Raw genomic sequence first — 143,091 nt, forward strand, 5'->3', positions numbered from 1 at the left:
TACTGGCTCATTACCATTCTTCTTCCTGTCTTTTGGGTGAACATACATATGCATTTCTGTTGGGTATAAACTTTTAGGAATGATTTTTCAGAGTCAGAGGGTAGGTATAATTAACAGATTTTTGAACATATGCCTGCCTGTGTGAATGAATGCATGTCTACAGCTTCGGGGGCGATGGGGCAGGTCAGACATGCACACCACCCCCTGCACAGTCCCTTCCCCACAGCCCTCGGTGCACAGGCCCTGGCTTCTGCCTCCTGCCCCAGCCAGGGATTAGTTGGCTCAGGAGCCTGTCGGGATCTGCTGTTAAGCTGCTGGTGGGGATGGGCCTCGGCTTCACACAGGGACACTTCTCAATAACCAAGGGAAGCCAGTTGCCCGTTCCTATCTGACATCGGTTCCCTCAGAACTCTGCGCTACATGCATCGCAGAGGTCAGAATTTGGTGCCAATAGCCTTGGAGGGCCAGGTCAGGTCCCAGCCCCTGGCAAAGTGGGGGACCTCATGGTTTGCCCAACCCGGCCTCTTCTCTCTCTAGAAGAATGAGTTGGCCCATCATCCTTCAATACTCCCACAATCCACCTCCCCCTGAGGTGGTGACTCCCAGTCAACTTCCTCCCTTCATCCTCCCCACTTCTGACCTCTCCATAACCCATTATTCCCTTTCCGAGTGGCTGTATCAGGCATAACATGGGGCCCAAGTGATTTCCCGATTCAGGAAACACACTGCAGCTCCAGGAATTCACTGCCTCTCTGTGACTCTTGGATAGGTTGGGGTAAGGATAAATCTTCCGGGAAGAACTGACCTGTTTTGGAACCCCAGTCATCAGAAAAGACCCCAGCGAATTCTAGTTGGACCCACTGGTCTTGTGCTGACCTCCCAGTGACCTGTACAGAGATGCCCACTCTAGGCCCCATTCACCCAGGGCCTTGGGCTCCTCAGGAATCCCAAATCCCTGGCGTCCTCCCCATATTCAGTGCAGCTTCTAAATCATGCTAGTTACCTCTCAACATTCTAGATTCCCAGGAAAAACCAGCTCTGTGGATCCCTATGCACATCCCAGCCAGGCCTCAGGGAGCCCACCCTCTGGACACAGGGCAGAACCACCCCCCCACCCCGGGCCTTCCCGAGGGCTCCCGGCCTGACTGCATGGCCTCTGAGAGCATTGTTGTGGATACGCTGGGATGGCTCTTCCAGGTCCTCTGCTGATACATGGGAGTACCTACATCTGCTTGATGAAGTCTGGCATCACAGTTCATACAGGAAGATTCTAAACACGGGGGCAGAAACAGTCTAGTACATGAGGCCCTCGTGCCCTGGAGTAGGCTGGGAGGCAAGCCTAAGGTGGGTGAGGATCGGTGCTACCACGGGAAGCAGTTGGTATCAAAGGCCCCACTTCAGTGAGGCTGGGAGCAGGAGGCCACCGAGGTGGCTGACACCTAAAGTGCTAAGATCTGAGGCCAGTTCTCAAGAGAGTTCTTACATCCAGGGCTGCTCCCGAGCCAGAGGCAGCATCCAGGTCTCATCTGGTCTCAAGCCAGACCCAGGACGAGGTCAAGCCAGGCTGGGCAGAATCCAGAGCACTTGACAGCAAGGGCAGCAGCAGGTGATGCCCGGAAGGCTGGGCTGTGGCTCCTGGATGACCCCACCTAGAGCCATGGCTGGGGAGTGAGGACTGCAATGGATGGCCTTGGGGCCCCAGGTCTGGGGAGGAGAGAGAGGCAGGGGAGGGAGAGAGGCAGGGGAGGGCAGGTGTGACTGCAGGGGCTCAACAAGTGAGGAGGGGAACACTGGCTGGACTTGGCATCAACAGAATTTTGGAGCTCTGGCCCCGCTACTTACCTGCCAATTAAGAGTGACTCACCTGCCTTTACTGTTGACTTAGCTCTTGGATGCTTCAGCCATAAACTCATGAAATTATCCTGTCCTGCCTGTCATGCAGAATTGCCGGGCTTGGCAGGTAAGGTGACATCTGGGGAAATGCCTGCTAAGTCCCCCTTCAGATGCAGTGGGGCTTCGAGGACCCACAATGCTGCACTTCCTGTCGTCACCTTACAGTGACGCTCCAGATCTCCTTCTTGGGATAAATCCTCTGGGACTGTACACTAGGTGACAGGCTAGTTGTCAAAGAGAACTAAGATGTCCCACCAGAGCCCAAGCTTTCTGGTCTCCCATCTCCAAATTCACACACACAGTTTCAGACTGGGGACTGAGAAGGACAATGAGAAACAAATCCTCTCTTTTCTCCAACTCACTGGCCCAAGACCCTTCCAGCCATGGTTGGAGGCCTGGACTGGGGTCAGTCCTTGGGGAGGCCGGGTGGTTCCAGGACACACAGTCTGCAGCCCGGCCTTTAGTAGCCCCTCCCCCAAGTGGATGAGTGGGTGCAACGCTGCCCAGACTCTAAGGCTCCCCACTTCCTCCCACAAACCTGCAGTGCCAGGCTCCACCCGAACTCACTATCTTCAAAACAGCTTACAGGGTTTGTTTCTGATTATAAAAGTAACACCAATTCATTTACAAAACTAGGAAAATTCCAAAGAGCAAACAAAAACGCTGCTAATATCTAGGCATATCTATCTACCCTTACCTGCCCGGTTTCTGAGGAATTCCCGCTGGCTTCCAATTGCTCCTCCTGACCCTGCTGCAGCGAGCCTGAGTCCCGAGGTCCTGTCTCACCCCTTCATTCAGCACAGAACTGGAGTGGGACACCAAGGGCTAAAGGCATTACCAATTCCCAGCGATAGAAATGTAGTAAGGATGAGATGCTAAATTAAAGTTTATTGCAGAATAAAAGTGTGTGCAGTCAGCATCTGTAAGAGGCTATAGTGAGATGCTTTCTACAACTTGGCAATACAATCATGTAGAGTTAAATTAGTAAAATGCACACTTTGTTAATGAGATCAGTTGTCTGCAGAAGTCACTTTAAAAGACAAGTTATCTTTTGTGAAGGCAGAAAGAGTTAGCCTAGACTCATGATTAAACATAGAAGAAGCAATGGCCAAATCAAAGCACTGAGATACCTGCAGAAAGATGCTGAGCGCGTGCGGGCGCGTGTACGTGTTGGGGGGAGGTCCACGTGGAGCACAGAATGGGGAGGGAGGGAGAAGCCTGGTGGTGTCTGGGTTAGGGAGGCGTCTTCTTGGTCACGGACAGGAAGGGGGCACCCTCTGCTCTCCTCCCCACTCACTATCGGCCTCCTGGCTCAGCCTCCATGGCCCCTGAGGGTGGGAAGGGCTACAGGAGGATGCAACGCAGGACAAGGGCCAAGAGTATGAGCTCCACGGCCAAGGTGACAGTTCAAACATGACTCCCACTTACTTACAAGCTGTGCCACTCTGAACAAAAGTGTTTTCTTTCTGGAGCCCTTTTCCTGATTTGTGAAGTGAGGATACTGAAGTCTCCTTCAGAGGGCTGCTGTGAGGGATACTCAGAGAAAGCAGGAAGGCAGCTGTTGAGCTATCATTATTAATATAAACAATGATATTATTTCTATTACTGATAAGCAAATTTGTTTAGCACTCCCCATGAGGTTATTCAATAAAAGCCAACCCCAAAGCTGTTCTTTTCTTGGTGTGAATATAAAAATTAAGCTCCTGGACCTGCCATGCTGAGGCTTGGACCCTCAGCCTTGGGGACCTAGTGACTGCACCCTCGAGGGTCAGCAGGGCAGCGGCCTCCCTGGATCCAACGTGCAGTCAGAACTGTCTTACGTGGAATGTGTGAACCGAACACACAGCTTGTAGCGTTGTGTGAAATAAATCCCGTTTGTGGGGGAATGTAATTTTTATTTGTATAAACCCAATGCAGCCAACAAAAAAGTTCTTACTATAAAGCGTTCTGGGAATTATCACCAGTGGTGACCGTGAGTGTACAGTATGCATAATAATAATTACCTGCACTAAGGATTTGTAAAATTTAAATGGAATAATGATGTAAAACACTGATTTCCTAGCACAGAGTAAGCACTGGATATAAATGTTTCACATTTTGCAAATGGGGGCTTTTGTTTTTGTTTCGTTAGGCTCACATTGCGTTATTATTTAAATCAGACAGAAACTCTCTAAAGTGGGGTGGAGAGGGAGGATATTCCAAAATTCAAAATATCGTATTTGTGCTGGTAAAAAAGAAAAAAATCACATTTATTTTACAAGGTAGTATTTTCCTAAAGTATTATACAGAGAGGAAAGTTGAGCTGTTTGTAGGAAAACAGAATATAATTTTAGGAAATTACACAAGGATCGACATTGTGCTTAAAACTTTAAAACAGACAGGTTTTTAAAAAATCACACAGTGAGTATTACAGGGTACGAACAGCCTTAAAAGTACACATGAACACGATGATATGGAAGCTCAGCATTAAAACTGCTACTGATGATTTGCTTTCAGACTTGTTCAGACTATTAAGAGAGCACTGCTTCAGCCTTAACAGAAAGAACTCAAAGCACGAACAGAAACGCAACCCTTTCCCAATACAGTCAACTCTCAATTATCCATGACAACGAAAGGGAGCAGTGACATAAGAAATTTTTTAAAGATAAATAATTCCAAACTTAGTTTTGAGAAGTGCCCCTGTACTTATGTTTGGATGTGAGAAGCACTGACATCCCTGGAATTGACAGCACTGATAAAGTGCGGAAACGCCCAACGGGAAGAGACACAATCGCACGCGACAGAAAAGCCCAAAATACAACTGGCCTCCTTAATGTGCTCACACCTCCTCTGGAGAGGGGAGCGGGAAAGAAAACCCACGGAAACTTTGTTTTCCTCATGTAAAAATCCAAAACATATCAACCAAATTTTGCAAACAAGATGGAATAATCAAGTGTTGACTGTATAAATATTATTTTAACTTGTGCTTTTTTTTTCTTGCCTAGAAGTATTTATACCACCAAAACTATCTGGATATTTTGACAGCTTTCCAAATTATCTGGTTGCATCCTATTGCCCAAGAAGAGAAATTCGCTTTAAAAGGAGTTTATGATCGCCCCAAAAGAACTCTGATGTTTCAAATAGGCCAGGAAGTAGAGATTAAGAAATAAAACCACCACTCAGATAAAATCAAATCCTAGATCAAATCCAAAAAGTACCTCAGGAAAACAACTTCATGGTTTTGTTCTGGTTTTGGTGATTTTATTTTCTGTTTCATTTTGTACTGTATTACCTTGAACTACAGGTCTTCCCCTTCCAGGAAAGCATCTGTTTTTCTTCAGGGTTTTCCTCAAATTTGCATTTCAGATCCTGAAAATACCTAGATTTGATTGTAAAGCTTCAGTTGTTAATGTACCAAACAGTTGTAACGACAAAAGCATTTTAATTGCTTTGTCATTTCTCAGAAAAGTCATGAACACGTGTGAAACTTGAAAATTCTAGAAGAAATCTTGGTTAGATAAGAAACCTAAATTCCACACAGCACTTACTTTGTATGTTCTACCTAACAGCTTTTACGCCAACTTTCAGAAAGTGGGAATGGTGCCAGTTTTTGATAAAAGCCCAAGAAAGCAGTTTTTCCACCCACACAGCCCAACTCTTTGCCCCAAGTGAGCAAAGGTCCAAATGGTAAAGCTTTCATATCTCTCAATGTACAAGTATTAATCAAAAACCTATTTAACATGACTGTGTTCTATGTCTATAGTACACACTGCAGTCTAAACATTTTCTAAAAGTGCCTATAAATATGCTTATACAAATGAGCAATACAGTATCAGGATTACAGAGCAATTCTTTCATATAATACAGAACAGAATAGGCCTAGAATTTAAGTTGAAACTACGTATTTTTATATCCTTATCAGTTGTTTTTGGAATGCAAGCATTAGAGAAACAATTCTCGCTCAATCATATATGATTTTCAGATAATTATTAACAGTGCTAGGACAAAAAAAAGAATTCTTGTTTGTGCTTATTTAGAAAAGGCTATTTTGAGATCCAGGAGCATCTGATATTTAGAATCCTGTGGAACATCTCCAGTTCTATAAAATAGATAGAAGTGAATCTTAGTTTTTAATTATAAAGAGTTTGTGCAAACATTTAAAGTGATTATCAACTAGTCTTAAATCCAAAAATTCCATTAAAATCATGGCTAATCTGAATGGCAGTTCAGGAGTTTAAACAGGAACATAGGCAAAAGTCGTAGATATTACCATATAAAGTGCCCAACCCTGACACAGCCAGCCTCAGAAACGTGGCCCTGTGCCCATGGATTCCCATGGCGCTGGAGACCTGGTGGTTGACTCCAATTAGATTAACGGATGGAGGAGAGAACTGATAGGAATGGTGCAGAGAAAGAGTGCCTCGTGTTCCTGCCCGGGGTTGCAACAAGCTCACCCAGAATTAGGTGAAGACAGGACCCTGGGGCGAGTCGCCCTGGCTGCAGCTGCCCACTCAATCCTGGGCGGTGCTGAGAGCCCAGGGCAGGGCTCATCAGCTGTCTGTCCCTAAGCCCCTCTCCGTACACCCTCCTCCGCCACCCTCTCCTGGGCCCCACTGTACCTGGAGCTCTGCTCACCACCTTCTTGGTTTGACTTGTTAAGTCTTTACATTTCAATAAGTGGGAACTTTATGCTGGCTGCATTCTCATCTAGCACAGAAAGTGTTAGCAAACACTGCTTTCAAAGGAATATGCACACTCTGCTTTCTAAACCCTATGGCTGCTTGGGGCACCTGAATCTAACAAACTCTTCTAGCCAGTCACGTGACTACACATACAACTAGGAAAGCAGGTTCTGCCTGGAGTGACTTTTGAAAGATGCCAAGTGGAGGCTTCAGGGAAGGACACAACAGGCCTCTTCTTATTTCTTAAAATACAAACTAATGTGACACAGAAGCTATGTCATGAGATGATGCCATGAGCGCACACTCATGGATAGTCAGGGTATAGGAAGTATTTCTCCAGCTCCAACTTTGACAGTTCTGGTTTCATGTGGGCCATATTTTAAATTTCCTAGATTCTTAACTATGCCTCACAGACGGTATATTTGGAGAAACAGCAGGTAACCGACTCACACGAGAACACCAGTTACTAATGGAGATTAGGAGCAGAATTCTGAAGAGAGCTAAATAAGGAAGAATCACTTACTACTTTATGTGTGCAGGAAAAGAGAATATTTACAACAGCCCATGAATATTACTGTTGTAAAGTGAATGAATATTACACAAAATATTTTCTCCTGACTTAGCGAACTATTTCAACTGTTTTTGCATTGGCATAAAAAATCCATGCATCATACTGAATTCTAATCCAGTTCTCACCTAAGCCATCCTAATGCTTCATACAACCAAATGAAGCAGAATTAATCAAACCTATTAGATTCATTCCTAATCCCTAAAGGACTGCTGTCTTTAGCACTTCCATGCTAACTAAAACTATGACTGACTTTTTTTCTTAAGACATCAGATGTGGCTGCCTCCTAAATATAATACCTATATAACTCCTGAAAGTTTCCCCCAGACTTGAAGAACAATTTTAAAAAGCAGGGATATGTTGGGGAACCCACCCAAGAGGCCAGTTCGAATGGTACAACATCCCCAGCTAGCCCAGGCCAAGTACATCTCTCCTTCCCCCGGGTTCCCAGGGCACTCTGGGTCCCATCACCTGCATGTGTTACCTCGCCTACTGGACTGTGGTCCCTTCCTGCCGGGAGTCAGGCCTTATTCACTCTGTATCCCTGAAGAGCGTAGGCACTCAGCTAAAGCTGGACTGAGCCTGAAACAGAGGTGGAATCTCTTCTGAAGTGAGGTCTAGCTCAGCCCCAGATAACGGAGGGATGTGCAGACACTGGCCATAACTAGGGACTGAGCTGGCCTCCAGTAACCTCCCAGAAGTAAGCCAGGACAGCACTGGCCCAGCCCCAGTGCAGGCGGTGGGGAGACGGGGAAAGGGACAGAATGGCATTAACCAGTGCACACCTTGAGGGGTCACGTGAGCCACTTTCCACACGGGACTAGCAGGGTAGGGGTGCTCATCAGCACACCAAAAGGAACGCCAAAGAGTTGTTCTGCGAAGAACTGGCTCTTTATAAAATAGTGTCTCCTTCACTCCGGGCAGCTCCTCAACCTGATCCGTGATGCTCTGTGATCATCACTTCATCACATCATTGCTTTCAAAGTTCCCAGTGAAATTAAGGCTGGGTCACAATTCATGACACCAGATGCTACATAAAAAGGAAGTCAAGATACAAAAGAAAACCATTTATAAGAAAAAAATGTCTTAATTATAAGACTAATGTAAAAGTGAAGCTAAATCAGCAGACCACTGAACTGGTATGGTTGTTAGAGAGGGGTAGAAAACATCGACTGCATTGGAAAAAGGATCCATTAGACAAAAGTACAAAAGCTCAGCATGGATCAGAGGACGGGGCTTCCTGCCTGGACGCTCACACGGTGGTTTCTATTGTTTCGATCACTTCCAGATCAGACTGCGAAGGGGAGAGAAGGGTGCACTCGTCTGGTTCCCAGCTGCTCTCTGGACTATAATCTTCCTCTGAACTCAGTTCTGCTCCTTCTTCTGTGTCCTCATCGCACGACTCCACATAGTGAGCCCCGACTGCATTGATCCCAGAGTCCTCAGAACTTGAGGGAGAAGAGCAGTGATCTATTTTTGGCGTATTGCTCTCTTTTGATATTAAGGCATCGTGTGCAGAGACCTCCTCGGGGCTAATTTTGTGGGAATGTGGCGCCGGCTGCTTCTGCACATAACACATCTTCCCATTAATACATTTAACCTGATAGTTGTCAATAAAGAGGTCTGAGATCATACAGTACCTTGGTGAATCAGGGGGGAGGGGAGGCTGGAAGACAGATGCGAATTTCAAAAAGTGTTCAGTGAGGGACACTGAGATCTGAATGGTGTTTGTGGGTTCCCAAGGCCTTGCGGGAATCTCAGTGCTTGGAAGCTGTTCCACAGGGGTCATCGGCTGATACACGTATTTGCCTGTGGGGAACACAAAAAGGCAGCTGAAATCTAAGAGTATTACACACACTACATTAAGGTAGCCATAATGGTTTCTCTCTGAGGACTCAGAATGTTTTTAAAAATATTTCAATAACATCTCAGAAGAAACTAATAATAGAATCGTTCAAAACTGTTATAATCAATTAAAAATACAACACGGTACCATAACATCATGGTGTTTTCATCTAAGAAACTCAACACACTTTACAAATCTTAATTTATGTTTGAGTCTTTTTAATGCCTCTGGAATAGGTGGGTGGATACTATCATCCTTATTTTTCAGACAACTTGAAATGATTTACCCATCATACTAAAATAAGGAATGTCCACATTATAGTATGGTAAAAACATACTGTAAAATAGTATAATATACCATAAAATTATAATTCCATTTTTATCTTTAATAATTATATGCTAATATAGACATTTAAAATTTATCATCAGGATTATGATAAGACTTTCACTCTTCAGGTTTCTATGTTTTAATCAGAATACACATACACACACACATTTAATAGGTAATGGCCTATAGCATTGTCCTGGTCACCCTCAGTGGCCAGGGTCAGGTGCAGGGTGTGAAATGATCTCTTTCAAGACCCAAAGCTCATCAGTGGCCAAAGCAGGAGATGTTCTCCCTGACACCAATTCCACAAGCACAACCTCAGCCAAGCACAGGCACAGGCAGATGCAGGGGGGTGACCTGCCAGATGTTTCTAGAAAACCAAGAAGCTTATCCCCAAACCTTCCCTCTGCCTAGGTGTTTCTCACAGAGTTTGTGTGGAAGTGAAACCTAACTGGATCTGCTCCTCCCGCATCTCTTTGCTCATTCTCTTTTGCTTCACTCAACAGTTAACAAAGCCTCCCCTGTACCAAGTGCTAAGAAGACAGATGGAGATGACAATTGCCCAGTCTGTAAGCCTAAAATGATTTAAAAATAGAAATCTGGAAAAAAAAAAAAACCAACAACGACCACAAGTCCCAGAGACAGAAGCCACAAATGTAGGCACCATCTTGGGTTTATTCCTAACGTAGCTGATTTATCAATCAGTCCATACAGTATCTTCTGCACATATTTATGACACTGTTTTTTAACCTCAATGCTATTGCCATTTCAGATCAGATAATCCTTTGCTGAGGGGCTGTCCAATGCACTAGCATCCTTGGCCTCTACCCACTAGATGCCAGTAGCACCTCCTCCCCAGGCTGACAATCAAAACATCTCCAGGGCTTCCCTGGTGGCGCAGTGGTTGAGAGTCCGCCTGCCAATGCAGGGGACACGGGTTGGTGCCCCGGTCCGGGAAGATCCCACATGCCGCGGAGCGGCTGGGCCCGTGAGCCATGGCCGCTGAGCCTGCGCGTCTGGAGCCTGTGCTCCGCAACGGGAGAGGCCGCAACAGTGAGAGGCCCGCGTACTGAAAAAAAAAAAAACCCAAAAAACCCAAAAACCAAAACAAAACATCTCCAGATGTTGTCACATATACCTGGAGGCAAAATCGCCCTCGCTGAGAACCACTGATTTATGACCTCCTCCTGAGCATCTCTTTGCAGGCAAATCACCCACTGTGCTCTGCTCCCATCTGTTTTAGTTCTTAGTCAGATCGAAAATTCTAGGATAGGGATCACATTTGTAAGGAAAACTACCTTATATTTTTTAAATAAGTTCATTAAGCATGGACGAATAGCAATTTTAGATCAGAAATGTGAACAGCAAACTGTGCCACAGATAGTGCAACATTTGATCTATTAAGATCAATCAAGCCTGCCTGTATTTTTTACCTCTGTTTCTTGACTCCTGTACAAAAAAGTAGGCTTAGATGCCACAATTTCTTTGTAACTAAATTACTCTAAAAATACACTCAGCTTCATTCTGGAGTGAGGGAATTCCCCTGGCAGTCCAGCGTTAGAATTCCGCACTCTCATTGCCAAGGGCCCGGGTTCAATCCCTGGTCTGGGAACTAAGATCCCACATGCCACGCGGCACGGCTAAAAAAAAAAAATCATTCTGGAGTAAAACTGTTAAGCCTTTGGGGTCCCAGGTCTGCTTCCAAGCCTGGACATATTTCACACAAACCTTACGGTCTAACAAAAATACAAGCAAGAACTGTCATGCCTGCCTGGGAAATTGTTTAAAATATATTGGGCTGGCCAAAAAGTTCGTTCAGTTTTAAGTAAAAATAAAAGACATTTTTCATTTTCACAAAGAACTTCATTGAACAACATATTCACTAACCGATCTGACTTTTTGGCCAACCCAATACCAGGTATCTTCAATTCTGTTATCTGTAAAGGAAGGGATTACTCCTTGTCAGGCAAAGTTCAAGTCAGGCAAGTTCTAACAGCTTGGTAGGAACTCTGAATCCAAGCAGAGGGGCAAAAAAGGCAGACTTTCAAGCCTCCCCTCTGGTCTGTCAGCCCCAGGATTAGAGAAAGATGAGTGTGGGCAGAGGACAGAAAAGGGACTGGGAGAATTTAGGGGACTCTACTCCCTTCTGTCCACAGAGTGGTGAACAAAACATCTGGAACGGAGGTTTGGTCTTTTCTTGGGTGGTAGACTGGTGGTTACTGGGTTCAGAGGCTATGGATGGCAGGCACTCATGAAATGCTTGTCGCAGATGCTGATTAAGCTCATTCTGGCCCAAGTAACCTATGGTTTAGTTACCCACTGGTCACCGCATAAGAGGTTCCTGAGACCCAGAGGGCTCAGCGCTTTATCTAGTCCAAAGGTAGAGAGGATCCTGCAGCCTGACTTTGGGCCTTCTCTGACCAGCCTCTCCTACTCTCACCTAAGCCCCCTTGCTGCACCCACCCCCTTACCCGCCTTTGTGCTTCTTCAAAATTTGCTTTTTCTCTTCTTCTCAGTTGTTCTACCTCTTACTTTCCTCTCTCCTCCAAAGCACCATTTTTATTTCTTGAAGTGTGGTAAAAGTAAGAGAAATGCAGCTTGGAGAGAAAGGTATGTTGCATTCCAGATTACATTTTCTTCTACCAGTTACACCTATTAAACATGCTATTCAGAGCTGGAGTGACAGCCTGTTATCTGGTGATACTGAGATACAGATGCAAAGAGGAAGGCAGGGAAGAGAAAAGTAATAAAGATGGCCAGATGAGAAACAGAGTTGAGTAAACATCTTTTAAATATCAATGATTATCTAATACTATATTGTTTGATTTGCTCATAAACATATAAATTATAAAACAAACATATCAAGGATTTAGTTTTGTAAAGAGTCCAGAGGGGGTACTTCCCTGGGGGTGCAGTGGTTAAGAATCCGCCTGCCAATGCAGGGGACATGGGTTCGAGCCCTGGTCCGGGAAGATCCCACATGCCACGGAGCAACTAAGCCCATGCACCACAACTACTGAGCCCGCGCTCTAGAGCCTGCACTCTAGAGCCTGCAAACCACAACTACTGAGCCCACGTGCCACAACTACCGAAGCCTGCGTGCCTAGATCCCGTGCTCTGCAACAAGAGAAGCCACCGCAATGAGAAGCTGGCACACCGCAACAAAGAGTAGCCCCCGCTCGTTGCAACTAGAGAAAGCCTGCGCGCAGCAACAAAGACCCAACGCAGCCAAAAATAAATAAATAAATTTAAAATAAATAAAAAATGTGGTGTTTGTCTAGGCTTCCCCACTGTAAAGTTAGTATTTTTCTCTCTATAATATTAAGTATCTTGTGAAGAGATATTTTGAGAGTATGCAAATACCCTGTTTCTCATCATACCACCATCTACTAATTTTAGCATGCACAGGTGGGTGTGGCCTGCAACAATCACTACTGTGGTATTTGCCAAATAGTGAGTTTCTATTTACATCATTCCTTCTATATTTATTAATCAGAATTCTATCTAAGCAGGAGATGCTCCTTCTCCCTCATTTATTTATGTATTCAATTATTTACTGATAGAAGCATGGACTCATATTTATTTTATTCTAGGGATTGTAATCCTTTACTACCGTTATTTATTTTGTTGCTCAAATTGTCCCAGACTTAGCTCTTGGGAGCTCCTTTAAGTTACCCCTGTGTCATTTCAACATGCCCCATATTTTTGTGACGACTTCCTCACGTTCTGGCGTCATAAGAAGTTACTGGCTTATCCTGTACTTCCCCTGCCCCAGTCCAGGAATCAGCCATTTCTCCAAGGAGCCCTAGCTCCTTTCTTACGAACTTACACATTCTTAAGCTTATTCTCAAAATACTCCTGTGAAGCAGAATCTTAGTTTGCTAATGACTCATTCAGCCACTCACAAAATTCATCCATACGAAAGTGAAGACTACACCTCATTACACTACTTAACACCCATTTTAAAAAATAATATAAAAACTAAAAATAAACTTCGTAAACGCATTACTTTATATGGAATCTTTTTCAAGGGAGCTCAAATCACATTCTCAATAATGAAACTGACTAATCACAATAGGTTTTTGTGATCACTAAGTGAAAAATAAATTTCATATATTCATGTTTCTTTTCAGGAAAGCTGGTTCAACACTACAGGTATTTCTCAACTAAAGGCCAATCAAAACCACTAAATAAGTAACTTAAACTATTCTTTTAAAGTCTTGGTTCATAATTTTTCTGACTGTTCTTCCCCAATGGTGTTTAGCAACAATATGTAGTACATACTGTTTTATTGTTTTTGTTTTTTAACATCTTTATTGGAGTATAATTGCTTTACAATGGTGTGTTAGTTTCTGCTGTATAACAAAGTGAATCAGCTACACATATATACATATATCCCCATATCCCCTCCCTCTTGCATCTCCCTCCCACCCTCCCTATCCCACCCCTCTAGGTGTTCACAAAGCACCGAGCTGATCTCCCTGTGCTATGTGGCTGCTTCCCACTAGCTATCAATTTTACATTTGGTAGTGTGTATATGTCCATGACACTCTCTCACTTTGTCCCAGCTTACCCTTCCCCCTCCCCGTGTCCTCAAGTCCATTCTCTAGTAGGTCTGCACAGACCTACATACTGTTTTCACCATGCCTCAATGAGACACTAAAAAAGATTTATGTTTTCATCCTGGTGGAAAGAAGGAAGGGATAGAGGGAGAGAGGGGAGAGTTAATTACTTTCTCAAGCTCATGTAGTAAGGCAGAGGTCAGTTCTAGAGCCCAAGCCCTGTGACAGCCTATGTTCTTTCTTCATGAGAATACTCATTACTTAATTAATAAGATTTATCTAATGCTCTTGTTAGTTTACACTGTCATTCTCTGCCATTAACTTCAGCTAATATTCCAATCGGTAGCACAGTTGTACATATATAGTAGATACATTCCCTAGTAGGAGTTTCTTTCTTTTGGTTGTAGAGCACAAAGGGAAGGCAGGTGGGGACAAACGTAGAAAATGATTTATGTGGCCCCTTAAGCTATTGCATGCACTTTGTTAAACTAGTTTTTAGGATCAGTTGTGCATTTTGATTTTTAAAAAAGATCCTCTGGAGGGGAATGAGCTTTTTGCTTTTACAGATAGTTTTATGACTGTTAAATGTGTGTCCGCTTGACACATGAACTACACTGCTCTCAGGGAATGCAAAGTTATTTTAAAATTAGCCTAAGCAAAATATAATTAAAAAGGTAAATCTACTGAAAAAAACTGAGTGGCCTAAGGGAAACTGCATGCACAGTTCAGTTCTTTGATTTTATATACTGAATCACAAGTATGCTTATTTTAGTCCCAAGGGCATTCATTATATTGAAAATAATATTAAATATTCTTATTCAGCTATTTCTGCAATGTACATTATTTACTTAGTTGAGTAGCATATCACAAACTAAAAGCAAAAGAACCTAACATTTATTATAACCAATATTTTTTGTGGCCTTACCCTCTACCACCCTGCTCCACTGGCAGTAATATACCAATATTTTTGTACTTCAATCTATGAGAACAATAAAGTTCATACATTGCTCAATATATTGAAGTCCCCAATCAGAAATTTATGCAAGATGCTAATTTCTTCATTTTTCAAATCGTGTAACCTTTAGTGAGGAGGAACATATTAATGTAAAGCAAAACCCCAGTGAGACAGAGCACCAGAGCATGGTTTATTTACTCAGTTAACAAATATTTATTGACTATTTACCATGTTTATACTACTAAATCAGATGCTGTGGGGAAATAAAAAGTACAATGTGTAGTCATGCTTCAAGGGGCTTCCAGTCAAACTGCAGGGAGAAGATAAAAAATAAAAATAAAACACCAGTTGAGCAAAACCGTAAATATACAAGGGCATTCACCAAGCAGCGGAATAGGATTCCAGGCTTCACTGAAGGACTGTACCTGGCTGTTAAAAGACACACACCTGTGGAGTAGCGATCGGAACTGCTCCAGGCCAGTTCCAGAGCCAGAATGTGTCAGCAGGCATGTGGGGTTCACAGAGTCGACCAAGACAGCAAAGGAGGATAAAGTTTGTGAGGAAGACAGAGGCTGGATGGGGCTTAGAATGCAAGGCCAAAGTGTTCGTGTTTTGCTAACAATGGGGACCAGTGCAGATTACTGAGGAGGCAAGTAATAACAATAAAAGAGGGATTTCAGAGAATTTAGTCTGGTAAAGATGTGCAGAGGGACTGGAAAGAGAAGAGATGGGGGTTAAGGGGAGGCTATTACAGGGTTTCAAGCATGACATTCTGACCTGACGCAAGTCACCTGGCTCAGTAGAGGAAGGAACACAAGAGACATTCCTAGGAAGGTGGCAGATCCTGGGGGTTCAGGGCAAGGACTGAGGCTACGTACTGGCTGTCCAACCTTTATCAAATGAACAGTCCCATGCTTTCCATTTCCTCAGGGTAAAGTGGTCAGTGCACTCTATCTTTTAAAGCACTGACTCAGTGCCTGGCACATTGTATAATTCTATTATTGGTGTTGCTTATAGAAGACACGAGCTGCCTGCAGGTCTCCAAGCCCCTCTATAGAGGCTTCCCAGCTTTGCCTTTCTACTCACTTCCATTTCTATCTGCTCCTCTCATGGGATGGGCACAGATAAAGCTGGTCTAAAGCACAAATCAGACTTCGACAATCAAGCTTCCACCATCTTCCAGTTGGTTTTACGCTCAGATCTGGAGTTAAGTCAAACTGGTAAGAGGGGGAATGGAGGAGGTGGAGGAAGTACCACGGAACAGCCTGTGCAGGGCAGGAGCCCTCACCAACAGACCTCTACAGTCTGCACTGCTCTGGGCCACAATTTTGACGCCCTGAAGTAGGGCAGCCAGTACAGTGAGGCCTGCCTTAAAAATAACATTTCTAAAAGTGCCATAAACCAACGAGAGAGAGAAGCTGTTCACCATATTTACCAAGTTAGAGGAGCCAATGTGAAGAGAGACATGATGAAGCCTCTATCCTTTTTTAAACCATGTTTATTCCTACCTGAAGCCAAGTCTTCTGGTTTGAGGGACAGATACATGTAAAAAAAAAAAATTGTGTATTTTAATAAGTAACTACCACTGAAAAAAATTGTGTATTTTAATAAGTAACTACCACTGTAAAGACAAGTGTAAAATGCATCCCTCTTACGACCCAATTTGAGTCACACAAGCATCTGTAAGCATCACAAGAAGAAAGAGAAGTATTAAGTTGTGGGGTATACACTATATAAGGTACAGGAGCCCAGAAAAAGTGAGGGCTGGAAGGGCGAAGAAGAGGCTCCCAAGAAACGGATATAAACTTAAGAAGGGCTAGGACCTGGACAAAAGAAAGTAAAGTGGCAGGCTTTGTGCAAAATCCAGAGGCGGAAGTAGTGTGGGCTGCCTCAGGGGCAGTGGGGTAAACAGCCTTACTGGAACAGAGGGTCTCCTGCCACAAAACCAGTCTCATCACAGATAATCTAGAAAGAGAGCAAAACCCTTCCCTTGCCTAAGGAGACTGGATACCATAAGAGCCACTCTGCTGAATAAACTGGCACAATGGAACTTGTAGACACAGACAATTCCAGTTGGGAAAGAGCCCCTTGTAGGGCCAGAGAGTTCGGAAACATCCAATAGGTAAGTCTGGCTAAAACAGGCCATAGTAAAAAATGAAAAAAAAAAAAAAAAGGCAGAGATTGAGAACTCTCTTAGGCTTTCCAGTTCCTTTTAGGGGGCCAAATAAGGGTCTCATGGAGCGAATATCTCCACCTCTTTATCCTTAATCGCAGAAGTCCTACTTTATCCACCAGGAGCTGTTCTGTAGAGTTGGTTTTAATACAGTAATTGGTTAAAAAAGGGATGGCTGAGGGAGTCTTCTAAGGATGGCTGACTGAGGATGAGATGAAGCATGAAAAACCGTATGTTCAGAAAGAAGAGGAGGGCTGCTGACAGAGCACACAGAGACTCAACCACTGTGTATTAAGTATCTGCACTTTGCAGTACAGGAAAACACTGGGAGAGAAGCCTGATGGAGGGAAAGAGGAATAAGTGAAAAGTGGCTGATTATGGATCACCGCAAGGGAAGGAAAGCTGTATGAGTGCCACCCCTTTTTTGTCTGAAGATGGATGACGATGATGATAGTCATTACCTTTGATTTCTTTATAAGAAGCCTTGACCTTATTGGCATTTTATTAAACCATCTCAGCCTCCTACCTTCCTCTGCAAAAATCAATAGTGGATGGGCTGAGTTACCAGACTAGCCAACAGATTTCTAAAACTTCAATTAGAAAAAATTTGAGAACAAAGAAACTCCCTATGGGAGGCAGCACAAGTGGAGATGGAGAACATGAAGACTCTGGCGCAGTTTTCTGCCATTCCACTAACACACAGCTGTGTAGTTCTACAGATCCCAAATAAGTTATTAGCAGCCATTAATCCAATGGACAGATAATCGTGACAGTCTAAAACTAAGGGAAGTAGTACAAGACATCTGTCACATTCATCTATTGATCTGGGAATAAAAAGTTCAGAAAATTCCCAAGAAAAGGATGCTAACCAGTCAACCTGATCTAAGAAAATTAAGATCTTAAACCATCTGTGCTTTTCACAGGGGCTCAGCAGATACTTACTGAAATAAAACAATACATTTTTTTTGTTAAAGGTTATTTTTGTAAGGAACATGTCTCTGTTTAGTCAAGAACCTCATTTTTAAATTTATACAAACCAGTATGGCATTCTGGAGCTTTATTTGTTTATTAATCAGTCACAACAATAATAAAACACATTCTAAGTATCAATGAGATATAATTTAAAATCAAATTATTTATATACAAAAATTTATATTTCCCAATGGAATGAAAGAAAATATATTCACCATGTTATTTCTTTAATCAGTTGTTATAATTACCTCTCATTTCTCTTGGACCTGTGATTAGGCCAGCCAACTTTAAAATCAGTGCCACTGGGGAAACCCAGAGTTAGGGGTAAGAACTTACAAATGTACTACTTACAGCTAAATAGCATCTCTACTTAACTATTCACTTAACTACTCTTGAATGGGGACAAGGAGGCTCAGATGATGGCACCAAAACTCAACTTGGAGATCTGTTCTTAGACAACCTCTCTTCATCATAATAGCTGGGTTGTGAAATATATGGAGAAAGTCACTTCGCAGCTGACACTAAGCAGTAAAGAGGAAAAAGGGGCCCAGGTTATTACGAGATTATAAATGTGCTAGTATCAACTAATGCCTCTCAACTCCAAATTTTCTTTTCAATATATGTTCAGCCACAGTGAACAGAATCCCTTTAAACATTTTTCTTCTACACTGAGCAAGATGCTAAATTTCTCAGTAGAGAGCACTAGAGGGACACTACAGGAGGAAGGGGCTCTCATGTTTGCTGCACACAGGCTGGGGTGGGGGGGAATGAAATCTGCTGGAGGTCTGCCCCAGCCGTGAACCCAGAATGTACGGTTCCTTGGCAACCTTGTGGTTTTGGCCTGGCCTGGTGATAGCCTTCCCATGGCCTTCTCCACGTGCAAACCAGCGTTCTGAAGGCCTTCTGCCTACATCATTCCCTCCTGCCTATCCAAGCCTATGCCACCTTTGCATACCCACACCCTTAACTGCTCATTGCCCATGCCTTCCTGGCACTCCAAAGGGCTGCTTCCTGCTTGCCCAGCAAATTCAAAACAGTACAGCCTGGGCAAAGAGGCAAGGTTCTCTGCTATTCTGTAGGCTGAACTATACTTTCTCCAACAAGTTTTGAACCCCAGTCTTGGGGAGGCGGAATTCCTTGCACCTTTGTCCTTCCTGGGTATATATACTCCCTCAGCTCAAAGGAAATACACAGAGTTTCCTTATATCCTTTGGTCACTTATTTCTTAGAGTTTTACAATTCTTTCTCTTTCTTTTTTCTCTTTCTTCTTTTTTTTTCTTTCTTTCCTTTCTTTCTCTCTCTCTCCCTCTCTCTCTCTTGCCTTTCTTTCTCTCTTTCTTTCTTTCTTCTCTCTCTCTCTCTCTCTCCCTCCCTCCCTCTCTCTCTCTCTCTTTCTTTCTTTGTCTTTATTTATTTTCCCTGCATTGGGTCTTTGTTGCTGCAAACGGGCTTTCTCTAGTTGCGGCGAGCAGGGACTACTCTTCGTTGCAGTGTGAGGGTTTCTCATTGCAGTAGCTTCTCTTGTTGCAGAGCACACGCTCTAGGAACGTGGGCTTCCGTAGTTGCAGCACACAGGCTTAGCAGTTGTGGCTCGTGGGTTCCAGAGCGCAGGCTCAGTAATTGTGGCGCACAGGCTAAGCTGCTCTGTGGCATGTGGGATCTTCCCAGAACAGGGCTCAAAACTGTGTCCCCTGCATTGGCAGGTGGATTCTTAACCACTGCACCACCAGGAAAGTCCAACAATTCCTTATATTAAACTTCCCCTGTGTAATCTACTACATGGTTTCCATCTACTGATTGGATGTAAATTGATTCAATGACCAAAGTCAAAGTGTGGGATTTCCTGTAGAACAGGGGTCCCCAACCCCCGGGCCATGGGGGGAATCAGGCCACACAGCAGGAGGTGAGCGGCTGGCGAGCAAGCGAAGCTTCATCTGCCGCTCCTCATGGTTCGCGTTACTGCCTGAACCTTCCCTCCCACCCCCGTCCATGGAAAAACAGTCTTCCACGAAACCGGTCCCTGATGCCAAAAAGGTTGGGGACCGCTGCTGTAGGTGGTACTGCCTGATCTGTCTACTGAGAATGCTTTAATATAAGTATAGTATTAAAAAATTAAGTAGTTTATATATTTGGAGCCTAGACTAAGACATTAAATCTTATGTATTAAAATATTAATCCTTTAGATGTTTAAAACTGGACAAACTGACAAACAATTAAGTTTAATATTAACAGAGAACAATTTTAGAAGAATGCATTCTAAAACTTATTTTTAAAAGAATATTGTTCGAGGGAGACCTTCAAGATGGCAGAGGAGTAAGACGTGGAGATCACCTTCCTCCCCACAAATGAATCAAAAATACATCAACATGTGTAACGACTCCTACAGAACGCCTACCAACACTGGCAGAAGACCTCAGACTTCCCAAAAGGCAAGAAACTCCCCACGTACCTGGGTAGGGCAAAAGAAAAAAGAAAAATCAGAGACAAAAGAGTAGGGAGGAGACCTGCTCCTCTGGGAGGGAGCTGTGAAAGAGGAAAAGTTTCCACACACTTGGAAGCCCCTTCACTGGCAGAGACAGGGGTGGCAGCGGGGAAGCTCTGGAGCCACAGAGCAGAGCCCAGCAACAGGGGTGCAGACGGCAAAGCAGAGAGATTCCCACATAGAGGATGGGTGCCGACAGCACTCACCAGCCTGAGAGGCTTGTCTGCTCACCCACTGGGACGGGTGGGGGTTCGGAGCTGAGGCTGGGGCTTTGGAGGTCAGACACCAGGGAAAGGACTGGGGTTGGCTGCATGAACACAGCCTGAAGGGGGCTAATGCACCACAGCTAGCCAGGAGGGAGTCCAGGGAAAAGTCTGGACCTGCCTAAGAGGCAAGAGACCATTGTTTTGGGGTACGTGAGGAGAGGGGATTCAGAGCACCACCTAAACAAGCTCCAGAGACGGGCGCGAGCCATGCCTATCAGCTCAGACCCCAGAGACAGGCGTGAAATGCTAAGGGTGCTGCTGCAGCCACCATGAACCCTGTATGCAAGCACAGGTGACTACCTACACACCCCTCCCGGGAGCCTGTGCAGCCTGCCACTGTCAGGGTCCCAAGATCCAGGGACAACTTCCCGGGAGAACACACAGCACGCCTCAGGCTGTTGCAATGTCATGCCAGCCTCTGCCACTGCAGGCTCACCCCGCATTCCAATTATGACTACCGTACCCCTGCCTCTCCCCGGCCTGAGTGAGCCAGACCCCCTAATCAGCCGTTGCTTTAACCCCATCCTGTCTGGGCGGGGCACAGATGCCTGAGGGCGACCTACACGCAGAGGTGGGGCTAAAACCAAAGCTGAACCCCAGGAGCTGTGCAAAAGAAGAGAAAGGGAAATCTCTCCCAGCAGCCGCAGGAGCAGCAGATTAAATCCCCGCAATCAACTTGATGAACACTGCATCTGTGGAATACCTGAATAGACAACGAATCTTCCCAAAATTGAGGTGGTGGACTTTGCGAGCAACTGTAGACTTGGGGTTTGCTTTCTGCATCTGATTTGTTTCTGATAATTATCTTAGTTTACTTTTTAGTGCTTGCTATCATTAGTGGATTTGTTTTTCTTTTTTTTTTTTTTTTTCCTTCAGTACGCGGGCCTCTCACTACTGTGGCCTCTCCCGTTGTGGAGCACAGGCTCCGGACGCGCAGGCTCAGCAGCCATGGCTCATGGGCCCAGCTGCTCTGTGCAATGTGGGATCTTCCCGGACTGGGGCACGAACCCATGTCCCCCGCATCGGCAGGTGGACTCTCAACCACTGAGCCACCAGGGAAGCCCCTTTTTAAAATTTTTTACAATTTTTTTATTTTTTCTCTTTTCGTGATTGTGTATGTTTCTTTGTGTGATTTTGTCTGCTTAAGATTTGCTTTTACCATTTGTCCTAGGGTTTTGACTGTTCATTTTTCTTTCTTGCTTTCTTTTCCTTGTTGTTTGTTTGCTTGTTTTCTTTTTATGGTGTGTGTGTGTGTATGTTTCTTTGTGTGATTTCTGTCTGTTTAGTCTTGCTTTTACCATTTGGTTTGGGGTCCTATCTGTTCGTTTTTTTGTTTTGTTGGGTTTTTTTCTTACTTTTCTTCCAAGCCGTATGGCTTGCAGGGTCTTGGTGCTCCGGCCGGGTGTCAAGCCTGAGCCTCTGAGGTCGCAGAGCCGAGTCCAGGACATTGGTCCACCAGAGACCTCCCAGCCCCACGTAATATCAATCGGTGAGAGCTCTTCCAGAGATCTCCGTCTCAATGCTAAGACCCAGCTCCACCCAGCGGCCAGCAAGCTCCAGGGTTGGACGCCCCATGCCAAACAACTAGCAAGACAGGAACACAACCCCACCCATTAGCAGAGAGGCTGCCTAAAGTATTACTAAGTTCCCGGACACCCCAAAACACACCACCAGATGCAGCCCTGCCCACCAGAAGGACAAGATCCACGGCCACCCCCCCAGAACACAGGCACCAGTCTCCTCCACAAGAAAGCCTACAAAAGCCACTGAACCAACCTCATCCACTAGAGGCAGACACCAAAAACAACGGGAAATACAAACCTGCAGCCTGCAAAAAGGAGACCCCAAACACAGTAAGTTATACAAAATGAGAAGACAGAGAAATATGTAGCAGATTAAGGAGCAAGGTAAAAATCCACCAGACCAAACAAATGAACAGGAAATAGTCTACCTGAAAAAGAACTCAGAGCAATGACAGTAAAGATGATCCAAAATCTTGGAAACAGAATGGAGAAAATACAAGAAACGTTTATCAAAGACCTACAAGAACTAAAGAACAAACAAACAATGATGAACATCAGAATAAATGAAATTAAAAGTTCTCTAGAAGGAGTCAATAGCAGAACAACTGAGGCAGAAGAATGGATAAGTGACCTGGAGGATAAAATACTGGAAATAACTGTCACAGAGCAGAATAAAGAAAAAAGAATGAAAAGAATTGAGGATGGTCTCAGAGACCTCTGGGACAACATTAAATGCACCAACATTCAAATAATAGGGGTCCCAGAAGAAGAAGAGAAAGAGAAAGGAGCTGAAAAATATTTGAAGAGATTATAAGTTGAAAACTTCCCTAATATGGGAAAGGAAATAGTCAATCAAGTCCAGGAAGCGCAGAGAGTCCCACACAGGATAAACCCAAGGAGAAACATGGCAAGACACATAGTAATCGAACTATCAAAAATTAAATACAAAGAAAAAATATTAAAAGCAGCAAGGGAAAAGCAACAGATAACATACAACAGAATCTCCATAAGTTTAACAGCTGATCTTTCAGCAGAAACTGCAAGCCAGAAGGGAGTGGCATGGTATACTTAAAGTGATGAAAGGGAAAAACCTACAACCAAGATTACCCAGCAAGGATCTCATTCAGATGTGATGGAGAAATTAAAACCTTTTCAGAAAAGCAAAAGTTAAGAGAATTCAGCACCACCAAACCAGCTTTACAACAAATGCTAAAGGAACACAAGAGAAGGAAAAGACCTACAAAAACAAACCCAAAACAATTCAGAAAATGGTAATAGGAACATACATACTGATAACTACCTTAAACATAAATGGATTAAATGCTCCAACCAAAAGACACCAACTGGCTGAACGGATACAAAAATAAGACACATATATACGCTGTCTACAAGAGACCCACTTCAGACCTAGGGACACATACAGACTGCAAGAGAGGGAATGGAAGAAGATATGCCATGCAAATGGAAATCAAAAGAAAGCTAGAGTAGCAATACTCATAACAGACAAAATAGACTTTAAAACAAAGACTATTACAAGAGACAAAGAAGGACTCTACATAATGATCTATGGTTCAATCCAAGAAAAAGATATAACAATTGTAAATATTTATGCATCCAGGCTACCCTGGTGGTACTGTGGTTAAGAATCTGCCTGCCAATGCAGGAGACACGGGTTCAACACCTGGTCAGGGAAGATCCCACATGCCAGGAAGCAACTAAGCCCATGCAAGACAACTACTGAGCCTGCACTCTAGAGCTCGCAAGCCACAACTACTGAGCCCACGTGCCACAACTACTGAAGCCTTTGAGCCTAGAGCCCATGCTCTGCAATAAGAGAAACCACCACAAAGAGAAGCCAGCTCACCGCAATGTAGAGTAGGCCCCACGTGCCGCAATTAAGGAAAGGCCCACGTGCAGCAACAAAGACCCAGTGCAGCCATAAATAAATAAATAAATAATTTTTAAAAATCTTTATGCACCCAACATAGCAGCACCTCAATACATAAGACAAATGCTAACAGCCATGAAAGGGGAAATCAACAGTAACACAATAATAGTAGGGGACTTTAACACCCCACTTTCACCAATGGACAGATCATCCAAAATGAAAATAAACAAGGACGGACTTCCCTCATGGTGCAGTGGTTGAGAATCCATCTGCCAATGCAGGGGACACCTGTTCGAGCATGAGCTGGGAAGATCCCACATGCTGTGGAGCAACTAAGCCTGTGCGCCACAACTACTGAGCCTGTGCTCTAGAGCCTGCGAGCCAAAACTACTGAGTGCATGTGCCACAACTACCGAAACCCACGAGCCTAGAGCCCATGCTCCGCAACAAGAGAAGCCACAGCAATGAGAAGCCCATGCACCGCAACGAAGAGTAGCCCCCATTCACTGCCACTAGAGAAAACCAGTGCACAGCAACAAAGACCCAATGCAGCCATAAATTCATTAATTAATTAAGGAAACACAAGCTTTAAATGACACATTAGACGAGATGGACTTGGTATTTATAGGACACCCTATCCAAAAACAACAGAATACACTTTCTTCTCAAGTGCTCATGGAACATTCTCCAGGATAGTTCATATATTGGGTCACAAATCAAGCCTCGGTAAATTTAAGAAAACTAAAATCATATCAAGTATCTTTTCCAACCACAAAATATGAAACTAGATATCAATTACAGGAAAAAACTGTAAAAATAACAAACACATGGAGGCTGAACAATACACTACTAAATAACCAAGATATCACTGAAGAAATCAAAGAGAAAATCAGAAAGTACCTAGAAACAAATGACAAGGAAAACAAGACAATGCAAAACCTATGGGATGCAGCAAAAGCAGTTCTAAGAGGCAAGTTTATAGCAATACAACCCTACCTCAAGAAACAAGAAAAATCTGAAACAAACAATATAACCTTACACCTACAACAATCAGAGAAAGACAAAGAACAATAACAACAAAAAAACTCAAAGTTAGCAGAAGGAAAGAAATCATAAAGATCAGATCAGAAATAAATGAAAAAGAAATGAAGGAAACAATAAGAAAGATCAATAAAACTAAAAGCTGGTTCTTTGAGAAGATAAACAAAATTGATAAACCATTAGCCAGACTTATCAAGAAAAAAGGGAGAAGACTCAAATCAACAGAATTAGAAATGAAAAATGAAAAGTAACAACTGATACTACAGAAATACAAAGGATCATGAGAGATTACTACAAGCAACTATATGCCAATAAAATGGAAAAATTGGACGAATTCTTAGAAAAGTACAACCTTCTGAGACTGAACCAGGAAGAAAGAGAAAATGTGAACAGACCAATCACAAACACTGAAATTGAAACTGTGATTTAAAATCTTCCAACAAAACAAAAGCCCAGGACCAGATGGCTTCACAGGTGAGTTCTATCAAACATTTAGAGAAGAGCTAACACCAATCCTTCTCAAACTCTTCCAAAATATAGCAGAGGGAGGAACACTCCCAAACTCATACTACAAAGCCACCATCACCCTGATAACAAAACCAGACAAAGATGTCACAAAAAAAAGAAAACTACAAGCCAACATCACTGATGAACATAGACATGAAAATCCTCAACAAAATACTAGCAAACACAATCCAACAGCACATTAAAAGGATCATACACCATGATCAAGTGGGGTTTATTCCAGGAATGCAAGAATTCTTCAATATATGCAAATCAATCAACGTGATACACCATATTAACAAACTGAAGGAGAAAAACTATATGATCATCTCAATAGATGCAGAAAAAGGTTTCGACAAAATTCAACACCCATTTATGATAAAAGTCCTCCAGAAAGTAGGCACAGAGGGAACCTACCTCAACATAATAAAGGCCATATATGACAAACCCACAGCCAACATTGTTCTCAAAAGTGAAAAACTGAAACCATTTCCTCCAAGATCAGAAACAAGAAAAGGTTGCCCACTCCACCACTATTATTCAATGTAGTTTTGGAAGTTTTAGCCACAGCAATCAGAGAAGAAAAAGAAATAAAAGGAATTCAAATTGGAAAAGAAATAGTAAAATTGTCACTGTTTGTAGATGACATAATATTATACATAGAGAATCCTAAATATGCTACCAGAAAACTACTAGGGCTAATCAGTAAAGTTGGTAAAGTAGCAGGATACAAAATTAAGGCACAGAAATCTCTTGCATTCCTATACACTGACGAAAAATCTGAAAGAGAAATTAAGGAAACACTCCCGTTTACCACTGCAACAAAAAGAATAAAATATCTAGGAATAAACCTACCTACGGAGACAAAAGACCTGTATGCAGAAAACTATAAGACACTGATGAAAGAAATTAAAGACAATACAAACAGATGGAGAGGTATACCACGTTCCTGGACTGGAAGAATCAACATTGTGAAAATGACTACACTACCCAAATCAATCTACAGAGTCAATGCAATCCTGATCAAATTACCAAAGGCATTTTTCACAGAACTAGAAAAAAAAATTTTTTAATTTGTTCAGAAACACAAAAGACCCCAGATTGCCAAAGCAAACATGAGAAGGAGGAATGCAGCTGGAGGAATCAGTCTCCCTGACTTCAGACTATACTGCAAAGCTACAGTAATCAAGACAGTATGGTACTGGCACAAAAATAAATATAGATCAGTGGAACAGGATTGAAAGCCCAGAGATAAACCCACAAACATATGGTCACCTTATCTTTGATAAAGAATGCAAGAATATACAATGGAGCCTCTTCAATAAGTTGTGCTGGGAAAACTGGACAGCTACATGGAAAAGAATGAAATTACAACACTTCCTAAAACCATACACAAAAATAAACTCAAAATGGATTGAAGACCTAAATATAAGGCCAGACACTATAAAACTCTTAGAGGAAAACGTAGGCAGAGCACTCTATGACATAAATCACAGCAAGATCCTTTTTGACCCACTTCCTACAGAAATGGAAATAAAAACAAATATTAACAAATGGGACCTAATGAAACTTGAAAGCTTTTGCACAGCAAAGGAAACCATAAACAAGACAAAAAGACAAACCTCAGAATGGGAGAAAATATTTGCAAATGAAGCAACTGACAAGGGATTAATCTCCTAAATATACAAGTAGCTCATGCAGCTCAATATCAAAAAAACAAACAACCCAATCCAAAAATGGGCAGAAGACCTAAATAGACATTTCTCCAAGAAGATATACAGATTGCCAAGAAATACATGAAAGGATGCTCAACATCACTAATCATTAGAGAAATGCAAATAAAAACCACAATGAGGTATCACTTAACACCAGTCAGAATGACCATCAGTAAAAAATCTACAAACAATAAATGCTGGAGACCGTGTAGAGAAAAGGGAACCCTGCTGCATTGTTGGTAGGAATGTAAATTGATACAGCCAGTATGGAGAACAGTATGGAGGTCCCTTAAAAAACTGAAAATAGAATTACCATATGACCCAGCAATCCCACTACTGGGCATACACCCTGAGAAAACCATAATTTAAAAAGAGACATGTATCACAATGTTCACTGCAGCACTATTTACAATACTCAGGACATGGACGCAACCTAAGTGTCCATCGACAGATGAATGGATAAAGAAGATGTGGCACATACATACAATGGAATGTTACTCAGCCATAAAAGGAAATGAAATTGAGTTATTTGTAGTGAGGTGGATGGACATAGAGTCTGTCATACAGAGTGAAGTCAGTCAGAAAAAGGAAAACAAATACTGTATGCTAACACATATATATATGGAATCTAAAAAAATAAAATGGTTCTGATGAACCTAGGGGCAGGACAGGAATAAAGACACAGACATAGAAAATGGACTTGAGGACACGGGGAGTGGGAAGGGTAAGCCGGGACAAACTGAGAAAGTAGCATTGACATATATACACTACCAAATGTAAAACAGCTAGCTAGTGGGAAGCAGCTGCATAGCACAGGGAGATCAGCTCGGTGCTTTGTGACCACCTAGAGGGGTGGGATAGGGAGGGTGGGAGGGAGGGAGACGCAAGGGGGAAGAGATATGGGAACATATGTATACATATAGCTGATTCACTTTGTTATATAGCAGAAACTAACAACGTTGTAAAGCAATTATACTCCAATAAAGATGTTAAAAAAATAATGACAAAAAACAGTTACTTGAATATTTCTGTATCAATAATTAATGTCAAATATAACTAAGATAAAGAGAGCTTACTGAATGCCGTTTAGTATCCTCCTCCAAAGGAATGACATATAAAACTACTGAACTAAAAGTTCCTTCCCTAAAAAACAAGCTGGAAAAAAAAAATTCTGAACCAGCTTTCACAATAGACCAAGATATGTTAAACTTAATTCCATATTGAAAAAATTCAGGGTAGGTTGGGAGTAACATTCAGTACCTTTATGAATGAGAGCAGACCATCGTGACTGGCAAAGTACAGTAGAGGTCTTTTCCCTAGAGCCTGGAATACAACTGCCTACGAAGAGGACAAAAGAGGCAAGGAGGAAGTAGCCCTCCCTGTAAAGCATGTGGAATATAAAAGAAGTAGCCCTCCCTGTAAAGCGTGTGGTTCTTTTTGGAGCACGTAGGAGCAGCATGTAAAGTAAACCTACCGATTCAGCACTGTGATTAGCACTACGCGAGCTTTATAGCTATTTGTCTACACGTGTGGTAATTTATGACTAGAGCAGTTGCCTGTATGGTTTTAGCTTTCTGATACAACAATGAGATTTGGTAATATGATAATGCAGATTTTCAAGGCTGAATAAGGTTTCTCTGGGTTTGATGAGTTTTTTAAGTTATCACTTTAATTGACAAGGAAAAAAAGGTACCACCAGCAAAAATATATCCCCTGCAGAGAAACAAAGCCACAGGTCTTCGGGGGCTAGGCTGTGCCTAAAAAACACTCCCAGACACCAGCCTTACAGCAAGGATGAAGCATATGCAGGTGCAGTTGTTGTTATCTGCCTGGACTAATCTAAGCAAATAAAACCATCCTGGGAATTGTCTGTGCAGATGGCTGGCTCAAAGAGAGCCCCAGCTGTTCCCACCACAGGCATACCAATTATGGAATTTTTTTTTAATGTTGCTAATAAACAACCAAATAGGATTTCTGTGAATCCTTTACAGACGATGAAACTAAAATGTCAGGTGAGATCTTCTTGATGGTTTCAAACAAATAGATTAATGAAGCTTTTATTCCTTCTGTCTGGAATAAAAACAGGCCACATTCTATTCAAAACAAGTATCTCCAAGTGTTCACTGATGAATGCCAATAATTCAGAAAATGTGTAGTGTTCCCAGAAAACCTCAAAGGATTACAAAATGATGCGATAAAGGAAGAGAGTATTTTCCTTTACAGTAAACATTTTTATGAACCCACACAGGAAAAAAAAAAAGATGTATTCACATACTATACTGCACAAGAACACTTATTACAAAACTACTCATTTTACAGCTTGGTGCATGTGATGGTCAACTTGGAGGGGGTTTTGGATGAGACTAACATTTAAATTGGTGGACTTTGGGTAAAGCAGATAGTCCTCCATAATGTGGATGGGCCTCCGCAAGTCAGCTGGAAGCCTGTATAGAGCAAAAAGACCAGCCTCCCTGAACGAGAGGGAAAGGAGACTATCTTTGGACTTTATCTGCAACACCGGCTCTCCTGGGTCTCCAACCTGCCAGCCCACACTGTAGATTTTGGACTCACTATTCTCCATAATTGTGTGAGCCAATTACTTATAATAAATCTCTTCCTATGTGTACACACATCCCATTGGTTCTGTTTCTCAGGAGAACCCTGAATAATACAGTGGGACTAATATTGCTTGTAATGGTGATGAGATACTGCCAGGGCAATATAATCTGTCAAGCTTTAACATCCAGTAATGGGGGAGAAAAGTGTATCCAACTCTTTAGTCTAGCGCCTTTTTTCCTTGATAAGACCACCCCCAAAGGAGATCTTCTACCTCATCTTCAACTGTCTCTCAGGCCAGCTGGTGAGAAGCAGCACTGTGAAGTCACAGTCTTTGTTCTGAGGGAAAGCAGGAAGGAGGACAATACGGCAGAGTAGAAAAACTTGAGCTCACCCTCCCTGATGAAAACACCAAAATCACAACTAGCTGCTGAACAACCATTGACAAAAAAAGACTGGAATCTATCAAAAAAGGCATTCTACATCCAAAGACAAGGAAGAAGCCACAACGAGACAGTAGAATGGGCGGTTTCACAATATAATCAAACCCCATACCAACCGAGTAGGCGACCCACAAACTGAAAAATACTTGTATCACAGAGGTTCTTCCCAAGGAGTGAGAGTTCTGAGCCCCACATCAGGCTCCTCAGCTTGGGATCTGGCATTGGGATGAGGAGCATCCAGAGCATTTGGCTTTCAAGGCCAGCGGAGCTTGAGTGCAGAAGCTTCACAGGACTGGGGGAAAGAGAGACTCCATTCTTGGAGGGCACACACAAGGTTTCATGTGCACTGACCCACAGCAAAGCAGTAACTCCACAGGAGCCCAGGCCAGACCTACCTGCGGGTTTTGGAGGGTCTCCTGGGGAGGTGGGAGTTGGCCGTGGCTCACTGTGGGGGACAAGGACACTGGTGGCAGAGGCTCCAGGGAATATTCATTGGCATGAGCTCTCCCAGAGGTCGCAATTTTGGCATCAAGACCTAGGCCCACGCAACCCCCTGCAGGCTCCAGTGCTGGCTCCAGGGCTGCGACACCTCAGGCAAAACAACCAACAGGGTGGGAAGACAGCCCCACCCATCAGCAGACAGCCTGCCTAAAGTTATCCTAAACACACAGCCACCTCTAAACACACCCATTGACTGGGCCCTGCCCATCAGAGAGACAAGACCCAGCTCCACCCACCAGTGGGCAGGCACCAGTCCCTCCAACCAGGAAGCCTGCACAAGCCTCTTAGACAGCCTCACCCACAAGAGGGCAGACAGCAGAAGCATAAGGAACTACAACCCTGCAGCCTGCAGAATGGAGACAGCAATCACAGAAAGTTACACAAAATGAGATGACAGAGAAATATATTCCAGATGAAGGAACAAGATAAATCCCCAGAAGTATAACTAAGTAAAGTGGAGACAGGCAATCTGCCAGAAAAAGAATTCAGAGTAATGGTAGTAAAGATGATCCAAGATACTGGAAAAAGAACAGAGGCACAGGGAATTCCCTGGCTGCCCAGTGGTTAGGACTCCATGCTTCCACTACAGGGAGCACAGGTTTGATCACTGGTCAGGGAACTAAGATCCCACATGCCACACAGCGCAGCCAAAAAATGAAGAATGGAGGCATAGACCGAGAAGACACAAGAAATGTTTAACAAAGAGCTAGAAGATTTAAGAACAAACAAACAAAGATAAACAACACAATAACTGAAATAAAAAAACGCTAGAAGGAATCAATAGCAGAGTAACTGACGCAGAAGAAAGAATAAGTGAGCTGGAAAACAATCAAGATTGGTGGAAATCACCACTGCAGAACAGAATACAGAAAAAAGACTGAAAAGAAATAAGGAGGGACTTCCCTCATGGTGCAGTGGTTAAGAATCCGCCTACCAATACAGGGGACACAGGTTCAGTCCCTGGTCTGGGAAGATCCCACATGCCGTGCAGTAACTAAGCCCATTCACCACAACTACTGAGCCTGAGCTCTAGAGCCCGCGAGCCAAAACTACTGAAGCCCTTGTGCCCTAAAGCCCGTGCTCCGCAACATGAGAAGCCACCGCAATGAGAAGCCTGCACACCACGATGAAGACTAGCCCTCTCTCACCGCATCTAGAGAAAGCCTGCATGAAGCAATGAAGACCCAATGCAGCCAAAACTAAATAAAATTTTTTTAAAAACCCATATGATCATCCCAATATATTCAGAATAAGCTTTTGACAAAATTCCACACCCATTTATGATAAAACCTTGCCAGAAAGTGGGCATACAGGGAACATAGCTCAACATTATAAAGACCATACATGACAAACCCATAGCTAATGTCATAGTCAACAGTGAAAAGCTGAAAGCACTTCCTCTAAGAACAGAAACAAGACAAGAACGTCCAGCCTCGGCACTTTTATTCAACATAGTTTGGACGTCCTAGCCACAGAAATCAGAGAAGAAAAAGAATTAAAAGGAATACAAATTGGAAAAAAGTAAAACTGTCACTGTTTGCTGATGACATGATACTATACATAGAGAATCCTAAAGATGCCACCAGAAAACTACTAGAGCTAGTCAATGAATTTGGTAAAGTTGCAGTATACAAAATTAATGCACAGAAATCTCTTGCATTCCTATACACTAATGGTGAAAACTCTGAAAGAGAAATTAAGGAAACACTCCCATTTACTATTGCAACAAAAAGAATAAAATACCTAAGAATAAACCTACCTAAGGAGGTAAAAGACCTGTACTCAGAAAACTATAAGACACTGATGAAAAAAATCAAAGATGACACAAACAGATGGAGAGATATACCATGTTCTTGGATTGGAAGAATCAATATTGTGAAAATGACTATACTACCCAAAGCAATCTAGAGATTCAATGCAATCCCTATCAAATTACCAATGGCATTTTTTATGAAACTACAACAAAAAATCTTAAAATTTGTATGTAGACACAAAAGACCCTGAATAGCCAAAGCAGTCTTGAGGGAAAAAAATGGAGCAGGAGGATTCAAACTCCCTGACTTCAGACTATACTACAAAGCTACAGTAATCAAGACAATACGGTACTGGCACAAAAACAGAAACATAGATTAATGGAACAAGATAGAAAGCCCAGAAATAAACCCACGCAGCTATGGTCAACTAATCTATGACAAAGGAGGCAAGGATATACAATGGAGAAAAGACAGTCTCTTCAGTGAGTGGTGCTGAGAAAACTGGACAGCTACATGTAAAAGAATGAAATTAGAACACTCCCTAACACCATACACAAAAATAAACTCAAAATGGATTAGAGACCTAAATGTAAGACCAGATACTATAAAACTCTTAGAGAAAAACATACGAAGAACACTCTGACATAAATCACAGCAAGATCTTTTTTGATCCACCTCCTACAGTAATGGAAATGAAAACAAAAATAAACAAATGGGACCTAATGAAACTTCAAAGCTTTTGCACAGCAAAGGAAACCATAAACAAGAGGAAAAGACAACCCTCAGAATGGGAGAAAATATTTGCAAACGAATCAATGAACAAAGGATTAACCTCCAAAATATATAAACAGCTCATGCAGCTCAATATGAAAAAAACAAACAACCCAATCCAAAAATGAGCAGAAGACCTAAATAGACATTTCTCCAAAGAAGACATACAGATGGCTGAGAAGCATATGAAAAGCTGCTCAACATCACTAATTATTAGAGAAATGCAAGTCAAAACTACAATGAGCTATCACCTCACGCCAGTTAGAATGGGCATCATCAGAAAATGTACAAACAACAAATGCTGATGAGGGTGTGGAGAAAAGGGAACCCTCTTGCAATGTTGGTGGGAATGTAAATTGATACAGTCACTATGGAGAACAGTATGGAGGTTCCTTAAAAAACTAAAAATAGAATTACCATAGGATCCAGCAATCCCACTACTGGGCATATACCCAGAGAAAACCATAATTCAAAAAGACACATGCACCCCAATGTTCACTGCAGCACTATTTACAATAGCCAGGTCATGGAAGCAACCTAAATGCCCATCGACAGATGAATGGATAAAGAAGATGTGGTACATATATACAATGGAATATTACTCAGCCATAAAAAGGAATGAAACTGGATCATTTGTTGAGACGTGGATGGATACAGAGACTGTCATACAGAGTGAAGTCAGAAAAACAAATATCGTATATTAACGCATATAGGTGAACTTAGAAAAATGGTACAGATGAACTGGTTTGCAGGGTAGAAATAGAGACACAGATGTAGAGAACAAACATATGGACACCAAGGGGGGAAAGCGGCAGGAGGGGTGGGGGTGTGATGAATTGGGCGATTGGGATTGACATGTATACGCTGATGTGTATAAAACTGATGACTAATAAGAATCTGCTGTATAAAAAAAAACTAGACAACAATAAGGGTCAGCAAGAATGGGAGAAATTGGGAGCTGGGTAACATTGCTTGTGGGAATGCAAAGTGGAGCAGCTGCTTTGGAAAACAAGTTTTCAGTTTCTCAAAAGTTAAATATAGTTACTTTATGACCTAGCAATTCCACTCCTAGAAATATAACCAAGAGAATGGAAAAGATATGTCCACACAAAAACTTGTGCACAAACATTTATAGCAACATTATTCATAGCAGCCAAAGAGCAGAAACAACCCAAATGTCCTTCACCTGATGAATGGATAAACAAAATGTGGTATAATCCATACAATGGAATCTTATTTATAAGGTCATAAAAAGGAAAAAAGTAATGATACATTCTACAACTTGGATAAATCTTGAAAACATTATGCTAAGAAGGCAGACACAAAAAGCCATATGTTGTATGGCTCTGTTTATATGAAATGTCAGGATAGGCATATCCATAAAAAGAGAAAGTATGTTAGCGGTTGCCTAGGTCTGGAGAAATGGCTGGGGTGAGTGCAAGGGGAGTAACTGATAATGGGTACAGAGTTTTTTGGGGGGGGTGATAAAAATATTCTGGAATTAGATAATGGTGACAGTTATACAACCTTAATATAATAAAAACCACTGATTGTATACTTTAAATGGGTAAATTTTATGGTATGCAAATTATATTTCAATTTTTTAAATAAGCAGAATAAAACAGAAAAAAATCTAGTCCCATCCATAATGCAGGGCTTCTCAAATTATCTGTGGGAGAAGAATGCTTTTGTTCTTGTTAGTTTTAAATTTCCAATCTATTGCAGAAACTTTCATAAAATCCAACAGAAGTCAATTATTAGAATGTGAAATGTGAAAAGGCACACAAAGTACAAGCTTACATTTTCTACAATTGGTTTCAGTAAATACAAAATTATTAAAAGGAAAACAGTGATAAAGATACCTTTTTAAAAGTAGCCAGAGTGAAAAGACAGAGGAGCAAATACAGGAATGACTGAAGATTTCTTGTCAAAAACTGCACGCAATAAACCAGTGGAACAACATTCTTTAAAATACTGTCAACCTAGAATTCTATATCCAGAGAAAATATCTTTCAGAAGTGAAGGCTAAATAATTTTCAGATATACAAAAGATGAACGAATTTATTACCAGTAAACCCACACTACCAAAAAAAAAAAAAAATTTAAAGGACGTCCCTCAGGCAGAAGGAAAATGATACCAGATGGAAATATGGACCTACATAAGGGAACGAAGAACACTGGAAATGGAATCCACATGGATAAATATATAAAATTCTTTCCTATGATTTAAACCTTATTAAACGATAAATGACTATTTAAGCAACAACAACAAAAAAAACCCCAATGTATTATGGAAGTTATAATATAAATAAAAGTAATATGCATGACAACAGTAGCACAAAGGCCAGAAAGGGAGAAACAAAAGTATACTATCACAAGGTTCTTACACTATATGTAATACCATATAATACCACTGAAAATAGACTATGATAAGTTTAATACCTTAAACCCTAAAGCAATCAGTAAAACAACAAAGAATCACCTAATTGGCCAACAAAGGAAATGAAATGGAATCACAGAATTTCTCAACTAATTCAAATTCAAAAGGAAGAGGAACAGAGAATAAATATAGCAAGATGATACTCTTAAAGCTAAGCACATCAATAGTCACAATAAATGTAAATGGTTTAAACACCCAACAAAAAGACAGAAATTATCAAATTGGATTTTTAAAAAAGACTCAACTGTATGCTGTCTAAAAATACACATTTGAAATAGAAAGATATAAACAGATTAAAAGTAAAAGGATACAATTAACACTAATCAAAAGAAAACTAGAGTAGCTATATTAATATCAGACAAAATAGATTTCAAAGCAAAAAATATTACCTTGATTTTGAAAAAGGTCATTTCACAATGACAACAGGGTCAATTAATTACAGGACATAATTTTAAATGTTATGCTCTCAAAAACAAAGTTTCAGTATATTTGAAGTAAAAACTGATAGAACTGCAAAGAGAAACAGACAAATCAACATTTATAATCAGAGATTTCCAGCTCTCTCTCAATAAGTGAGAGAACAAGCAGGAAAATCAGTAAGGATAGGATAGAATTAAACTACACTATCTGCCACCATGACATCATTGACGCTTATAGAACACACCACCCAAAAAGAGCAGAATAAACATTATTCTCGAGTGTATATGAAATTTTTTCCAGGATAGACCATATTCTAAGTTGTAAATCCAGCCTCAATAAATTTAAATTTAAAAGGATCCATGTCATACAAAGCATGATCCTTTGACCATGATGGAATTAAATTCAAATTCGATCATATACTGGAAAACAGAGTATGGTTGAGAAAAATTAAGGAAGACTTAAGTAAGAGGAAAGATATATCTTGTTCATGGGTTAGAAAACTCGTATTGATAAGATATCAATTCCTCCCCCAAATTGATGTATAAATCAATACAATCCCAATCAAAATCTCAGCAGCTGACAAGTGATTCTAAAAGTCATATGAAAGTGCAAAAGGGCCTAGATTAGCCAAAATAACAAAATTGGAGGCTTAACAATACCTGATTTCCAGACTTATCACAAAGCTACAGTAATGAAGACAGCACTATTGCCATAAGATAGACAAGCAGATCAATGGAACAGAACTGAGAGTCCAGAAATAGTTCCATGCATATAATAAACAACTACTTTTTGACAAAGATGGAAAGGCAATTCAATGAAGAAAGACTAGCCTTTTCAACAAATGATACTGAAACAGCTGGATATCAAAAAAAAAATTTGATCCATACTTGATACCCCATACAAAAATCAACTCAAATTAGATCACAAATATAAATGTAAAACTTAAAACTATAAAATTTCTATAAGAAAACATAGGAAAAATTTTATAACATTGGGTTGTGGAAATCTCTTAGATGACACCCAAAGCATAATTCAAAAGAACAAATTGATAAATGCGATTTCATCAAAATTAAAAACTTCAGCTCTTCAAAAATACTGTTAGGAGAATGAAAAGACAAGCTACAAGTTGAAAGAAAATATTTGCAAATCATATATCTGGTAAAGGAATAGTATCCAGAATATATAAATAACTATCAAAACTCAATAATAATAAAACAAACAAACCAATTAAAAACTGGGCAGAAAATTTGAATAGATGTGTCATCAAAGAAGATATACAGATAGCAAATAAGAACAAGAAAGCATTCTCAACATCATTAGTCATTATGGAAATGCAATTTAAAAAATATAATGCAATTTAAAAATCACTACATACCTATTAGAATGGCTCAAATTCAAAAGACTAACTACCAAATGCTAGCAAGGATGTGGAGGAACTAGAACTCACACCGTGCTTGAAGAAATGTAAAGTGGTATAACTATTTGGGGACATACTTTGACAGTTTCTTTAAACATTCTTTAGACATATGATCCAGATATTCTTACTCCTAAGTATAAATGCCGACTGCCCTTGTATCTGCAACAGCCAAAACCTGGCAATAACACAAATGTCCATCTACAGGTGGTGAACAGATAAACTTGTGGTATACCTATACAAGGTAATACTACTCAACAATAAAAAGGAAGGAACTCCTGATACGTGCAAGGCATGGACAAACCTCAAAATAATTATGCTGAGTGAAAGAAGCCGGCGGGAAAAAAAAGTACATCCTGTGTGATTTAGTATGATTTCAAATAAAACTCTGGAACAGCTCTCAGCAAGCTTTTTCTGTAAAGGGTCAGATAGTAAATAAGTATCTTAGGCTTTGCGAGCCATACAGTTTCTGTTGCAAACACCCAACTCTGCTATTATAACATGAAAGCAGCCATAGATAATACATAAACAATTGGGTTTTGTTGTGTTCTAGCAAAACTTTATTTGCAAACATGGCAGCAGGCCAGATTAGCCCACAGGCCATAGTTTGCCAAACCCTGCTCTAGAAATCTGAAATAAACCTATAGTGACAGAAAGTAGATCAGTGGTTGTAGCTGGAGTGGGGGAAGAAGAGGGGTGACACAGGACGGGATGGAAGAAAGTAGAGGGACACAACAAGACTTTTGGGAGTGAAGGATATGTTCACTATCTTGACTGTAGTGATAGTTTTGGGGCTGTACATATATGTCAAAACTTATCAAATTGTACTCTTTAAATATATGCAGCTTACTGAATTATCATATATATTCAATAAAGCTGTTAAAAAAAGAATTATGAGAGGTGTGGATTTTGAAGAGGGGTAGATGATGTGTACAGTCTTATACATGTTGAACTTGAAGTACCTGTGGGATATTCACATGGAGACATCTAATAGGCAGCTAGCACATGTACCTAAAACACAGGAGAGAGATATCTGAAGGGGATACAAAATTTTAGGAGTCCATAAGATACTTGAGGTCATGAATACGAATGTTATCATCCCTGACAGCGTACACTGAGAACAGCAATACTTTTTCTTCAAAATTAACTCCCTTGGGCTTCCCTGGTGGCGCAGTGCTTGAGAGTCCGCCTGCCGATGCAGGGGACATGGGTTCGTGCCCCGGTCCGGGAAGATCCCACATGCCGCGGAGCGGCTGGGACCATGAGCCATGGCCGCTGAGCCTGAGCGTCCGGAGCCTGTACTCCGCAACGGAAGAGGCCACAACAGTGAGAGGCCCGCGTACCACAAAAACAAAACAAAAAAACATTAACTCCCTTGCAGTAAGATATAATAAAAGGACACGGGGGAAATACCAATATAATCAGTTACGCAAAGGTCCATGTTGTACTTTCTATTTTTTATCATTAAATGGCTCAATTACCATACCTTACTGATTTAAATAATATCAGTGCTTTCCCTATTGATGGTTTCCCTAAATTATGGGTCTGGAGAACATTTTGTTTTCTATCAAATATTTTCCTCACATTAAAATAAAAAACATTTAAATTAAGGAATAACTATGAAAAGTTTTAATTTTTTGTTTTTAAAAGATGAAAAAATAAGCAAAGGGGGAAAATGTTCAAGTATTATAAACCAAACCACCTTTGAGTGATACTGATTGATATTAATGAATTCAGCAGTGATGTTTATATAATGAATTTTTTTTTTTTCGTGGTACGCAGGCCTTTCACTGATGTGGCCTCTCCCGTTGCAGAGCACAGGCTCCACACGCGCAGGCTAAGCAGCCACGGCTCACGGGCCCAGCCACTCTGCGGCATGTGGAATCTTCCCGGACCGGGGCACGAACCTGCGTCCCCTGCATTGGCAGGCAGACTCTCAACCACTACGCCACCAGGGAAGCCCAATATAGTGAATACTTTTAATGATATACTCCTCCCCCCCTTCTTTGTTAGAAATCTGGATCTTTATGCAGTATTAGAAGTGCTTAGGGCTTCCCTGGTGGCGCAGTGGTTGGGAGTCTGCCTGCCGGTGCGGGGGCCACGGGTTCGAGCCCTGGTCTGGGAAGATCCCACATGCCGCGGAGCGACTGGGCCCGTGGGCCACGGTTACTGAGCCTGTGTGTCTGGAGCCTGTGCTCCGCAACAAGAGAGGCCGCGATAGTGAGAGGCCCGCACACCGCGATGAAGAGTGGCCCCCACTTGCCACAACTGGAGAAAGCCCTCACACAGAAACGAAGACCCAACACAGCCATAAAAAAAAAAAAGAAGTGCTTAAAGCAGCATATGTTTATATCCCAACTGAATTTAAAAAGAAAAGGCAAAGATAGTTACTGAGTAGATAACATGATAATCACTCTTGTGGAGGGCATATTCTATACATAAAATGACTTTGGAAGAGGAAAGGCAAACAAGCTATCATTGCTGTCACATAAAAGGTACCAAATAAATATTTATTCAACGACTATAAATTAAAAGAAGTGTGTCTTTGGAAACACTTTGGAAAGGCATGTGGTATTCTAACGACAAAAATATCTCCTTTAATATGTCTACCCAACAGCTACTCTGAGGTCAGAAATGGATAAATGAAATTGGTAAAGTGCAGGATACAAAATTAATACACAGAAATCTCTTGCATTCCTATACACTAACAACGAAAGGTGAGAAAGAAAAATTAAGGAAACAATCCCATTCACCACTGCAACAAAAAGAATAAAATACCTAGGAATAAACCTACTTAAGGAGGTAAAAGACCTGTACTCAGAAAACTGTAAGACACTGATGAAAGAAATCAAAGATGACACAAACAGATGGAGAGATATACCATGTTCTTGGATTGAAGAATCAATATTGTGAAAATAACTATACTACCCAAAGCAATCTACAGATTCAATGCAATCCCTATCAAATTACCAACAGCATTTTTCACAGAACTAGAACAAAATATCTTAAAATTTGTATGGAGACACAAAAGACCCCCAATGGCCAAAGCAATCCTGAGAAAGAAAAACGGAGCTGGAGGAATCAGGCTCCCTGACTTCACACTATACAACAAAGCTACAGTCATCAAGAGAGTACAGTACTGGCACAAAAACAGAAATATAGATCAATGGAACAGGACAGAAAGCCCAGAGATAAACCCATGCACCTATGGTCAACTAATCTATGACAAAAGAGGCAAGACTATACAATGGAGAAAAGACAGACTCTTCAACAAATGGTGCTGGGAAACTGGACAGCTACATGTAAAAGAATGAAATTAGAACATTCCCTAATACCATTCACAAAAATAAACTCAAAATGGGGGCTTCCCTGGTGGCGCAGTGGCTGAGAGTCTGCCTGCCTTTGCAGGGGACACGGGTTCGTGCCCCGGTCCAGGAAGATCCCGCATGCCGCGGAGCGGCTAGGCCCGTGAGTCATGGCCGCTGAGCCTGCGCGTCCAGAGCCTGTGCTCTGCAACGGGAGAGGCCACAACAGTGAGAGGCCCGCATACCGCAAAAAAAAAAAAAAAAAAAAAACTCAAAATGGATTAAAGACCTAAATGTAAGACAGGACACTACAGAACTCTTAGATGAAACTCTTAGAGGAACTCTTAGACCAGACACTATAGAACTCTTCACCCACCTCCTAGAGTAATGAAAATAAAAACAAAAATAAACAAATGGGACCTAATGAAACTTCAAAGCTTTTGCACAGCAAAGGAAACCATAAACAAGAGGAAAAGACAACCCTCAGAATGGGAGAAAATATTTGCAACCAATGCAACTGATAAGGGATTAATCTCCAAAATACACAAACAGCTCCTGCAGCTCAATATCAAAAAAAACAAACAACCCAATCAAAAAATGGGCAGAAGACCTAAATAGACATTTCTCCAAAGAAGATATACATATGGCCAAGAGGCATGTGAAAAGATGCTCAACATCAATAATTACTAGAGAAATGCAAATCAAAACTACAATGAGGTATCACCTCATACCAGTCAGAATGGCCATCATCAAAAAATCTACAAAAAATTAATGCTGGAGAGGGTGTGGAGAAAAGGGAACCCTCTTGCACTGTTGGTGGGAATGTAAATTGATGCAGCCAGTATGGAGAACAGTATGGAGGTTCCTTAAAAAACTAAAAATAGAACTACCATATGACCCAGCAATCCCACTTCTGGGCATATATCCTGATAAAAATCATAATTCAAAGAGACACATGCACCCCAATGTTCACTGCATCACTATTTACAATAACCAGGACATGGAAGCAACCTAAACATCCAACAACAGCTGAATGGATGAAGACGATGTAGTACATATACACAATGGAATATCAGCCATTAAAAGGAACGAAACTGGGTCATTTGTAGAGATGTGGATGGACCTAGAGACTGTCATACAGCGTGAAATCAGAAAGAGGAAAACAAATATCGTATATTAATGCATATATGTGGAATCTAGAAAAATGGTACAGATGAACCTATCTGAAAAGCAGATACAGAGACACAGATGTAGAAAACAAACATATGGACACCAAGGGGGGAAAGGGGTGGTGGGATGAATTGGGAGACTGGGACTGACAGGTATACACTGCTATGTATGGAACAGATTAACTAGTGAGAGCCTGCTGTACAGCACAAGGAACACTACTCGATGCTCTGTGGTGACCTAGATGGGAGGGAAATCCAGAATGGAGGGGATATGTGTATACATATGGCTGGTTCATCTCGCTGTACAGCAGAAACTAGCATAACATGGTAAAGCAACTATATCCCCATAAATAAATAAATAAATGTTTTGGCACATTAGGTAACTCAAAGCAAACAGTTGAGAAAATACTGATTTAAAAACTAAATTTGTTAGAAAAATGTTTGCCTTGGAAATCTACCCTAAAATTAGTAATTTCTGTAGCACATATTTATTTACAGACCCCCACAGGAAGGTTCTTGGCCTACTACAAGCTCACCCATTAAAACTTATGATAAAAGATTTTAAATGTACAACTATAAATCTAAGTGGTCACACTGTCATGAGGATTCCATGGGGAATGAGATACATATTGTTAAGTTCTGGTCAGATGCTTAGCTGAGTAGAAGATGCAGTTGCAGGAATCATACATTAAATAATATGCAGAGGATTTAAACACATTGGTGAAAATTAGAAGTATTTTTAAAATTCAGTATTTTGCCCAATTAAAGCTGAACAACAACAAAATGGGAAAACTTACCTAGACAGAAGTCTAATAATCATATTTTTTTAGTAGGGTTTTAAAATTTTTTGTTTTGTGTTCTAGTAGGCTTTTATTTTGTTTTGTCTTATTTCGGGTTTGGTTTGGTTTTTACAAGTACAGAGATGTATTCTGATGCTGATAAACTTTTAGTAATTTTACTAAAAGGCTGCCTCTTTTCACTAATACCAGTGAAAAAGTGGTAATAAGCACTGAAGAAACTAAGGGAACAAAGGAGGGGCCGCAGATTGAGAAAACAGCTTTAAGAGGCCTCATAACTTCGTCGAAGATAAATTTTGAGATAAGGTAACTGGCAACTGTGCAAAAATATTTTATCATGCAAGTTGCATGCATATCTGCTTTTTATGATCTTTTTAAAAGTATTTTAGACTCAAATTTCTTAGAAGGGAGTCCAGTTTCCAAACGATTTCTTAAGTGGGCTATCTCTGGAACCATGGCAATAGAAAGTCTGAATGACTTCTCAAGAGCCCAGTAAGCCCTGTGTTTGTCAGCACCGACAGAGTTTGAGATTTACAACTGGGCTTCTTAGTCACTCCTACACCAAAAAGATAAGGAATCTCACACGTAGTGAAAGGTACTGATTTAAGCCTTGATGTAAAGTAACATGCTCAGGTAGAAGATAAATCAGCTTTTATTTACAAAAAAAAAAAAAAAAAAAACCCAGAGACTTAAGTGAACCCTTGTGTAGATTGTCCTTTAGGAAAGTTTAGACTTTGGTTCCCCTTCTTTTGAATTCCTCCCACTCCCAAGACTTTGGCAGATGTCACTGATGACTTCTGTATGACTCTGTGGCTCATTTTGTGACCATATTCTGACTATAACAAGAAACTAGTTGAGTGAATGGTCATTTGCCACCTTGCTCTCATTTCCTTATTTCCCAGCAAGCATCCTTTTCTCTATTCTGGCTTTCTTTCATTCTGTCATTTAGACTTGAAACTTTAGGCTTCCATTGCCAAATAATTCCACTACTTTCAAATTTAACTAGAAAATTTATTTCTGTGAAGTTTTCCAACAAATAATTCATATTAGCATTCCCAATTGGCTAAAAAATTACACTTACGGTGTCTTCAACCTATTCTCACCTAGCTTACTTTTAACATTTTAAAAATAACCATTATGAAATATTTATTTTACACAAAGGTATAAAGAAAAACATAATGAACTTCCATGCACTCACCACTTAGTTTAAAAAATAAAACTAGCAATATAGTTGAAGTCTCTGTGTATTCATTCCTAATATCATTCCCCTCTCCCTCCCCAGACCCCATCACCACAAGAGATAACCTCTATCTTGAATTTTTACCTAATACATTTTCCATTATCTCCCTAGACTCGTATGTTTAGACGAATTAAAATGTTTTCTTTTTTGTATATTATATACAATAATCAATAATAATCAGTACTTCAAAAAAATTCCAGAATCTGAAAATTCAGAAAAAAGACTTCCATGACATGATTTCGAACCTGAGTCACTGAACATGAGTTAAATTTTTAACATGTTTATCCCAAAATGATAGTTACCATTTGACATGCACACAAATCCTATAGAGAACTGTGGCAAAAATAAAGTAGCATATCTGATATTTGCCTTCCTGCAGAAACTCTCACCTAGACTAGAAAAAAAGATCTACAGTATGTAGAAAATTTAAAACAACAAAAAAATAAGACTCCTAAAGAATTAACTATGCCATATTTTTTTGATAGAACTGTAAGAATAGAAGTTAAAAGAAACACGAGACTGCTTAAAGAGAATATTCCTTTTCTTCTAACACGGCTGTAAAGAGCAGTGTCTTGATTCCTGCCTCACCTGAGGTTTATTCAGAAGTTAGGAAAACCTTATAGAATTATGGACAAGCATAAAAGGCTCTATAAATAACACTAGTGGAATCATTTAATGAAATAATCTTATTCATTATTCTTAGTGAGTTTTTATTATAATTCATTACCAGATAGTGCCAAAAGGAGAATTCCAGTTGTGATATATATGGAAAAAAGACACAGTGGACTATCAATACCAGAATATAAAATAGTAATTAAGCTAACCAATATTTATTAAGCACTTCTGAAGTGCCAGGGATAGAACTATGTGGGGCAGAGAAGGGGGAGGTACATAGTAGCTTAATCTCTGGAATATAATGGACCCTGCCCTTAGGGCCAGAAGCTAAAACAACTTAACAATTTAAATTTCAAATAATACTTTCTAAGTTGATTACTATAAGAAAATAAATGAACACAAAAGTTACTAAAAGAACATAACTGGATTAAGTAATTTTATCTCAAGTTTTATTTGTATATTGAGAAATATTAGGATTACATTAAAAGGACTCAAGTAATTGTTCAGATACTTGAATATATCCAGACTTAAGAAGAATTAGCAGCATTTTTTCTGATATTCCTTACCATGTAGACATGTCCCTAGAGGCTACCTTTATAGTAAATTAATGAAGCAAATTAAAGAAGCTCAGATATTCAAGGCATTATAATTTTAAATGGTGGTAGTAGCTAGATTTTAATGATCCCTTTAAAGATTCCCATCAGAAACCTATCCTAAAATATTTCAATTAAAATGAACTAATGTATCTAAAAACACTTAGCATCACACTTTGCTAGATAGATTCTTAATAGAAGTTAAAACAACAACAGCAATTAACCCTATCTAAGGAGAAATAAAGCTCGTGCTTTCAAACTACAGAAGTACACAGTTTTATTGATACTAACTAAAAAAACCTTGGAAATGATCTTGTCTAACACAGTTTTGTTCGTTTGTTTTTTGACTGCTCTGCACAGCTTGCAGGATCTTAGTTCCCTAACCAGGGATTGAACCCGGGCCCACGGCACTGAAAGTGCAGAGTCCTAACCACTGGACGGCCAGGGAACTCCCTAACACAGTTTTACTAACTAAAAAAAACCTTGAAATGATCTTGTCTAACCCCTCAGTTTTAAAAGGTAAGGGAACTAAGGCCTAATGACTTAGCCAGCTAGCACCAGAGCCAGGATTAAATCCAAGTCTCCTAACATGCTTTTGCAAATTCTTTTGTTGAGCTAAAATTATGAAGGAAAAAAAAGGCAGACCCACCAAAAGCTTTGTTTTCAATAAGAAGCATTAGACTCTGAGACAGAAGGCCACATTCTTACTCCAGCTCTCACTAATTATAGCCTTAGGCAAGTCACCAAGACTCTCTGAGATTCCGTTTTTGTACATAAAATGAGAAGACCAGGCTAGATCAGTGATTCTCAGTCTTGGCTATGCACTGGAATCCTTTGAGTGGCTTTTTACAAAATAGCGATACCCAGGTCCTACCTTGCAAGATTCTATTTTAAATGGCCTGGGATGGTGCCCTCGCATCAATATTTTTTTAAAAGTTTCCCAAGTGATTCCAATGTGCAACCAAGATTAAGATCCACTGGACTAAAAAATCTGTAAGGTCCCTTTTATCATCTAAAATTCTAATTCATTTTTCCTAGTTTTGGCTGTAGTCATTTGCCTGTGGGTTAACTAATGGGTAGATTAGACACAATAAATGCACACAAATCCAGAAAAAAAAAAAAAAACTGTCCCCGTCTAGACCTTGCAGACATTCATAGTATGGGTAGATTCCATACCACAGTCCCTTAGTGATTACTGAGGCCTATTATGGAGAAAGGTTCTGCTCCTTCCCCTACGTATCCTACAAAGGGAGCTCAATTAGTATCAAACTCTTGGCCCTCTCTATGCCTTTCCTCTCTCTACCTAAGGAAAGAGAGAATGGTTTACCAGTTGGCAAATTTGGAAGAATAAACTGTGTGTACTTGGCTCAGCTCCCTCCTTTTACCTCTTTGGAATGAGTCAACCACAGAGAACACAAGTCTGACCTGCTTCTCTAAGGATAGTCTCCACATTGGCACTCATCTCAGTCCAGTGCTGTTATGACTGGGTGGATAAGCCTTCCAATTCTGAGTTTCAAAATTTGGAAGCCCAACTGCCAGCAAATATATGCTGCATCCTCCAATTTAGTTTTCATTAGAATGAGGGTGATATTTTGGTTCCCAGATACTTATTCTTATCTTATTTCTCAGCTGGTTCAGAACTCAGTGTAAGAAGAGGAATGCTATTTATTGAGTCCCCTCAGATATCTCAACAAGACCTACTCTGTATTAGATAATACCACAGGAATACAAAGATGGTGTGCTTAGTGATTTGGCAAAATTCACAGTGAGTGAGTGAACAAATGAACAAATAAATATTATACTTGTTATGGACTGAACGTTTGTGTCCACCCAAAATTCATATGTTGAAATCCTAATCTCCAATGTGACTGTATTAGGAGGTGGGGCCTTTGGAAAATAACTGGGTCATGAGGGTGGAGCCCCAATAAATGGGATTGGTGCCCTCATAAGAGACACAGGAGAAATGATCTCTCTCTCTCTGCCACGTGAGGATACAGCAAGAGAGCAGCCATCTATAAACTAGGAAGAGGGCCCTCTCCAGAACACAACTGTGATGGCAAACCTGATCTTGGATTTCTAGCTTCCGGAACTATGAGAAATAAATATTTGTTGTTTAAGCCATCCAGTCTGTGGTATATTTGTTATAGCAGCCCAAGGTGACTAAGACAATAGTAGAGAGAGAATGTCACATCTACTCAAGAACTATATTTTAACCAAAGGAAGTCGTATCAATCTTGCCTTAATTCAGGGTTTCCCAACCTTGTCATTATTAATATTCTGGGCTGGAAAATTAATTAAAAAAAAAACACTTTACTGAGGTATGACTGACATACAAAAAGTTGTACATATTTAATGTATACAATGTATACAACTTGGTGAGTTTGGAGATAAGCATACACTGTCAAACCACCACCACCATCTATTTCATAACATATTTATCACGTCTAAAAATTTGTTAATAATGCTTTTTGTGAAGGGCTGTCCTGTACCTTCTAGGAAGTTTAGCTGCATCCCTGGCCTTTACTCATTAGATGGGAGTAGCAACACCCCAGTTGTGACAATCAAAAATGTCTTCAGATACTGCCAAATATCTCCTAGGTAGCAAAATCACCCACTGTTGAAAACCAATGCCTTAATTTGATGTCAGTGAAGAAAGCAAAAGTGTGACGACCTCTTAAAAGAGCAAACACAGAATCATAGTTTACAATGGGCAGAAAGGTCTTCAGAGCTCAGCTAGTCCAACATTCTGCATTTTTAGATAAGAAATCACAGATGTGGAAATATTAATATTTATTACCAATCATTTATTGAAGCAGAATCTCTTACTTTTAAAATCAGCAACCTTGTCAATAAAATTGCAAATAGAAGCATAACCCAGGAATTTCCTACTTGTTCTTCCCTCCTGGAAACATTAATCAGTATTATTTCTGGAGCAGTGCCACATCACTTTAAAATATGTGAAATAGGGCATCCCTGGTGGCGCAGTGGTTGAGAGTCCGCCTGCCGATGCAGGGGACACGGGTTCGTGCCCTGGTCCGGGAAGATCCCACATGCTGCGGAGCGGCTGGGCCCGTGAGCCATGGCCACTGAGCCTGGACATCCGGAGCCTGTGCTCCACAACGGGAGAGGCCACAGCAGTGAGAGGCCAGCGTAATGCAAAAAATTAAAAAATAAATTTAAAAAAATATGTGAAATATATTTCCTCCAATTCCTGTTCTTGTTCTTGTAATACCTGTGAGAAATCTTTAGAATCCATGCCCACTACTAAAGGTAAAAACCATGGTTCTTACTATATGTACCACCAAAAATAAATAGATGAAGACACAGAAGGGTGGTCACTGACATGGCAGAAATGAAGGAACTAAAATATTAATAGAAAGTACAGAACCTATCACGTATTACTTGGCAGAGAAACAAGTAGTAATTAATGTAGTCTTGCCGTCTCCAACCAATCCTCCACAGTAACCTTTCTCAAGAAGTTCCTTCTAAAACACAAATCTGATTATGTTTCTCTCAGCCTGGCTTCAAATCCTTCAGTGGTTCACAACATCCATCATCTTCAAGATAAAAACCAAATTTCCTAGAATGCTATGCAAAGCCTTCCATAATCTTGCTCCTGCCCCGCTCTCCAGCCTCATCTCTTTTCCCTCTCCCACACAGACCCTACATTCCAGCCATTCTGTACTCCCTGGAGAGAAACCCATGAACCTATGTTTTGTAAGCAGAGTAAAAGTGAGATCAATCCAACTGCGCATAATATTTGTTTACAAACCCATCCTTCAGTTGTCAGGTCCAGGATCACTTCCGCAGGGAACAATGCCCCAACCCCAACTCTAATACCTGTTCTCAGAGCGCCTTAAACCTCTCCTTCACTGCGTTTATCACCATTACAGTTTTTGAAATTATTTGTGATTATTTTATTCATCTCTTTCTCCATACAGACTGTAAAGCCCATTTAGGGCAGGAAGTGTGTCTGTTTTCATGCTCCAGTATGTCCCCAGTGGAGGTACTACATATGCCTGACATAGAGCAGATGCTCAAAAAATATCTGTCAAATAATTAAATGAATGTTCTTTTATATCTACAAGTCTTCTCACAGTTCTATGTTCTACCTGTAACGACACTCCTTTCTTTCCTTCTTTATCTGGCCAATTCCTGTTTTCCTTTAAAACTCAGCTCAGTATCCCTCACCCTGGAAGTCTTCCCCGACTCCTAAGTCTAAGTTAGATACTCCCCTTCTGTACTCTCATAGCATCCTGGATACAGTTTCATACACTTGACAGCACATATACTTGATAGCAGTTTTCTATTTATTTGTCTATCTCTCCCTGTCTCTCCCACTGGACTGTGAGCCCCTTAAGAATAAGGACTGTGTCTATCATCTGTATATGCTCTAGAGGTAGCACAAGTGCCTAACATAAAGGGGGCATTCAGTAAATGTTTAAATGTATATAGATGTGCATGTACCGCATTTTATTACATAGGTTCACACCTGTCTGCACAAACCTCTCCTTAGTAAAAACATTATAGGGATAAAATAAAACTGGAAATAAACACCAACATTTAACTTACCTTGTAGTTTTCCAGAAAGGACTGTAACCTAACAAAATTGCTTTTAAACAATTTTACTACTATTCTCCTTGGTGTGCTTTAAGAATAACAGAATTTAAAACCCATATCAGGGGACTACCCTGGATGGCCAGTGGTTAAGACTTCGCCTTCCAATGCAGGGGGTGTGGGTTCGATCCCTGGTTGGGGAGCTAAGATCCCACATGCCTCGAGGCCAAAAAAACAAAACATAAAGCAGAAGCAATATTGTAGCAAATTCAATAAAGACTTTTAAAACGGTCCACATCAAAAAAACCCCACAAAAAACCCATATCTGAACACTATATAGAATCTAAACAAAAATTTTAAAATAACAAATCAGTTCTAGGAAAATAAGAAAGTTAAATGTTGTACTCAGTGCAAATTGAGTCATTTTTAAATAATAATATTATCTCAAGAACCACTCTACCATGTTATTTCATTACTGAATTAAGAATTCCCCTACAAATGACTTTGCAAACCCTTTACAGACAATGGTAATGACTTCTGTAAATTTCTCCTAGGTCCTTATATTGAGAGAGAAGAGTCAGTTGCTAAAATAACTTCATTTTTCTTAACACATCATCTATCTCTCCAGACTTTTAAAACATTAAATGTTCTTCCAATGATTCTTTAACGGACATAATTAAAACAATATAATGATGGAAGCTTATGTTACTTGGCTGCTTCTATTACAGCTCATAAAGGACTGCACGTTTGCCCTACTTATGAGCTAGTCTCTCCTAAACCAAGAAAAACCAAAGCTTTCAAGAAACTAATGAAAGGTTAATGACCAGGAGACTCCCCTTTTTTCTATCTTACAACTTTATTTAAAATGCAATAAAATGGAAACTCAACAGAGAGAGAAGACAGGGATAGGACCTAAAAGAAGAGTAATGGGGAGGGGGGGATTGAGCCTGAGAGAGGAGAAGGAGTTTCTTCTTCAAAAACCCCCCAACCACGACTACTACCCCCTCAGCCCTCCACTAGCCTCCCTCCTGAGCACCCTCCATTCTCCTCTTTACTGTGACAGTAAGAGAGAAAGAGATCAAAAGCCTCTTAGCCACACAGACCCTTCTCTGCTGCTACTGCTGCCACAGCTTGGCCCTGGCTGGAGACATCTCACTACACCCAAGAGCAGCCAATTCCCCAGCTCTCCTCCTCCTTCACCTCTTCCTCCTCTACTCTCCCCACCCTTTATTACCCTTTGTGTCATCCTCCACAGCTCCAGGAAAGGCACTAAAAAGTGGGGAGCAGAAAAGATGCTTATTGAAGATATCAGTTTGTGCGTGTGGGAAGTAGATATGGTTTACAGACAAGATCCTTAAAAAACAGACACTCAAGGAACAAGGAAATAAACACCAAAAGCCAAGAACACAGAGTATTTTCCTTCATCAATCCGTGGAACCGTGATACTCCTCTAATTCCATCAAACACAAAGGAATGACCACCTTGACAGATGGCCACAGAGGATGTCAACAATTTTGGGGGGTAGTTAGAAAGGCAATTAGAACATAGCAGGTATGGACAGAGACAAGATGGCAGAGTAGAAGGACATGAACTCACCTCTTCTTACGAAAACACCAAAATGACAACTAACTGCTGAACCATCAACAACAACAACAACAAAAATGCTGAAACTTACCAAAAAAGATATCCTATATCCAAAGACAAAGAATAAGCCACATCGAGATGGTGGGAGGGGCACAATCATGATAAAATCAAATCCCATAACCACCAGATGCGCGACCCACAAACTTAGAAATAATTATACCACAGAAGCTCTCCAACAGGAGTCAAAGTTCTGAGCCCCACGTCAGGCTCCCCAGCCTGGGCATCTGGCATCAGGAGGAGGAGCCTCCAGAGCATCTGGGTTTGAAAGTCAGCGGAGTTTGACCGCAAGAATTCACAGGGCTGGGGGATACAGAAACTCCACTCTTCGAGGGCGCACACAAGGTATCATACACATCACGACCCAGGGAAAGAAGCAGTGACCTCATGAGAGCCTGGGCCATACCTGCCTGCTAGTACTGGAGGGTCTCCTGTGGAGGCAGGGGGTGGCTGTGGCTCACTGTGCAGAAAAAGACACTGGTGGCAGTAGTTCTGTGGAGTACTCATTGGCATAAGCCCCCGTGGGGCTGCCATTTTCTCACCAAGACCTGGCCACACCCAAAAGACCGTAGGCTCCAGTGCTCCGACGTGCCTCAGCCCAAACAACCAACAGGGCAGGAACACAGACCCACCCATCAGCAGACAGGCTGCTTAAAGTCTTCCTGAACACACAGCTGCCTGCTAAACACACCCCATGACACAGCCCTGCCCACCAGAGGGACAAGACCCCACTCCACCGACCAGTGGGCAGGATCCAGTCCCTCACACGAGGAGGTCTGCACAAGCCTCTTAGACAGGCTCACCCAACCGGGGGCAGACAGCAGAAACAAGAACTCCAACCCTGCCCCCTGCAGAACGGAAACCATAATCACAGAAATTTACACAGAATGAGATGGCAGAGGAATATGTTCCAAATGAAAAAACAAGATAAAACTCCAGAAGGACAACTAAGTGAAGTAGAGACAGGCAATCTACCCGAAAAAGAATTCAGAGTAATGATAGTAAAGATGATCCAAGACCCTGCAAAAAGAATGGAAGCGCAGACTGAGAAGATACCAAAAATATTTAACAGGGACATAGAAAAATTAAAGAACAAAGAGAGATGAATAATACAATAACTGAAATGAAAAATGCACTAGAAGGAATCAACAGCAGAATAAATGAGACAGGAAAACGGATAAGTGAGCCAGAAGACAGAATGGTAGAAATCACTGCCATGGAACAGAATAAAGAAAAAAGAATGAAAAGAAATGTGGACAGCCTAAGAGACTTCTGTAACAACATTAAACACACCAACATTTGGATTTTAGGGGTCACAGAAAAAGAAGAGAGAGAGAAAGGACCTGAGAAAATATTTGAAGAGATAATAGCTGAAAACTTCCCTAACATGGGAAAGGAAACAGTCACCTAAGTCCACAAAGCACAGAGTCCCACACAGGATAAACTCACAGAGAGTCCCACACAGGATAAACTCAAGGAGGAACAGGCCAAGACTCAGGGTAATCAAACTGACAAAATTAAAGACAGAGAGAAAATATTAAAGAAACAAGGGAAAAGCAAAAATGACATAAAAGGGAATTCCCATAAGTTTATCAGCCGATTTTTCAGCAGAAACTCTGCAGGCCAGAAGGGAGTGGCATGATACATTTAAAGTGAAGAACCTACAACCAAGAACACTCTACACAGCAAGGCTCTCATTCAGATTCGATGGACAAATCAAAAGCTTTACAGACAAGCAAAAGCTAAGAGAATTCAACACCACCAAACCAGTGTTACAACAAATGCTAAAGGAACTTCTGTAGGTGGAAAAGAAAAGGCCACAACTAGATATAAGAAAATTACAAATGGAAAAGCTCAGTTGTAAAGGCAAACATACAGTAAAGATAGGAAATCATCCACACACAAATGTGATATCAAAACCAGCAATCCTGAGAAGAGGAGAGTATGAATGAATGCAAGATACTGGAAATGCATTTGAAATTAAAAGACCAGCAACTTAAAACAATCTTGTTTATATATAGACTGCTATATCAAAACTCATAGGAACTGCAAACCAAAAACCTACAATAGATACACACACACAGAAAGAAAAGGGGATCAAAACACATCACTAAAGTTAGTCATCAAGTCACAAGAGAAGAGAATGAAAGTGGAATGAAAGAAAAATGACCTACAAAAACAAATTCTAAACAATTAACGAAATGGCAGTAAGAACATACATATCAACAATTACCTTAAATGTAAATGGATTAAATGCTCCAACCAAAAGACACAGACTGGCTGAATGGATACAAAAACAAGACCCATATATATGCTATCTACAAGAAACCCACATCAGATCTAGGAACTGAAAATGAGGGGATGGAAAAAGGTATTCCAGGCAGACAGAAATCAAAGAAAGCTGGAGTAGTAATACTCATATCTGACAAAATAAATTTTAAAATAAACACTGCTACAAGAGAGAAAGAAGGACATACATAATGATCAAGGGATCAATCCAAGAACATATAACAATTGTAAATATAGATGCACCCAATATAGGAGCACCTCAATATATAAGGCAAATACTAACAGCCATAAAAGGAGAAACTGACAGTAACACAATGATACTGGGGGACTTTAACACCCCACTTACATCAATGGACAGATCATGCAGACAGAAAATCAGTGAGGAAACACAGGCCTTAAATGACACATTAGACCAGATGGACTTAATTTATATTTATAAAACATCCCATCCAAAAGCAACAGAATACACATTCTTCTCAAGTGCACATTGATCACATGCTGGACCACAAGGCAAATCTCAGTAAATTTAAGAAAATTGAAGTCATATCAAGCAGCTTTTCCAACTGCAACGCTATGAGATTAGAAACCAACTACAAGAAAAAAACTGTAAAAAACACAAACACGTGGAGGCTAAACAATATGTTACTAAACAACCAATGTCTCACTGAACAAATCAAAGAGAAGATCAAAAAATACCAAGAGACAAATGAAAACGAAAGCACAACAATCCAAAACCTATGGGACACACCAAAAGCAGTTCTAAGAAGGAAGTTTATAGCAATACAATCTTACATCAGGAAACAAACAAACAAAAAATCTCAAAATCTCAAAAAATCTCAAAAAATCTCTAAACTTACACCTAAAGCAACTGGAGAAAGAACAAACAAACGCCAAAGTTAGTAAAAAGAAAAAAATCATAAAGATCAGAGCAGAAATAAATGAAATAGAGATGAAGAAAACAACAGAAAAGATCAATGAAACTAAAAGTTGCCTCTTGCAAAAGATAAACAAAACTGATAAACCTTTAGCCAGAGTCATCAAGAAAAATGGGAGAGGGCTCAAATCAATGAAATTAGAAATGAAAAGGAGAAGTTACAACAGACACCACAGAAATACAAAGGATCATGAGAGGCTACTACAAGCAACTATATGCCGATAAAATGGACAACCTAGAAGAAATGGACAGATATTTAAAAACGTACAATCTCCCAAGACTGAGCCAGGAAGAAATAGAAAATATGAACAGACAAATCACAAGTACTGAAATTGAAACTGTGATTTAAAAAATTCCAACAAATAAAAGTCCAGGATCAGATGGCTTCAAAGGCGAATTATATCACTTAGAGAAAAGTTAACACCCATCCTTCTGAAACTGTTCCAGAAAACTACAGAGGAAGGAACACTGCCAAACTCATTCTATGAGGCCACCATCATCCTGATACCAAAACCAGAAAAAGATACCACAAAAAAAGAAAATTACAGGCCAATATCACTGAACATTGATGCAAAAATCCTTAACAAAATACTAGGAAACTAAATCCAACAATACATTAAAAGGATCATACACCATTATCAAGTGGGATCTACCCCAGGGATTCAAGAATTTTTCAACATCCATAAATCAATCAGTGTGATACATCACATTAACAAAATGAATTAAAAACATATGATCATCTCAATAGGTTCAGAAAAAGCTTTTGACAAAATTCAACACCCATTTATGATAAAAAGTCTACAGAAAGTGGGCATAGAGGAAACATACCTCAACATAATAAAGGCCATATACGGCAAACCTAGAGCTAGCATAACATTCAAAAGCTAAAAGCATTTCCTCTAAGATCAGGAACAAAACAAGGATGTCCACTCTTGCCACTCTTATTCAACATAGTCTTGGATGTCCTAGCTATGGCAATCAGAGCAGAAAGGAATAAAAGGAATCCAAATTGGAAAAGAAGTAAAATTGTCACTGTTTGCAGGTGACATGATACTATACACAGAGAATCCTAAAGATGTCACCAGAAAACTACTAGTGCTAAACAATGAATTTGGTAAAGTTGCAGTATACAAAATTAATGCACAGAAATCTCTTGCATTCCTATACACTAATGATGAAAGATCTGAAAGAGAAATTAAGGAAACACTCCCTTTTACCACTGCAACAAAAAGAATAAAATACCTATGAATTAACCTACCTAAAGAGGCAAAAGACCTGTATACTCCGTAAACTATGAGATACTGATGAAAGAAATCAAAGATGATACAAACAGATGAAGAGATATACCATGTTCTTAGATTGGAAGAATCAATATTGTGAAACTGACTAGACTACCAAAACCAATCTACAGATTCAATGTAATCTCTATCAAATTACCAACAGCATTTTTCACAGAACTAGAATAAAAAATTTTACAATTTGTATGGAAACACAAAACATCCCAAATAGCCAAAGTAATCTTGAGAAAGAAAAACGGGACTGGAGGAATGAGGCTCCCTGACTTCAGACTATATACTACCAAGCTACAGTCACCAAGACAGTATGGTACTGGCACAAAAACAGAAAAATAAATCAATACAACAGGATAGAAAGTCCAGAAATAAACCCACACACCTATGTTCAATTAATCTACAACAAAGGAGGCAACAATATACAACGGAGAAAAGACAGTCTCTTCAATAAATGGTTCTGCGAAAACTGAACAGCTACTTATAAAAAAATGAAATTAGAACATACTCTAACACCATATGCAAAAATAAACTCAAAATGGATTAAAGACCTAACTGTAAGACCAAATACTATAAAACTCTTAGAGGAAAACATAGGCAGAACACTCTTGGACATAAATTGCAGCAATATCTTTTTTGATCCACCTCCTAGAGTAATGAAAATAAAACAAAAATAAACAAATGGGACTTAATGAAACTCAAAAGCTTTTGCACAGCAAAGGAAACCATAAACAAAACAAAAACACAACCCACAGAATGCGAGAAAATATTTGCAAATGATGCAACTGACAAGGAATTAATCTCCAAAATTTACAAACAGCACATGAGCCTCAATATCAAAAAAATAAACAACCCAATGGGCAGAAGATCTAAATAGACATTTCTCCGAAGAAGATATACAGATGGTCAAGAGGCACATGAAAAGATGCTTAACACTGCTAATTATTAGAGAAATGAATATCAAAACTACAATGAGATATCACCTCACACCAGTCAGAACAGCCACCAACAAAAAGTCTACAAACAATAGGGACTTCCCTGGTGGTCCAATGGTTAAGACTCCGTGCTCCCAATGCAGGGGGCCCAGGTTCGATTCCTGATCAGGGAACTAGATCCCAGATGCCGCAACTAAGATTCCGCATAGCGCAACTACAAGATCCCATATGTGGCAACAAAGATCCCGCATGCCACAACTAAGACCTGGCACAGCCAAATTAATTAATTAATTTAAAAGTCTAAAGCAATAAATGCTGGAGAGTGTGTGGAGAAAAGGGAACCCTCCCACACTATTGGTGGGAATGTAAATTGGTACAACCACTATGGAGAAGAGTATGGAGGTTCCTTTAAAAACTAAACGCAGAACTACCATATGATGCAGCAATCTCACTCTTGGGCATATATAAAGAGAAAATCATGGTTTGGAAGGATACATGCAGTTCAATGTTCACTGACACACTGTTTACAATAGCCAAGACACAGAAGCAACCTAAATGTCCATCGATAGATGGATGGATAAAGATGATGTGGTACATATATACAGTGGAGTATTACTCAGCCATTAAAAAGAATGAAATGGTGCCATTTGCAGCAATATAGATGGACCTGGAAATTATCATGCTAAGTGAAGTCTGACAGAGAAAGACAAATATCATATGATATCGCGTTTACGGGGAATCTAAGAAAATGAACTTATTTACAAAACAGAAACAGACTCACAGACATAGAGAACTTATGGTTACTAGGGGGAAGGGGGAGGGGGAGGAATAGATTGGGAGTTTGGGACTGACATATACACACTGCAATATTTAAAATAGATAACCAACAAGGACCTACTGTATAGCACAGGGAACTCTTCTCAATATTCTGTAATAACCTAAATGGGAAAAGAACTTAAAGAAGAATAGATACATGCATATGTATAACTGAATCACTTTGCTGTACACCTGAAATTAACACAACATTGTTAACTATACTCCAATATAAAATAAAAATTTTTGAAAAAGAGAAAAAAGAGTAATGGGAACAGATTAAGCTTCATTCAAATTTGGATAGGTACCCCACTGCCAGATCACTATCTTACTGAAAAACAGCAAGAACTGGATTACACTAATTTAGAAATGTTTTTTCAGTTTCTTTCCTGTATTTGATTTGATTCATGAGGTAAAAATACTCTTTAGGAAGCTGTCTTGTTCTAGTTTCTACTTACACATGCAGCCCATGCTCTCCACTCTTATCCCCTGGCCTGGGTTAAAACCCCACAGACCAATATCCAGTCCAATTACTGTCTCATGGGCCTCTAGAATTTAACTTCCAATCTCTGAGTTCCCTCTGGCACAAGGAGATTTGCCTTTCCTGCCTTCAAACATGGTCATGCATGAAAAGATTTTTTCTTGCTGCTATATTTAAAACAAAATGTATCTGTGTTTGCAGCAGCAGCAGGACATTCCTTCATTTTCTTATTCCATTATCTACCAGATAAACTCCTTATTGTTATAACTTACTCTTTAATATGTCATCTTTAACATTGTAAGTTTTCACTAATGTCCCTCAAAAATAAAAATATTAATTACTTTCTAAGCAGACTTTGTCCCTCTTCCCACCAACAATGCTTGTTGATCCTAATGACTGATGATAAATTGGTTCTAACATCTAGTTTACTACCACTTTATTGTAGTCATCAAATGTCAAATAAACAGTGTACCACATTTTACTACATATGCAGATGTAAAAATGAACTGAAAAGGCATGTTTAAGTGATTATGAAGTTTTGAAGTAGGCTTTCAGTTGATCCAATTCTGAATTTAAAAGTACATCACTAATCGATTTTTAGTTTTGTGTCTTTGTATTTGCATTTTTCAGAATTCTGGGTGCTTTTAGAAAAATGAAGCTAAGTTTTGCAAAATGTCCTACAAAGATCCTATACTAGGTCATAGAACACTAACACCACTATAGGTTACTTGAGAGATGTGACTGCTAATGGACAAAGAGTCATTTAGCAAGTATAAATACATTTCTGACTAATGGATAATATATACAATGGGAAAAATATACATATATATGGTTATGTAACTCCCAGAAAAAGCCAAATTTTGAAAAAGTATTCATTTGCTCATTCAATAATCATATATCAATACTACATACCAGATATTGTATTACTGAATGCTAACCGTTCAACGTAAAACAGATAAGACTCCTTTACTTTCATGATACTGGCATTCTACTGGGAGAGGGTAGAGAGTATAGTAAACAGTCATTCAAAGCAAATACACAGACGTGACTGCGGTTAGAAAGAAAAGCAAGCGTGACGCTGTTACAAAGAATAGGGAGGGCCTACTCTAGATAGGATGGTAGGGAAAGGCTTCTGTGAAGAGACGGTATGTAAGAAGTGACTCGAAGGACAAGAAGAGTATGTGTTATAAGCTTACAGCACAGGAGGCTGGAGGGAGGAAGGATGGTAGGATACCATGGGGTGTGAGAATATTCGAGGCAGAGACAACAGCAAGAACAATGGTTTATAGCAAGAAAGAATTTTATGAGTCCTACAAACTGAATTCAGGCTAGTCTGATGGGAGAGTAGTGAGGAGGAAGGGTGTAATGAGATATGTGAGGTGGAGAAGTAACAAGGCCAAGATCATACAGGACAATCAAAGAAAGTTACAATGCCAGACTATACAGAAAAGCAAAGCCCAACAATATGCTGTCTATAAAAAACCCACTTTAAACATTTAGACATAAAGTAGTTAAAAGTAAAAAGATAAAGAAAATATACCATACAAAAATTAATCAAAAGGAAACTGTGCTGACTATAATACCAAAGTAGATTTCTGAACAAGGGCTATCACCAAGGATAAAGAGGGATATTACATAAAAGGGCCAATTGACTAAGAAGATGTAATAATCCTAAATATGTATAAAACTGACAACAGAGCTTCAAAACACATGAAGGAAAATCAAATCTTTCCAAATTGATCTACAAATTCAATGCAAATGTAATGCAAATCCCAGGAGACTTGCGAAGCTGATTCTAAAATGTATATTTTGTAAATTGAGAAGCTGTAAATTGTAAATTTACAATGTAAATTGAGAAGCTGATTCTAAAATGTATATTTTCAACAATTTTGAAAAAGAAAAATAAAGTTGAAGGACTCACATTACCTGATTTCAAGACTTACAACAAAACCATAGTAATCAAGACAGTGTGGCACTGGTGAAGGGACAGACAACAGATAAGTGGAACAATACTAGGCTTTAGCACCTCTACAGTCAAAAGATTTCCAATAAAGACACCAAGGCAATTCAATGGAGGAAAGACAGTCTTCAACGAAAGGCGCTGACACAGCTGAATATCCATATGTTAAAAAACAATGAATTTCAGCTAATACCTAATGCTATATAAAAAACTAACTTGAAATGGAGGAGTCAATTAAATATGAAACTTATACTATAAAACTTCCAGAAGAACATATAGGAGGTAACCTTTGTGATCTTGGACTAGGTAAGGATTTCTTAAGTAGAACACAAAAAGCATGGACCATAAAAGAAAAAAAAAGGTGTCATAAAAATTTTAAACTCCTTTCTAGACACTATAAGAAAATGAAAAGAAAATCCACAGACTAGGAGAACTACCTGCAAACATATCTGACAAGGGGTCAATATCCAGAATATATAAAGAACTCTCACAACTTAACAGTAAAAAATATACAACTCAAATAAATGAGCAACAATTTGATCAGATATTTCACCAAAGAAGATTATACAGATGGCAAATAAATACATGAAAAGATGTCCAGTGTCATTAGTCATTAGAGAAATCACATTAAAACTACAACGAGATAACTACTAGACCCATATTTAAATGGATAATTTTTTTTTTAACTGACACACCAAGAGCTGACAAGGATGTAGAGCAAGAGGCATACTCATTCGTTGATGGTGTGAATGCAAAATAGTACAGCTAACTTTGGAAAACAGTTTGGCAGTTTTTTAGAAAATTGAACATATACAATCCAGCAATCCTATTCCTAGATACTTACTCAACAGAAATGAAGATATGCATCTCCACAAAAACATGCATGCAAATGTTTATAGCAGTTTTTATCCTTAATCAGCAAAAACTAGAAACAACCCAAGTGTCCCACAACTCATGAATGAATTGTGGTAAATTCATACAATGGAATATGAAACTGCAATAAAAAGGAACAAACTACTGATACAGTCAACAGCATGGACGAATCTCAAGAGCATTATGTTAAGTGGAAGAAGCTACATACCACATAATTCCATTTACATAACATTCTGGAATATTATAAAAACTATAGTAAAAGGGTTGCATATTGTATGATTCCATTTATAAAACATTCTGGAAAAGCAAACCTATAGGGAACAAAACAGATTAGAGGTTACTAGGGCTGGGAGTGGGGATGGGGGGAGAGATAACAAAAGGGCTTGAGGAAAACTTTTGGGGTGAAAATATTTACACCTTGATGTGGTGATGTTTACACAACTATATACGTTTGTTTAAAATTCACAGAACTGAAAATGTGTGAATTTTACTGTCTGTGAGTTATACTTCAATGAATCTGACTTTCTAAAAAGGAAAAGAAACCAAGGATCATGGTAAGTACAAAAGGATGCCACTGAAAAAATGAAGGTAAAAGTGATAAATATCTTACAATTCTATAATGTTCATCTTTTCTTACACATTTTATCACTTTAAGACCACTCTTTAACTTAATTAATTTCTTGAATTTAAAAAAAATATCAAATGACATAATACAGTGGTCTGAGTTCAGGCTGCCAGTGTCTTTACATAGCTAACAAACTGACAGCTGAAAGCTCCAGGCGCCCTTTCTAGGTAAGACAGCTTAGAGAACTTGTTGCAAGATGATAAAAAGGATCTGTAAGTCACAGACTGAAGGAGCTGTCCTTTCAGACAAGTGAAATTCAGCGATATGTGACAAAACGGCTATAGAACAAGGTCATTACTGTTAGAACAAGGAGTCCCAAATAACTTCTCTGGGTTTCTCCAAGTACACGCAGCTGGGAAGAGAGACCTGGGAAGTAACGTAGAAAACAGAAGTCACATCGGATACTGAGGAGGCTCAGAATGGACTTTCATATGTAGCTCCTCTTACCTTCAAAGAATCCTGGAAAATAGATATTATTTTCTTCTATATTAAGGGCCTATGTGTTTCTTTGCCTTGAGTGGAACAGTCATAGGAAAAGGCAGGACTGGCTACGTCATTTATGGGTCCTAGTATAAAATGAAAATGCAGGCCCCATGTTCAAAGCTTAATATTTTCAACCTGACCACAGCAAATCATTAAACTGAGCACAAAGCCCTTCTGAGTGGGGCCATCCAACTGCACAGTCACATGGCCACAAAAGCAGCCCCAGGAGAAAGTACAGTCCACTGACAAATTCATAAATATGCAAGAGATCTCTTGTCCATTCCCTTACTGCACTAATAATTATACTACAAAAATATTATTTAGTATCTTCACATTCAAATCTCCAGAGGAGATTTTATAGCTTTTTAAAAGTCCATTTGAGGAATTCCCTGGTGGTCCAGTGGTTAGGACTCTGCGCTTCCACTGCAGGGGGCGCGGGTTTGCTCCCTGGGCGGGGAACTAGGATCCCACAAACCGTGTGGTGCGGCCAAAAAAAAAAAAAAAATCGCAGTTAAAAATCCATTTTAGTGGGCAGTGGTTGAGAATCCGCCTGCTGATGCAGGGGACGCGGGTTCGCGCCCCGGTCCGGGAGGATACCACATGCCGCGGAGCGGCTGGGCCAGTGAGCCATGGCCGCTGAGCCTGCGCGTCCGGAGCCTGTGCTCCGCAACGGGAGGGGCCACAACAGTGAGAGGCCCGCGTACCACAAAAAAAAAAAAAAAAAAAAAAAAAAAATCCATTTTAGTGTCTCAGGAAAGTTCTCCAGGTATCTTTTATCTACCTTTTCTATTAAAATTCCCCATCTCCCTTATCTCATACCCAGGAATAACAGAAAATACCTTTCCATCACCTCCTGTATGGTGTCCCCTAAGACTCAGATACAAAGTCTCTGCCTTCTCTTTCCAAACCTGCTGATTCACTAATTTTGTGGGCCAGAATAGTAAATGTTTTGTTTTATTCATTTTCAAAGAAAGGAAAGCAACTGTTTTTACTTATCAGATCTTCTTTTTCAATTCCTGCTGAACTAGAATAACGAAAACAAAGTACAGTGAAATGTTTCCTTAACTGATTCTAACTTACATTGACATAGGATATGGATTACTGAGGTCATTCCTTATTGAGACCAATGGAAAGAAAAAGTACATCTCTCCAGGACAGATAAGGAAGGAAGCAAGGATCCAAGCTCAATCCATTCACCTTCAATGTTCATTCTCCATTCCCCACTTGCTCAGCTCAGTTTCAGTAACCATCTACTGAGTGCCCACTGCTTTCCAGTCACCGTCTGGGTACTGAGACTACAAGATTATTAAGACACAGTCCCTGCTTTATTGGAGTTTGCCTTCTGGAATATCCCTTTCCCAAGTGGAATTTCCCTCAACCATCTATATCCAGTTAAGGACTCCTTTATCTAATTCCCAATGCAGAATTAAGTACTCCTTCCTCTGAATTACTGTTAACCATTTATACCTCTCTTAAACTCTCTTATACCAATGTCCACTGAGTAAAAGGTGAAGGGATAGAGTTAAATCCTAGCTCCACCAATTACTTAATAGCTATTTAACCTATGGCAAGTTAATTAACTTCTGAGTCTCAGGTTCCACATCTGTAAAATAATGACATTTATTGAACACTTACTATGTGACACATAATTTTCTAACCCCTTTGCTCATATTAATTTATTAAATCCTCATAATAACTCTGTTAAGTTGGTTTTATTATTACATCTTAACAGATATGGAAATTGAAGTCCCTAGAAGTTAAGTAACTTACTTGCTACATGAAGTCATACAGGTAGTAAGTGTTGGAGTCTACATCCAAGTAGTCCAGCTGCTGACTCCATATTCTGAACCCCAATACTATCTGCACCTCAAAATGAGGTAATGATATCCACTCACAGAGGATCATCTAAGATAACGCATGTAAAAGCTTTTAACACGCTGTCCAGCACACAGTAGGTACTCATTAAATGTTAGTTCTCTTCCATCCCTAAGAGACTCTAAATTCCCTATGGGAAGAGTCTATTTATTTTTCTTTTTATCTCCTAACAAATCTAGTGCAGTGCTTGGCAAATAAAAGGTGATCAATACAGTCGGCCCTCCATTTCCACAAGCTATGCATCCACGGATTCAATCAACCATGGTTCAGAAATATTTCTTTTAAAAAATTCCAAAAGTTCCAAAAAGCAAAACTTAAATCTGCCGTAAGTAGGCAACTATTTACATTGTATTTACAACTATTCACATAGTATTTGTGTTGTATGAGGTACTATAAGTAATCTAGAAATGATTTAAAGTATACAGGAGGATATTTGTAGGTTATATGCAAATACTACACCATTTTATATAAGGGACTGAGCATCCCTGGATTTTGGTATCCAAGGGGAGGGTGGTTCCTGGAACCAATCAACCAGTCCCCCTGTTCTCCCTTGCAGATACCAAGGGACGGCTGTAAATGAGTCTAGTGTTCATGCACTTGACAAATAGGGACAAACTGTCCATAAAAATGCACAGCAGAAGGGTCTCGTCCAAAGTCAGCCCCCACCCCTATATGGGCATAGGGACAAGGCTCTTTTATTTTCCAATTTAAGGTATTACTGGTCTAACAGGGTTCTCTTGTCCTATGAAGATATTGGAAAATAGAAAAACTTTTCTTTCACCCAGGTATAGAGACAGTGTTGGACAAGAAACAGGACAGCAAGATCCATGATGCCAGTTTCTAAGGAATAAATCAGAAACAGAGCCCTAGCAATCCCAGGATTTCACATTTTATAGTGAAGTATAAATCGGTCCTGCTATGGCTGAAGTGATAGTTTATATGGAAATTGCTGAGCCCACCTATTTCTGAGTATTCTGAATCCTGCATGTGAGAATAGAAATGTTATATTCCACTTAGTAATCTGTAAGAAATCCTTCTTTCTGAACATAAAGATACACAACTTTTTATTTCTCTTCACTACAATTAAATGTTGAACAAAATATTTAAACAATATCAGTTTAGAAGAATGCTAAATTAATAGCCTGCTCAGGGCATCCGTGTGTCTTGGTTCAGTCTTGTATAAAGAGATTCTGTAACAGAAGCAAATATATAGTTATTGCACTACAGTGTCTACAGTTACCTGTTCTCCCTGCCCAAGGAACCCCAAGTTTAGATATGCTAGTACCTCTAGTATCAGTGCAATAAAATCAATCATTTGAAAAAATTTTATGTGTTGAATAAAATTTTAGTAGCTACTTTAAGACCCTAATTACAAGTCAGAACAGTGTTTCTAGAAAAAAATGTACTCTACCTAACTTAAAAAGCCAATTTAATTAACACTGTCAGCCAGCTTCTAAGTGACAGACTGCCTATGGTGTCAAAATAAAATCTGAAATTTGAAATGTGACTAAGGATAAACACATTTTATTATGTAAGAAAAACGTTAAGAAATTTATTTAAATCCACTATGAATTTCACCCTCATACCACTGTGTATTGTGCTGTGTTTAGTTACTGTTGTGATACATCTCCTGAGGGTTATGTTTTCAAGGTCTCTGGCCCATGACAAAAGGAGTAAAGCAAGCTCAAACAATCTGGATTAATCAACATGAAGCTAAACGCCTGGTATGAGGTGAAGAAAAGCTAGTCTTAGTGAAAGGTAGTATCCAAGAGTCTATAAGGTCATACCAAAAACTGAGATCAAAAGCTATGATGAAAAACTGTGCACCCAAGACCCTTGGTCACAGCAGCCAACAGAAATTCCTATCTGTGGCCACACCAATGATAGACAAAGAGCTTTTGCTACGTTTTAAATGAAAGCTGTTGAAGTTGATCTGATCAACCTTTCTGCATTTAAAAGGCCTCACTAGTTTCCAAAAATGCTCCTTTACTGTTAGTATCCAGTCCCCCTCCCAATAAACAGAGTTTTAACACAAATGAATGTCCAGAAACGTTTAAATCTTAGGTCCTAGGCCCTGCCTTCTTACTGCTGATGTCATTGTTGACAAGGAATTTGGATTACAGAGAATGTAATGACAATTGTAATAATGGTAGTTACCAATACCACAAAGTATTACATTACTTCTAATTCTCACAATAACTCTACAACATAGGTATTACTTCTAGTTGACAAATCAGTAAACTAAGGCTCAGAGAAGCTAAGTTACTTACCCAAGACCACAAATATTCATAGCAAAATGAACGTTAAGTAGAAAATCTAGAATTCAAACTTGGGTCAATCTGACGGACAATAAAGACCACACTCTTCCCATACTCATTATCTTTTATAATATCTGTGTGATAATATATTATCCAAATATTATTTGTTTAAAAAAGAAACTATGCACACACACACACACAAATCTTCACAGTACCTAAGATAATACCCAAAGACTTTTCTAAATGAAAATGATCTCACAAAAGCAATGAACCTTATGTATCATCACTGTTAATAAGCACTAGAAAGTCCATGAGGATGGGGATTTTTGTGTTTTGTTCACTGTTGAAGCCTCAGCTTCTAGAACAGTACCTGGCACCGTTAGGTTTTCAATAACTATTCGTTGAGTGAACAGCAAAAATTTATGGTGGCAAATTTTTCTTTAACTATTAAAATCACCATGCTTTGTGCAAGACACATTCTGTTGTTCTCTTTTATGTCAGAATGTGACAAAAAGTCAAATACGTACAAGAATGAACAAATCAAGCACTGGTTCTTGCAGTAATTAAAGAAAGAACAACAAATTTGCAGGGAGGACGTATACTCTACAACACCTCAACAGTTTATATTTTGAGAAAATTGAAATAGAAAAAAACAGATTTTAGATTTGTATTAAAACGTATGAAAAATACTGCAAATACAAGTGTTTGGTTTTGTTTTTTTTTTTTAGCGACTATACAAATAGACCATTAAAGTTCAGGGAAGATCATAAGAGGTAAGCAGAGGTACAGCCCATGTGTAAGCTACCCACAGAACAGACATTCTCTAGAAGGGCTCTTAGAGCTAAAAAGGCATTAAACACCTAAGTGAAAATGCCTCTGGAAAGGTAAACTAACAAATAAAGGGACTTTTAAAGGATCAGTAATGGTTGGAGGTCTTAGAATACTGAGAAAGGTAAGGGAAACTAAAACGCATGAGTCTGTCTTCTAGGTTCAAAAGAATCTGAAGTCAGTTACTTCAGCAATCACTGTACCCAAATCTGCTAGCAAACTTTTGGTACAAGTTCCTTTCCAAATAGCCCAATACAGCCAGCTGTTTTTAAAAATCAAATAGTATCCCTGGTAACAAGTTAAACAGAAAAGAAAAAGAGTGAGAATGGGAGATAGAGAAAGAAAAAGAAAGGATCTAAAAGACAGAAATGTTAGTGATGATAATACTGTTATTGCACTTTGTTTACAAAACAAGCCGCATGCTTACAATCTGATGTAAGAAAGTTACTTTTGGGATGTCCCGGGTGGTCCAGTGGTTAAGACTCTACGCTTCCAGTGCAAGGGGCATGGGTTCAATCCCTGGTTGGGGAACTAAGATCCCACACGCCGCACAGTGCAGCCAATATAAAAAATTAAAAAATGGAATTTTTTTTCTCACATATTGAAGAATATGAGGCATCTTCACATGTTCTTTTAGGAATGTAGTCTGGATCTTGACAAACACATTCTCCCTTACAACGTGACAAATATTCTCATTCCTCTGGCTTCCTGACTATTCCAGATGCCTCCATTTTCTGTTTTGTGTGTGAATATAATTAATCCATCCGTATAGAAACACACCAAACCAAGGAATAAATTAACAAATGAAAGGGTAAGCTTATAGCAACTGAAGTAGAACTATAATTTTCAGATATCATAAAACATTTGAAGAAGCTTAATTAAATTAATAAAAAGAATAAATGGCTTAGAAACAAACGAATTAGACCATATTCTAGATAGCAAACCCTACACTCAGTGAGTTTGAGAGCTCTCCATCTCTTTTATTGAAAATGAATGAGCTTATATCTGATTAACATTGTGAAGGGCACTAGGTCCAGAAAACATAACTTTCTTTGTCTTATGATGTTGATGATTTCTTCAGTTTTTCTATTTTATGTAAAACAGATGAAAAGATGCTTCTCTGAAGTGGAAAAGAGGTGCCCCTCACTATGAATTTCCCAGGCACTTCCATCAAACCCTACCTTACAGCATAATTTGAAAAACTCTGAAACAGATGATCTCTAGGTACTTTCTCTTATAAGTTCTAGAGAACTTAGAGATAAGTTCTATCACACTAGGAACGTATGGCATTTAATCAAGTAATTAAAACTAACATTATCTGAGTTAAATCATTTAACAAATATTCACATAATTTTTTTCTTCAATTACCTATTTTCTTTAACAGAAAGTTTCTAAGTATATAAACTTGGCCTTTAAATTATTACATTTTTGAGAGACACAATGACTGAATGTAATTTAGTGAAAAAATATCATTTTTACACCCTTTTCAAAATAAAGACCTACCAAAATGACAGCTGTACAGGGAGGCTCATAAATCCATAATTCTGTTTAAAATGAATCCAAAGTTAAATACAGAAATTAGTTACACTGATCATAACTTTAAAGTAAAATATAAGTATCCTACTTTTAGCCATAATTTCACATGCACAATTTGAAACGTGTATCAATTCTAAAACGCAGATTCTCAAGCTGTTAAAAATTGTTAATGTCTTTGCTAGTTAAATGAGGTTTGATATTGCTAAATTATAAAATAATAAAAAACACATTACAGGTAGATTCACTGTCAGTTAACATTAAATTATACAAAATTATAATAAAGGCTCCTTAGCTCCTTAATCTAAATATAATATTTAATATTAGCTCAAAGCAAGCAAACTAAGACAAAACTACATTTTTGGTAACAGTTCTAATATAGTCAGTAGTTCCTGAACAAAAAAGCCATTACAAATACCAGCAGAGAGTATCTCCTGACTATTGTTAAAAAAAAAAAAAAAAGACTGACACCATCCAGAAATTATATAAAAATAATTAACACTGGGTTAGAAAAGGAATAGTCTACAATTTATACTGTTCTCAGATTAAAAATTGAAGGATCATAATTCTGTAACAATTTGATTCCAACCTATATAAAATGTTCAATTCTTTAAAAAGCTAGTTTACCAAATTGTATATTCCCTAAATTTAATCATGAGGAAATATCAGACAGGCCCAAACTGAAGGACATCCTACAGTACTCTTCAAAAGCAGCATCAAGATAAAAGACAGACTGAGGAACTGTTCCAAATTAAGAGACTAAGGAGACATAACAACTAAATGCAACATGGCATCCTAAATTTGATCCTGGATCAGAAAAGGGTATCAGTGGAACAACTGGGGCAATTTGAATAGCCTACGGAAATTAGATCAGGGGTCAGTAAACTTTTCTGTGTAAAGGGCCAAATAGCAAATATTTTAGGATTTGTGGGCCACGTAAGGTCTCTGTCACATATCCCGCTTTGCCTTTTTTTTTTTTTTTAAATAACTCTTTAAAAATGTATACTCCATCTTAAAAGGGAACCCTCTTACACTGTTGGTGGGAAGGTAAATTGGTACAACCACTATGGAGAACAGTATGGAGGTTCCTTAAAAAACTAAAAATAGAGCTACCATATGACCCAGCAATCCCACTCCTAGGCATATATCCAGAAAAAAACATAATTCAAAAGGATGCGTGCACCTTGATGTTCATGCAGCACTATGTGCAACAGCCAGGACATGGAAGCAACCTAAATGTCCACTGACAGAGGAATGGATAAAGAAGATGCAGTACATATATACAATGGAATGTCACTCAGCCATAAAACGGAATGAAATAGTGACATTTGCAGAGACGTGGATGGACCTAGAGACTGTCATACAGAGTGAAGCAAGTCAGAAAGAGAAACACAAATATATAATATCACTTATATGTGTAATCTAGAAAAATGGTAGAGATGAACTTATGTGCAAAGCAGAAATAGAGTCACAGAAGTAGAGAACAAACTTATGGTTACCAAGGTGAGAAGAGGGAGGTATGAATTGGGAGATTGGGACTGACATATGTACACTACTATGTATAAAACAGATAACTAATGAGAACCTACTGTATAGCACAGGGAACTCTACTCAATGCTCTGCGGTGACCTAAATGGAAAGGAAATCTAAAAAAGAGGGGATATATACATACATATGACTGATTCACTTTGCTGTACAGCAAGAAACGAACACAACATTCTAAAGCAACTATACTCCAGTAAAAATTAATTTTAAAAATGTATACTCCATCTTAACTTACAGGCCTTATAAAACATGCACTAAGCTTGATTTTGATAATCATACCATAAAAATATACACTCAATATTTAGGGAAATATGGGTAAAGAGGATACATGAATTTATACTATTTTATAACTTTTTCGTCAGTTCAAAATGAAGAGTTAAATAGAAGTTAATTAAATAAATAAAATACAAATCTTAATTAGATCACTTCCATGTAAATAACAACTGTGACAACAATAAAGTTTCAAGCTGAAATACATCACCAGCTTTCCTGGGTCTCCAGTGTGAGGTGGTAGATCATGGGACTTCTCAGGCTCCATAATCACACGAGCCAATTCATCAAAATAAATCTCTGTGTGTGTGGGCATCTCTGTATGCATCTTAATGGTTCTGATTACCTGGAGAACTCTGACTAATACACTCTCTATTCTTCCTTCCTTTGGTCTAAACCACTAACCACTAATACACTCTCTGTCTCTGTGGATTTGCCTATTCTGGATATTGCATACAAATGGAATCATACATGTGAATTCTGTGTCTCACTTATTTCATTTAGCATGATGTTTTCAAGGCTCATCTATGTGGCAGCATTCATCAGTGCTTCACTCCTTCTTATTGTCAAATAATAGTACATGTATGGGAACTTCCCTGGTGGCGCAGTGGTTAAGAATCTGCCTGCCAATGCAGGGGACACAGGTTCGATCCCTGGGCTGGGAAGATCCCACATGCCACGGAGCAGCTATGCCCATGCGCCACAACTACTGAGCCTACACCCTAGAGCCCGCGTGCCACAACTCCTAAAGCACGTGCACCTAGAGCCTGTGCTCCACAACAAGAGAAGCAACCACAATGAGAAGGCCATGCACCACAACAAAGAGTAGCCCCTGCTCGCTGCAACTAGAGTAAAAGCCCATGCACAACGAAGATCCAACACAGCCAAAAATAAATTAATTAATTAATTTTGAAAAATAGTATATGTATGGATATACCATACCATGTTTATCCATTCATCAACTGATGGGACATTTGGGTGGTTTCAACTTTTTGAATATTATCAATAATACTTCTATTACATGTGTGTACAAGTGTTTGAGTAGACATGTTTCATTTCTCTTGGGCACATACCTAGGAGTAAAACTGCTAAGTCATACAGTAACTCTATGTTTAAGATTCCGAGTAAGTGACAAACCGTTTTCCAAGATGGTTACACCACTTTACATTCCCACCAGCAGTGCATGAGGGTTCAAATATCTCTACATCCTCGCCAACACTTGCTATCACCTGTCTTTTTTATTACTAACATCCCAGTAGGTGTGAAGTAGTATCTCAAATGGTTTGATGGTCTAAAATTGTAAAATAATCAAATGATTATCACCTTAACCAAATCAAAATGATTTTACAGAAGCTGTTGTAATTTAACCCAAAAGTTAACCATAACAAGTCTATGATTAGGTGGTAATATCTCCAATGATTGGAATGGAGGCACCCACTACAGCTGACCCTTGAACGACATGGGTTTGAACTTCATGGGTCCACTTACATGTGGATTTTTGTCAATTAATATGCACTACAGTATTACCCAATCTGTGATTGACTGAATCCACAAATGCAGAACCATGCAGACAGAGAGCTGACTGTAAAGTTATACATGGATTTTCAACTGCACAGGGGTCAGCAGCGCTAATCCGTGCGTTGTCCAAAGGTCAACTGTACTCAATGAAAAGACACCAAGTGATAATGTCTTCTTATAACAGAGTTTGCTTGACATCTGATATCTGGTTAAACAAATGATTAATATACTTACTGCCTCTCATTATACTGAATTCACATGTGCATATATCTATATTCCATGAATATATTCTTATTCCAAAATGCTTTAAAATAACTTTAAAAAAGACATACTACACAGTAGGAATATTAAAAATAGACCTGTTTCTGACTGCATGGTATACTAGTCAACTAGACTAATCCTCCTGCCAAAAACAATTATAAAATCTTAGAAAAAAAATTTTAATACTCCCACTACACTGAGAAACAGACAAAAAGTATGGTAGCATTTATCATAAAGAATTTAAAAATAAGTTCCCCATCAAGGTGGTATCAGTGTAAGAGTAAACTAGAAATAAACCTGCTCCTACAGGGGTTTTACATATCTTGAATCTCGAACACATGAGGAAAGAGGGGAGAAAAATGACAACTCATAAACAAAAGCTGACCTTCAACGGGTTTTAGCCAAACTTTAAACTTTCTGGGTGGTCGAAATATGTCAAGGTATTTGTCTAGTTTAAAGCAATCCTGCACTAATAGTGCCCATCTGGCAGAAGCAAAAGAAAAAGCAAATCATGTCTGGAGGAATTCCTGTGGGTAACATTCAAAGAAACAGGTGCTCACCATTTAAAAATTACATGTACAAATGAATAAAGCCTTACTAAAATCCAGCAGAATCAGATCTGCAAAGCTTCTAATACTGGAGTGATCAGAAACAGAATATAAAACAAGTATGCTTGTTACGCTTACAGAAATAAAAGGAATTGAAAATATGAGTAAAAACAAGTACCTATTAAAAATAAGCAAGGCTTTTTCAAAATGACTACTTGAAAAAGTGCCAAAGAAAATACCTATATACAATCCTGCAGCCTGTGGAACAAAAACCATATTCACAGAAAGACAGACAAGATGAAAAGGCAGAGGGCTATGTACCAGATGAAAGAACAAATAAATATATATGAAATATATAAATATATATACATATAAAAGAACAAACAAATAAATATAGTGAAGATAATCCAGAACCTCGGAAAAAGAATAGAGAATAGAGAAGATGCAAGAACTGTTTAACAAAGACCTAGAAGAATTAAAGAACAAACAGTCATGAAAAATACAATAACTGAAATGAAAAATACACTAGAAGGAATCAACATCAGAATAACTGAGGCAGAAGAACGGATAAGTGACCTGGAAGACAGAATGGTGGAATTCACTGCCGAGGAACAGAATAAAGAAAAAACAATGGAAAGAAATGAAGACAGCCTAAGAGACCTCTGGGACACATTAAACGCAACAACATTCACATTATAGGGATCCCAGAAGGAGAAAAGAGAAAGAAAGGATCCCAGAAAATATCTGAAGAGATTATAGTCGAAAACTTCCCTAACATGGGAGAAGAATAGTCACCCAAATCCAGGAAGCGCAGAGAGTCCCATACAGGATAAACCCACGAAGAAACACGTGGAGACACATAGTAATCATATCAGCAAAAATTAAAGACAAAGAAAAATTATTGAAAGCAGCAAGGGAAAAATGACAAATAACATACAAGGGAACTCCCATAAGGTTAACAGCTGATTTCTCAGCAGAAATTCTACAAGCCAGAAGGGAATGACATGATATACTTAAAGTGATGAAAGGGAAGAACCTACAACCAAGATTACTCTACCCAGCAAGGATCTCATTCAGATTCGATGGAGGAATCAAAAGCTTTACAGACAAGCAAAAGCTAAGAGAATTCAGCACCACCAAACCAGCTTTACAACAAATGCTAAAAGAACTTCTCTAAGTGAGAAACACAAGAGAAGAAAAGGACCTACAAAAACAAACCCATAACAATTAAGAAAATGGTCATACGAACATACTATCGATAATTACCTTAAACGTGAATGGATTAAATGCTCCAACAAAAAGACACAGGCTTGCTGAATGGATACAAAAACAAAACCCATATATATGCTGTCTACAAGAGACCCACTTCAGACCTAGGGACACATACAGACTGAAAGTGAGGGGACGGAAAAAGATATTCCATGCAAATGGAAATCAAAAGAAAGCTGGAGTAGCAATACTCATATCAGATAAAATAGACTTTAAAATAAAGAATGTTACAAAAGACAAGGAAGGACACTATGTACTGATCAAGGGATCGATCCAAGAAAAAGATAAAACAATTATAAATATATATGCACCCAACATAGGAGCACCTCAATACATAAGGCAACTGCTAACACCTATAAAAGAGGAAATCCACAGTAACATAATAATAGTGAGGGACTTTAACACCTCACTTACACCAATGGACAGTTCATCCAAACAGAAAATTACTAAGGAAACACAACCTTTAAATGACACAACAGACCAGATAGATTTATTTGATATTTATACAACATTCCATCCAAAAACAGCAGATTACACTTTCTTCTCAAGCGCGCATGGAAAATTCTCCAGGATAGATCACATCATTGATCACAATTCAAGCCTCAGGAAATTTAAGAAAACTGAAATCATATCAAGCATCTTTTCTGACCACAACGCTATGAGATTAGAAATCAATTACAGGGAAAAAAACGTAAAAAACACAAACACACAGAGGCTAAACAATACATTACTAAATAACCAAGAGATCACTGAGGAAATCAAAGAGGAAATCAAAAAATACCTAGAGACAAATGACAATAAAAACACTATGATCAAAACCTATGGGATGCAGCAAAAGCAGTTCTAAGAGGGAAGTTTTTGCTCCACAAGCCTACCTCCAGAAACAAGAAAAATCTCAAATAAACAATCTAACATTACACCTAATAGAACTTCAGAAAGAACAAACAAAACCCAAGGTTAGCAGAAGGAAAGAAATCATAAAGATCAGAGCAGAAATACATGAAATAGAAACAAAGAAAACAATAGCAAAGATCAATAAAACTAAAAGCTGGTTCTTCGAGAAGATACACAAAATTGATAAACCATTAGCCAGACTCATGAAGGAAAAGAGGGAGAAGACCAAATCAATAAAATGAGAAAGCAGAAGTTACAACAAACACCGCAGAAGTACAAAGCATCCTAAGAGACTACTACAAAAACTCTATGCCAATAAAATGGACAACCTGGAAGAAATGGACAAATTCTTAGAAAGGTATAACATTCCAAGATTGAACCAGGAAGAAATAGAAAATATGAACAGACCAATAACAAGTAATGAAATTGAAACTGTGATTAAAAATCTTCCAACAAACAGAAGTCCAAAACCAGACAGTTTCACAGGTGAATTCTATCAAACATTTAGAAAAGAGCTAACACCCATCCTTCTCAAACTTTTCCAAAAAACTGCAGACGAAGGAACACTCCCAAACTCATTCTATGAACCCACCATCACCCTGATACCAAAATCAGACAAAGAAACTACAAAAAATGAAAATTACAGACCAGTACCACTGATGAGTATAGATGCAAAAATCCTCAACAAAATACTAGCAAAGAGAATCCAACAACACATTAAAAGGACCATACACCATGATCAAGTGGGATTTATCCCAGGGATGCAAGGATTCTTCAATATGCACAAATCAATCAATGTGATACACCATATTAAAAAATTGAAGAAGAAAAACCATATGATCATCTCAATAGATGCAGAAAAAGCTTTTGACAAAATTCAACACCCATTTATGATAAAAACTCTCCAGAAAGTGGGCATATAGGGAACCTACTTCAACATAATAAAGGCCATATACGACAAACCCAGAGCAAACATCATTCTCAATGGTGAAAAACTGAAGGCATTTCCTCTAAGATCAGGAACAAGACAAGGATGTCAACCCTCACCACTATTATTCAACATAGTTTTGGAAGTCCTAGCCACAGCAGTCAGAGAAGAAAAAGAAATAGAAGGAATACAAATTGGAAAAGAAGAAGTACAACTGTCACTCTTTGCAGATGACATGGCACTATACATAGAGAACCCTAAAGATGCCACCAGAAAACTACTAGAGCTAATCAATGAATTTGGTAAAGTTGCAGGATACAAAATTAATGCACAGAAATCTCTTGCATTCCTATACACTAATAATGAAAAATCTGAAAGAGAAATTAGGGAAACACTCCCTTTTACCATTGCAACAAAAAGAATAAAATACCTAGGAATAAACTTACCTAGGGAGACAAAAATCTGTATGCAGAAAATTATAAAACACTGACGAAAGAAATTAAAGATGATACCAAAAGATGGAGAGATATACCATGTTCTTGGATTGGAAGAATCAATATTGTGAAAATGACTATACTGCCCAAAGCAATCTACAGATTCAATGCAATCCCTACCAAACTACCAATGGCATTTTTTACAGAACTAGAACAAAAAATCTTAAAATTTGTATGGAAACACAGAAGACCCCACATAGCCAAAGCAGTCTTGAGAGAAAAAAACGGAGCTGGAGGAATCAGACTCCCTGACTTCAGACTATACTACAAAGCTACAGTAATCAAGACAATATCGTATTGGCACAAAAACAGAAATATAGATCAGTGGAACAGGATAGAAAGCCCTGAGATAAACCCACACACCTATGGTCAACTGATCTATGGCAAAGGAGGCAAGGATATACAATGGAGAAAAGACAGTCTCTTCAATAAGTGGTGCTGGGAAAACTGGACAGCTATATGTAAAAGAATGAAATTAGAACACTACCTAACACCATACAGAAAAATAAACTCAAAATGGATTAGCGACCTAAATGTAAGACCGGGCATTATAAAACTCTTAGAGGAAAACATAGGAAGAACACTCTGACATAAATCACAGCAAGATCATTTTTGATCCACCTCGTAGAGTAATGGAAATGAAAACAAAAATAAACAAATGGGAACTAAAGAAACTTAAAAGCTTTTGCACAGCAAACAATAAACAAGACAAAAAGACAACCCTCAGAATGGGAGAAAATATTTGCAAATGTATCATTGGACAAAGGATTAATCTCCAAAATATATAAACAGCTCATGCAGCTCAATATTTAAAAAACAAACAACCCAATCAAAAAATGGGCAGAAGACCTAAATAGACATTTCTCTGAAGAAGACATACAGATGGCCAAGAAGCACATGAAAAGCTACTGAACATCACTAATTATTAGAGAAATGCAAATCAAAACTACAATGAGGTATCTCCTCACACCAGTTAGAATGGGAATCATCAGAAAATCTACAAACAACAAATGCTGGAGAGGGTGTGGAGAAAAGGGAACCCTCTTGCACTATTGGTGACAATGTAAATTGATACAGCCACTATGGAGACTGGTATGGAGGTTCCTTAAAGAACTAAAAATAGAATTACCATACGACCCAGCAATCTAACTACTGGGCAAATACCCAGAGAAAACCATAACTCAAAAACACATGCACCCCAATGTTCATTGCAGCACTATTTACAATAGCCAGGTCATGGAAGCAACCTAAATGCCCAACGACAGACGAATGGATAAACAAGATGTGGTACATATATACAATGGAATATTACTCAACCATAAAAAGGAACAAAACTGGGTCATTTATACAGATGTTAATGCATCTAGAGACTGTCATACAGAGTGAAGTAAGTTAGAAAGAGAAAAACAAATATCATATATTAATGCATATATGTGGAACCTAGAAAATGGTACAGATGAACCAGTTTTCAGAGCAGAAATCAAAACACACAAGAAGAGAAAAAATGTATGGACACCAAGGGGGGAAAGTGGCAGGGGGTGGGGGTTGTGGTGTGAGGAATTGGGAGATTGGGATTGACATGTATACACTGATGTGTATAAAATGAATGACTAATAAGAAAAAATTTTTTTAAACAAACATTAAAAAAAAAAAAGAAAATGCAATGTGTCAGAATTTGTTAGATGTACCTAAATCACTATTTAGAGGGAAATGATCTAACTTTCCACATTATGAAACTAGAAAAAGAGCAAAATAAAGCCACAGAAAAAATCTATAAAATAATACAATAAGCAGAAAACTCAATGAGTTCTTTTAATAACAGATTAAACACAGTTTGAAGAGATTATAAACTGGAAAGCATATCCAAAGAAATTATTGAAAATGCACTATAGAGCAAGAAAGGGATTCACAATACAAAGTAGAAGTTAAAAGACATGTATGATAAAATGAAAACTTAAGACACATCTGATTAGACTTCCAAAAAAAAAAAAGATAATAGTGAGAACAGGGAAAACTTAATATTTGAAGAGTGAGTGGTCAACTATTTTCTGAAACTGATGAAAGACATCCATCCATAGACTGAAGAAGCTAAATGAATCCTAAACAGGATAAAGAAAAAGAATTCCACATTTGGACACACAGTCAAATGTAGAACATCAAAGCAAAGACACTACCCTGAAGGCAAGTAGAGAGGAAAAGAGATAACCTTCAACAGTATGACAAATTGACAGCTGACTTCCCCACAGCAACAATGAGATCTGGAAGAAAGTAGAATGGTATCTTCAATACACTGTAAGTCTATACTTATGAAAATATCTTTGAAGACTGGAAGTCAAAACAAAAAAATATGCTAAACTTCTCTCATAATATGAGAAATAAAAATTAAAACTACACTGAAATACCATTTCTATCCAATCACACTGGCCAAAGCTCAAAAGCTTGACAACATACTTAACCATGAGGCTATGAAGAAATTGACATTTTTATATGTTGCTGGCCAGTGACAAATGGCACAACTCCTATGAAGCGGGACTTGTCGATATCTAACAAAAATATATGTGCATTTATTCTTTAATCCAGCAACACTTCCTCTAGGACTTTATTCTAAAGATATAGCAATACCTCCACAAATATGTAACAATACATGCACCATTTATTCACTGTGACATCATTTGTAATAAAATACAAGAAACAGGGAGGGTAGGAGGGAGACGCAAGATGGAGGAGATACGGGGATATGTGTATATGTATAGCTGATTCACTTTGTTATAAAGCAGAAACTAACATACCATTGTAAAGCAATATGAGAAACAAACAAAATGCCCAGAAAAAAAAAAAAAAAAAAGGTTAAAAACCTACTGCACATATAGACACAATAGAGTATTATGCAGGCATAAAGATATGAGAAGGATCTCCATGAATGGATATGGAATGATTTTTAGGATATACTGTCAAATGAAAAATACACAATGCAATAAATAATAAAGTATGACTAGATTGTAGATTGTGTTTAATAAGTAGAAATAAGAATGTATAAGTGTACATAAATACACACGTGTGAACATACATATAATGGACTTATTTCTGCAAAAAGGAACACGGAATAAAAAAGAACATTAATAAAAATGAGTATCTAGGGTTTCCCTGGTGGCACAGTGGTTGAGAGTCCGCCTGCCAATGCAGGGGATGCGAGTTCGTGCCCCGGAGCGACTGGGCCCGTGAGCCATGGCCACTGAGCCTGTACGTCCAGAGCCTGTGCTCCACAATGGGAGAGGCCACAGCAGTGAGAGGCCCGCATACCAAAAAAAAAAAAAAAAAAAAGAATATCTAGAAGAGGTAAATAGGAATGGAGCGGAAGATACAGAAATATAAATGAGACTTTTCTCAGTATTCTTTTGTTTGTAGTTTTGACCTTTTCTTTAAATAAATTTATTTTTGGCTGCGTTGGGTCTTCGTTGCTGCACGTGGACTTTTCTCTAGTTGCGGCGAGTGGGGGCCATTCTTCGTTGCAGTGCACGGGCTTCTCATTGCAGTGGCTTCTCTTGTTGTGGAGCACGGGCTCTAGGCGGGCAGGCTTCAGTAGTTGTGGCACATGGGCTCAGTAGTTGTGGCTCACGGGCTCCAGAGTGCAGGCTCAGTAGTTGTGGCACACGGGTTTAGTTGCTCTGCGGCATGTGGGATCTTCCTGGATCAGGGATCGAACCCGTGTCCCCTGCACTGGCAGGTGGATTCTTAACCACTGTGCCACCAGGGAAGCCCCTGTAGTTTTGACTTGTGATACATATTCAGAAGTTAAGATCAAATAAAAAAGATAGAGACTAATATTTCCAGGAATATGGAGCAGACACACTTTCTCCTATTCTTCCTCCCTAAATACAACTCAAAATCTAGACATTACATGTAAAATAAACAGAAGATGACTTTGAATACAAAGCTGACCTACTAGGTACCTCAGGGACCAAGCAACAACAGGGTGGTGCAGTCCCAGGGATTTTTGTGGGGCTTTATATTCCAGGTTTGGAGCCAAAGAGGCTGTCAACCAGGAAAAGCCAATGGGAGCAGACAAGAAGTGCCCCAACAAATACCTGTTCTCTCTGGCCAAAGGACAAGGAAAGGAATAACTTAGCATAACGTTTAGACAATACTCGCTCTACTCCAGGCAAACATAAGAAAAAATACTGTGTACCCTACCCTGATCCACAAAATCAAAGGTGAAGAAAGGGGGGAGAACCTGGACTTGTATACCTGAAAGGCTCTAATGAGGTATCTCAGCACTCTAGCCAGGTGGAATCAGAAACCTAGTGGAAGAACAGGAAATGAGGTCATCTCCACAGTGGTGCCAGTGGAGACCACATGGAGAGCCCCCCACTCCCACCCAGTAGTAACAAAATGCAGCCACTCCATTCGGTGTCAATTAATGAGGAAGCACTTCCCTTCCCCTGCTAGAGTGGTGCCAAAAAAGTCAGTAAAAATAAGTTAAAGATCCAGAACCTTACAATGACAATTATGTCGAGGTTTCAACTGAAAATCAGTTGTCATAGCAAGAAACCAAGGTGAACTCAAACTGAATGAAAAATGACAAAAAATGCCAACACTGAGATGGCAGAGTTATTAGAATTATCCGACAAGGAATTTGAAGCAGCATGATTTTTTTTAATGCTTCAGTAATTACAAACATGCTTGAAACAAAGAAAATATAGAAAGCCTCAGAAAAAAATCTCAACAAATATAAGAATATACAACCAAACAAATATGAAAACTGAAAAATACAATAACCAAAATAAAAAACTCAGTGAATGGGAATCAACGGAAGAATGGAAGAGGAAAGCTTCAATGAACTGGAAGAAGGAACAACAGAAATTACCCAATTTGAACAGAGAGAAAATAGACTCAAAAAACTGAACAGAGCTCAGGAGCCACAAGATTACAACCAAAAAAACCTAACATTCATTTTACTGAAGTCCCAAAAGGAGAGGAGAAAAAAGGCAGGGCTGCAAAAGTAGCAGAAGAAATAACGGCTGAAAACTTCCCAAATTTGGCTAGAGACATAACCTACCAATTCAAGAGCTGAGCAAATCTCAAACAAGATAAATCCAAAGAAATCCAGGTCAGAACATTATATTCAAACTTCTGAAAACAAAAAGAAAAAATCTTGAAAGCAGCCAGAGAAAAACAACTCCTTACCTAGAAGGGAAAAACAATTCAAACAACAGTGAATTTACCATCAGAAACCATGGAGGCCAGAAGGAAGCAGAACAATTTCTTTCAAGTGCTAAAAAAAAAAAGAACATCAATTCAAAATTCTATACCCACTAAACATATCCTTCAAGAATAAAGGAGAAATCAAGACATTCTGAGATGAAGGAAAGCTAAGAGAATTGTCACCAGCAGACTTCCCGTGAAAGAATGGCTATAGGGGGCTTCCCTGGTGGCGCAGTGGTTGAGAGTCCACCTGCCGATGCAGGGGACATGGGTTCATGCCCCGGTCCGGGAAGATCCCACATGCCGAGGAGCATCTGGGCCTGTGAGCCATGGCCACTGAGCCTGCGCGTCCGGAGCCTGTGCTCCGCAACTGGAGAGGCCACAACAGTGAGAGGCCCACGTACCGCCAAAAAAAAAATAAAGAATGGCTATAGGAAGTTCTCTAAACACAAAGGCAACAATAAAAGAAGGAACTTCTGAAAGTCAAAAAAAAAGAACACAACAGGCAAAAATGTAGATAAATATGTTCCTTTTCCTCTTGAGTTTTCTAAATTATATTTGACAGTTAAAACAGAAATTGTAACCCTGTCTGATATGGTTCTAAACATATGTGGAAGAAATACTTAGGATGGTTATATTATAAATGGGTAGAGGACAGAGGCATATAAAGGGAAGTAAGGTTTCAATATTTCACTCAAAATCGTCGAAGGACACTAACAGACCATGATAAGCTATATACATATACCTAAAAGCTACAAAAAGAGAAGAGAACACTCAAAAATATTACAGGTACTCATAATGGAATTCTACAAAATGTCCGAGTAACTCACAGAAGGCAGAGAAAAGAAAGAGGAGAAACAGAAAAGAAGGAGAAAATGGAGAAAACAAAAAATAAAATGACAGACTTAACCCCTGACTTATCAATAATTACATTAAGTGTAAATGGTCTAATTAAAAGACAGAGATTGGGGCTTCCCTGGTGGCGCAGTGGTTGGGAGTCTGCCTGCCGATGCAGGGGACGTGGGTTCGTGCCCTAGTCCGGGGGGATCCCACATGCCGTGGAGCGGCTGGGCCCGTGAGCCATGGCCGCTGAGCCTGCGCGTCCGGAGCCTGTGCTCCGCAACGGGAGAGGCCACAACAGTGAGAGGCCCGCATACCGCAAAAAAAAAAAAAACAGGAGATTGGCATAGTGGCTTAAAAAACAACTTATGCTGTATATAAAAAACTCACTTCAAATTTACCAATACAGGCAGTTTGGAAATAAAAAAAGAGGAAATATATGTCATGAAAACATTAATCAAAGGGAAGCAGGTATGCCAATATTAATATCACATAAAGCAGACTTCAAAGCAAAGAAAATTACCAGAGATAGAGAGATATTAGATGATGATAAAAGGGTCATCTATCAAGAAGGCATAGCAATTCTGAATGTGTATGCACCAAAAAACAGAGCTGCAAATATATGCAAAGCAAAAACTGACAGACATGAAAGGAGGAAAAGATAAATCCACAATTAATTATGAGACATCAACAATGCTTTTTCAACAACTGACAGAACATATTAGATAGAAAACAAACAAGGATGTACTCACCAATACAAGCAACCAGCAGGATCTAATACACCTTTATAGAACACTTTACCCAACAACAGCAGAATACCCAGACTTTTTAAGTGCCCATGACACTGGGACCATATCCTGGGTCATCAGATTTAAAAGAATTAAATCACAAAAAGTGTGTTCTGTGCTAAAACTAGAAAACAATTAACAAAAATAAATCAAAAATCTCCAAACACTTGGAAACTGAACACTTCTAAATAATCCATGAAATCAGAAAGAAACTTCAAGAGAAATCAAAACATACATTGAGTTTGGTGAAAATTAAAATAAAACATATCAAAATTGTGAGATGGACTTTGATAGCAATAACTGCACACATTAGAAAAGAGGAAAAGTCTCAAACCAATAATCTAAGTTCCCACCTTTAAGAAGCTAAAAAAAAAAAGGGCAGCACAAAATAAACTCAAAGCAAGCAGAACAGAAAGAAGGACATAATAAAGATGAGAGAGGAAATCAATGACTTTGAAAACAGAAAAATAATGGAGTAAATAAATGAAACAAAGAGCTAGTTCTTCAAATAGGTCAATAAAATTAACAGACCTCCAGCAAGAGTGATTAAAAAATAAATAAATAAAGAGAAAGGACACAAAGTACCAGTACCAGGAATGAAGCAGGGGGTATTACTAAACACCATGAAGACATCAAAAGTATAATTAGGGACTACTACAAACAACTCTACACACATAAATTTGACAATTTAGAATGAAATGGGCCAATTCCTCAAAAATTACAAACTACCACAACTCACCCATTGGCAATAATTTGAATATCCTTTAATAAGGAAGCTGAATTATTAATTTTAACTTTGGGTTTTTTTTTTATTGAAGTATAGTTGATTTACAATGTTGTGTTAGTTTCTGGTGTATATCAATGTGATTCAGATATACATATATAATCTGTTTCAGATTCTTCTCCATTATAGTTAATTACAAAACACTGAATATAGTTTCCTGTGCTATACAGTACTGAATTAGTAATTTTAAAAATTACCTGTTTCCTTAAACAGCTGTTAATGTTTAAGAAAAAATTAGCACCAATTCTAAACAATCTCTTCCAGAAAATAGGCTAGGGATAAAAAATTCCCAATTCATTGTATAAAACTAGTATTATCCTGATAACACAACCAAAGACAATACAAAAAAGAAAACTAGAGACTAGCACTCCTCATAAATATAGACTTAAAGATCCTTGACAAACTTAACAAACAGAATTCAGCAATATATAAAACAAAAATTATACACCATAACCAAGTGACATTTATTCTAGAGTGGAAGGCTGGTTCAGTATTTGAAAATATAATTCAAAATATTAAGAAGCGGGCTTCCCTGGTGGCGCAGTGGTTGAGAGTCCGCCTACCGATGCAGGGGATCGGGTTCGTGCCCCGGTCCGGGAAGATCCCCATGCCGCAGAGCGGCTGGGCCCATGAGCCATGGCCGCTGAACCTGCGCGTCCGGAGCCTGTGCTCCGCAACAGGAGAGGCCATAACAGTGAGAGGCCCGCGTACCGCAAAAAAAAAAAAAAAATTAACTCAAGATAGATTAAAGACTTGAATGTAAGACCTGAAACCATAAAACTTCTGGAAGACAACACAGCCAGTCAGCTTCCTGACATCAGTCTCGGCAGTGATTTTTTTAGATGATGTCAAAAGCAAAGGGAACAAGAGCAAAAATAAACAGGTGGGACTACATCAAACTAAAAAGCTTCTGCACAGGAAAGGCAACCATTAACAAAATGAAAAAGTAACCTACCCAATGGGAGAAAATATTTGCTAATCATATAACTGATTATGGGTTAATACCCAAAATATAGAAAGAACTCATATAATTCAATAGCAAAATAACAATCTGATTAAAAAATGGGCAAAGAATATGAATAGACCTTTTTCCAAAGAAAATATACAGATGGCGAACACATACATAAAAAGGTGCTCAACATCACTAACCATCAGGGAAATGCAAATCAAAACTACAATGAGATATCACCTCATACCTATTAGAATGGCTGTTATCAAAAAAACAAGAAATAACAAGTGTGGAGAAAAGGAGACCCTTGTGAGCTGTTGATGGGAACGTAACTTGGTGCAGCCACTATGGAAAACGGTATGGAGGTCCCTCAAAAAAATAAAAATAGAACTACATATGATCCAGCAATTCCACTTCTGGGTATTTACTTGAAGAAAATAAAAATGCTAATTTGAAAAGATACACACACCCCCAAGTTCACTGCAACATTATTTACAATAGCCAAGACACTGAAATAATCTAAATGTCCACCAACAGATGAATGGACAAAGAAAATGAGCTATATATTTGGGATATTTTTCACCCATAAAAAATAATGAAATCTTGCCATTTGTGACAACATAGAGGGAACTTGGGGCACTATACTAAGTGAAATAAGTCAGAAAAAAGACAAATGCCATGTATTCTCACTTATATGTGGAAACAAAAAAAAAGAAAAAAGGAGATTTAAGAAGATGGCGGAAGAGTAAGATGCGGAGATCACCTTCCTCCCCACAGATACATCAGAAATACATCTACACGTGGAACTGCTCCTATAGAACACCCACTGAACGCTGGCAGAAGACCTCAGACCTCCCAAAAGGAAAGAAACTCCCCCATGTACCTGGGTAGGGCAAAAGAAAAAAGAATAAACAGAGACAAAAGAAAACGGACGGGACTGGCACCAGTGGGAGGGAGCTGTGAAGGAGGAGACGTTTCCACACACTAGGAAGCCCCTTCGCGGGCGGAGACTGCGGGTGGCAGAGGGGGGAAGCTTCGAGCCACGGAGGAGAGCGCAGCCACAGGGGTGCGGAGGCCAAAACGGAGAGATTCCCGCACAGAGGATCAGAGCCGACCGGCACTCACTAGCCTGAGAGGCTTATCTGCTCACCCGCCAGGGCGGGCGTGGGCTGGGAGCTGAGGCTCGGGCTTCAGTCGGATCGCAGGGAGAGGACTGGGGCTGGCGGCGTGAACACAGCCTGAAGGGGCTAGTGCGCCAAGGCTAGCCGGGAGGGAGTCCGGGTAAAGGTCTGGAGCTGCCGAAGAGACAACAGACTTTTTCTTCCCTCTCTGTTTCCTGGTGCCCGAGGAGAGGGGATTAAGAGCGCTGCTTAAAGGAGCTCCAGAGATAGGCGCGAGCCGTGTCTATCAGTGCAGACCCCAGAGCCGGGCATGAGACGCTAAGGCGGCTGCTGCCGCCACCAAGAAGCCTGTGTGCGAGCACAGGTCACTATCCATACCTCCCCTCCTGGAAGCCTGTGCAACCCGCCACTGCCAGGGTCCCGTGATCCAGGGACAACTTCCCCGGGAGAACGCACGGCGCGCCTCAGGCTGGTGCAACGTCACGCCGGCCTCTGCAGCCCCAGGCTCGCCCCGCATCCGTGTCCCTCCCTCCCCACGGCCTGAGTGAGCCAGAGCCCCCGCATCAGCGGCTCCTTTAACCCCATCCTGTCTGAGCGAAGAACAGACTCCCTCAGGCAACCTACACGCAGAGGGCAGATCCAAATCCAAAGCTGAACCCGGGAGCTGTGTGAACAAAGAGAAAGGGAAATCTCTCCCAGCAGCCTCAGGAGCAGTGGATTAAATTTCCACAATCAACTTGATGTACCCTGCATCTGTGGAATAACTGAATACACAATGAATCATCCCAAATTGAGGAGGTGGACTTTGGGAGCAAGATATATTATTTTTTCCCCTTTTCCTCTTTTTATGAGTGTGTATGTGTATGCTTCTGTGTGAGACTTTGTACAGCTTTGCTTTTACCATTTGTCCTAGGGTTCTGTCCTTCCGGTTTTATTTTTTTCCTTATTTTTTTCTTTTTAAAATTTTTTTCTTAATTATTTTTTAATTTTTCTTTTAATAACGTTACTTTATTTTACTTTATTTTATTTTATTATATTTTATCCCCTTCCTCCCTCCCTCTCCCCCACCCTCTCTTTCTTTCTTTCTTTCTTTCTATTTTTTCTCCCTTTTATTCTGAGCCGTGATGAAAGGCTCTTGGTCCTTCAGCCAGGCGTCATGGCTGTGCCACTGAGGTGGGAGAGCCAACTTCAGGCTACTGGTCCACAAGAGACCTCCCAGCTCCACGTAATATCAAACAGTGAAAATCTCCCAGAGATCTCCACCTCAATGCCAAAACCCACCTTCACTCAACGACCAGCAAGCTACAGTGCTGGACACCCTATGCCAAACAACTAGCAAGACAGGAACACAGCCCCATCCATTACCAGAGAGGCTGCCTAAAATCATAATAAGGCCACAGACACCCCAAAACACACCCCCAGACGAGGACCTGCCCACCAGAAAGACAAGATCCAGCCTCATCCACCAAAACACAGGCACTAGGCCCCTCCACCAGGAAGCCTACACAACCCACTGAACCAACCTTAGCCACTGGGGACAGACACCAAAAACAACAGGAACTACGAACCTTCAGCCTGCAAAAAGGAGACCCCAAACACAGTATGATAAGCAAAATGAGAAGACAGAAAAACACACAGCAGATGAAGGAGCAAGATAAAAACCCACCAGACCTAACAAATGAAGAGGGAATAGTCAGTCTACCTGAAAACGAATTCAGAATAATGATAGGAAAGATGATCCAAAATCTTGGAACTAGAATAGAGAAAATGCAAGAAACATTTAACAAGGACCTAGAAGAATTAAAAGCAAACAAACAATGATGAATAACATAATAAATGAAATTAAAAATTCTCTGGAAGGGATCAATAGCAGAATAACTGAGGCAGAAGAATGGATAAGTGACCTGGAAGATAAAATAGTGGAAATAACTACTGCAGAGCAGAATAAAAAAAAAGAATAAAAAGAACTGAGGACAGTCTCAGAGACCTCTGGGACAACATTAAATGCACCAACATTCGAATTATAGGGGTCCCAGAAGAAGAAGAAAAAAGAAAGGGACTGAGAAAATATTTGAAGAGATTATAGTTGAAAACTTCCCTAATATGGGACAGGAAATAGTTAATTAAGTCCAGGAAGCACAGAGAGTCCCATACAGGATAAATCCAAGGAGAAACACGCCAAGACACATATTAATCCAACTATCAAAAATTAATTACAAAGAAAACAGATTAAAAGCAGCAAGGGAAAAACAACAAATAACACACAAGGGAATCCCCATCAGGTTAACAGCTGATCTTTCAGCAGAAACTCTGCATTCAGAAGGGACTGGCAGGACATATTTAAAGTGATGAAGGAGAAAAATCGACAACAACGATTACTCTACCCAGCAAGGATCTCATTGAGATTTGATGGAGAAATTAAAATCTTTACAGACAAGCAAAAGCTGAGAGAGTTCAGCACCACCAAACCAGCTTTACAACAAATGCTAAAGGAACTTCTCTAGGCAAGAAACACAAAAGAAGGAAAAGACCTACAATAACGAACCCAAAACAATTAAGAAAATGGGAATAGGAACATACATATCGATAATTACCTTATATTTAAATGAATTAAATGCTCCCACCAAAAGACACAGACTGGCTGAATGGATACAGAAACAAGACCTGTATATATGTTGTCTACAAGAGACCCATTTCAGACCTAGGGACACATACAGACTGAAAGTGAGGGGACGGAAAAAGATATTCCATGCAAATGGAAATCAAAAGAAAGCTGGAGTAGCAATTCTCGTATCAGACAAAATACACTTTAAAACAAAGACTATTACAAGACACAGAGAAGGACACTACATAATGATCAAGGGATCGATCCAAGAAGGAGATATAACAACTGTAAACATTTATGCACCCAACATAGGAGCACCTCAATACATAAGGCAAATACTAACAGCCATAAAAGGGGAAATCGACAGTAACACAATCATAGTTGGGGACTTTAACACCCCACTTTCACCAATAGATAGATATCCAAAATGAAAATAAATAAGGAAACATAAGCTTTAAATGATACATTAAACAAAATGGACTTAATTGATATTTATAAGACATTCCATCCAAAAACAACAGAATACACATTTTTCTCAAGTGCTCATGGAACATTCTCTAGGATAGATCATATCTTGGCTCACAAATCAAACCTTGGTAAATTTAAGAAAACTGAAATCATATAAAGTATCTTTTCCGACCACAACGCTATGAGACTAGATATCAATTACAAGAAAAGATCTGTAAAAAATACAAACACATGGAGGCTAAACAATACACTACTTAATAACCAAGTGATCACTGAAGAAATCAAAGGCAGAAGACTCAAATCAGTAAAATTAGAAATGAAAAAGGAGAAGTAACAACTGACACTGCAGAAATACAAAGGATCATGAGAGATTACTACAAGAAACTCTATGCCAATAAAATGGACAACCTGGAAGAAATGGACAAATCCTTAGAAATGCACAAACTGCCGAGACTGAACCAGGAAGAAATAGAAAATATGAACACACCAATCACAAGCACTGAAATTGAAACTGTGATTTAAAATCTTCCAACAAACAAAAGCCCAGGACCAGATGGCTTCACAGGCGAATTCTATCAAACATTTAGAGATGAGCTAACACCTATCCTTCTCAAACTCTTCCAAAATATAGCAGAGGGAGGAACATTCACAAACTCATTCTATGAGGCCACCATCACCCTGATACCAAAACCAGACATGATGTCACAAAGAAAGAAAACTACAGGCCAATATCACTGATGAACACAGATGCAAAAATCCTCAACAAAATACTAGCAAACAGAATCCAACAGCATATTAAGAGGATCATACACCATGATCAAGTGGGGTTTATTCCAGGAATACAAGGATTCTTCAATATACGCAAATCAATCAACGTGATATACCATATTAACAAACTGAAGTACAAAAACCATATGATCATCTCAACAGATGCAGAGAAAGCTTTTGACAAAATTCAGCACCCATTTATGATAAAAACCCTGCAGAAAGTAGGCATACAGGGAACTTACCTCAACATAATAAAAGCCATATATGACAAACCCACAGCCAACATCGTCCTCAATGGTGAAAAGCTGAAACCATTTCCACTAAGATCAGGAACAAGACAAGGTTGCCCACTCTCACCACTATTATTCAACATAGTTTTGGAAGTTTTAGCCACAGCAATCAGAGAAGAAAAAGAAATAAAAGGAATCCAAATCGGAAAAGAAGTAAAGCTGTCACTGTTTGCAGATGACATGATACTATACACAGAGAATCCTGAAGATGCTACCAGAAAACTACTAGATCTAATCAATGAATTTGGTAAAGTAGCAGGATAGAAAATAAATGCACAGAAATCTCTGGCATTCCTATACACTAATGATGAAAAATCTGAAAGTGAAATTAAGAAAACACTCACATTTACCATTGCAACATAAAGAATAAAATATCTAAGAATAAACCTACGTAAGGAGACAAAAGACCTGAATGCAGAAACTTATAAGACACTGATGAAAGAAATTAAAGAAGATACAAATAGATGGAGAGATATACCATGTTCTTGGATTGGAAGAATCAACACTGTGAAAATGACTCTACTACCCAAAGCAATGTACAGATTCAATGCAATCCCTATCAAACTACCACTGGCATTTTTCACAGAACTAGAACAAAAAATTTCACAATTTGTAGGGAAACACAAAAGACCCTGAATAGCCAAAGCAGTGTTGAGGACAAAAAATGGAGCTGGAGGAATCAGGCTCCCTGACTTCAGACTATACTACAAAGCTACAGTAATCAAGACAGTATGGTACTGGCACAAAAACAGAAAGACAGATCAATGGAATAGGATAGAAAGCCCAGAGATAAACCCACACACATATGGTCACCTTATCTTTGATGAAGGAGGCAAGAATATACAATGGAGAAAAGACAGCCTCTTCAATAAGTGGTACTGGGAAAACTGGACAGGTACATGTAAAAATATGAAATTGGAACACTCCCTAACACCATACACAAAAATAAACTCAAAATGGATTAAAGATCTAAATGTAAGGCCAGACACTATGAAACTCTTAGAGGAAAACACAGGCAGAACACTCTATGACATAAATCACAGCAAGATCCTTTTTGACCCACCTCCTAGAGAAATGGAAATAAAAACAAAGATAAACAAATGGGACCTAATGAAACTTAAAAGCTTTTGCACAGCAAAGGAAACCATAAACAAGACCAAAAGACAAACTTCAGAATGGGAGAAAATATATGCAAATGAAGCAACTGACAAAGGATTAATCTCCAAAATTTACAAGCAGCTCATGCAGCTCAATATCAAAAAAACAAACAACCCAATCCAAAAATGGGCAGAAGACCTAAACAGACATTTCTCCAAAGAAGATATACAGATTGCCAACAAACACATGAAAGAATGCTCAACATCGTTAATCATTAGAGAAATGCAAATCAAAACTATAAGATATCATCTCACACCAGTCAGAATGGCCATCATCAAAAAATCTAGAAACAGGGCTTCCCTGGTGGCGCAGTGGTTGAGAATCTGCCTGCCAATGCAGGGGACATGGGTTCGAGCCCTGGTCTGGGAAGATCCCACATGCTTCGGAGCAACTAGCCCCATGAGCCACAATTACTGAGCCTGCTCGTCTAGAGACTGTGCTCCGCAACAAGAGAGGCCACGATAGTGAGAGGCCCGTGCACCATGATGAGGAGTGGCCCCCACTTGCCGTAACTAGAGAAAGCCCTCCCACAGAAACGAAGACCCAACAAAGCCATAAATAAATAAATAAATTTTTTTTAAAAAAATCTAGAAACAATAAATGCTGGAAAGGATGTGGAGAAAAGGGAACACTCTTGCACTGTAGGTGGGAATGTAAATTGATACAGCCACTATGGAGAACAGTATGGAGGTTCCTCAAAAAACTACAGACAGAACTACCATATGACCCAGCAATCCCACTACTGGGCATATACCCTAAGGAAACCATAATTCAACAAGAGTCATGTACCAAAATGTTCACTGCAGCTCTATTTACAATAGCCAGGACATGGAAGCAACCTAAGTGTCCATCAACAGATGAATGGATAAAGAAGATGTGGCACATATATACAATGGAATATTACTCAGCCACAAAAAGAAACGAAATTGAGTTATCTGTAGTGAGGTGGATGGACCTAGAGTCTGTCATACAGAGTGAAGTAAGTCAGAAAGAGAAAAACAAATACCGTATGCTAACACATATATATGGCATCTAAGAAAAACAAAAAAAGGAAAAAAGGCCATGAAGAGCCTAGGCGTAAGACAGGAATAAAGACACAGACCTACTAGAGAATGGACTTGAGGATATGGGGAGGGGGAAGGGTAAGCTGTGACAAAGTGAGAGAGTGGCATGGACATATATACACTACCAAACGTAAAATAGATAGCTAGTGGGAAGCAGCCGCATAGCACAGGGAGATCAGCTCGGTGGTTTGTGACCACCTAGAGGGGTGGGATAGGGAAGGTGGGAGGGAGGGAGACGCTAGAGGGAAGAGATATGGGAACATGTGTATATGTATAGCTGATTCACTTTGTTATAAAGCAGAAACTAACACACCATTGTAAAGCAATTATACTCCAATAAAGATGTTAAAAAAATAAAAATAAAAAAATATTAAAACAAACAACACACAAAAAAAACAACTGAATACACAGACACAGTGAACAGACTGGTGGTTGCCAGAGCCAGGAGGGTGAGAGAATGGGCAAAATGGGTAAAGATGGTCAAACAAACAAAATTCCAGTTACAAAATAAATAAGTCATGGAGGTGTAATATGAGTATGGTTAATAATACTCTACTGTATACTTGAAAGTTGCTATGAGAGTACATCTTAAAAGTTCTCATCACAAGAAAAAAAATCTGTAACCATGTATGGTGAAGGATGTTAACTAGACTTAAACTGCGATGATCATTTCACAGTATATACAAATACTGAATCACTAAGTTGTATACCTGAAACGAATATGTCAGTTATACCTCAATTTTTAAAAAGTAAAATAATTTAAAAACTGTGGTACATCCAGAAAATGGAATTATTCAGCACTAAAAAGAAACAAGCGGGTTTCCCTGGTGGCGCAGTGGTTGAGAGTCCGCCTGCCAATGCAGGGGACGCGGGTTTGTGCCCCCGTCCGGGAAGATCCCACATGCCACGGAGCGGCTGGGCCCATGAGCCATGGCCGCTGAGCCTGCGCGACCAGGGCCTGTGCTCCGCAACGGGAGAGGCCACAACAGTGAGAGGCCCACGTACCGGAGGGGAAAAAAAAAAAAAAGAGCTACCAAGCCATGAAAAGACATAGAGAAACCTTAAATGTATATTATTAAGTGAAAAAAGCCAGTTTGAAAAGGCTACATACTATATGATTCCAACTATATGACATTCCGGAAAAACTAAAACTATGGAGACAATGAAAAGATCAGTGGTTTCCAAGGGGATGGGTGAAATGAATAGGAAGAGCACAGAGGATTATTAGGGCAGTGAAAATACTCTGTATGATATTATAATGATGCATATATATCATTATATACTTGTCCACATCCATAGAATGTACAATACCAAGAGTAAAGCCTAAGGTAAACTGTGGACTTTAGATGGTTATGATGTGTCAATGTAGGTTCATCCTGGGTAAAAGAATGTACAGTTCTGATAGATGATAATGGGGGAGGCTATGCACATGTAGGGGCAAAATACATGGGAAAGCACCATACGTGCTTCTTGATTTTGTTGTAAACCTAAAACTGATCTAAAAAAATAAAGTATTTTTTTTAAAAAAAGAGAAGAGATACTTCACCAAAGAGGATATACAAATGGCAGATAAGCACATGAACGTCAGCAATCAGGTAAATGCAAATTAAAATTAAAATGAGTGATCAGTACACATCTATCAGAATCACTAAAATAAAAATAGCAACACCACCAAATGCTGACAGGAATGTGGTGAAGAAACTGGATCACTCATACATTGCTGATGGGAATGTAAAATGTTACGGTAACCATGGAAAACAGTTTAGCAGTTTCTTAAAAAACTAAATGTGCAACTACCACACAACCCAGCAATTGTGCTTCTGGGCATTTATCCCAGAAAAATGAAGGCTTTTGTTCACACAGAAAACCATACACAAAGGATTATAACAGGCTTATTTATAATAACTAAAAAATGGAAACAACACAGATGTCCTTCAATGGGTGAATGAATAAACAAACTGTGGTACGTGTACACCACGGAACACTACTCAGCAATAAAAAGGAATGAGCTATTGATATATGAAACAGCCTGGAGGAACCTCCAGAGAATTATTATGCTGAGTGAAAAAAGCCAATCCCCAAAGGTTACATACTGTATGATCCATTTATATAACATTTTGGAAATGACAAAATGAAAGAAATAGAGAACAGATTAGCAATTGGCAGGGATTAATGAGGGGTTGGGGCAAGAGGGAAAGTGAGTGTGGCTATAAAGGGGGAACATGAGGTATGCTTGCAATGATAAAAATGCTCCTGAATCTGTCTGTATCAATGTCAATTTCCTGGTTGTGATATCGTACTACAGTTTTGCAAAATGCTACCACTGGGAAATTGAATACAGAACACATGAGCTCTCTGTACTATTTCTCACAACTTAATGTGAATCTACAAATTATCTCAAAATAAAAAGTTTAATTTAAAAAGGATGAAAAAAGTATACCCGAAATTGATTCAAATCAGAAATAAATTAACCTGATAATATAACCACATACAAGAAAATAATTAATTCAAGAAACTTTTGAACACAGTGTTCTGACTATAAATCCTTTCCAAGATATATTCTAAAAAACAAGCAAAGAATCTTGAACTTTAGTAATCAGTTGGTTGTTGGTAATGGTAATAATGTAATAATTCCTAAACTACCTTGTGTGTAACTGAAGATAGAAGAAATGAGTAAATATTATGATATAATGGAAACCAGGGTTTTTGCCCACAGAGAAGGGAGGTACAATTATGGAATGGGGAAAGGTGAAAGACACACACACACACACACACACACACTTCCTACGTCTATCCACTGAAAGTAACATGCAGTAATATCCCAGTAGAAATAAGCACATTAAAAGCCCACATAATGGTTTCTGATTTCTGATCTGGGGTGAGGAAATTACTAGGTAAGCCTGGAACATCTTGTTATTCCAGAAAGCAGTAAAGTGCTCAAAAAATGACAGGAACATGTCAAAAGGTCACAGAAGCCAGCTTGAAGGAGCTCTTACTGCCCAAATTTAAGACAATTTGAACATCAAAATAATTTATGATACTTGATTATAACAAATTAAAAAAGAATCAAATTGTCCTTTTGGAAGTACTAGCCACGGCAATCAAAGAAGAAAAATAAAAGGAATCCAAATTTAAAAAGAAAACTGTCACTGTTTGCAGATGACATGATACTATACATAGAAAATCCTGAAGATGCAACCAGAAAACTACTAGAATTCATCAATGAATTTGGTAAGGTTGCAGGATACAAAATTAATACACAGAAATCTACTGCATTCCTATATACTAACAATGGAAGAGCAGAAAGAGAAATTAAATAATCTCATTTACCATCACATCAAAAAGAATAAAATACTTAGGAAGAAACCTATCTAAGGAGGCAAAAGACCTGTATACTCCAAAAACTATAAGATGCTGATGAAAGAAATCGAAGATGACACAGATGGAAAGATATACCATGTTCTTGTACTGGAAGAATCAATATTGTCAAAATGACTATACTATCTGAGGCAATCTACAGATTCAATGCAATCCCTATCAAATTACCAATGGCATTTCTCACAGAACTAGAACAAAAAAATTTTTAATTTGTATGGAGACACAAAAGACCCCAAATAGCCAAAGCAATCTTGAGAAAGAAAAACAGAGCCGGAGGAATCAGGCTCCCTGACTTCAGACTATACTACAAAGCTACAGTCATCAAGACAGTATGGTACTGGCACAAAAACAGAAATACAGATCAATGGAACAGGACAGAAAATCCAGAAGTAAACCCACACACTGATGGTCAATTCATCTACAACAAAGGAGGCAACACTACACAATTGAGAAAAGGCAGTCTCTTCAATAAGTGATGCTGGGAAAACTGGACAGCCACATGTAAAAGAATGAAATTAGAACACTCCTTAACACCATACACAAAAATAAACTCAAAATGGATTAAAGACCTAACTGTAAGACAGGATACTATAAAACTCTTAGAGGAAAACAGAGACAGAACACTCTTTGACATAAATCACAGCAATATCTTTTTTGATCTGTCTCCTAGAATGGAAATAAAAAGATATCAAATGGGACCTAATTAAACTTAAAAGTATTCTCACAACAAAGGAAACCATAAACAAAATGAAAAGACAACCCACAGAATGTGAGAAAATATTTGCAAATGATGCAGCCAACAAGGGATTAATCTCCAAAATCTACAAACAGCTCATGCGGCTCAATAAATGGGCAATGCCCAATCAAAAAAATGGGCAGAAGACCTAAATAGACATTTCTCCAAAGAAGACATACATATTGCCAAGAAGCACATGAAAAGATGCTCAACATCACTAATTATTAGAAAAATGCAAAGCAAAACTATGAGAGGGCTTACCTAGTGGCACAGTGGTTAAGAATTCATCTGCCAATGCACGGGACACAGGTTCGAGCCCTGGTCCGGGAAGATCCCATATGCCGTGGAGCAACTAAGCCGATGCACCACAGCTACTGAGCCTGCGCTCTAGAGCCCGTGTGCCACAACTACTGAGCCCAAGTGCCACAATTATTGAAGCCCACGCGCCTAGAGCCCATGCTCCACAACAAGAGAAGCCACCGTAATGAGAAACCCATGCACCACAACAAACAGTGGCCCCCACTCGCCTCAACTAGACAAAGCCCATGTGTGGCAACGAAGACACAACACAGGCAAAAATAAATAAATTAAATAAATAAATGAATTTATTTTTAAAAAAACTACAATGAGGTATCACCTCACACCAGTCAGAACAGCCATCATCAAAAAGTCTACAAACAATAAATGCTGGAGAGGGTGTGAAGGAAAGGGAACCCTCCTACACTGTTGATGAGAATGTAAATTGGTACAACCACTATGGACAACAGTATAGAGGTTCCTTAAAAATCTAAAAATAGAACGTGATCCAGCAATCCCACTACTGGGCATATATCCAGAGAAAACCATAGTTTTCCCAGGATATGTGCACCCCAATATTCACTGCAGTGCTGTTTACAATAGCCAAGACATGGACGCAATCTAAATGTCCATTGACAGATGAATGGATAAAGAAGATGTGGTACATATATACAATGGAATATTACTCAGCCATAAAAAAGAATGAAATAATGTCCTTTGCAGCAACATGGATGGACCTGGAGATTATCATGCTAAGCGAAGTAATTCAGACAGAGAAAGACAAATATTATAGGATATCGTTTATATGCAAAATCTAAAAAAAAATGATACAAATGAACTTATTTACAAAACAGGAGCAGACTCACAGACTTAGAAAACAAACTATGGTTACCAGGGGTGGGGAGGGAAGGGTGGGGGAGGGGATAAATTGGGAGTTTGGGATTGACATATACTCACTACTATTTTTAAAATAGATAACCAACAAAGACCTATTGTATAGCACAGAGAGCTATGTTCAGTATTCTGTAATAACCTAAATGGGGAAAAAGTTTGAAAAAGAATAGGAACACATATATGTATAACTGAATCACTTTGCTGTACACCTGAAACTAACACAATATTGTTAATCAACTATACTCCAAAATAAAATTAAAAAATAAAAAATAAATAAATAAAAATAAAATAGGAAAAGATTAGACCCTAACATACCTTCCAACTCTGAAAGCGTGGTGTAAGCAGTCCCAAACTTTACTGGTAGAATACACACCAAATTCATGATAGTGGCTGCTTCTTGTGAGAGAAGGATGAGAAAGAGACTCTGAAAGAAAGCAGCAAGGACTCTAACTTTATCTGAAGCAAGAGTGATGAACAAATGGAAACACCGGTTACATCTGGGTGGTGGGAACTCTGATGTTCGTAGTATGTGTTCTCTGTTATTTTTTATAAATCTTAAACCTAAACACACACACACACACACACAAATTATGTTACTTGATTATAACAAATTAAAAAGAATCAAGTTGTCTATAATAAAACCTAAAACAGAGGGATATATAGGTAGAGAAGAGAAACCTCTTCTTTACAAAAGAATGCTATCAAATAGTAGGAATCACAGAATTAGAAAATCACTATTTTGCAACAACAATGAAATAAGTGATTCACACAAGACTCCTCAGTCAATACTAAAATCACTGGGTTAAAGTTTGTTGGGGAACAGGATATTCACTCAGTGTCAAAGTATCACCCCACCGATTACTTATCCTTAAACAGTGACAAAAATAATTTTAAAAAGAAAAATAACAAAGGGAAACAATATTTTTATAATGGACAGATTTGGCAGTTATCACTTTAGCACCAGCACTAGTGGAACACACTGACTTGTCTCCTCATGTTAATGCTGTAAGAAAGGTACAATGTTCACCTATGTAATAACTAGACAAAAATGTTCAACCTAAATCTAATAAGGCAAATCTAAAATATGGGAGATAGTATAGGCAGTTAATCTGGACTCCTCAAAAATTTCAACACCATCCAAAAAAAGTGTGATTATTCTAGAATGATTAAAGAAGATACTAAAGTGATACAATAATGAAATATGATGCATGAATCTTATTTTTCCACTCATTTTATTTATTTCACTTGTTCAACCATTTTACTGAGGTATAACTGACACTGAAAAAGCTGTACAGATTCAATGTAGAAAATGTGATGAGTTCGGAGATAAGTATACACCCATGAAACTAGCACCACAATCTAGGCCATTAAAATATCCATGTGATGTATGAATCTTGATTGGATCCCAAATTGGAAAAAAAAAAAGTCAGCTATAAAATTCATTTTTTGAAGATAAAGGAAACTGTATGTTAGATGGTACTCCTGAATTACTGTTATTATCTTAGGTATGATTAGTATTGTGGTTACATAGGAAAATGTCCTCTTTCTTAAGAAGTATGATGAAACATTTAAGTGAAATGTCATGTCTGCAACTTACTTTTAAATGGTTTAAGAAAAAAGTACATGTGTGTGCATGTGTGTGTGTGTAGACAGAAAGATAAAGCAAATGAGTCTAACAGACAGAGTATTCCATAAAATACCAAATAATTACACTCTTAGTGTTTTTATTTCACTAAAGGTCTGTTTAAATGACATACAGAGGAAGAAATACATTCTATATCACACCAAGAATCTAGTTTTAAATAGACAACTAAGCACTAGGGAGGTTAAAGAATTTGTCCTGAATGGACTGTTTTGGGACATCGTGCAGACACAACTGGAAGGATTTATCATACACTGTTGGCACTCCAGATACTGCACGTTTTTGGCAGTGTGCTTACAGAATACTACTAAATATCAGGATATTCAAAAGCAAGCCAACAATAAGAACAGGAGAAACACAACAAAAAAGTCTGTGACTTTGAGTAAAGTAACTTGCAAAAACTACAATTAAATCTACTTTGTCCACCCATTCTAAAAGCCAGGACCCCTCTGTTAACTAGCACTTTTGCCATTTTTCTACGCAAAATCAGTATTCCAAATAACAGCTAAGTATCGCTACAGGATCGTGACTTTTAAATCATTAAAGTTAAATATGTACAGTTTCACTTTAACAGTTTTGTAATATTCTGATCCTTTGAAACGTGTTAACCCATGTTTGATATGACAGTTCTCTACTAACTGGTATACCTGATTAACCAGAACTATCCATTGCTTAACAATGGTGGAAAATAGGATGGAGTAGGGGAGTGGGGAGTACAATATAAGATTCCACGATAAAAAGCAGATAATCATCACAAAGTAACTATTATAAAATAAACCTTTCAACAGTGAGGGCAATTTAAAAACTCGATTTCTAAATGTCATCCTATTTGAAATGTATATTTTTACCATCTGTATTGTGTTGAAGTGTGTAATTGAACAAATGAGTATGGTTACAAAGTGAATTCCAGGTTAACCAGGACATTTTTGGAAGGGGAAGCAGTTGGAATTGGGGACTTTGACAATCATCACACTATGACAATAACATGTAACTATGTTATTATCCCCATATTAAAAATGATGATAAAGCAGAAACTAACACACCATTGTAAAGTAATTATACTCCAATAAAGATGTTAAAAAAAAAAAGATGAAACAAAGACGGAAGTTAAGTAACTTCCCCAAAACCATATAACTAGTAAGTGGGCAGAGCCAGGATTCAAACACAAAGCCCAACTCCAGAGCCTGCCCTCAGGATGACTAGGCTACCTAGTATTTCCATTGTTTGTTTTGAGGAGGGGCTGATGCTGAACACCTGTACTAAGTACTGCTTTACATCATATAATATTCACAACAACCCTGTGAAGTGGGATTTTTAGTCCTGTTTTTCAGAAGAAAACACTGAAGCTGAGAGAGGTTGAGTAACCTGTCGGAAGTTACACTGCCAATGGATGGAAGAACCAGGATTCAACTCAGGTGTGTCTGACTCCACAGCCCTTGCCCTTAATAGGACTACACTCTGCCTTCCACATTCTATGTATAAAACATTCCTTATTTTTCGAGGAAACACATCTTCTACTAGACAACTGTTAGCTGTTAAACATATGTTCCTGAATTTGTTTGGAATGAATAACACTTAATTTCTCTGAAAATATTACTTCTTGTAAATTAATGAGATTTCACAATATGAGAAAACAAACTTAAAGTGAGGGTGTTATAATGTAGGAAATTATCATAGAAAAGCCCTCAAAAGCTATTTGGTTCAAATCCCTAAGTTCAACAGGCTTGGAAACTAATAATAATTAATGGTATGTATGCAAATCTAACCAAAAAAAGGGCTTGCACCAGTTAGGGAGCAGTTGAAGATGTGACATGACTGAACTTTCATATTATACAAATACGTTATCAAATGTTTTTTAAAAGCATAGTTTTATAGAGTTTGCAACCACTCCAAAAACGTTCACAATTCATATAATTGCCCCTCTCTTAAAATCAGAAACCATTCTCATTTTACTTATTTAAATCCTCCTTGTTTGAAAAAAATTTTTAAATAGCTGAAATCCTCCTCACTGTACCCTGAGTGGAACCAAGAAACCCAGAGACCTGGTTACCATCCGGTTTGTGAGATTCTAATGCACATTGACCACATGTGGCCAGGGCTACTCGGCAAGTTTCCTAATCTAAAAAATGAGAATAACAGTACCTACTTCACAAGGTTGTTGTGAGGTGTAAATGAGCTAACACATGCAAAAAGGTTACAACTGTGCCTGCATATAAGCAACAGGTGTGTTATCTGTTATCACTGAAGTTGGTGTGTGTCCATTACTGAAGCACCACTTGGATGGAAAAATACCTATCAGCTTTCTCTTTCTCTGGAAAAGCTTTGAGGAAACTCACTCAGAACTCGATTTCACCTTTGCACGGTAACACCTGTATCCTCTTCCTTTAACCACCAGGCATGTGAAGAACCCTCATTAGTAGAAAAAAGCTTCAGTTGGCTCCTCCATCTAATCAAACTACCACTCCGTTTTTTGCTAGTTTTCACAGTCAAACAACCTTAAATATATTTTCTGTAGCTTTTGTTATTGATATGACTGAGTTGCCCCTTAGGAAAACCGACTGGCATTACCCTGGGGAAGTCAGAACTTGATTTTGGGGGTTGTGTAAAGCAGGAAAATAGAACAAATAGAGTAACACAAAAACCACAATGCTAATATACTAACTAGTGGAGAGAAGTGTATTTGCCCCTCCTGACAGTTAAATCCTCTAATCAGCTCTTTCCCTCCCTATAGGAAATCTATAAATAAGAAGCCAAATTATAATCAAACATTTGCTGGGACAGTCCAGTCACAGGGACCAGACGTTTAAGGCTCTAGGCAGTGCCACCTTCTCTGAACAGTCTGCAAACACCACTTCCAAATTCTGCCTCTCCAACTCCCATTTTTCTATAATTCAATGCTGCCCATCTACCTTCTGCTGTAAGTCTTTCTTTAGATATGTTAATATCATCTATTAGACTACATCAAGTGCCACTCTTCCTGCTTTCAACCTGAAAAAGACAGACATCTTTTAAGATGTCTTTGAGATGTCTGCATCTTTTAAGATGCAGAAAACTGAGCTCACCTATTGTGTGATTTTATTAAGCCAATACCGCTGAGTTCTGCGGGTGGTACCAACATCATACCACATACACTCCCCCACCTCCACCCACCCCTGACACCCTCTAATCACTTTTGCTTTGATAGCTCTTAACTTGGACTTCATTCCCCACCATATTCAGTGACCTCTCTACAGTTCCCATTCTTCTGTATTTCACTATGGCAATTGATACAATTTGCCACCCATTTCTTAAAAACTTTCCCCATCACTGGTTTTAACAAAGCCTAAAAACTGTTGATTTTGCTCATTAACTTTTTTTTAAATTTATTTATTTTTGGCTGTGTTGGGTCCTTGTTGCTGCACGCAGGCCCTCTCCAGTTGCAGCGAGCGAGGGACACTTTCCATTCAGGTGCACAGGCCTCTCATTGCGGTGGCCTCTCCTGTTGCGGAGCACGGGCTCTAGGCGTACAGGCTTCAGTAGCTGTGGCACGTGGGCTCAGTAGTTGTGGCTCGCAGGCTCTAGAGCGCAGGCTCAGCAGTTGGGGCGCACGGGCTTAGCTGCTCCACAGCATGTGGGATCTTCCTGGACCAGTGTTCAAACCCATGTCCCCTGCATTGGCAGGTGGACTCTCAACCACTGCACTACCAGGGGAGCCCTGCTCATTAACTTTAAATTGCTCCACAGTACCTATGGTGGTTAAGCGTCCAGGTCCTAGAATCAGATAGACATGGATCCAAATCCAAGGCTCTACTTCTTACTAGCTATGTGCCCACGGGAGAGTTACTCCTTTAAGCCTTTTTCCTCCACTACAGAATGGACATAATGACATAATTGGCTACTGAGTGCTTAGCATAATCATCTTACTCTGGCACAAAGTAATCACTCAATAAATATTAATTATTACCTTTGTGTCCTAATTCTCCTGCCATTTTATTCTTCTCTTTCTACCTTGAAGAATTCACCATCTCAAACAGCTTTGACTAATAATGCAATTAAGTATATTCCTGAAGTTACTGTGGCAGGATTAAACCTTTCATCCTCTTCATCAGTAATAAAGAAAATCATTATTTCTAGATTTCACCAATATCTAAGAAATAACCTGCTGAAAACTGATTTCATTTTCATACTCTTTCTTAAAGTACTCATTTCCCTTGGCCTCTGCAATACCATACTTTAAGATTTTTCTTCTCTGTCCATCTCTTCTCAGACTCTACTGCCAGCTCATCTTCCTGCAACCAGCCTCTAAACGTTAGTGTTCTAAAGGGAAAGCCTAATGGTTTTCTTCATTTCTCATACTGTAGTCTCTCCCTTGGCAATCTCATGCTTCATCATGGTTACAACTGCAATCTATAAAGAAGTAAATGACTTCCACATTATCTCTAGTGCAGACTTCTCCAAGTTCCAGATCCCCTATATCCAACTGCCTACTGACATCACCATGCTATGACAAAGCAACTTAAACTCCATAGATACAAAACTGGATTCATGGTCTTCGTGGGTTCATGATTCCATGATCAACCAAACCTAGTTCTTCTCCAGTATTTTTTTTTTTAGTGAATGAATGGCATCACCATCCATCCAAGCTGCATAAGGCAAAATTCTAGAAATCTAGAAGTTACCCTTTATAACTCCTCTTCCTCCCCTTCCAAATTTAATCTGTTCCAATTTCCATTAAGTGGATATTGCTGCATGAATTTCAACCTATTTTTTACACTAATACAAAAATAATCTCCCTTGCTGACTTCATTCCTCCACTACCCATTTTATCACTATCATGCCAAGGTCTCTATCAACTGAAACTTCCCCACCTTGCCTGTTCATCCCTCCCTAACATCTATCTCAACAATCAAATTTCTTATTTCTTCTAAATATTCTACCTACTCAAGCCACAAAAAAAATCTACTTTACAATTTCTGCATATGATTTATTCTTTCCCATTCCTCTTCCCTATCCAAGTCATGTCTTTTTCTCTCTCAAAACTCTTCTTAGAATCCTTCATTCGTTCATTCGTTAATTCAACCCAATATCACTCCTTACTAGGAAAATAAATAAATAAATAAAGTTACAGATTCGGAGTCACAGTTTATTCAGCCCAATAATCTGTCTTTGACAGAGACACCAACAGAACACATATAGTTTTCCTCCCATAGTCCTCAAAATCAGTTATTACCCTAATATACTAATTATTTCCTCTATATTAAGCACTGCATCTTTCAACATACACATATTTTGTGTCTTTTATGAACAGGTGTGTATTTTCAGCCTTTTCTACTTCACAAGGTTATAAACTTCACAAGTTTAACATCAACCATATAAAACTGACTTTTCTTTATTTGTTCCAAATTTCCTCTCAAGCACCTCAAGGTAGTCCTCCTATTTTAGCATTTTCTGACTTGGTGAACAAGCTGGTAGTTTTTTCACCCATATCACTTGTGATTTTAAAGGAACACAAAAATAAATACAGCATGCATCACACCCTTACACTCTGCTTACAGGGCATCATCCAGCTGTATTCATATCTGTATTCCTGTTTCCGTAATAATGTCTCATGAAGAGAAGGTGCTCTATACATGTTCAACAAAATTAAAGGAATTCTGCTTAGGCCTGATGTTGTGTTCATGAATGCCAAAAGAAGTAGAACCTCTCAAATACGTTAACTCTGCTTCTGTTCAATAAAAATAATATTTGGGCTTAAAAAAGGTAGAAAGAATTGGTGCCTAGTATAGGTGAGGACACTGTAACAGAGCACCTTGCTGCTCTTAACGAACTGAAGCTGCTCTTCGATGTGATCACCGAACCACTGCCAGCAGAGGAAGCACAGAGACCCAGAGGGCTGCCAAAGACTAGAAAAGAGGAAATAAATGTAGGCCTGATTAAAAAATAGAAAGAATTGGCAACAGTCCAGTATACTCAATGCCCATCCTTTTCTAAATTCAGATTATTTAAAAAATAGCTTCTAATCACTTAGAAAAGAAAATGTTAAGCATTTGTGGAACCAACCTATGTTATACCAGACTAATTAATTTCCTTTTTTTTTTTTTTTTACGAGAGTATCTTTACAGATAGACAGACATCACACATCAAAAAGATGTAAAAGTAGTATGTTGGTAGAATTTCAACAAAGTATTTGACCAGGTTCTCATTACACCCATATGGATAAGATAAACAGAAGACGGATAACGGTACAATTAGGTAGTGAGGTAACTGTTTAACGACCATAACAACAAGTGCTCATTAATGAATTGTTATCAACCTGAAGGGCAGTTCAGGACTTTCATCTGTGGCCTTTCCCTGTTCAACAATTTTACCAATAAGAGGAAAATATATCTAAGGGATCAGTGAGTACCCATATCCAAATACACATATATAACTGTGAGATAGGCAAACGCTGTAACTTATGCCACAAATGTAAAACGAACACACAAACAAAAAAGAGGCTTAATGGCTTAGTTCACATCAAGCTTAGTTCAATCTGACAGCAACAAGCTCAATATGATGTGGAAACAAGAAAAACTAATGTGATGCTAGCTGCAGCAGTAGTATCTCAAACATGGGTGACAGGAGTCCTGCTTAACTCTGGACAGATCAGACCACAACTGGGATATGCTGTACCCTTCTATGGGTCACTGTCTTCAAAGGATCATAACCATACTGGCACATGTTCAGAACAGAAAAACCAGGATGCTTAGGGGCCTGAATACCATTAAAGGAAAGGCAGGAGGGAATGGAGATTTATAAATAGGACAAAGCAATGCCTTGAGAGGAAAACAATGGCTACCTTCATTCAGTCATTCAACAAACGTGAATTTCAAACCTATTTCTGGCCAGACATTGTGGCTGTGACTGGGGATATAGGAAAAAGACAGTCTATATCTGTGAGAAATTCATGTGTATATCTGAAGAGTTGAAACAGATTTGATCTAAAAAAGCTTTAGATTGTTCTATATGATTTCATAAGGTAGAAATAGAGGCAATGGAAAGAAGTTCTAACGTAATTGATTTCAGCTGCATATAAGGAAGAGCATTTTAAGAGTCAAAGCTGTCTAATGAAGGAAGAGGCTGCCTGAGTAGACAAGGTTCCCATCAGTAATGGTGTACTTAAAGAGGAGACTGCTGAAATAAGACAGGCACTGAACTGGGCCATTTTTAATGTTCCTCGCCTTCTACACTATGATTCTTTCTGTACTTCCTCAGGAAATGGACTCACCAGGTTCACCCTACTTGTGTACTACAGCATCACAGGTTTCCCACAGTTGTGACTTCCAACTTTGTACCCTGTCCCCCACTGAAGCAATGCCATATAATTAGGTATGGATCTGAGAGCAACAGGAATAATGCAATATAGGAAGAAACTGACCCATCAGTACAGAGAATGCAAAAAAAAATCAGTACTGTTCAATGTGCCTTATGTTTGTAAAGAAAATGTAAGAATTCTCTATCCTCGAAGTCATAAATTCAATTTAAAATATTACGGAAAAAAAACTTTTTAACAAGTCTACAGAGTAAAACAAATGTGGCAAAATGTTAACAGTTGTTAATCTAGGTGTGTAACACTACAGTGATCCTCTTTCAGTGTTGTGTATGTTTGAAATTTTTCAAAATAAAAAGTCTGAAAAAAATTTTTAGAAATATATTATGTTCAATTAATATAAATAAGGATCTGCTATGTACTGCATCTCTTGTTGGAAGCCATTTTTTTCTAACCAACAAGGAAAAAATAATTTTAATTTAAGATCACTTTGAGAATTTGTGTCCTAAATAAGCACTCCAAACCCCTCTACTATAACGTTATGTGGAAACTAAGTTTAGAATATATTTCTAAAAAGAAATAATTCACCAGATACAGTAGGCCAAATACCATGAACTAATCAAATTATGAAATTGATTAAATGGCTACTTAAATCCATTTTAAAAATCACAGGCGGGATAAACGTAGAGAAAGGTCTAGACCATTTACTTTTATAAATTGGTTTAAAATTACTGAAGCTTATTTTCATTCATTTTATTTTTGTAATTTTAAAACACTCTCTAGAATACACTGGCTCTATATGCTGGAACTGGGTATTCAAACAGTTCACCCGTCCAAACTGTTAATATTAACTTCTTGGAAGCAGTCCCTCACACTTTAGCACTTTCTCAGTCTGGATACAAGAAATGGGCTACGATTGGAATTCCAAGGGCTCCCTTTCTTTTAAATAGCAGCCTGTTAAGACAAAAGTGATAAAAAGAGGGGAGCATCTTTTAACCACCAGCCCCGAAAAAAGGCTTCCCCTTCGGTTGTCGTCAACTCTGACTGCTGTCGACCCTTTTTCAACACACTGCCTGGTAGTTTCGGTTGAAAAACAAAATGGAAAAAAAAAATTTTTTTTTAATATATATATGTCCCATTTTCCTGGGGCAGGTAGATAGATCCCCTTTTGTAGAAGTGGCTAAAGCTAGGCTCCCCACGGATTTCATCTCGTTGCCAAGGCAGCGCCGACCCGACTGGTCCGGCACGAGGGCAGTTCCCGCCGCCCGGACCCCAGGGCGGCCCTGGCCTGCGGCAGAGCAGCCCCGGCCCAGCCCGGAGCCCCCCAGCCCGCAGAGTCCCTGCCGCGACCCCGGACGGCCCGGCGGGCGCCCCGGGACCGCGGCGAAAGGCGGGGACATGAGGCTCGACTTACAGTGACACCATCCGAGGTGACAGCACCAGTGCAGCTTGAAGCACTTGCCGTGGCTGTGCGTGGCACAGATTGAGAGCCCGTCGCACGGCTGGAAGTCGGGTCTGCGGGCGGCGCAACTCCGCGCCAGGGCCTGAGCCTCGTCCACTTTCTCGCTCTTCCAACCGCGCTCGGGCGCCGGCACCGCGGCCGCACACATTTCCTCTCCCTCCGCGGAGCCGAGACCCGGAGCTCAGGAGGAGCGGCGTCTGGGCGGGCAGGAAACCGAGCCGGCTGAGGACGCGGGAGGGCGGGGCGCGAGCTGGGAGTCACGCCACCGCTTGAAGGTGGCGGTGGCGGCGGCGGGAGCGCAGCAACCCCAGGTTAGCACAGGAGCCGCCCCGGGTGCGACCCGGGTCTGGGCCTGCCGCCGCCTTCCCTCCCTCCGCCGTGGCGCCCGCCGCGCCCCCACGCGCACACGCACGCGCACACGCCGACCCCGGCAGACGCCACGAGTCCCTCCGCCAACCCCGCCTCCTCACACACGCCGGGCTTGGGTGCTGGGTCGTTGGCGTACCCCGCAGCCGCCGCACACTCAGTCCTCAGAGGCTGAGCCCGACCGACGGAGGGCCGTTAGGAACACACACACCTCGGCGGCTCAGTTTTCACACGCAGGCCAGCTTCCAGGAACACTTCCCACACTCAGTCCCCACACACACTCCCCTTCGACACACACGTCCACAATCCGCAGAGGGCTGTGCACGCTGAGGACACGCCCTCCCAGACGTCCAGTGGGCTGGTCCCTGCGCAACTGGGAGCAAGGCTGTCTCACACGCACAGCCTCTCCCCACGCGCACCCCACGTTGCCCTCGTACACATCCCCCAGAGGGTCTGGGCACCGAGGCCCCTGGGGGCGCGTGCACATACGCACGCAACAGACGCGCGCTCCCCCGGGGCTGCCTCCTGCTGCCAGCAGGGCCACTGGGGCGCACGTCCCGGGCCACGCACGGCCACCAGCCCCTCGCGGCCCCTGGTAACCATCGCTCGCCCAGGTCTCAGCCCGAGGCTGCAGCCCCGCCTTGCTGAGGGGGAAAGTAACCAAGCTGGGTGCCGTGGTGTGTGTGTGTGTGTGTGTGTGTGTGTGTAAAAGAGATGCACGGGAAGTGCGATGCACGGGACTGGTATGTGGAATGTGTTGCGTGTGTGTATTTTGGCATGTATGTGATGTGTGGGCGTGTATGCTTGTTATGTGGAGTAGGTGTAGTGTGTGTGTAATTGGATGTGTTGTTAAGTGAGTACATGGTACATGTGTGGTGTGCATGATACCTGTGACTGTTATGTGAACTGTGTGATATGAGGTGTGTATACACATGTATGTGGCATGGATGCATGTGACCAATGTGGAGTGTCAGTGGTGTGTTTATGTGTGGTAGGGTATATGTTCTGTGTGTGATATTCGAGTAGCTGAGTATGTGCGTATCCATGTGTACGTGGGGTGCGGTGGGCACGGTTTTTACATAGCATGTGTGTATGTGTGTGTGGTATGTATGTGGCAGTGTGGTGCATATGACTGGCATATTGAGTGTATGTGTGCGGTGTATGCGGGTGGAGTTGGGTGTGTGCAGTATGTGTGTTTGTGGGCATACAAACAAGACTCGTGTTTGCCATGGACTCTGTGCCTTTGTGTGTTAATGCCCACCATGGCCAGCAGGTGTAACTGGCCCTGAAGGTGACTGCAACTCTCCCACCCAATCAGCTTGCCTTCTTCCCTCTTGAGGACAAGTTGCTCCAAATAGATTTTCCATGCTAGGCTCCGCTGCTGAGAGCCCACCCCGGGCAGGGTTCAGTGAAGAGAAAACAAACCATTTGCTCCCGGGGAGCACAGTTGGGAATGAGCGTTTCCCTGCAACAAGGCCAGAACCCAGCCTTGAACACAGAAAAGGAGGGGACCTCCTCTTGCTATTTGCCAAACATTTTTCAGAGCAGAGGAAAATGCCTGTAATTGCCAAGGTTCAGGGAACAACAACAAAGCCTTTCAGTACAAATGCTGTGTGGGAACATGTTTATGCCCAGGTCCACCTTCTCCATTACTTTATTCCTTTCCTGCTTTGCACTGACAAGGAGACTCATCATGGTTTTGAAATAACCAAATTCATCTTCAAGCTTTGAAAATCCTCACTGCCATAAGCAATCTTCCCTTTTATTTAACCTTGGCTTAAGAAGGGAAATGTAATTTGCATATGTCTGACTCTAGTGAAGGCTTCATTTATTAGGGGCTGAAGAGAGACAATTTGGTGGCAAAGGTATTTTCAAGAAAGGTATGAATCAAAATCTCAAAATATGGTTCCCTCCAATAACCTAACACTGAAACAGTTATAAACATGAAGCATCATATCTTCAGCTTCAGCCCCAGGCATCCCTCTCCCCCACCAAAAAGAATCCTAAGGAAGTACATCCCTGACTTATAAAATTTCTCCATCCCTGCTGTTAATTTCACAGTCTGACCCACCTCAGAATAACATGAATAAAAGGAAGGAAAAATTTAATCCAAGAAATACATAATCCATTACTGCTGTAGCAAGCCAAACCAGAATTTTTCAAAAAGGGGATTCCCATCTCTCCTACCCTATTTTTCTCCTTCCCCAACCCATAAATTCACTCTAATACTGTCCATGTTATATAAGGTCTTATAACAGAATTCTTTCAGTAACTAGTATTTGAACAGAATCCTTCCACTGGCTTTTACTCTAGGGTGAACCATATAAGATTCTACTATATGAAATCATGCCATCTTAGCTAGTGAAAAATGAGCACAGGAAGTAATGTGTCATATTGAGGAGGCAAGGTAAATTACCCAAATACCCTACTTTATGTTAGCCATATGATTTGAAGCTGAGAAGCCTTTACATTTTCTATAACATAAAATTCATTCCATTCCCTTGCCCTAAAGATGTTATTAACCTCTATTGTCTGCAGTGGGGCGGGAGGAGGTATATGTGCTGTGACCTGTCAAACGTGTATACACACAGCCTTCGGGATGTGTTGTCAGGATATGAGCTTTTTTTTTTTTTTTTTTTTTTTTGCGGTACACGGGGCTCTCACTGTTGTGGCCTCTCCCATTGTGGAGCACAGGCTCCGGACACGCAGGCTCAGCGGCCATGGCTCATGGGCCCAGCCGCTCTGCGGCACGTGGGATCTTCCCGGACCGGGGCACAAACCCGTGTCCCCTGCATCGGCAGGCGGACTCTCAACCACTGCGCCACCAGGGAAGCCCCATCCATAAATATTTAAACATCTATTTCTAAATGAACTTTTAAAAACCATAAGTCACAATACAATTATCACATAGTAGGATACAATTTGAGCATAAGTTTGAACTTGTTCCATAGCTGCTGACCACCTATCCGGCTCCCCTTTAAGAATGCTGCTGCCTGGAATTTTCCTCTTTCCTGTCTCTTTCTCTCCTGCCTACCTCTTTAGCTTATCTGCCACTTCAAGTTTTCTCTGACCAACCCAAACTAAGTTATATACACATTTCCTTTGTATCACTTAACTCAACTTTAAACACATAATTAAAGAAGGAACTATTGAACTAATGTCTTTCCTCATCCCCCCTCCTCTGCTACAAACTGTAGGCTCCTTGAGGGCAGGAACATGGCCTCTGTCTTGTTCACCATATTGTTCCCAATACTTAATGCAGAGAATAAGTCATTGAAGTAGTGGAAATTATTCCATCTCAGACTCCCAAAGCCTGGAAAAAGTCCATCTGTGGTAAATTGTTTGTAAATACGTGCAAATAATTCCTATAATTACTTTTCCTGTAACCATATCCTTGAATATTTCCCTCCCGCACTGATTCTGAGCTTAGCTACGTGTATTAGTTAGCTATTGCTGTGTAATAAATCACTCCAAATTAACACAACACAGCTTCTGTGGGTCAGGACTCCAGGCATGACTTGGCTAGGTCCCCTGCTTTGAAGTCTCTCATAAGGCTACAATGAAGGTGTGGGCCAGGGCTGCATTCTCATCAGAAGGTTGAACTGGGGAAGGATCTGCTTCTAAGATCGCTCAGTGACTAGTTTGCAAGGATTTGATTCCTTAAAGAACTGTTGGGCTGAGGGTCTCAGTTCCTCACTGGTTGTTGGCTGGAAGGTACCCTCAATTCCTTGCCACATAGAGCTCTTCATAAGTCATCTTGCTTTACCAGAACAAGCATGTAAAAAGAGTCAGAGAGTGTCCGTCTTTTATAACCTAGTCTCAGAAGTGATATCCCATCATTCTTGCCATATTCTATTCATTAGAAGCAAGTCAGTAGGTCCAGCCCTCAAACAAGGGGTGGAAGTTACACAAGGACATGAATATCAGGAGGCAGGAATCATTGGGAGCCATTTCAGAAGCTACATACCACATCATGTGAATTGCTTTAGCCAACGGGAGAATAGAAAACATGCTTAGCAAAGATTTCCAAAGGACATACTCATTGGGATTTGCCCTTTCTTTCTGTGCTTGAAACTGTGAGACCAACATGTATACAAGCCAGAGCAAGCCTGCTGGAGGGTGAAATGCCTTGTGGAGGAGAATGGAGGTGCCCCCAGTTGACAATTCCCAGCCAACTGTCTATTAACCACTAGAAGCATCAGTGAGGCTATACTAGATCATCCTAGACCAACCAGCTGATCCCAGAAGCATAAGAAAGTCCGGTAGAGCTCTGCTGAGCCAGTCTTGAACAGAACAACCACAAGGACACACCACAGAATCAGGAGCTGCATAAAACATTTGTTGTTTCAAGCTGCTAAGTTTCGAGTAAGTAGTTTCTTACAGAGTAAAGCTAACTGATACACCCCCCAATTCCCTCATGTTGTAGGCAAATAATTGAGTATTCAAGAGGCTAAGTGACTTGCTCAATGTCACAGTGCCACAGGCACAGTGGGACAAGTTCTCTAGGACTGGGCATCAGAACAATACAGATGGTTCAAGTCTAAGCTTTGTTTTTTTTCTGGCTTGGAGACCTGGGCAAATCCTTTATGCTCTCCGGGATTCAGTTTCTTTGTCAGCAAAACAAAAAAGAAGGTTTTCCAGAATATATCTTAGCACTTAAAACTATGACCTGTCCACTTAGCTAGGGTTAGAATCCTTTTGGGTTCAGATGTCATTTGTGAATAGTCAGATAGTCCCTTCTTATCTGATTGCACATATTTGTCTAACGCTAATGTAAGTTTTGTCTACACACACCAACCATTCTGAACACTTTGATAAATCGAGTCATTACAAATCAGTTACTTTTTGGTTGCTTGATTGAACCAAGCAACTAATTCCACCGTGGTTATAAATAACCTGCTAGTAATTGGTCAATTTGTCATATTAAAGCAATTAGAATGATGAAATGGATGGAGAAGCCCTTCCAAATGAGGTGCAACAAAATTAGAAGTCTTCTCTGGGGAGGGAGGATGCTTATTTAGCATTGCTGCTGGCATAATTCAGACCCTCATCATCATTTTGGTGTAAAGGAAAAACAGCAGCTTTGGAATCAGACAGAATGGAATCAAATTTCAGCTCTACTACCACCTAGCTGAGTGATCTTGGACAAGTTATTTAGCCTCATCTCTTAACTGAGAATTATAATTCGTATATCATACACCTGCAGTAAACACTAAATATGATAACATGTCAAGAGGCTAGCACAATATCTGGCACATTGAAGAGCCTCAATAAATATTAGTCTTCCTTCGGCTTCCCTGTTGGCACAGTGGTTAAGAATCCGCCTGACAATGCAGGGGACACAGTTTCGATCCCTGGTCTGGGAAGATCCCACATGCCGCAGAGCAACTAAGCCTGTGTGCCACAACTACTGAGCCTGTGCTCTAGAGCCCGTGAGCCACAACTACTGAGCCCACATGCCTAGAGCCTGTGCTCCACAATGAGGGAAGTCACTGCAATGAGAAGCCCGCGCACTGCAACAAAGAGTAGCCCCCGCTCGCAGCAACTAGAGAAAGCCCATGAGCAGCAACGAAGACCCAATGCAGCCAAAATAAATAAATAAATAAATAAATAAAATAAATTAATTTTAAATGTTGTTCATTATTGAGGGTAATGAAGATTCTTTTTTTTTTTTTTTTTTTTTTTTTTTTTTTGCGGTACGCGGGCCTCTCACTGTTGTGGCCTCTCCTGTTGCGGAGCCGGACGCGCAGGCTCAGCAGCCATGGCTCACGGGCACAGCTGCTCCGCAGCATGTGGGATCTTCCCAGACCGGGGCACGAACCCGTGTCCCCTGCATCGGCAGGCGGACTCTCAACCACTGCGCCACCAGGGAAGCCCAATTTTAAAATATATATATATATATATATTAGTCTTCCTCTTCCCAGCACCTCCAAATGCCCTCCATGTTTATAGACTCTCTATGTCCAGTCCTTCCTTCATGATGCTGAGAAGACATTTCTCTAAAACAAACCTGATCAGAGCATACATGGCCTAAATACCTTTGACGCTTCTCACTGCCTACCGAACAAACTCCAAACCTTTGTAGGCTATACAAAGCCCTCCCCACCTCTTCTCCAGCTGCTCTTCCCCATGCCTCCAAATCTGTACCTTCCCCAGATGGTGGTTTTGTTTCTGGACGTGTAATACACTTTCCTGCCTGCCTCTGTGCCTTCCCCCATTCTTTTCTCTTTGCCTAGAATTGCCCGCCCCCTCCCCCCATTTATACATGAGAAATGCTCCCCTTTCCTTCAAATTCTAGCTTGAAGGCTACTTGAAGCCTTTTCTTAGTTCACTGCCTCTTCCATATTCAAGGACGTGCTGTGCCTACCACTTGGTACCTCACATGGCAAGGCAGGTACTGTGTATTTCCAGTGCTTGGCATTGTGTTGGGTACTAGAAGACACTCAACAAATATTTTTGAATGGACACATTAAAAGATTTATGACTAAACAGTCATAAATAGTATAGAATGGCAAAACATCTGTTTTTTAAAGCTTAAACCCCCAGAACTGGGAGATTCCTATGAAACTGAACTTCAAAGGCTTCATAGGAATCTCCTAGTTCTGGGGATCTAAGCTTTAAAAAACAGATGTTTTGCCATTCTATACTATTTATGACTGTTTAGTCATAAATCTTTTAATGTGTCCATTCAAAAATATTCAACAAACTGGCTTGTCATCTTACTGAATGAATGTTTTAACCTCTATAGGTGAGTGACCCAGGCAACAACAACTCTAGACTCCAAGAGGTATTTTAGACATTGCAAGAACGACAGACTCACAATAGAGAAATGCTCATGGTCCTTCCCTAACCTTCTGATATTGTACCATGAAGGGCAGCTTTCCCGCAAAATATCCCATTGCACCACTATCAAAGGCAAAGTAGGTATCTGAAACTGAACAGGACCTTTCAGGGCCTTCCTGGGTACAAGTCCCTAAGTGCCACACACACACACACACACACACACACTGTGCACACATGCTTCTTGTTTGGCCTCCCCTAAGCTTCCCTGAGTTCCAAGAACAGACTTAAGCAGTTAATGATTAGAACAATAGAGTCACAAGACTCTTAGTTCCTCCTGAAGGGATATAGATAACAATCTGATGCATATCTTTGCATTGTTCTGCAGAAACTAAGATCCCAAACTTGTGGATGATGGTGACTACATACTGACCACAAGCCCACAGACCACAGACTCATTGGAAACAGAAGGCTGATGATTAAGATTCCTGAAACATCACCCTGTTACCTCACTACTAACCAACCAAAAAAATGTCCATGAGCTGATCACGTACCCTGTGGCCCTCACCCCTAATGTTGCCTTTAAAAACCCTTCCCTAAGAGCCATCCAGGAGTTTGGGTCATTAGCTGCCCATTCTCCTTGCTTGGCACCTTGCAGTAAACACTGTGCTTTCCTTCACCACAATCCAGTGTCAGTAGACTGGCTCTGCTTTGCGTTGGGCAAGCAGACCCAACTTTGGTTTGGTAACACCCTGAGCCAGTCCAAACCAGCATTTCCTGTAATATTTTTGAAGCAGTGGAAGTAGTAGATATTTGTGGATTATTTTAATATAATTTTCAACATTCACCATTCTATCCTTTAGGTGCCCTTTGAAGACACACACCAAGTTTTGTCCCAATTTGTTTTATCAACTAGAGAAATATTTTTATCTATGAAAATTTTTTTTGTGGAAGAATAACCTCCAGAGTAGGTTTTGAACGTAAAAGAGGAGGGCAAAAGGCCTCTGATTAATATGACAAGCCATCAGCCCCCTGTGGGGATCAGTACACACCCTCAGTGTTCAAGCCCCATAACCACTGGTCTTTTCCTGAGTAATATGATGTGACAGTAATGGAAGTAGGATCTAGGTCAATCTTGTGCTCCACACAACACAACCGTTCTTTACGCTCCAGTGGTCCACACTTACCTCTGGAAGCAGTGGACCTATCATAATTTTGAAAGAACACTCTGGCTTCTTTTAATGGTAAGATAACACACACATTCTGCCATTTCCATTAAAAAAAAAAAAGAAGAAAACCTTTTTTCTTGATGATTAGCAATTAAAATAATTCAGCTTTAATTAGCTCATTTCAGTACGCAGCAAAAGGCTAAAATGACAGTGAAGAGCAATCTGGAATACAATGACTGACTCATGGATTATAAATGAGACAGCTGAGGTGCCACATTCAACCCATGAAGATGCTGGGCTGCAGTCAGCACTCCACCCACACCCAGGGCCCCAAGCATTTAGGTCACGTCCAGCATGTAGTACTGGGCTCATTTATCCACTCCACAAATAGCTGTTGAGTATCTTCTGTGTGCCAGCCTCTGGGTTGGATGCTGGAGATAATTTAGAAGGGAGACATAAACAAACCATAAGAGTATAAAAGGTAATTGCTTTGATTAAGGGGTTTAAACAAAGCACAGTAGAAGAACGCAGGAGAAACAGAAAAATCTGCCTGGAGCCACCAAAAAATATCTCACGGAAAGGATGAGTTAGCACTGGCAATGCAGTCAACCTGGGCTGGGGTATTATGGGGAAAAGAACAGCATGCGTGCAGGCAAGAAAGGCAAAGAGCCGCTCTGTAAGTCTGTCTTGTTCCTAAGTAATGCAGGCTTGACAGAGCAGCTAGACGAGGGGTGAAATAGGTAGGCAAGGGCCAAATCATGAAAAACCCTGCAAAGTTTAGACTGAGTCCTCTACACAGTAGTTTTTGAATACTTTTAAGCTAGAAGCACTTTGGTCAATGGAAATGCTTACCAGAAAGCATAAATGAAACAAATTCGTAAAGTCCAGCTGCTCCCACTGAAGCTGTTACTTATTGGAGGGAAATGCTGGAACCTCATTTGTTTGTAACCCCCAAAACAACAGAGCCAAACCACTGTTTCAGGAGAGTGCAAGTTGTAGTGGGCAGCCTCTAACATGGCCCCCAGTGATCACCACTTCCTGGTATTCATACTCGGCATAATTCCCTCCCTTGAGTGTGGACTGGACTTAGCAACCCGAAAAGTTGTGATGGAGTCACGTCCAAGATTAGGTTACAAACACTATGGCTTCTGTTGTCATAGTCTTTCCCTCCCCTCCCCCAACCTTCTCTCTCTGAAATCTCACTCTGAGGGAAGCCGACTGCCATGCTGTGAGTGCCCCTATGGAAAAGCCCTCATGGGAAGGAAATGACCATCTCTGGCCAACAGCCAGTAAGGACTCGAGGCCTCCAACAAGCACATGAGTGAGCTTGGAAGCAAATCCTTCCAACTGAATCCTGAGATGAAGCTGTTCTAGCCAACACCTTGCCTACACTTGTAAGAGACCCGAGCTAGCTGAGCTGCACTCAGGTTCCTGACCCACAGAAGCTGTGAGATAATTTGTTATGCAGCAAGAGATAACTAATACAGGAGCCAGTGAGGAATTCTGAGCCCAAAGTGACAGGATCAAGTATGAATTTTAAATATTAAATTAGGAATTTGGGAGTAACATATATACACTACTACATATAACATAGATAAAAAACAAGGTCCTACTGTATAGCACAGGGAACTATTCTCAATATTTTGTAATATGTATTCTGGAAAAGAATATATATATTCATTTTTATGAATCACTTTGCTGTACGCCTGAAACTAACGCAACATTGTAAAACAACTATACTTCAATTTTATAAAAAAGAATTATCCAACGAGAATCTACCATTTAACTACATATTGCAATAAAATTGAGTAGTAAGATTTAAAACTAAAAAATAAAACATAAACTAGCTACCCCATTAAAAAAATATTAAGTCTGGAATGAGCCAGGAGGAAACACTGAATGGAGCAAAACCAGAGATAAGGCAATTTCCAGTCTAGGAGGGAGAGGAAGGGGGCCTGAACAGTGGGGGTGGAAAGCAGAAGTGGTATAAATCCTTAAGAAGTAAAAATAAAATTTGGGATTATTTGAGTCTGGGGAGCAAACGAGTTTCAGGGACAATGCCAGTCATTAGCTAGGGAACAAAGAAGGAGGAATGTGTTTGGAGAGAAAGAAAAAGAGTTCCATTTGAGATGTGTAGAGATCAAAGTGGCTGGGAGTCATCCTTACGGAGAACAGTAATTGTTAGTTGGAGGCTGGTTCAGAGAAGTCTGCAGTAGGGTATTCTGCATAAGAAATTGTACTTACATATTAGGGTGCTTCAGTCACAGAGGCTGCAAATTCCACTGCCTTTGGGGGCCAAGAATATAACATAAAGGAATGAAGAGTTCTGGGTATAAAGTAACAGACTGAGGCAGGGACTGTTGAACTGTGGAGTGCCTGCCTTCCTTAAAGCTATCAAAACCAAACCCATATGAAACTCTGTGCTGTCTGGGAAACTGAATTCAGTTTCTAGAGAAGCTGGACTTTAACAGCACTCCTTAGGAAGGAGTCACAGCAGCGTGAGAAGGACCTGAGCTTTGTGTCGTGGTCCAAACGCGGGTTGGAAAAGAATTTCCAGACACAAGGCAGAATGTAAAGTAGATAGAATTTATTAGAGGGAAGGATCGCTGCCAGAACAGTGGGCCAACTTCCTAGTAGTCTGGGAGAGTGGAGCCCAAACATGTGCTATTGATCAGTTTTTATAGCCAGAAAACAGAAGAATGGTCTGAGGTGAACTTTTTGTTTACTGATTGGTCAAGGCACCTATACCTTCCTTCTATAGGGTGGGAGTGGGACAGGGCAGATGCCTTTCCTTATTTGGGACAGGTCCCATTGCCCAGGTGGGCATCACCCAGGTGGGCTCAGGAATTTCGTAACCATCGCAACATGGTGGGGAGGGCGATTAAGAGTCCGGTAGGGGGTTTAACGCTGAAACTTTTTCAGGCAGGGTCACCCTTTGTCCTTGAAGCACCATTGTCCTTGGAGCACCACACTTTGGAGTCAGGCAGCCCTAAGTTCAAATCTTGCCTCCATCACTGGCTAACTGATGTCACTTATGCTCTCTGAGCCAGCATTTTCCTGTTAATAATAACAGTTTTAGTGGAGTCGTTGTGATTAAGTGAGGAGACAATGGTAGTTCAATGCCAAGTACAGTTCCTGCCACAAAATAGGCACCTAATGGGGGTAGCAGACATTATGATGGTGATATACTAATGGCCATTATCTCCCATTGAAGGGCACTCTAGGACACAGTGAATATCCTCACCATTGTTGACTTAAAAAAAATGCACAGGGCTTCCCTGGTGGTACAGTGGTTAAGAATCCGCCTGCCAATGCAGGGGACACGGGTTCAAGCCCTGGTCCAGGAAGATCCCACATGCCGTGGAGAAACTCAGTCCAGGCGCCACAACTACTGAGCCTGTGCTCTAGAGCCCGCGAGCCACAACTACTGAGCCCGCGTGCCACAACTACTGAAGCCCACGCACCTAGAGCCCGTGCTCCGCAACAAAGAGTAGCCCCCGCTCACCACAACAAGAGAAAGACCGCACACAGCAGCGAAGACCCAATGCAGCTATAGATAAATAAATTTATTTTTTAAAAATGCACAACGTGAGAGTTGCAAGTTAAGTTTTATTTGGGGCAGAATGAGGACTGCAGCCCGGAGACAGCGTTTCAGATAACTCTGAGAAACTGCTCCGAGGAGGTGAGGTGAGGGGCCAGGATATAGAGGAGTTTTGCAACAAAGGACAGGTAGCCGGGACGTCAAAAGATTATTGTTAATTAAAGAAAACCAGATAGCTCAAGTTAAGGAATTTAGTGTTTTTCTATACATGGGAAGATGCAAGAGTCTGGGCTCATTGAAATCATTCCTTTGATATGCACCTCAGCTCTCTGGGGCCAGTGTCCTGTATTTTCAGGCTCACCGCAAGGAGTGGCTGCAGTCTGACGGCTGCTAGATGGCAGGTATTCTTTTCAGCCCTGAGTTTCCTCTGCTCTCCTAGGAGGGCTGCAATCATTAATGACTGTGACATCCTCTGTTTATTGATATGGCAGGAAATATTTCATTTCTCACCATTCTATTCAGAGAGCAGAAGAGTCATCATAGAGCATCATAGAGCATCCATGCTAGAGCATCATAGAGCATCCATGCTAGAGCTCTTAGTATTCAGTGTGGTGTATGTTTGTGTGTGTGTGTGTGTGTGTGTGTATGTGTGTGTGTGCGTGTGTCTTGCAGGTACTTTGTATAATGGGAAGTTTAATGTCAGGAGGTACGTGGTGCAATAAGAAAAACCAAGAACAGAAGTCATTGTACATTCAGGCCTCCAGGAACTGGGGTTGTGTGCAAACCAGGCCTGGGACCAACGACAGGAGGAGGGACTGCTCTTGTGCTCCAGAAATGTGACTCTGCTATTCCGCATGTGTTGGTGCCTGACATCACCAACACACTTATTCTTTCTATTATTTTTTCTCCACCTTATAGCTTCTCTTCCCTCATAGTACCTGCTTCCTTCTAACTTTGACCTCATACGGTCCCAACCCCAACTTATTCTTTTCCACCGTTAATTCTTTCTATTTCAGTTCTTGATATGACCTAGCTTTTTCTCTTTCCTCCCAGTCTGAATTCCTTAGAGTGAGGATTTGTTTCGACCACCACTTTAACAGTCATCGGCAGCTGAAGGAAAAGAAAGCAAAGTCATGTGATACAAAGGCCACCTAAACTGCTCTTTTAGCTGGAGCTACGGGTGGACAGTTTCCCACTGAAGGAACTGAGGACACGGAGACACCAAGGCTGACATGCCTGGTGTAGTGCATAGGTGAGTGTGTGTCCTGCAGAGGCTGGGAGGCTGGGGGTGGAAGGATAGGTCACAAGTATGATACTGTTATTTCAGAAATCGGTATGAGAATAATATTCAGCTATAAAAAAGAAGGAAACCCTGCCATTTGCAGCAACTTAGATGGACCTTGAGGGCATTATGCGAAAATAAAACAGAGAAAGACGAATACCTTATTCACTTATATGTGGAATCTAAAACAGAAACACCCCTTGCAAACTCATAAATACCAAGAACAGATTGGTGATTGCCAGAGGCAGGGGCCAGGGGGTGGAGGTGGAGAAATGGGAGAAGGGAGTCAAAAGGTACACACTTTTATTTGTAGGATAAATTAAGTCCTGGGGATATAATTACAGTATGGTGACTATAGTTGATATTTATCGTATTACATATTTGAAAGTCGCTAAGATGGTAAATCTTAGAAGTTCTCATCACAAGAAAAAAATTTGTAACTATGTGTGGTGATAGACGTTAAGTAGACTTATTATGGTGATTATTTCACAATAGGTACGTAAATCAAAGCATTATGTTGTATAACTGAAACTAATAGAACTTTATGTCAATTCTATCTCAAAAAAGTCAGATTGAAATTAGGTGTAGGAAGATGACATGTAACCTGACAACATTGGAAGCTTCTTCCAGGAGACCCTCTTTCCCTCCCACCCCCAGTGGATCAGGTACGAAGAATCATCAATGCAGTTAGCTCTAATCATTATGTCTATGGTGGCTTCATTCAGGTTCTTTACATAGCTGTTTGTAAAATGAATCCCTTCTGTGCCCCAGCTTCCAGGGGAGAGGATAAGACTTGCTTGCTTTCTCTGCTACTCATTCCTACTTGGTCTGGGTATATACCTGTGTGGAATTTGGGGCACCACTGTTACTCCAGGCCTGAGCAGAGCTAGTTCATCTCGAGGGAAATAAGGGTAAGACCAAGACTGCTTCTCCTCACTGGCAGCTGGATTTCCCCAAGGAGCTGCTGTCCCCAGGGAATTTCATCCTTCACTTCCCAGAGAGACAGCCAAGTGCCGCGGCAGCTGTTGTGATTTCCAGGAGGCACAGAGCTGGGGACTGCCGCCCTTCTCGTATCTCCCATGGGTGCCCATCCAAATGTATATGTTTCTGTTTGGAAGCTGGAGGTGTAAATAGCTTTGAAAGTGAGAGGAGAGATTTGTGGATTCATAGATTGACAGGATTGGTTAAGTAAAACGCCCCTTTTATTACTCAGGAAAGTGGAGTCACAGAAAAGTGATGAGGTGACTTGCCCAAGGTCATCAAACTACTCATTCCACAATCTACCCTGGTAGAGAAAGAAATAGAAATCGTATATTGTGATCCCAAAGCTGCTGCTCTTTCTTCTGCCATAGAGATGTGAAGAGGAATTGGCTTCTGTTTTTATGCATTTTACGTTTTGATTACTTCTTTTCACTCTTTGCCCATGGTTGGTTTTTAGGGTGAGGTTTTTTTTCTGTTTTTTTTTTCTTTTTGTTTTTTTTAGGGTGATATTTTGATACTGCGATATTACAGGCAAGGACCCAGCAATGCACAAACCCTGCCTTGCCTACCACTGCCCTCTCCCCTTCCCACCAGGGTCCAAGGAAGCAAAGCGCAAAAAGTAATCACAGGTTGTGAAACAAGATACCTCCGCATTAGGAGAGCCCAGGTGCCCATACCCCAATGTAGAGCTATCTGGTAAAAAAAAGTAAGTAGGGCCTGGAGAATGGACTTGAGGATATGGGGAGGGGGAAGGGTGAGCTGTGACAGGGCGAGAGAGAGGCATGGACATATATACACTAACAAAGGTAAGGTAGATACCTAGTGGGAAGCAGCCGCATGGCACAGGGATATCGGCTCGGTGCTTTGTGACCACCTAGAGGGGTGGGAGAGGGAGGGTGGGAGGGAGGGAGACGCAAGAGGGAAGAGATTGGGAACATATGTATATGTATAACTGATACACTTTGTTATAAAGCAGAAACTAACACACCACTGTAAAGCAATTATACCCCAATAAAGATGTTAAAAAAAAAAAAGTAAGTAGGGCCACCTTCCTCTTGGGGTATCCCTGCCCTCTGACCATACGCAAAGAGGAAGAAGTCTAAGAAATAGGGGAACTATATGGCCAGGCTTGCACAATAGGTCTTGGTTTATCTGCTCCCCCAAATGCATATTAGGAGGAACATAGAAGAGAGAAGAGACTCTCTAGGCCTGATGCATCTAGAAGTGAGGCAGGAAGCACAAGAGAGGAGCAGGTGGGTTCACACCCTTTTATAAATGTAGCCTGTTTTCGTTACCTGGTGGTCTGTAACAAATCACTCCAAAACGTAGCGGCTTACAAGAATCGTTGACTCTGTCTTGCAGTTTCTGTGGATCAGGTCCTCCTGATCAGACAGGGCACAGCAAGGAGGGCTGTTCTCGGCTCCACAGTTTCTGGAATCTCCACAGAAGACTCAAAGGCTGAGGGGTGGACCTGTCTGAAGGAGCGTTCCCTCACGTGTCTGTGGCTGGCTGTTAGCCACAGTGCTCACACGTGACCTCTCCAAGTGGCTTCCTCTAACGCCGTCAGTGCCTCAAGAAAAGCCAGGTGGAAGCCGTAGTAACTTTTATGACCCAGCCTCAAAGGTCACACAGTATCACTTCTGCTACATTCGACTAGTTGAGGCACTTGCAAAGGTCTGCCTGGGTTCAGAGGGAGAGGACAGACCCTACCTCGCAATGAATCACGTCAACATCACATCATAAGAACTGCACGAGAGATGAGACAGTTTGGGAAAATGCAGTACAATCTACTACATAGCCCAACCCACGTCTTGGGCTCCGACCATTCTGATTAGCGACTTCTTCCCTGTTGAGTGGGAAGCTAGGAAGAAGGTGATCTGAGACAAGCATGGCTAGGAAGAGGGCCTCAAATTTTATTTCTTACAAAACCACCACCCGCTTCACACAGATATTAATTTAGAGACTCCTTGCCATGCTCTTTGTAACTTCCTTACCTTGGCCCCTCACAAAAATTCAAATCAGCTGCCTGTTTTGACTTCTAGATGGGACTAGGTTGATGGATAGAAGGGCACATATGCGATACTCAAGAAGGACTCCTGCCCCTTTGAGCCTTTCCAAACAGAAACAAAATAAAATCTAACACTTTATTGAACTGCGCCTGAGAAATCCACATGAAAGTTAATTTGCCTTAGAACTATACCAGGACTTCCCTAGTGGTCCAGTGGTTAAGACTCCACGCTCCCAATGCAGGGGGCCCAGGTTCCATCCCTGATCAGGGAACTAGATCCCACATGCTGCAACTAAAAACAGAAAAGATCCCGCATGCCGCAACAAAGAGCTCGTACGTGGCAGTGCGGATCTCGTGCGCCACAACAAAGACCCGGTGCAGCCAAATAAATAAATAAATATTAAAACAAAACAAAACAAAACTATACCAAATGTTAAATTCAAACACAACACAGTAGCACTCATATCTCATTAATTGTGTATACCTCAGTGGAAATTCATTTGGGTTTGAACTGGGGTAAGAGGAGTTAGAGGTGGAGTTGAGAAGCTGTAAGGATTAGGTAGAGGAGGAAGGAGAAGCAGAAAGAGCAGAGGCTATAATTACCTGGAACTTTGCTGTGTTACGCTTGACCAAGCTCTAGTTCGTGAAAGCAGTTTACATGGTTTTCCAGCTGTAAACCCACACTATCAGCCTGGGAATCACAGATCCTCCTCCAACCCTCAGCCAGACACCAGTCCTTGAGGCCAGACTTCTCTTTCATCCTACCCCTCACCGGAAGTGCCTCTTCCTTGTGAGGACTCCTACAGTAAGAACTAGGTAATTCATATTTTCTAATTAAAAATAATAGTAATGACAACTAACATACTAGCATTTATTAACAACTTACTATGTGCCACATACTGTGTTAAGTGCTCACACTGTCTCAAATAATCTTTACAAAAATAATCTACCAGGTGGATCCTAGTAACCACACCCTCTTTACAGATGAGGAAGCTGGAGGCACAGAGAGGTTCAGTAACTTGTCCAAGGCAGCACAGCTGATAAGGCAGCCTAACTCTGGAGCCCATGTTCTTAACCACTGCATTATTGCATAGGGAAACCTCATACAAACCAGTTACTGGGGGAAAGATCATTGTGAGCACATTTATTAATAAATAAATAAAAAGATAAACATAGTGAACTAAAACTCTGCCTAAAATATTTAGTTAGGAGGGAGAAGTAGCAAATCAAGAGTAGAAAAAAAATGAAACAAGAATATACATAAATAAAATAAAGAAGAAAGCCAAGTTAGTGTATTAAAAAAGTAAAACCTGTTTTTTAATAAATGACTATTATCTCAATGAAAATAAGAAAAAATACAAATTAATAAGATTAGAAATAAGAACATAATACATAACTAAATGGGTGTTTGCTTACAAAAATATAAAGCACTGTGACAGATCAAAAAACTGAGAAAGAAATACAAGCAGTTACTCCCACAAAGATGCCTAGTCCTGATGGGTATAGGAAAATTTCCCAAACTTTCAAAGAACAACAACAAAATAAATCCCTATGTTACATAAACTTTAAATGTATGTGTTTATGTGTGTTGTATGTTACCCAATTTATTTTATGAAGTGAAAAATGATTGATTTCAAAATCTGAATAAGAATCAAATCAAATTATAGGCCAATCTTATTTATGAACATAAATGTTAAGATTTTGTGTTAGCAAAAGAAGAGAAAAATGCTTTAAATGTACTAGTCACTATGCTTAATTTTAGAAACACAAAACTGGTACAAAGAAGTAAAAGTAATATAGGATATCACATTAACAGGAAAATGGAAATTAATATAATATATTATATAATCCAAAGAGACTTTAACAAGTTTTTGGCTATAATTCTCATCTCTTCCTGATGAAAACTTTTTTTAAAGATTACTTATTATTTTATTTGTTTATTTTATTGGAGTATAGTTGCTTTACAATGTTGTGTTAGTTTCTGCTGTACAACAAAGTGAATCAGCTATTTGTATATATATATCCCCTCCCTCTTGACCTCCCTCCCATCCCCCGCATCCCGCTGATCTAGGTCATCACAGGGCACGGAGCTGAGCTCCCTGTGCTATACCGCAGGTTGCCACTAGCTATCCATTGCTGATGAAAACTTTTAAAATCAGGTGTTGGTAATTTAGGGTTGCTTTTTTTGTCGTATGGAATTTAGTTCAGTAATTCACCAGAAAGGCAGATTCCTGCTCTGCACTGTTTAAACTCATCTCTCTTATATGAGAATATATCCTTTACTTCTGGGGAAGGAATGTGGAAGAAGGGGTACTGGTAACAAGAAAAATATCAGCGTCTTAGGGCAGGGACCCTCATAACTACAGACTGTAGCACTGGGGATCTAGGGTCCAAGGAGAGACAAATTCAAGAGACTCATAGGTATGAAATACACCAGCAATGCCCAGAAAAAGGAGTAGGAACAATTGCTTCTGGATGTCCTGATAATATACCTTTTTTTTTGGCTTATTTTGATTTGAGCTGCTGCCAAATTATTTTTATCTTCAGCCCTTCCAAACAGGAAACTAAGGCAACATTAGCTAAACATAATGGGGTGTGTATTGAAAACAAAGAGTCGATTTTATTCTTAAAGAAGAAACACATATTGGTTTCTCAAATCAGATCTATTGTTCCAGAAATGTTGTCAATAGCTATTCAAGAAGAAAGAAAATACTATGTATATATATCAGAAAGGAAGAAACAAAAGTATCTATTTTACAGATAGCATGATTACAGACCTAGAAATCTAAGGAAATTAACTAAAAATTTATGGAAATAATGAGTTTAGTTGCAGGACTGACTCCAAAAGATTTGTAGGTATCTGTGTATATCATGTATATATGTGTGTATTGTATTATATATGTATCAGTATATGTACTAATATATAACAAGGAAATAAAATTAAAATGGATTCTATTGCTGGTATTACAACAAAAAAGGATTAAATACATGGGAATGGATTTAACTTGTGGCAAGGTTTATTCAGAGAAATTATAGAGAGGGCTGTTAATAAATTGAGTGCTATACTTGCTGATTAAGAAAGTAAATATAATAGTATTTCCAAGTTTAAAATGTAGATTTATCAATTAAAGCCTCAACAAGTTAAAGTCCCTAACAAATGAAGAGAACAATTCCTCTGGTATAATAACAAGAATAATGCCACAGAATTTTATTTTAAACGTAATGATTACTGACTCACCCTACTGTATATTTTGCTTTACTAAATTTTAAAACATATTATAAAGTGGTAATTATAAAAGCAATAGAGCACTAAGTTAAAAAACATAATAAAGTTGTTGAATCAGAAAAAATAGAAATGTTAACAGATTAACTCAAACTCTGAGTTAATACGTGACAAATCAGAACTAGGACAGTGAGGGAAGGAATCGTTAATAAATACCATTAAGATAATTAGATATTAGTATAAAAAAGCATTTACTTATGCATACAGTAATTAAAAACAAAAATGGAATCAGATCAACTTTGGTGGATTTCTAAAATTCCTAAGTCTCCTTTGCTTGCTTGGTAAAATGGAACTCATAATACCTAGCTTGAAGGTACTTTTGAGGAGTAATTTAGATAATGTATGTAGAGTACTTACCATAGTGCCAGAACATAGTAAATAGTGTTATCATGAGTCAGAGCATTAAGTACATACTAGAACAAACAAACTAGTTAAATGACCTAGAAATACAAACAGGAAAACATGTTTATCCAAGTGGTGGAGAAGGAATAAATTTCTGACCATAGAGGCATGAAGGACATTATCAGAGACAAGATGGATGTACAAAAATTTAAAAAAGAAACAACTTTCAAACAAAATATATTATTGAGAATAAACATATATTATTGAGCTCCTGAGTGAGGTAGCTTTGGAAAGAGTATTGCCAAGCCAGAGAGGGGAGGGACTGAATTTCAGGATGGCCTGAAGACTCACTCTGTATTTGACAAAAAGCCCTTCCAGGATGAGCCAAGAGCCTTCCCATGAGTTCAAAGGAACTCAAACCCAGCAAAGGTGGTCCCCCTCCCTATTCTGTCACCCTCTTTGGCTAGTTTGTCCAGAGCCCTGTGGTCCCTCCTTCTCCAGCTTGGGGTCCAAAGGAGCTTCATGTGGTCATGCTGGCACTGAGCCATTTCCCTCTCTTCACAGGGGCTGCTCACCTGGCTCAGCTCTGGTCAGTCCAGCTGCCCTTGCTAGCCGCCCCCAGCCTGCCCAATGGTCCAGTGTCCTCTATACCTTCTCACCCACCTGTTTAATTCTCATTTTCTCACTTTTCCCCCCTCTAGTAATCCCAAATTGCACGTCATTCCCATACTCCCACCCCAACCAATATACATTGTGTATTAGTCAGGGTTCTCCAGAGAAACAGAACCAATATTTAAAAGGGATTTTTAAATAAGGAATTAGCTCACACGATTATGGAGGCTGAGAAGTCCAGACTCAGAAGAACCCATGGCATAGTTCCAGTCCAAGTTCAAGCCTGAAGGCAGGGGAAGACCCATATCCCAGTTCCAAGACAGTAAGGTAGAGAGAGAGGATCTTTTCTCACTCAGTCCTTTATTCTATTCAGGCCTTCAATGGATTGGATGAGGCCCACTCACATTGGAGAAGGCGATCTGTTTTACTCGGTCTACCAATTCAGTGTTAATCCCATTGAGAAAACCCCTCACAGACATATCCAGAAATAATACTTAATCAAATATCTGGGTACCCCATGGCCCAGTCAAGTTCATACATGAAATTAACCATCGCACCTTTGAAATGTAGTTCATATTTCTAAGCTTTTGTGCAGGGACTGTTCCCCTTGTCTGGACCACTCTCCCCTTTTCCCTTCTTCATCTGTATAATTACTTTATCCTTTATGACTCAGGTAACTCCTCCAGGAAGTCTTCCTTGACACATCCTCACCGAAACAAAAGCCTCTCTTCCAAGCATCATAGCAGCCTGTGTGCTTCTCCCTGAGTAGGTTGCAAATTCTTTGTGGCCCAGAGACAGTCAAAGCTCTTAGCCGTCTCGGTTCCTAGCACAGTGCCTGCCTCACAGCAGTCCTAAGAAAGGTCTGTACCATCTGCTGCTGTCTACCCCGCTGAAGACTACTAATTATTGTTTTTTTTAATAAATTTATTTATTTATTTTTGGCTGCATTGGGTCTTCGTTGCTACATGCAGGCTTTTCTCTAGTTGTGGCAAGCAGGGGCTACTCTTTGTTGTGGTGCACGGGCTTCTCATTGTGGTGGCGTCTCTTGTTGTGGAGCACAGGCTCTAGGCGCGTGGTCTTCAGTAATTGTGGCACAGGGCTCCTCCTCGCGGGCTCTAGAGAGCAGGCTCAGTAGTTGTGGCACACGTGCTTAGTTGTTCCGTGGCATGTGGAATCTTCCCGGACCAGGGCTCGAACCCATGTCCCCTGCATTGGCAGGCGGATTCTTAACCACTGCACCGTCACTAATTTTGACATCACTGTTTGTCTCACTGAAGCTGCTCATACTAATTTCAATATGGCTCTCAGCCCTGACTACATGCTGGGATGTCCTGGGGAACTTGTAAAAAAACCAGGGTCCAGGCCCCACCCAAGGCTGAATGAATGGGAATCTCTGGGCTGGGCCCAATTATCAGGATTTTTTCAAAGCTCCCCAGATTGATTTGCCTGTGCAACCAGGATTGAGAACCATCAATTTAGGACAGTGTTCAGACCCCAACTAAGGGATGATCTTAATTCTGTGTCTGACTAGGCAGATGGGGACGCGAAACCCTGCTGATATGGTGCTATCCAGAGCTTAGGGGAGACAGGAAGCATCTCTGCTGCCTCTCAGGGCATCCCCACCACACACACCCCTCCCCACTCCCCACACCCCCATCACCATGAGGCTGAGTACTCAGCGTTCTCACTTTCACATCTTCTTGGAGGGTAGCTGTTGAAGCCCTTTCTCTGGGAACTGCCTTAGCAATTCCCATGCACCCACATCACTTGTTTGCCTTAAGCCTAATTGGAGGGATGGAGCTTCATTGGGCATTACAGCACTTTGATCCTCAGGTGCTCCCTTTAGAGTCGAAGGGTGGCAGGATATTAATGGGACAATCCAACGTAAGCCTGACTTATGTACAATTTTAGGGGCCCTCTTTAAGAAAAAGAATACAAAATTACAAATCACAAAATTGCGAGGGGTTTCCCAAAGTTTTGGAAAGGGCCAGTGCAAGTACCACACCCTGAATCTAAGCTTCAGAGGAGATCTGCTTCTGAGAAGCATAACTACCACTTACTGTGTCAATACGTACCAGAGACTTTCCTATGGAGCTCTCCTTACAACAAACAAGCAAGGATGTGTTATCCTCATTTTACAAGTGAGGAAACTCTGGTTCAAAAAGTTTTGTTACTCATCCCAGGTCACACACGTGGCACTAGAATTCCATCCGGTTCTGGCTGGTTCTGGAACCCAGACTCTTTCCAGTACACCTGCAGATCTCAACATCTACAAAAGCTGGGTGCCTTCTGGGCGGCCTGGGTTTATTATAAAAGGCAGGCAAATCCACTACAGGCAAATCTTTTAAAATGTCCATGCATGTCTGTTTCATAAACTACATATGATCACAGTAGCATATGTGTGGGATTATAAATAAGTGTATATTGCATGGAATACTAGTTAAAGAGCATAGATTCCGGGGAAGACTGCCTGGGTTAAAATCTTAGGTTTGCCTCTGTGTGTCCTTGGGTAAGAATCCTTTTTGTGTATCAGTTTCCTCATCTGTAAAACAGAGATAATAATACCTACCGCACAGGGCTGTTGTGAGAACTAAATACATGAGGAATATTTATTTATTATTAAATTTATTTATTTGTTTATTTATTTTATTTTTGGCTGCATTGGGTCTTCACTGCAGCATGCAGTTTTCTCACTGCGGCTGCCTCCCCCACTGCGGAGCACGGGCTCCAGGCGCACAGGCCTCAGCAGCTGTGGCACACGGGCTCAGCAGTTGTGGCTCGCGGGCTCCAGAGCGCAGGCTCCACAGCTGTGGCCCCCCGGGCTCAGCCGCTCCACAGAGCATGAGATCCTCCCGGACCAGGGATCAAACCCGTGTCCCCTGCATTGGCAGGCGGACCCCCAACCACTGTGCCATCAGGGAAGCCCCTATATGAGGAATATTTAGAACAGTGCCCTGCAACAGTAAGGGCTGTGCAAGTTTTCTCTATGATAAAGACAAAGGTAATTATCATGCATATATTAAGTGACACTAAGGGCGCATTCTCTCCCTCACTCTCTTGCTCTCTCCTTACTCTTTTAACCAAAAGAGGTGTGATCTTAAAAGTTTGGCAACTACTGCTTTATTTTACTCTTTTGGAGGCAAAGAAACAAATGACTCTGGGCATCAGAGTAAAATCCCTCCCGAACTGCCTCCTCCAACTGAAGTCGGGCTCCAGCCTTGGGATCCGCCAAATTGCCTAACTCCTCAAGCGTTAAAAGAGGGCGCTAATATGCTAGGATTATTTCTCTTGTGCTGTCCTCTGGCCCAGCCCTGTCCAGGAGTTGGAGACAAACTGCTACACAGTGGTTCACCCTCTGATAACTGGGGGATGGAGAGACCAAGAAACAAGGCTCCACTGACAGCGGCTTCCCACTCCCTCCAAGGAAGAAGAAAGGGGTCTGTGTGCTGAGGCAGCTCCCTTGCCAGGAGCCCGGCAGAGCAGCTGCTGAGCCCTGGCCCTGAGCTCCCGCTTCCCCCATCTCCAGGCTGAGGTGCCAGGGAGTGGGAACATCAGCTGCAGTGAAAAGAAGAAAGAAGTGCATTGAGTTGTGCTCCTGCTGCCTGCTTTCCTTTCCTCTTTCACCCTTTCCAGTGACAATCGCATAGTCTGTATCGGCTCCTCTATCTCTCCTGTCTCCCTGGATGTTGCCATCCCAGATTCCTGTCTTCCTAAAGGGAAGTCCCAGAAGACCTTTCTGAAGTTCCAACCCCCACTCCAGGCTCCTCTCCTTTCCCCTCCCATCTGCCTCTCACGTGCTCAGACTGACTTATAATTTATGCAAATAAACGTAGATGATTATGTAAATGATGCCTTCCCTTTTCTTATCCCAATTCTGGTAACACTAGGAGAAAGTAACGATAATGATTAAATCCTGCCATTTGCAACAACATGGATAAAAATTGAGGGCATTATGCTAAGTGAAATAAATCAGGCGCAGAAATACTATATATATGATCTCATTTATACGTGGAGTCTAAACAAACCAAACTTGTAGATACAGTAGATTGGTGGTCACTGGAGGCTGGGGGGGAAGGAGGGTGATGAGTGAAGGTGGTCAAAGGGTACAAACTTAGAGTTGAATACATTCTGGGCATCTAATGTATAGCATGGTAACTAAAGTTAACAATACTATTTTGTTTTGCTGAGAGAGTACCTCTTATCTGTTTTCAACCCACACACACTCACACACACACACAAAGTAACTAGGTGAGGTGACGGTTGTGTGAATTAACCTTATGGTAGTCATTTCCCAGTATGTACTTATATCAAGTCATCCCGTACACCTCAAACTTACACACTGTTGTATGCCAATTATATCTCAATAAACCTGGGAAGACAACAGTAACTAAAAGATAGAAAATAGAATCAACGTGTAAAAGGTAAAGAGGCTGAAATTTAATCTAGAAAAGAAAATGCAATGGCTTTTTCACAGCAAGATTCAATTTCCACAGAGGATAAAATAAAAGAAGACTTTGACCCTCAAATTTCCATTAAAGCTTCAAATCTATAGCAGATTGGAGAGTCTGACTCCCTATATCCATTAGGTTTTCCCATTGAAATTAGGGGCTCTTAGGAAGTGGTCAAAAGGGCTAATTGCTATATTATACCAATAGCTCATGCTACTATATTGGGATACAGCTTATATTACACACTGGAAAAAACACTGATTTTTCTGTCTTATAGAGCAAATCTCTTCACAGAAAGAACCATAAATCCAACTGTTGAATTACTATTTTTAACACTCTTCTCATATGTGTAAGAATTAATAAAGCTGGCTTTTCATGAACCACATAAGAATAAGCATCTGGGTTTTTTAATTGAAAGGGTATTACAATACTCATTTTGGTAGACTGAACAAGATCTACAAGAAAATTATGTACATCTTATGTAATTCTTTTAAGTTTGAGAAAGGTAATTGGAAGCCAACTACATGATGATCGCTGGAAATCTAATAATATCAAATGCTGTTACAGCTGAAATTCTCTCTCCAATTTCCACCTACTCAGATTGCCTATTATTTATAAAACTGACCCACATCACATCTACACACAAGCTCTAGGAGCCCACAGAACATTTTGTTGAAAGTTTTAAAAACACATCTTATGACAGAACTATTGTTAAACATATGAATGATATTCTATTGCTTGGTTAAAATTGTATGTCTAAATTGGAATTTTTAAGAAAACTTCTTAGCAGCACCATCTAGTGGGGAGTGTAGCAAAAATCCTACTCTCAATATATCCAGTTCATGGAATGATTTATTTAAAGTTTAACTCATTAATTTTGTTCCATTTTCTGACATAGAGTCTAAATTATGAGATATTACTGAGGACCAGTTGAATAACTGAAAATACAGAAGTAGAGCAAAACTTAGATTTTCTGCAACAGTTCAGATTTCAAATTTTCATACATTCTAATAACAAATATTTTTGAATTTTATAATTATGTAATGTTATTGTCTTAAATAAAAGTTTAAATTGTACAAAATGTCATTTTATTTTTAGTTCTCTGTAAGTATTTTTTAATGCAAATCACAAATTAGGAAAAATTTTATTGGATCATGCATTCTGTAGTTACAGGTGGGTAGACAAGTCATAAGTCAGGTTACCAATGGAAATTTAGTTTTTATACCACCTTACATTAAACCGTGCTAGACAGTTTTAAACAGACAATCATTAGATGAGCAATCGTTCTACAACTTTCCTTCAGTGTTCCTAGGATAGCCTGGGCTAATCTCCAGCATGCAGAGCATGAGGTATAATATTTCAGAATGGCAAGCCTCAGACAAGGGGTAAATTAAGATTTTTACTTCTTCAATAATTACAGTTGACCCTTGAACAACACACTTTTCAACTGTGCGGGTCCAATAAACATATTGGAAAAATTTTGGGGGATTTGCAACAATTTGAAACAATTCACAAACGAACCACGTACCTAGAAATATTGAACAATTTAAGAAAAAGGTATATAAGAAATACATAAAATATATGTAGATACTAGTCTAGCCTAACATAGGCGTAAGGTGAGTGATATTTAATGTAAAATTAATAATGTGTTAGTTTTCTGTTATATAACTTTGCTTTCAAAGAATTACATTACTGTACAGTATGCCTCTCTCTGGTAATTGGGTAAACTGTGTATCACCCTACCATCACAGGTAAGTGGATTCTCTTAATGCAACAATGTTTCCAATACTGTATTATGAATATGACTGTAACACTCTATGCCATAAAAATTTCATAACAATTCATTCATTAACATATAGGCTAGGCTACCATAAAGCAATAATACTGCTGCTGCTTTGTTATTGATGCATGAATCGTTATACCTGTAAATAAATACAAATTTCTTTTTCACATTATCTTTTCATTTTTGACATCTAGTGTTAGTAATAAGGATAACAGCTACCATGTTCTGTATTGTATAAGACAATATTGATGTAGGTACTGACAGACAGATGATTCATCTTGTAAACAGACAACATAAACTAACTGTATTCATAAATACAGTACAGCCTGTAAATGTATTTTCTCCTCCTTATGATTTTCTTAATAACATTTTCTTTTCTCTAGCTCACTTTACTGTAAGAACACAGAATGTAATACATATAACATACAAAGCATGTGTTAATTGATGGTTTCTGTTTAGGGCTTCCTGTCAACAGTAGGCTATCAGTTGCTAAGTTTTGGAGGACACAAAAGTTATAAATGGATTTCAGCTGCACAGGGGGTCAGCACCCCTAACCCCCACATTGTTCAAGGGTCAACTGGTATATTGAGCATCACCTATGTACCAGGCACTGGTCTAGGTTCCAATTAGAACAACGAACAAAACATCCAAAATGCCTACTTTCAAGAAACTTACATCAGGGGAAGGGCCATAGAAAATAAGCAAATAAACAAACATATACTATGTCAGACAGTAATTGTGCTATGGAGAAAATGCAGGATCAAGGAGATAGGGAGTAACAAGGAAGGGGATGGTTGCTCTTGTATGTGAGATAGTCAGAAGGACCTTCTAACAAGGTGACATTGAAACAGAAGGTAAAAAAGGGAGAAAGCAAGCTATGCAGATAGCTGAGGGCCATGAGTTTCAGGTAGACAGAACAGGACTTGCAAAGGCCCTGGGGTGAGAGATTACTTGGCATATTCAGAGAACACCAAGGAGGTTGGCTGGGGCAGAATGATCTAAACAGAGAAATAGGGGCTGAAGTCAGAGAGGTAGTGGGACTACATAATGCAGGGCCTCGTGGCATTGTAAAGAATCTCGTTTTTATTCTAAATGATGTGGGAAGCCATGGAGCTTTTGAATAGAAGAGCTGTTCTTGGTGTTGTGTGGATAAGGCCACAGTAAAACAAGGAGGGAAGCAGGGAGTCCCATTAGGATGCTTTTGCCTCGAGTGAGAGAGAACTTAGACCCAGCCGATAGCAGAGGAGGCAGTGATAAGTAGTAGGATTCTGGATTCATTTGCAGGTAGAACCACCAAGATTTGCTGATGGATTAGATGTGGAGAGTGAGATAAAGAGTCAAGGATGACGCTAAGATTTATGTCCTGAACAACTGGCAGGAAGGAATGGGGTAGGCTGCAGGAGAAGCCTGTATTTTTGGGGCTGGCAAATATTAAGAGCTTGATTTTGAACATGTTAAGATTCAGATCTCCATTAAACATCCAAATGTAGATGTCAAGTAGACAGTCAAACAGGGGAGAGGTGCAGGCTGAAGGTGTGACTTTAGTTTTCGGTGTGTAGAGGATATTCAAAGCCTTGAAGCTAAATGAGGTCACCAAGAGAGTAGGTGTACATAGGCAAAAGAAGAGGTTTAAAGACTATGCCCTGGGACTTTCCAACATTTATTGGTGAGGGAGAAAGAGAACCAGCAGTGGAAACTAAGAAGGAGGCTAGTGAGGCGGAGGAAATCAACAGAGGTGGTACCCTTGGATCAGATGAAGCAAGCTTTTTAAGGAAGAGGGAATGATTGATGAATCAAGTAGGATGAGAATCAGGAATTGACCATCAGATTCAGCAATAAAATAGCCACTGGTGACCTTGACAAAGGCATTATTGGTGGGGTGGTGGGGATACAAGTCCGACTGAAATAGGTTCAAGAGAGAATGAGAGGGAAGCAATGGGAAACAGTGAGAATAATCAGCATAGATGTTTGCTATGAAGGAAAGAAATGAAAAGCGCTGGTAGCTGGAAGGGGAGACAGGATCAAGACTTTTTGAGAGAGAAGTTTTTTCTTTTTTTAATTTATTTTTGGCTACGTTGTGTCTTCGTTGCTGCCCTCGGGCTTTCTCTAGTTGCGGCGAGCAGGGGCTACTCTTCTTTGCAGTGCCTGGGCTTCTCATTGTGGTGGGTTCTCTTGTCGTGGAGCACGGGCTCTAGGCATGGGGCTTCAGTAGTTGCGGCATGTGGGCTCAGTAGTCATGGCTCGCGGGCTCTAGAGCCCAGGCTCAGTAGCTGTGGTGCATGGGCTTAGTTGCTCCGAGGCATGTGGGATCTTCCCGGACCAGGGCTCGAACCCGTGTCCCCTGCATTGGCAGGCGGATTCTTAACCACTGCGCCACCAGGGAAGCCCAGAAATTTTTTCTAAACAAGAATTTTTTTAAGATGGAAGACATTACACAGTGTTTACATGCTGGTTGGAAAGAAGCCATACAAAGAGAGGAGATGATGAAGCAGAAGGAAGAGGAGAGGCTCCCTGGGGTGGTGCATTTGAGTAGGTGAAAGGGGATGGTATAAGAGCATAGTGGGGGAGTTGGGGGTTGAAAGGCACACAGATAGTTGGTTCACAGAAATAGGAGGGACAGCAGGATATATGAGCTCAGATGCAGGGGAGTGGATAGATGTGTTGGTGGGTACTTGTGGCAGGTCTCTTCTGATTTCTTCCATTTTTTTCTGTAAAGGAAGCAAGGGCATCAGCAGAGAAGGGGGACAGAGAAGGAGGTGATGGAATTCAGGAAAAGAGGGGGTATGAAATAGTCATGTAGAAGAGTGGGGAAACGAATGGCCTGGGGAAGTGTTCTGTATAATAATAGTATAGCCTCCTTGAGGTTAGTGGGCTTTAATTGTTTAGTGACCATTTCCTTCACAGAAGTCCAGTAGTAATATTCTACGTTATTCATTTGGCACATAACACATGTTACATCCTGTTTTCATTTATCTGTTTTTGAGAGTCCTACCTCTCTTTTTCTTCTAATTATACCTCACATGTTTCCAAAAAGGGGCTGAGACAATTTACATACAATAAAGAATTATTTTAAATGACATAAATGAGGGCTTCAGAAAAAAAAAAAAAAGTGTGGGCCAGTGCTGCTGACTGTGTGGGGTGGTCTATTTCTCAGGTGCAAAGTTATCAAGTCCACAGGGTTAATATACTAAACCCACATCTTCCAATCTGGCCTCTACCAATAAGAAAGGTGGTATTTGACCCCCACAATTACTTTTTATTTTATTTCTCGATTATTCAGAAGCTGGCTGGTGAAGCCACTCATTGGAGACTCTCTTTAAGACTTTAAGAATTTAGGCCACAAAGACGAAGGAATGTTCAGAGAACATTTAAGAATAGAGGATATTTTGCTGATGGAAACCGTGATTTCTAGAGGACTCAAGGGAAGAATTTAGAAAGCTGAGGAAGACAAGGCATCAGATTAGGAGATATACAGAGCTGTATAGGGATGAGAGTCCAGGTGATGAGGGGTGGCTGGGAGTTTGGGGCTTCTTGTAGTGAATGACCAAAGCAGGGACAAGGTGTGAGGAGAGTGATATGGAAGGTCGACAAGGCAGAAGCTGTGTACTGGACGCTGTGGTGCACGGTCCAGGTTCCCCCTTTCAGTACCAAGGCACTTAATCTCTCAGCTGCTGGGAGAAGCCAAGGACCGGAGTTCCCCCAAGGATATTCACCTTGGCTGAAGGTAGATGCCTTGTCCAAGGCCATGCCTCCCTCCCTGGGGGCAACCCACACCCAAAAAGGTGAAAGTACAAAGGCCAAACACCCCTGCCTCAATTCAGGACATCTCTGAAGGGCTGTCTGAGCCTCAGAGCTCCCCAAAGATCTACTGAAGCTTCTGCTACATCTGCCTCACAGTTCAACTCCTCCTTTTGCTCCTTCTTGCTTTCTCCACTCCCTTACAGGTGTTATACCCAGGAGCATTCACCAGTAGACTTCCTGCATGGAAATCTCTATTTCAGAATCTCTTTCCTGGGAAACTTGCTCTATGCCAATTGCTAACAGAAGTGGTCCTAGGAAGCAAAATCTGAAATGGGATTTTAGAGCTGGATTATAAACCAGCCAACTGGCAATGAAAATGTCATCTGGTGGTAAGTGGAGTATTGAAAGCACCTAGCATGCCGTAACCGCACAAAAGTTAAAACTTTCGTCAGTGGAGAAGTTGGGATGGGATATCCACAGAAGGTAATGAGGGGATTTTTCAGGCCTTTAAGAGGTTACAGAAAGTTGTAATGGATTCAGAGGGCTGTTGCTGGGGACTATTCCTGTCCTGGAGAAATACAATAAAAGGTGTGAAGGTGATTAACTACCAATCTAAGACAAACTGTGATTTTCAGAGGGCTTCCCTGGAAGCATATAAGACAGATTTATCTCCTGTAGTCACAGGATAGAAAAAGCAGAGGTCAGGCCCAGGATTTAATTATGAGGGAAATGGAGTTTCAGAGAAGGGTGAATTCTCATGGCAATTCTGCTTTGCCAAAGTTAAGGCTTTGATTGAGAAGAAATGGGACCCTGCGACTGGCAATGGGGACATCTGGGTCAGTGAATTTGAAAATATCAAATTCTGTGTTCCCCTGAATACTTTGCGCCTGCAGAGGAGGCCGGCCCCTCCTTCCTAAAGACTTGCGTTTCACCCTTGCTCAAAGACAATTCAGGGGCTTCTGTTATGCAAGACACACACTCAGCTCGTGAAATAACTCCCCTCCTGGGCATCAGAACAATAACTAGAGTTAAGTCACAAAATAACCCATTTAGGGGAGTGTTAAGACTAAGGGAAGAAAGGGTTTATATCCTCAAGGAGGTATAGAATCCAGCCAAGAGGTGTTGGCAGAAGCTGGGAGACTATGTTTGGGAGTGTATCCTGAGGGTGCTGGATCAAGAGGGGCAGAACATGAACTTTGGTAGGGTGAGTTTACTGATGTGGAAACCTTTTCCATGATACAGGATTTAATGCCCAGGCAGGCTCTAGGACACACATTGCTAACACAGTGCTAGGTTGGCTCTTGGAGGCTTGGAGAAAGTGATGGCACACACGTAGTGAAGTAGATGTACTGAACTGCCATGGCAGGTGGTAGAAGAAGGAAAAAAAAAAGACTCAGAGAGGTGGCTTGAGTGGGCAGTGGCAATGGCTTGGGTGGTTGGTCAGGGACCAAAAGGAGAAATATTGGAAGATAGGAGACAGCAAAAACTGGGGAATTGAGGGATGCACTGATGGGAGTGGGCACAAAGTGTGAAGAGCTGTGCATGACATGTTAATTCCATCCAGGAAACATCTACCACAGAAGATGAATTAAACAACCAAGTAGACAGAGTGACCAGGCTAGCAGACATCAACCGGCCACTATCATTACCCACATTAGTGCTGCTGGTATAAGTGGCCCACGACAGAGAAGGCTTGGTTGTAGGGATGAAGCTATGCATGAGCCCAACAGAATGGACGCCCACTCATCAGGGCTGATCTAATTGCTGAATGTACAACTTGCCCCAGTTGCAAGTTGCCATGGCGAGACCAACCAACCACTTGGTGGTAAGCCAACTACATCAATATTCTTTAGTCAGCAGGTCAGTGATTCATCTTGACTGGAATTGACACATATTCCAGGGTTTTCCTTTCCTGACTGCAGGGCTTCCTTTTCCAAGGACTTCAAGAGGATCTGAGCCAGTAAAGTAAGAACTCACATAATATTGCATCAGACCAAAGGACATGCTTTAAAACAAATGTGGTACAGAGGTAGGCATATGACCATGGATTCCCTGTTCTGATCAGATACTACACCACCCAGAAGCTACTAGCCTTCCTTATAGAATAATGGAATATCTCTTAGAAGGTATTACTGAGGTTCCAGCTTGGAGATTATATCCTGTGAGGATGGAGTACCATCCTCCAGGATGCAGTTCACATCCTGAATCAATAACTGTTATATGGTGCTATGTCCCTAACACGTAAAATACAAGGTTATAGGAACCAAAGACTGAAAGTAGAAGTGGCCCCATTTATCATCAAGGCCAGTGACCCACTTGGAGAGTTTTGTTTCCTGTACCAGAAATTAACACCCTGAGATCTAGAAGACATGGTTCCTAGAAGGGAAATGCTTCTGCCAGAAACACAGTAAGATCATTTTAAATCTATATGTGCCCATTCAGTCACTCCTGGCTTTTTGTGTCAAGGAAAGGAGTCCCCCCACTGGCTGGGTATTTGACCCCAATCACAGGAGGAGGCAGGACTATAGATAAAACATGAGCAGGGCTACAGAGAAAACTTGACCAACATAATTAGCAAGCTCGACCTTAGAATAGCATCCTAGATTCATCAAACAGAGAATGCACATTCTTTTCTAGCACACACAGCTGTTCATAAAAACTGATAACATGTGAAATCAGAAGAAGTCTATTACACATATACAAAAGAGTTGATAGCATATGGATCAATGGTTTCCAAACATCTTTGATCATGTACCTGCAGTGTTGCAGTTTCCCTGGGAAGCCCACTCTGAGACGGAGATGAGTGTGCAGATTGTTTAGGGAGGGCTCTTGGGACTAACACCTGTGAAGGAGAAGGGAGGAAGCAGGAATGAGCAGAGAAGTTCAGCTGCAATTGGATACCAACGAAGGCCCCAGCTCAATGTCCTTGGGAGCTCGAGAGCTATGTCAGCCCTTCAGAGTTGGGGCAAGAAGATCAGGTGCTTACACTCCTGAGTTGAGCAATCATTGAATACCAGCTATTTTTTAAAATTCATTTTTATTGGAGTATAGTTGCTTTACAATGTTGTGTGAGTTTCTACTGCACAGGAAAGTGAATCAGCTATATGGATACATATATTCCCCTCTTTTTTGGATTTCCTTCCCACTTAGGTCACCGCAGAGCACTGAGTAAAGTTTCCTGTGCTATACAGTAGGTTCTCATTAGTTATCTATTTTATACATAGTATCAATAGTGTATACATGTCAATCCCAGTCTCTCAATTCATCCCCCACAACAAGCTATTTTTGGAAAAAGTTGTGACCTTGAGCAAGGCAATCCCGAAAGAAGGCCATTTTCTGGTAACACTCCTACCAACTCGGAGAATAAAATTTTCATTCCTAAAAGAGGATCTGGGTAGCACATCACATAAATTTTGAGTATACATCTCTAATACATAATAATAGGATGTTTATAAATTATATACTTTTACTATTATATTGACATATATGACATTTTAAACACAATAACATAGAAGTTTATAAAGAGTGAGATAGTGATGAACTAAACAATGTATTAAAACATTTTGCATAGGTGATGGTTTCATACTGCTATTCACTAAGATAAGACACAATACACACTTAGGACAGGCAGACTTCATCATGAATGGTAGGTTGTAAGTCAATATTTCTAATAATCTTCTTGATAATTTCAATTTTTTGGCCAACTTCTTACCTGATCTGACTCCTTTGCTTGCATTATTTGTGTTATCTTCAACTGTTCTTTCTTTCAAAGATTATTTTTAAGGGTGCTTTCTTTGAAGGAATCTTTTGTGAGGGTTAATTTAGTTAAATTAAATAATTTAGTCTAAATACCCACTTAGCCCAGCATACATAATTTGCAATATTTCTCAATATGCTGAAAGCAAATGTAAGAGGGAGGATGCCACTGTCAACCTCTCTACATTTTGGAACTCGCCCTCTTCCCTCACGACACTCCATTCCTGACATGTGGCTGTCTGAGACACAACCTGGTGAGGACAGCAGTGTTCTTATCTACATGAAATATTTATAAAGATTAATCTCTCTCTCTCTTTTTTTTTTTTTGGGTGGTACGCGGGCCTCTCACTGCTGTGGCCTCTCCCAACACGGAGCACAGGCTCCGGATGCACAGGCCCAGCGGCCATGGCTCACGGGCCTAGTTGCTCCACGGCATGTGGGATCTTCCTGGACCAGGGCATGAACCCGTGTCCCCTGCATCGGCAGGCGGACTCTCAACCACTGCGCCACCAGGGAAGCCCAGGGGCACCCCATTTTAGAGATCTCTGATCTAGTGAGCAGGTTTGTGCACCCCAGATCCAGCACCTCCCTTTTGGTCAGTGCTGAGAGATATTGCTTCTTGAATTACTCCTCTTTCCATCTTTCCTTCTGATAGCACATACTTTGTTAGTGTTTTTATCTCTAATCAGGTAGGAGTCAATTTGAGGTTTAAGTAGGCCTGTGAGACTGTTTCCTACTAAGTCGATTTAATCCTTTCTGCTATCCCTTTG

The 143,091-nt window shown here is 40.1% G+C and overlaps 1 protein-coding gene across 2 annotated transcripts; it reads right to left on the minus strand.

The window, feature by feature from the left end:
• Positions 1-4,111: 4,111 nt before the first annotated feature.
• C5H3orf70 (chromosome 5 C3orf70 homolog) lies at positions 4,112-108,700 on the minus strand. 2 transcript variants are annotated; one of them, XR_010943631.1, is made up of 3 exons: positions 108,182-108,700; positions 7,908-8,931; positions 4,112-7,704 (listed from the first exon to the last, which is right to left on the minus strand). XR_010943631.1 is itself a non-coding variant. In XM_067738316.1 (2 exons), exons 1-2 carry the CDS (start codon positions 108,375-108,377, stop codon positions 8,375-8,377), a joined length of 753 nt encoding a protein of 250 aa, XP_067594417.1. In that variant the 5' UTR covers positions 108,378-108,700; the 3' UTR covers positions 4,112-8,374. The 2 variants fall into 2 exon arrangements, 1 of the variants encoding a protein (XP_067594417.1); XM_067738316.1 differs by having other exon boundaries at positions 4,112-8,931.
• Between the last annotated feature and the right edge of the window lie 34,391 nt (positions 108,701-143,091).

This window comes from Pseudorca crassidens, chromosome 5, assembly GCF_039906515.1.
Source record: "Pseudorca crassidens isolate mPseCra1 chromosome 5, mPseCra1.hap1, whole genome shotgun sequence".
Classification (NCBI taxonomy): Eukaryota; Metazoa; Chordata; class Mammalia; order Artiodactyla; family Delphinidae; genus Pseudorca; species Pseudorca crassidens.

Bases quoted from the DNA above. Each gene is read 5' to 3' on its own strand.
- C5H3orf70 (XM_067738316.1), bottom strand. From the start codon at position 108,377: ATGTGTGCGGCCGCGGTGCCGGCGCCCGAGCGCGGTTGGAAGAGCGAG. The intron at 8,932-108,181 runs GTAAGTCGAGCC...TGTTCCCCACAG, and splicing joins TCACCTCGGATGGTGTCACT to GCAAATACGTGTATCAGCCG.